Below are 144,179 nucleotides of genomic sequence, written 5' to 3'. Positions count from 1 at the left end.
TCAGGTTAGAGTAAATGCCACATTATTACAAGAAAAGCACACGTTTACTATACCACTTTGCTTGAATGCCATTTTACATGTAGCTCAAATGCATACTTGCTTAAAACTCGCCATCTCAGTCACACCACGCCAGACCGTTTCAAACTACATTAAAAGTATGTTCACATATGCATTAATTACCAATAAATCCACAAAATTAATCTACCCGTTCACATATGGCAAATTACCTGCAAAATTGACAATCAGTTGTCAATACTGTTGTGAAAGGTTTTTCTTCATAGAAATTATTTTGGTGGAATATTTCGGTGTTTTTGGCTTTATTATTATTAATGATATGAAGAAAAGACAAGGAGAAGGAATAGCTAATTTAATTCCGCAATTGGCTGTTAATAATAAACAGTTGGAGGAAGTCCGTAAACGACGTTTACTGAGGTTTCAAATATTATGTTATGGTAGCAATACGTATGGGAAATTCGATATTACATTTTACATATATGTACAGAGTAAGTAATAAGAAAACACGCGTTCATGGACACACGTTTTTTTCATTATATGAATGCATAGTTAATAGTACCTAACAAACATTCCTTAGAATTATATCTACAAACCTGTTTCCTTCGCCGGCATCCATTTTATTTAGTTTTTACTTTGACGTTTTTCTTTACATGCGTAAAAATAATGATCTATTACATAGAGAACACAGGGTTGTATGTCAAAAAGTGTGGTTATTATCTAGAATTATTTTACAATCTCAGATTTTGGGAGAGAAATTTTGTATGGGAAATCTCGCTTTTTAATTAAGGATTGGGAGTTAAGCACGAAAAAGTAGATCATCTACTTATATGTGAACCTTAAGTTCCCCTCTTTGTTTGAAGACCTCTGGCATCTGACATCCCAGTTAGGGTTTTTAGTGGGTCCCAAAAGGGTGGCCAAAGTTCGTGGAAGCGAATACTTAGGTCACCCGAGCAGACCCTTTACTTTAATTCGCCTGAACAGAACCGTCACCATGATGATAGGGCGGTGTGTGAGGGTCAGCAGAGTAAAAACGTCTTAAGGTCGAAATATAAACTGCCACATTCAAAATCTATTTGACAAAGCGAAGTCGGGTCCGCTAGTTTAAAATAAATGAAAGAAAACTTGAAAGAAATGTATTTGCATATGTGGGACAACTAAGTTCAATTGCATCTTTATTAAATATAGTGTTGCACGCATATGTATGTATGTACTGAAGCAACAATGACCTACCTCACGAGCATCGCCTTATCATATTTCATGCAATAATTAGGGAGTAAATATCCTAATGATCAAATTCCTGCCTAACATATGCTAAAAAAATATCTTTTGCGTATGCATGCACATATTTGTATGTGCGTATGCACTCTTGATGCCTTAGCCTATGTACGTATATACATAAACCCGCACACACAGGACACTCACTTTATTCCTCTAAATGCGTATGTCGTCCGAAGCTAAAATTCTATGCCTAGCGACTTCATACAAGAACAGAGTGCATTAATAGGCGCAGAAATTATTCTAGTTGCGTAGCACTATCGCAACAGTCTGAAATAGTCGAGGCGGCGCCGAGCAGTTTCAACTATTGTACTGTACAACAAAAACTCATCATAAATATAATATATAGAAGGTATATCTCTCGTTCTTCTTTTCCTCTGCGTTATATCTTTTTTCTCTATCAGGGAACGAAAATGCCCAAAACGTTGTATGGCCTTGAAATTTTACTCTCAATTCTCGCTCGTCCGTCGATGCCTAAGAAGTTGCACTTCAAAAACTTTTTCTTCATTTTGGTGTTTTACGGAGATTCGAACCTACGTTCTCTCTGAAGTCCGAACGGTAGTCACGCATCAACCCATTCGGCTACGGTGGCCGCCATACTACACACTTTAACTATACACTTTATTTTTAAGGTACAAATAAGCAGTATTTTTTCTTTTATTTATATCGCTTTTGTTGTTGTGCGACTAAATCGAACTGTTTTTTGTTAGCTATTAGATAATTCGATGATGTTTGAAAATAAAAAATATTTTCCCCAAAACCACTTTATAAAGTATAAAAATATATTGTAGCAAACAAATATAACTTTTATTTTGACGCTCACAGTAGGTATTGTAAACGAAAAAGGGTTGTCTTTATTTTTAGTAACAGAATGCACTCCTTTTTGTCCTCATTCACTTCCCACTCAAATCATTTATAGATATAAATAACTCTTACGATGCCATGCCACGTAAAGTTCATATATGGTACAGTAGTACTTACAAATAAACTACAGCAGCCTTTAAGCTTTTGTTGTTCAGGCGTATCGAAAATATAAATGATATCTTGACTTAGTACCACATGGGAAGGAACTCACTTCCACCGGGTGTTAATTCATAATAAAATGTCATTTTTCCAGCTTTCAGACTGCCAAGTTATTTTACTTATTATAAGTGGATTTAAAATAAGAGCTATTAATAACTAAGAGCTAATAATAACCTATTTCAGTCTAGGGAACAAACGAGCCATTTAGAAAAGTAAAATGGACGCAAAGCTGAAGTTAGTTATTATAAATTAAGATGAAATGATTACGCATGTGCGTTCATACCCGCATACATATGTATATACGTCACTTATGCAAAATTGCTATTATGATACTTGCTTAGGAGCATTGCCAAGGCGTCAGCGCTTATGATTCGGCTGGTGGAAGAATCATTAGTAATAATTAAACGTGTGACTAATTACGTAATTCACAGCGATTACATATTCATAAGCCTAGCAACAAATGTGCCCACGCATACACATGCCCGCGCGTAATACTTATTTACCAGTATAATGGGGTAAATTAATGAAATACTCAGCAGGAATTTTCATCTGCTCCGAAGCTCGACTTCTTTATTGAAAACATTCTTTTTTCGCGGAGAAAAAGCGCTACCACTGCTATAGTTGGTAAATTTATCTGAGTAATATAACTCAGGAACTCCGCACAAGCTGATTCTGATGGTCACTCGACTATTTTCTTTAAAATCTACCTGTCTCTTGTGGTTCCGTTGAAATTAATTTTCAATACGTCATTATTTTCAGGCAATGACTCGCTTCTATAACTCATATATTCAAAAGCGGTAATAAGACAGGTGGACATATGGTCATCTAAATTATATATGGTTATAGCCTATATATTATTACTTTGTTTGCTTTTCTTTTGCCTTTGGAACTGTTCCTAATCTTCTCGGCATTGGATCTATTAATTTTGCAGTCACCTCCGGTAAAATTTTCTACCATTCATCCTGTATAATAGTACTTTCATATTTACATTCCACTGTATATAGCATTAATGTACGGTGGCGGTAGCAGATCAGAGTTTCTTTGCATCGAAGACTAAAGGGAGTAAAAATTGACCTCAAATTATACTTCTAATGACTTTAGTTTGCTGGTGAAAGACAAAACGACTGTTCACCTAATTCGAAGTCGCTTATAAGAACTCCGCGCCAATTAAGAAGTAAAAAATTAACGTTAAAAAATAAAATACTACATATAATTCTTTACTTTTGATTTCTAAATAGAAAATACTAAAATCTTCTAAAATTGCTTGAACTGGTATACCTATTTCTGCCTTAAAAAAATTTGCTAACAAAACAAGACATCATATACCGATCCTGTAAAAATTTTTTGAAGGGGTTTCTGTGCGTACATTTGCATACAGTTTTGATTTATTGCTATGCAGTAAAATTATGGCGCATTTCTTTCATTAAAGGTCGCTCATACGCTCCCAACGACGAAGCGCATAGTGTTCATGTCTGACAAAGGCGTGTGTATATTCACCACAAATGCACAAAATCTTTACTGATTGAGAGCCATACAAAAAAAAAAAAAAGAATAATAATAATAATACAAAATTATAACGGAATGCATAGGAGTAGAAGCCTCCAACGACAATAGACTATAGCTAGTGGTGGAGACATTTCATACAAACGAAATAATTTAAATTGAAAACAATAAAAAAAATATTAGGAAATGTCACAATGGAAATGAAGGAGTAAAAGATGAAGGAGCACAAAAGGGAAGTGATCACTGCAATGGAACTCAATTTCATGACATTTTTTTATAAATCAATAATCGAATATTTTTTTGGCTCCTTATATGTTTGCTCAGCTGCTTCAATACGCATATACACACTTATACATTATTTTTGTGCTTAACTATGTAATGTAGAACTGTCTTTGTAAAACTTTACGTTGGGCTTGTTTCCAAAATTCTAAGTGAACTGCAATAAGTTTAGAATACCAGAATAGAAGCTATTTTTTCGTTTTGCCTTATTTTTTGAACAAGCAGTGTCTCGTGTTAATCTAATTAGTAATTTGACATCAGCATTTGGCAATCTAAAGCATTTCTCCAAAGATTCTGAAATAGACTCTAGAAATAGACAGTTACAGAGAAACCAAGAAATCATGTTAGCACTAATGTACTAGTATTGTCTTTCGCATGCCGTTCTATAAGTGCTTGACGAAGGTAGATATAATAATATATCCTCATTTATTAAAAAGTACAGAGTTTTTCAACAATAAATGTATTTTCGATAGGGGCAAAGTCTAATATTATATTTCAAAGAATGCTCAGTAAAAAATTTGGTAATAGTTACAATGAATTAAATTTGCTCGAAAACTGCATTAAAATAATATAAGTCGACCACGAACTTATCAACTTGGTTTTATTATTTTATGGTTTTTTTTTTAATATTAGTTTACACATGTAGAAAAGTGTGAATGCAAGCAACCGGTAGTCAGCGCTACTGGTAGCATAAATATCAAAATCATACATAATTTGATCAAAAGTATCTGAAGTCGGATACATGAAACTATAAAGCTCCCAATTTGTAGAACAACAAATAGACTTATAGTAAGAATTGCAAGAGAAGCTTGGCTTAATAACCTGTCACTCTTTCTCTGCCTACTCTATATTATGCTCAAAGCCGCAAAAAAATATTTTCAAGTATTTTTTTTTTAATTCGACATGGAATAATTAATGAATTACAACTTGTACTTCACAGGAGCGAGAAGATACACACATGCACATTCTGAACGGTCTGAGCTCTTACATCGTTGCAATTCACCTACACATGCTCGTACGCACAAGCTTATTTGGAGGGAGTGTGTTCATAAGCCCACTCAAATTCCATTAAATATATGAGATATTTTCGTGACAGGACCAGCGAAAAGTTGGAGATATAGTCAAAGCTCGCAATTATTGAAATTCTTGGTTGACAGCAACAAACGACTGATATGGCTTTTGCAGATGTTGCCGTAGATGTTCTTGCTGTCGCTCTTGTATTGTTTTGCCTTTTAAGTTGGGTTGCAGAAATTCTTTATGTCAATAAGTGCATAATAAGCGTGATTGGTATTTTTCATGTGTAATATGCGGCATAAATTATTTGGCGGCCGCCGTAGCTGGATGGGTTGGTGCATGACTACCATTCGGAAGACGGTGGCTGAAAGCAGCACACCTCCCTGCCCTGCGGTTGCCGCCAATGGCCGAGCCACGACCCCCCAAGGTACGAGCGCGGTCTTGGCGCCAGCCAATGTGGCGGGAAAAGGTTCTGCTGAGCCACGTCTCTATCGGTGCCTCGACAAAATGTCCAGCACAGCTGTCTGCCCGGCGAAATCTTCGTCAGTGGAGGATCGGGAGCTGGACCTTCGCCCAAGCACATCCAAGGGTGCGGCCAAGCCATCCTATAGCGAGAAGTCTGCTGGCCCACGACCTGTGGCTGTGATTGGAAAACTGGGGCCTGACCATCAGCTGACGGATGCAGAAATCAAATACTGCAAAAGCCAACTGATGCGTCGGGTTATTGCCTCCGGTCCGGAAGCCAACGCGAAGGGCTATGAGTCAAAGGATGGCACCATAAAGGTGACGTGCGCGTCTCTGGCCAACTTCGAGTGGATCAGGACCGTGGTCAATAACGTGCCCCCCATGGGGACCACTCGCTTCGCAGTATACAGCGAGGAGAGTGTACCCCTCAGGAAGGCCATCTGCTGGATTCCGGATCCAGACCTGTCTACGGCGGATGTCCTATCCTGTCTACGTGCCCAGAATCCGGGCATCAACACGAGGCTTTGGCGAGTCGTCTCGTACACCAAGAGTAAAAACCGGGACGGGAAGGAAGGGGCTACTCTTGTGGTGCGAGTGGACGAGGCCAGTGTTGATGTCATGGGCTCACGGTACGGGAACCGTCTGAGTCTCTTCTTTGGGACGGCCAGCTTCTATGTCTTTCCCAAATGAGTGACTCAGACGATTCCTGTAGCTATCGTCCCTTGACGGTGACGCAAATTAACTTGCAGCATTCCAAAGCCGCTACTGCACTAATAAGTAGAAGGCTTTCCCAGCTGCACACATTACCCCACATAACAGCAGTGCAAGAGCCCTGGGTCTTTAGGGGCCGTCTCTGTGGCTTAAGTGTGCTGAAAGGGGCCACGTTATTATATGACAGGAGTTCTAGCAGACCTAGGGCCGGTCTTATAGTATCATCCCATCTCACTGTGACGGGTCTTGAGCAATTCTGTTGCCAAGACCTGGTAGCGGCTGAGGTGTGTTATAGAGGTAGACGCGGATGGTCGAAGTTTGTGATTGCATCTGCTTATTTTCCTTACGATGCTCTGGAAGGGCCACCACCCGGGAAGGCCACTAGTCTCGTGAGGTTCTGTGAGCGGCGCAGTCTGGGCCTCATCCTATGTTGCGATGCTAATGCCCAGCATACAATCTGGGGCAGCAGCAAGTGCAATGGACGGGGCTCTCGACTATTCGAATTTATCGCGTCCTCCTGCCTAGACATACAAAACAAGGGCTCACAGCCAACGTTTGTAACGGCTAGAAGACAGGAGGTGATTGATCTAACCCTATCAAACTCAAAACTTGGGTGGTCAATCAAGAACTGGAGAGTCCTTGCCGAAGATTCGTGCTCGGACCACAGGTACATTGAGTTTCAGTGAGGCGAGGAGGCACAAATGCCATTGCCCTCTCTAGAAACCCAAGAAAAACAGACTGGCAGAAGTTTAGGGAGGCGTTGCGGGACCTTGACGTTGCGCCACCAAGACTTCGAAAAGAACAGGCCATTGAGGCGGCTGTTGAGAAACTCAACGCTGCCTTAACCGACTGTTTTGAGTCAGCCTGTCCAATTCGACCTCTCCCTAGCTGGACTCCCGTTCCGTGGTGGAACCGAGAGCTCCAGATGTTGAGGCGTGAGTCGAGAAAACTTCTAAACCGGGCCCTCAAGACTAACCTTGCAGAGGACTGGGAGCGATACCGTGATGTTCAGAAGAACTACAAGAGGCTTATTCGGGAATCGAAAAAAGCCTCATTTAGGGAATTCTGCAGCGGTATTGTATCTCTGAGTGACACGGCGAAATTGGTTAGGATCCTGAAAAGGGACCCAACGGCAAAGCTGGGGTCACTTAGGAAATCTGACGGCTCCTTCACGGAGCGGAAAAGTGAGACACTCAACTTGCTGATGGAGTCTCACTTTCCTGGTAATCAGATAAGCATCAGCCGGCAACAGCCCTTATTGATAGAGGCAGTTGTCAGAGCTGCTACACCTTCTCGGCATGACTGGTTCGTTGCCAGATCTGTGGTGAATGAGGCCGCCATTCGATTTGCCATCAAATCTTTTGGCGACTACAAGTCGCCCGGACCAGATGGCATATTTCCTGCCATGCTGAAGGAGGGTGCAGAGTTCGTGACAGCAGCCCTGAAGAAAATCTTCTCGGCATGCCTGGCACTGGCTTACATACCACGTCTTGGAGGATGGTGAGGGTCGCTTTCATCCAAAAGGTTGGAAAAGACGACTACACCAGCCCCAAAAGCTTTAGACCAATCAGCATGACCTCTTTCATCCTTAAAAATCTCGAACGACTGGTGGAACTGCGCATACCTCAGAAGTCGCTGAAGGCTCACGCTCTGTCTCTATTTCAGCATGCCTATCAGAGTGGAAAATCCTGCGAGTCGGCACTGCAAAACCTTGTTGCTAGGGTAGAGCTGGCCATCGACAGGGGGGACTACGCTATGGGTATCTTTTTAGACATAGAGGGGGCGTTTGATAATGCCACTTTTGATAGTATGTGTAACTCTGCTAGTAGGCACGGCGTAGACCGGGTGCTAGTAAATTGGATTCGTTCGATGCTGGCCCAAAGAATCGTTTTGGTGCGAGCAGAGGAAGATCTGCAGGTGTCATCTGGGGTTAGCAGAGGCTGCCCCCAAGGCGGTGTGCTGTCTCCATTACTCTGGTGCATGGTAATCGATCCTCTACTCACCACCTTAAACGAGTCGGGAGTCTACGCACAAGCATATGCGGACGATGTTGCTTGTTTGGTAACAGGCTCTTCGCTTATGAACATCTGCAGGAAAGTGCAGAAAACTCTGGATCGGATTGACACTTGGTGCTGTGCGAACGGGCTGTCGGCAAATCCCGCCAAGACTGGTATTGTCCTCTTTACCAGAAGGAGGAAGCTTGACGGACTCGTTCTGCCAAGGCTAAAAGGAGTCACAATCCAGCTATCCAAGGAAATTAAATATCTAGGAGTAATCCTCGATAGTAAACTCCTATGGAAATCACATGTTGAGACAAAGTCATCCAAAGCGCTGACAGCTTTCTGGCAGTGCAAAGGTGTCTTTGGGAAAACGTGGGGTCTCTCTCCTAGCAAGGTCCTATGGATCTACACGGCTATGACAAGACCTATTATCACCTATGCATCAGTGGTCTGGATGAGTAGACTATCCCTAGTGGGAGTCAGGAGGACCTTATCGAGACTACAGCGCACTGTGGCCATCTGTTGCACCGGAGCTTTTCCGACTACTTCAGGCCCGGCACTAGATGCTCTGATTGGTTTACCACCACTTGATGCTTTCATCCGAGGAGAGGCCCTGAAGGCCATCTGCAGACTGAAACACAGTGGGAACTGGTACGGCCCTTGTCCGGCATTGGAACACAGAGAAGGCATGGACATCGATCCAACGATTCTCTCCATGCCCCTTGACTCAATGCCATCAAGAGTCGTACTTGAAAAGAGATACAGTGTAGTGCTACCAGAGGCTCAGTTGTGGGGAGACTCAGAAAATGAGCCCGGCAAACACTGTTTTCGCATTTTTACGGATGGCTCCAGGACCGAGAATGGCTCCGGCTCTGAGGTCTACGTGGAATCCAGCGTGACAAAACTGCACTTTGCTCTTGGAATGCATGCATCTGTGTTTCAAGCGGAGGTGTATGCAGTTCAAGAAGCGATGAACTTTGTTGTGGAAAAACGATGGAGAGGCAGATCTATATGTGTCTGCAGCGACAGCCAAGCAGCGCTTATGGCCTTAGACAGCCCTCAAACCACATCAGGGGTAGTGAAGTCCTGTAAATCCAGGCTGAACTATGTCGGCAGACATAATAGCCTGATGCTAACATGGGTCCCGGGACACGTGGGTATCGCGGGTAACGAGACCTCTGACTCCTTAGCTAAGATGGGCTCTGAAGCCAACTTCTTTGGCCCAGAGCCCGCTTTGCCACTCCCCTCTGCGGCCATCACGGCCACGGTTAGCAAATGGGTAACTACTACCCACAAGCGAGCTTGGCAGGCTGAGAGAGGCTGCAGATGGACAAAACTGATGTTACCTGTCATGTCCGATCGACTGTCGCAAACCCTTCTGTCATTAATCAGAGGGGAGTGCAGACGGCTGGTTGGACTGATGACGGGCCACTTTCTGTGGGCAAAGCACATGGAAAGGTTGGGCATCTCAGACAGTGTACTCTGCCCAGCTTGTGAAGAGGAGGATGAGACGGCGGACCACTTCCTGTGTGTCTGCCCCGCCTTCGCCCGAATCAGGTTTGAGGTCTTTGGCACTGATGTGTTAAGAAGCGACCATCTTGGCTCCTTGGCACCACAAGATCTACTCAGATTTCTTCGGAGATCGGGTAGATTTAAAGAAAATTAAAAGGGAATCCAAGTGTAGTACAATGGACTCCATTAATGTCTGAGTGCTGCACTTGCTAGTTGTCCCGACAAAAAAAAAAAAAAAAAAAAAAAAAACCATTCGGAAGTGCGCAGATTCGAATCTGTGGGCACGAAACATAAAATGACAATTATTTCTTCCAGACATTTTTCTAGCTTCTTTTAATTTAAATGTGATGTTTATAATAATATGAGATTTGATAAAAAACAAATAGTTCAATAATTCACTCCGTTCTATTTTGCTTTATAGTTGGTGTTGGTGATTTCTCGAGTGTTATTTGTGCGTGTGTTTTTTTTCGCTTCTTTACATTTTTTTCCAAGTTTGTTTTTTTCATTCGAGCAGTCAAATCTTTTGCAGTGCTGCCTAGTTTTGGACATAGGAAAGCACTAAAATGCATATTTAAATAAAATAAAACAGCAAATTTTTATTGAATTACTTAAAAAAATTTGTATGCGTGACAGATTGTCTTTAATGTAAGCCCGATTGTCGGACGTGAAACACGAGTGGACGAAAAACACGAGTTTGCTATTTTTGAGGTTATGTAACAAGAAACACATACACGCATACTGTAGCAATACACGTAGTGTACGCTTTAAGTTTCCCATTTCATAAGCCCTTTGAGAGACGCTGCAATCTGCTCGGCAAATGAAATGATAAATAAAGAAGCAACTTGTGTACTGACATCAGATGAATAAGATGTTGATGAATCAGAAATATTATTAAGAAAAACACTTAAACTAAATAAAAACAATTATACAATAAACAATTAAACAAAATAGAAAAATCCTCGCAGCAACCAGGCACGTAAAGTATAAATCCGAAATTTAACTACCATTTATTTTATTTATGTTCCTCAAGTGAATATCTTAAATTTTATTTCTTTATTATGTTTTTTAAAGAATTTTTGAATGTTTAACCAATTTCTGCACTAAATAAAAATAAAACTAGTTATTTCATTTACTTTCTAAAATAAAATAAAACTAATTATTTAAGAAGCTAGTATTACATTGGCCAGTTTGAAATGGTATTATGCTGATGTATAGTCGCACAATTAACATTTCGTGGCACATCGCCTTGCTACTACAGAATAAAGATGGAACACCATTCGGTTGAGTTGAAAAGGGAACTAGTAGTATTTTAGTTAACAATTAGTATTTTTCCCTGTAAGGCTCTTTAAGCCAAAAAGTATTGTGCAACAACTTTCATTTGTAATGATATTTCAAATATTTATTGGCTGCATTTACTCTATATCTCTTTCAGATCCATGACTTAAGGTATTCGTGAATATTCAATTGACAATTTGGTCTACTTATGTCTTTTACAACTTTCAAAGATCAACACAATTAACGCCCTTTTCAAAAATTTATTGTTTTCTATAAAAAAGCAATAAACAAACTTTTCTTTAAAACTAAAATGTGCTATAATTTTTGAACGGTAATATATATTGTATATTGTATAATTCACTTCTACCACAACACTAATTAACCTTAAGTCCCTTGAAATCAGAAGGGCTATCCTATGGCAATATTGATTGCCCCTCACTTCTGCGTGCTACTCAGTTTCTTATTCCAACCAGGACTCTTTGTTGTTTATTATCCTTTTTATATCTACTGACTTTGATTTTTCTTTGCCAAAAAGTGTGTTTTCCATTCTACTAAATTCAATATTTTTTTTTTAATTTTCGTTAGAATATAATATTTCAGATTATCGTTATAGGCAGTAAGAACTTGTCCCTTTAGATATTAAGTTAAAATTTTATGAGTTTATAGGTGAAACTAGTGTCAATTATGCATCCTGTGATTATCAGAGCTTAAATGACTCCGTTTTAGAACTTAAAGGAGTTGAATTATTGTCCGACTTGGGCATTTATTTGCAGATGTTTTTATTATTTTAAATCAATAGCGCATGAGTTGTGCGCGTACACTCTTTTTGGGTGTTTGGCCGAGCTTCTCCTCCTATTTGTGGTGTGCGTCTTGATGTTGTTCCGCAAATGTGCATTAATACAATACAATAAATTAAAAAACCTTAAAAATAAAAACCTCAAGAAATTTAAAGCAAATAGTAATCAGTTATTTTTTATAAATTACAAGCAAAATTTTAAGAAAGAAGAAATTTAAGTTCTTAGTCAAAAACTATATTCTTAACACTGAGCGGAACATCAAAGCTAATTCGAAGTCGTTTTGAAATTTTGTCAAATCTGAAAAGTCGAGATCGATTATATCTGCTTCGATGATGTTGGATGATAAATTTGCAAGTACACCTGCCGAACAGGCTAAGTTATTTGCAGAGTTTGACATATAATGTTTTGGCTGATGAGGCGTCCTGTGACCTTTCTTTCCTATCTTACAATCATCACACTTTATCCTAAAAGCGGAAGAAAAAATTATGTTCGCAATTAAAGGCCGATTTCCAAGCATCTCTGAACTGTTCGAATGCATTGTAAAGGACGAAATTTATTTTGCGGTTAACTCTTTAATTCACCCAAACGCACGAATTCTGTTTGTCATCGTTTCCCACTCCAAGTTGACTGCATTTACACTGACTCCTCTAAGGCATTTGAAAAAGTTCCGTACAAGATTCCAGTAAACAAGTTGCTTCCTTTCTGCAATGGAAAAGTCATATTTGATGGACAGACGGTGCGTGGTAAAAATCGATGGAGTTTTATCGAACTAATTCATTGCTAATGCAATGTGTCCAAGGGAGCATCTTAGATTCACTTCTTTTTATCATTTTTATCAATGACAAATTTGTGAGTAATGCACCTATTGCTCGCGCACTTCTAGTTAATAATTCATTATCATTAATTTCGGTTTACCTAGATCTCATTTTCTAAACAATTTAATTTTAGTTGCTTAATATTGTATTTACATTGTTGCTAGTATTTTAGTTCCCAAATTTGGTTTGTTTTCCTTTACATGTCTGTCTAGTTTGTAAGTTAATTTGTACTGTAGATTATTAAAATAAATAAAAAAATAAAGTCACAGGAGACTCCGACGATATTAGGTGCCCCACTGGGCAGCATTCTTAGTCCTCTTTTGCTTTTTCTGTTTATAAATGACGTTGGAACGTGCTTAAAACACTCCATGTGTTTATTTTCCGTAAAATATCATCACTTCCACATATAAAAATGGGTGAAAGTATTGCGAACCTAAGGAACTTTTAAAAACAGGATCACCCACTTTAAACTTGGACTTCAGGTTCGTAATCAGCTACCCCTAAACATTATAATACCTATATCTTGGCCCATCATTGTGATCACAGAGGTCTAGTTCGGCTCCCGTGAAGCAGACCATATAATAGAGGAATTAGAACGATTATTATTCTGACCCTGTGGTCGAAAATCTGACATCTCGTTACAAATTCGGAAGTAGGAATGCAGAAATTACTTGCAGAATAATTTTTTATTAACAAGCCATATCAAATCAGTGTGTGAGCATTAGCCTGCTGCACAAAATGTCTCCATTTGACCCGATCCTTGGCTGATTCTCTCCAGTTGTTGACCTAGAGTTTCCTCCTTTAGACTTCTATTTCGCAAATCTATCTCGATCTTAGTCTGCCTCCTGCTTTCGTTGCAAATATTTTAGCGTAAATTTCAAAAAACTTTCGTTGAACTCGCGTGGTGTCCATTCTCATGGTATGGCCTAGCCATCTTAGTCTGTGAGCTTTGATGAACCGTACAACATTTTCTCCTCTTATAAGTTGGCCCAGTTTATGGTTCCATCTCATATGCCATTCGCCCTTGTTTTTGACTCACCGAAGATTGGCCTCAAAATGTTTCTCTCAAACGGTCAAGTCAAATAATAATATTTTTTATTTAGGTATTTATTTATTTATTAAAAGAGTAACAATTATAAATAACTATTCCTCTTAAAGAGCTAAAGCACTGGCTACTATGGCACTTCCGACATTCATGGTTTGCACACAACTTAGAGAGCACTCTGCCAATTAAAGTCATACACGTAATCACCGTTTGGTTAGGTCCGGGCTCGAAAACCCACTGTCGCATGAAGCACTAAATGACCGAAAGTTTGTTTTAAAGAAGGAAGTCAATGAAAAACCCCCGAGTACATTTTTTCCCATCTGCCATTCGCGGATGCAGTTGGTCCCATATTTAGATTTACAAATGCTGGGCGATATTATATTCAGAGTTCATTTTGATTTCAGTCCTACCAAATCTTTACGAATTCGTGTATATCTCTTAAAACGATTTTCTAATAGGCCACAATTTGCTTATGTTTATTTACCATTTTGCATATTTGCTAATTGTAGATAAATGAGATAATACATTAAATAAAGTGCAATTTTAAAAGCTTCTAACATTCTCTACAAACACGAAAAGAATATAATTCTTAATTCATTTTAATTAATAAAAACAAACACCAAAATAACAAATGTCTTTCGAGTGTAGCGAAATTAACTGTAAAGGCTTATATTTGTATGAGTACGCGATTGTGTGGGCATTGTAATAATGAGTATTGTGCGCAGCCACTTATTGCGGGAAAATGAAAAATTGATATTACAACACTTAATGGCTACATAGTCAAAGTAAGATAACGTAAATATGTACGTGTTTACTTGTTTTTATCACTGTACAAATAGGAAAAAAATCAAGTATGTACTTATGCATTTTAATTGTAAAAGAACTCAGCCATCTTGTGCTGTGCCATATGTACCTTCTGCACGGAAAGTACTCGGAAAGTTAATAAAATGGAAACGGTTGAATTATTTACTGATATTTATTTACAATAAGAAGGATCAATGTGGCATGCGTTGCTTTCCGTGGACTAGTTCTTCATAATCCCACCTTTTTAGGTGAGGAATATGAAGGAATAGGGAATGATCATACCACGGTATTTAATGGATAAATTGGACAAATTGTAATTATGGGTGAAATTTGTCGTAGACTTTGGATTGAGGCACCTCTGAGAAGCGCGACGTCGATGACTATTTATAAACCCGTACCATATCAACGATAATGACGTCTTCCATAGCGTTTTTGTCCATAGTGAGTATTTCTTCAGGGACAATAACGCGGTGAATTTGCAGTCCACACAATCCCTGCATCAACTCGTCTCGTTCCAAAGAATGGTGCATATTGTTTTGTATTAGTATGATGCTTACCCAACCAACTTCGAATACAACTTTCTTAACTTTTCAATATTTTCATCAATCAATTATCCACAAAAAAGTGATATGACTGAAATTAATGGAATTTATGCACATATAATATTTTGCGGATTTATCAGTATTTTGTTATGTAAGGAAAATAAACTTTTTTGTTCATATTTTCGTGCCAATGCTGTTTTAGATAGTACATTTTTGGAATGGTAATGGGATAGCGGCCGCCGTAGCCGAGTGGGTTGGTGCGCGACTACCATTCGGAATTCACAGAGAGAACGTCGGTTCGAATCTCGGCGAAAACACCAAAATTAAGGAAAACCTTTTTCTAATAGCGGTCGCACCTCGGCAGGCAATGGCAAACCTCCGAGTGTATTTCTCCTCATAAAAAATATCTGCCGTTCGGAGTCGGCTTGAAACTGTAGGTCGCCTTTGCAGTTGCGACAAAAGCCCTTTGGGGGAATACTTTTCCCATGTGTTTCCATTAGGCAGTGCCGGGTGATTATATCAACCACTGTTCTAATAGAAGTTCAGTCTAGATTGATGAGGAATCTAGTTTTGCGTTCCTTTTGGTATTTTTTATAATTGCTTGACAAGTGGGCTCCGCGGTGCATCTGTGTTTTGCCTGTGCAATGTCGACCGAGCTGGTTAAGGTTTTGCTTGAGGAGTTGGCAGAGGAAGCAGAGTTGATTGCTTTAAGATACATTTCCTTTTGTTCCAGCTCGCCCGCGATGCAATTTTCAGGAATTTCTCTGTATCCAGGGAATCGTTCGTGGTGCCCCGCTTCAAATGCTACTTTGGAAGAAGTATTCTTGCTCTGTAGATATTTTACAACAGCTTGGCTGCCAGAATAGATAATGATCAAGTATGCAAATATACTTATGTTTCCTAGCATTTAACATAGTGAATTAGAGTTCAAAAAGGTCCGACTTGGCCCCTTAGTTAAGTAAATACGTCAAGTATTAAGGGCACTGCAATGATGGAGTGCTGCTTTACTCTTGAAAGTAACTCGCAAAGTTTTATAATGACTTTTTTCGTATTGTAGCAAATGTAACTGTGGTAACGTTTGTGTTGACAGCTATTCCTTTAAAACACGAAGCGATATAGGAGTATTGTCCATAATGCAATAGTCTATGCTGCAACACTACATCAGTGGACCAACAACCCAATTCCCATCCATTCACTAGTTGGAAACCATATCTTTCTTTCGCATTTTTTCCAAAGTTTTCCAATTCAATTTCTATCTTAAATCTTAATTTTGCTTCTGATTTCTCTTTTTTCCTTATTGCTTAGCATTAATGTTGGCGGTAGACAATTACTTCACTGACACCGAAAATCAAATGTATGTGATATGACTTTCAAACATACATTTGCATAAGAAGAGTATTGTTGTTCTTGTTTATTTTTGTACTCAGCATAAAGCTTATGAAGCTAAATAAGCAGGGGTACAAATAAAGGAGAATGTGACTGTTATGTATGCAAATTATGTACTATATGTACATAAGAATTTATCATAATTTCACGCAAAAGTCACTGAGATTTCAGACAGCAAAGCGACTTGCAACAACAAGCAGGAGCAAATGGAATGAGCAGCATGAGCAGCAGCAACAATACACATCTGGAATATTAAGTAGCAATAGTAAAAATAATGATGGAGCAACAATCACCGACGGATATGCGGCAATGAGTTTGCGATTATATGCCATGATTACTTTTGTTAGTTTTGTAGTTGCCTGCTGTTCTTGCAAATGTTGCAGGAATTTTAATTTATTGCATTAACGAATGATACGCTCACTCACTCCTTTGAGTTATTTATGTGCAGCATGGAGCACAACGCTCCGATTTTGTTGAAAAATTACAAACTTTGGGGACAGAGAATGATGAGAGCTGAGCTGGAAAGAGGCCAATACTTTCCAGCGTGTAGGTGATTCACAACAGCTATAATACCTTTTCTGTACAGAAATGTGAAAATTTATTATTATTGAACAATCCGTATCGCCATCATATTTAAAGCAATAAAAGCAATATCGAAATAAATTATTTTTCTTTCCTAGTGCATAATTTAAATTTTTGAAGTTTTTTTTATTTTTTGTTGCATATCCCTATTTTTTTTGTTTGTTTTTAATGCTGTTTCATTGTGTCATTGTAGCCGAATGGGTTGGTGCGTGACTACCACTGGCTTGAATCTACCTGCACAAAACATCAAATAATAGAAACACATTTCCTAATAGCGGTTGCCCCTCTGCAGGCAATGGCAAACCTCCAAATGTTTTTTTTTTCCCATTCGCAGTTCGGAGTCGGCTTAAAACTGTAGGTTCCTACATTTGTGGAAAAACATCAAGGCATACCAACCATCAATAAAAGTTTTGAGTGATCTTGAAGTCCATTGTTTTATTCTTATTATTTGTTATTCATTATTTTGTTTATTCTAACACAGATTAACCGACACGTATTGCGAATGATAGGTATATAGGTCCTGTTTTATAAGACCTATTAACAGGCGTTGCTTACCTAAACTTTCTGCATAAACAAATATTGACCTTTTGGACGCCTTTAGACCAAAGGCAACAAATGTGATCCAAGCATGCCGGTGCGTCAGCTTACTTTTTGACTACCAAAATGCTCTATAGGTATTTACATCAATCTTTTCTGCGTTGATCGCCCTATGCTATGGCCTGCAAGATTCTCTGATTTAAACTCTCTGGATTTATTTGGTTTTTTTTTTTATATTTGAAATAAATAGTCTGTAGAAACCCTTCAAATAGCCTTGAAGAGATGCAGCTACGAGCTGACCAAAAATGTTAATAAATGCGAGCCGTTGTAGGGGTTTTAGAAAGAGTTCAAACATACTTCGAAAAAGACTCCGTGCCTGCTTGTAAATATAAGGCGGGTACTTTAAACATCTTATATTATATTACTGAAATTTTTTTAACTTTGCTTGTGGAAATGAACGTTTCGGAAAAAGAATAACTTGCTATATTTTCAAAATCGTTAGTTTGCAGATCCAAGCTTATTAAGACCATTTTTAATTCTATTTTATTTTTATTAACATTTCTTGGAAAATTTCAGAAAAATTTGACATGAGTTCAAAAATTGTGTTTGCTTTATTTTAATTTTTAAACCAGTTTCCGTTATAATATAAAATACGACATAAAAAGTTTGTGCGTATTCTTTACTTATGCCTAAATTTTATTAAACTTTTAATATTCCGAAATTTTAAATTTGTGGACATAATTGTGTAAAATTTTAATACACTACATCGTCTCCGTCTTCATCTTGCGATGCTGAAGCCTGTTTTGGTTTTTGCAATTTTGTCTTTTGATCTTTGCTCTTATTGTTTTATGCGCTTTTACTTTCTCGCGAATTTCGCAATAGTGGTTATTACAATAGGTTTTTTTGGCGTTCACAAATTTACATACAACCTAAAAATAGAGCCGCAGTCGTAATTAATGTTGTTTGTGTTGTTTTACTCAGTTCCTCCATTTCTGACTGGTTGCACACAGGTTCTGTTATTATTGTTGTTGGTAGTGTTTCAGTGTTTGTTTGATTGCCGACTTTAGAATTTTTGTTTTTACTTTTGTCTTTAGCCAAAGGTGAACTTTTATAATATTCCAGTTGAGTCTGGAAACAAAGGCAATACTGTGGGTTCTACTTATTTACTGTTAGCATTTGGTACTGCTTTCGATGGATATGATAGTTTTCACTATTTTAATTAGCTATCTATGGAGCGGATCCTAGCTGATTTTTTCTTTTTCAAAAAGTGAAATATCAAAATCAAAACCAAGAAAAAGCCGAGAATTTGACCTTAATGGCTGAAGTACGAGAAAAACCCTAAACAAAATGACTTCCATCATAACTGCATGCATCGAGTTTCAGTACATTCACAAGCCTGGCAAGAACCCCAACGAAATGTCTTCTTATTGTCTAATTGCTCTATTACCTGTAATGGGAAAACTTTTTTAAAAAATATTCGCTAAACCTTTAAAAAATACAATTAAAAGCAGCAAACTGATACCTTCACATCAATTCGGCACTCAACAATCGACCAAATACATCGGATTGTCTACACTATAGAAGAGCCCTTAGAAATCAACAAATTCTGTTCGGCAATGTTCCTTGACGTCGCTCAAGCATTCGACAAAGTCTGGCTCGTTGGTCTGCTTCATAAACTAAAAACTTTACTACCACCACAATATGCAGCAATATTGGAATCGTACATATTAAATAGATATTTTAGAGTAAAACAGAAAGAGGAGTACTCAAAAATCAAAGGATTAGCGGAAGCGTTCCGCAAGGCTGTATACTGGGACCAATTCTATTCCTATTGTACACATCGGATTTTTTTTTTTTACAAATACTTGTAAAGTAGCTACGTTTGCTGACGATAAGTGTACATTAGCCGTTGGTTCAAACGAATTCGAGTCCCACGAAAAAATTGCAAGATTCTCTTGACGATATTGTCAGGTGGACTGAGAAATGGGTAATAAAATTGAAGGAATCAAAATCTGTTCACGTGGATTTCACAAACAAAACAATATCACAAATACCCGCCAAAATACACTCAGCAATTGTTCTACACACCAGTAGCGCCAAATACCTAGGAATGACCCTGGATGCTAAACTCAGGTGGAAAGAACATGCTAAAATAAAAGCTGCAGAGCTGAATCTGAAATTTTAAACATTTTTTGGCTAATTGGCAGAAACTCAAACATGTCAATACAAAACAAAATTCTTATCTACAATCAAGTACATACTAAAGCCTGTTGGGACATACGGCAGTCAGCTTTGGGGTGGTACTGCCAAAACAAATATTGATATCATACAACGATTCCAGAATAAGGTTATCAGTTTCATTGTAAATGCGCCCTGGTACGTACGCAACGAGGATTTGTATAGAGACTTAGAGGTAAAAATGGTTGCCGAAACAATTGGTCTGTATGCGCTCAAGCACGCGTTTGCAAACACATATAAACCAAGAAGTTGCCGTACTTAGTGATGGAGCACACATAACAAGAAGGCTAAAGATAACCAAACCGCTTGACGTGATTAGTGGTTGATATTTTAAAATTCAATTAGTTACTAAATAGCATTACTTATTAGTTAAATTTATATGTAGATGTAATACTATGAAATTGGAATAACACTTATAACGTTAAAAGAAAAAAAATTTAAGGAGCACAAATAATTTTTACTGGGTATCCACATACAACTTTGGAAAATGTCTAAGTTGCAAGTCAGAACATGGAAATGTTATATTTCTAAACGAGATGTACAGTCAATAATTCCATTACTGATATTAATTAAAAAGAGAGTGCGAGAAAGGCATTTCTGCTTTTTACATTTTCGACATTAACGAGTTGACAGAGGTCTGTTCATATACCATGCCTGGTAATACCTTCAGGAAAAAAAAACTTTGATCTGACTAATGTTGTGGAAACAAGCTTTAACGTACATGGATTAATCTACCAGAAGACTTCACAAATATTCCAGTATTAAAATAATATCATTGACTTAACGTTTGTTGTACTACGGCTTACAATTATAAACGAAAATCTATTAAAACAAAAATAAATATATTGTGGAAGTAAGGTTAATTCCCATTATTCGCAAAATTGTGCGATTACTTAAGTTTATAACGCAATGATTTGGTGTTGCTGTTAGTGCTACACAGGGCGTATGAGTAATTAAATTAAAATTAAAGTCATTTATTTACTTATTTGGTTTTACATGCTTCGGGTTACACATGAGAGGCTATACACAATGCAATATAGAGTATACAATTATATTTTCACAATTATTTGATTGCCGTTACATAATATTTATAATTTACCTTTGAACAGCTTTGCATATTCGTTTGTTTGACGTTGTTTCAGCCATAGGTCGGATTATATTATGCTGTTAGGTTTTTTTGTAATATGTTTGAACCGTTAAAGTGTGTCATACACATTTGACAGTGGAGCGACATGAATAAATAAAATTGCAATGTAAAGAAACAACTGTGGCAATTCATTCAATTTAAAATCGCTAAGGTGGCCAAAGCGCTATCGAAAAGAAAGCGGCATAATGTCATCATAGATTTGTATTTGCCACCTCAGTAAGCAAACTGCAGCATAACTTACAAGTTTTTTTTCTCCTTTATTAATTACACCTGTCTTATGACACTAAGTAATTCTTCCTATACGTTAAAAAGCAGAAATATTTAAATAACGCGAGAAAACTATTAGGAAGACCAAAATCAAAAGTTGTTATAGAAATTCGAAAGAAAATAAATAGAGAAATTTTATCGTTGTGCAATGACAACGGATAACGAACGAGAACAAGGCACTAAAATAAAATTCATTTAAGAATTTAAGGCGAGGACAAGGCCAGCACACTTACACACCTTTATATGGATATGTTTGTTTTAGTAGAAGATGCTTGAATGATAATGAATGGAGTAAAAAACAATGAACATTATACATTTTTGGCTGCCGTTCTCGGAAAATTCCTCGTTACCGGTAGGCGGATTGAACTGCCTAGGTTGGTTGCCAAATGCCAGGTGGAAGCAAGCAGTTAGCGGCTGTTTGTGCAAATATGAACGGATAGGGGGGAAGGCAGTAGGTACAGAATTGTAGCAAATGCACCCTGTAGGCATCTACTTATACTGGTATGTACGAATGTTAAAATGATGGTTTGTTGCGGGTGGGAGTTTAAAGAACTTTTTCTTGTATTCGTGCCTACACATTCATATATTATGTAGTACGTAAGCATTTTTATATGTCTGCCGTGTTGCAATAGCACGTTTCTTGATAAAAAACTCATTTGGAAATCTCTTTTGACAAAAGCTTTTATAGCTATTATTTTTGCCGCAATAATAACCAAAGAAGCACCGATATGTACACATGTACAGTATCTTTCTAATGAATTATGAACAATAAAGATATAACAAACAAATTTAATGAATTCTAGCTTTGGTAAGCAATCAAGGATAGTATTGGGTTTAATATGTTGAGTTTTATCTGTTCCTAATCACATTTGGAAAAAGTTTTAAAATGCAATTTTTCTGTTTTTGGTTTAGTAGTCTGTAACCTTTCTTTGATTCTTATTCATTGAATAGGGTTGATCTTCGAAGCTCATTGTGCGTATGAAATACCAAATGACAGAAAAAAGTTTTTGTAACAGCGGTTGCCCCTCGGCAGGCGATGACGAATCTCTGAGTGTATTTCTGCCATGAAATTGTTCCTTATAAAAAGTTGTCAGCCGTTCAGAAGCGGCTTAAAACTGTAGGTGCCTCTATTTGTGCAATAAGATCAAAACGCTCACCCCAAATTGGAGAACCAACATGGAAGCAACACATAAAAAGAAAAAACACAAATGAACTTGAACTTGAAACAACTATTAAGTTGGCAACTAACTAATTGCGGATTTTAGGAAACCAAAGACAACTTTTTCATGGAACTATATTAAATAACTTAATGCTGTAATGTATTGCTCATTTTCATCAATGACCTTTTTCCATCTTTCAGACAGCATCATAATCCCACGTTCATAAAACTTCTGGTTTTTATTAGCAAAAAACTGAATCAGGTACGATTTGACATCATCAACATTATTAAAATTTTTACCATTGAAGGAGTTTTGTAAAGATCGAAACAAAAATGTGGCAAAATATCCCCACCAAGCTTCAATAATTTTTGCCGAGTGGCCAAAGAGGTGTGTGGCCTTGAATTGTCATGGTGGAATACAATACCTTTTCAAATTGTCAATTCGGGCCGCTTTTTTTCAACTGCATTGTTTAATTTCGTTAGTTGTTCAATGTAGACATCAAAATTGATCGTTTGTTTGGGTGGTAAGAGTTCAAAGTAGACAATTCCTTTGTAATCCCACCAAACTGATAACAAAATCTTCTTTTGATGAATATGAACTTTTGATGTTGTTTGAGTTGGTTCACCTGGCCTGCTCCATAATCTTTTTCGCTTGATATTGTTGTAAACAACCCATTTTTCATCGCCAGTTATCAGCAAATCGCAGCTATTAATGCGTTGCGTTAAATGCGTTTCTTTCAGCTCGTGAGGAACCCATATATCGAGTTTTTGAACATAACCAAGTTCTTTTAAGTGATTTTCAATGCATGTATGTGATACATGAAGCTTCTCTGCAATCTCACGTGTTGTACTGTGACGATTTGAATCGATTATTGCTTCGATTAGGCCAAACCAATTTTTACACTGCCGTTCTATTAAGGCTTCGTCACCATAAACAGCACATAACTTTTTATGAGTTTTCGATGCGGTTTTCCCTTTGCGGAAATAAAAAAGCAAAATATAACGAAAATGTTCCTTTTGATTTTCCATTTTTCAACGAACTCCAAGCGAAAACTACGTAACCGGTCAAAAAACTTTTTTATTAATATACAAAATGTGTTTTACATGTGTACTACGTCTGAAAACCTAAAAATTCAACTGAAGCCATCTATGAGTGAAATCCGCAATTACTTAATATAGTTGCCAACCTAATATATTGGTTGTTAAATAAAAATTCGAAATTATCAATAAACAACAAAGTTCTTATACATTTATAATACAGTAATAAAACCAATATGGACATATGGACTACAACTGTGGGGTACAGCAAGAAAGATCAAAGGTAAAAACCAAAAATACTACGGCTAATAGTAAATAGACCTTGGTATACTTTTAATAACGACATTCACCAAGATCTCATTGTCCCAACTTTTGAACAGCAAATAAAGACAACAACAAGAGGGCATTACTCCACCTTTGAAAAACACAGTGACAATGAAGTTAATTTACTCCCAATAAAAGAACTGACATCAAAAAGAGGCTGCGAAGAAATCGGCCCATCGACAAGTTATAAACATAGAAAATAAGTAAATAATTTTTATATACGCCATTTAATATAAAATGTTAGAGCGATAATGATCACCTAACAAAACTCAACCCTTTATCACTAATAAGAAGTATGGAAATATTAGTTTTAAGATAAATATATAAATACATTGGGGGGGAAAAATTGGAGGAATAGAATAATATCATAATATCTGTTCGGATCTAGGCCTGTGATTGCTTAAGCTACGGCGACATCTCCATATTAATTCGTCGTGATTAAGGACTGCTCAGGCTGCCTTGAATGGGAATTTAACCATCTGAGAGAAGTTCCATTCAGTTTAGGGTACCATAACTACAGAAGATTGTTCAGCACTTCCACGTGCAGATTTGAGCATATTATGCTCTCAAGAAAATATACTTGACCATGTCCTTCACTGAAAAATTCGATTTTTAAGTATTGGAAGAACAAAAGCAGTATTAAATCATTTAATCTTTTTCGGCTTAGGCGGTTCCACCTCGGTTAAGGCCGGCTTTTATTGCTAAAGATGAAGTCAGTATGGCTGGCCCGTAAAAATTTTTCTCAACAATCGTATCTTGAATCTAATCTATAATATTCATATTTATATTCATAATCAATAATATTCAAATTTTTAAAAGATGGCGAAAGTCTAGTTTTTAGTATTCCATGACTTTTGACTTTATGCTAGAATTAAGAAAGAGGTGGCGAAACGATTCTGTTATTTCCATTACAAGTTTGTTACTTCCAAGGTATAAAAACCAAAAAATTCAATCATGAGATTAATTTCTGCCTTAGTGGATCAAGTAAGCAAAGTTAAATGTTGCTTTTACTAGAGTAAAACTAATTTGACACTTTATTTTTATGTAAATAATCCAATTTTATTGATATTCACCGTGACGCCAAAAACTGGGGACAAGAAATATCATCCAAAACTGCACTAAATGTTTTTTTTAATAATTCAATTCTACTACTTTGCACAATACCAAAATGTCAGTAAGGGGGCGTCCATAAATTACGTGAGATGTTTAAGGGGGGGAGGGGGTCGAGTCAAATCTCATCTAATCTTACGTTGGAGAGAGGGGGGGTCTCGGCAAATATCACGCAATTTTTTTTCTGATTGAAACAAAAAAACGATTCAACCGGTGAATGCCTTCAACAGCACGCCTATTGATCTCTATTGCCCAAGTATACGTGATGATTTAGAGAAAATATGCTGCAGTACATGCGGTATTTACTTCGCATCTATCACAAGAGCTGCAGAGCACAGGAGAGCAGCTCACATTGCACCAGCTAATCAAGCGCGTATGTTCCGCAAAGTGCGACCCTCACGGATTGTCACAAGACGAGCTAATGAGTTACTGTGCGCAAGCGTCAACGGCTTAGAGTGGCTAGATTAGAACGAAGTTGAAGGAGCACATGATTTTACTGAAAATCATATGGACATGTTGGTCCCAATAGTCTCTCTTGAAACCGCGCATGATTCTCCATGGACTCAATTAGAATAGATATTCTTTTTTTAATCGCAGTAGTTACGATTTAAGTCTTCTATTGTTAAATTTTTATTACACTTATAACTCTCAGCAATATTGATTACTAGTCTTAATCAGTTAACTGTGATTGACGAGTATACTCGTCATGGATAAGTGGCAAAATTTTGTGTATTGACGAGTATACTCGTCATGCGTATAAATTAGTGACCATTGGCTATTTAAATTACAATTTTTGAGAAAAACAACACATATTCTCAAATTTCAAGATGCTTAGAATATTTTGAGGCTATGCCGGAATAAAACAAACAAATAGAAAATATAAACATTCTGAGATGATGTCATACTTCCCCGTATGCACTGGTTGAAAAAGTTCACCAGTTCGCATAATGAATTTTTTTATGTGCAATGAAAACGTTTTTTAGATGTTAACCTAAAAGGGGCAAAGGCAAAAGTCAAAAATCAGGAAGGAATCCAGATTTGCAAAGTCCCATAATGTATAATAGCCTGTTTCGCTGAGTATCACTCCACAGCAAGAATTTGAATTCTTACTTTTATATGTATAATATTTAATTGAATTTATTGCGTTTTTAGTTTAATATGCATGTAATATATGCTTATGTTAACCAAAGAAGCAAAGAAAATAAAATTTTTAATTTTATAAAATTAACCCATCTTTTTTATCCAAAATCTTACCAGCGCAACTTACTCTGTGATTGACGAATATACTCGTCATAGCTCAATTCTGGCGACACAAAACTGTGCGCACTTTTAAATGGGAGCGCCACAGTTAACTGGTTAACTAGTCGTAAATAAAAGCATGAAGCAAATTTTTTTTCTTTTTACAATAACAATCCAACGCGTTTACATAAGAAACCCACATTTTGAAAAATCTCACGTGAGATTGGGGGATGGGGGAGGGGTTGAATAAAATCTCACGACATCTCACCAGGGGGGGAGGGAGTTTCAGAAAATTGAAAAAAACACCTCACGTAATTTATGGACGCCCACTAATAGTTATACTGATTATTATACTTCATTAAAATATTGGTTTTATTTTATAAGTGATGTTGGGGATAGGCTTCACCGTGACGTTTTGGCACCTTAAACTGCACTTTTGAAGAAAATTCTATTTTTTTAATATATATAACTACCGGTTTTTGTTATTATATTATTTTGTCGTTTGTTAAGTATGTGGCGACCGTACTTTCTTTCTTGAAATGTTAAGTGAATCGAATGCCGTGGCATGGTTTTACCTTCTTTGTCGATTTTCTTTACGTTGATTAGTGAATGGCATTCTGGAATTTAAAACTTTTTTTAATAAAATGTATTTTGCAGGTGAATACATATATAGGAAGAATAAAACTGCAAATCAAATTGTTGGCTTAGAGATTTAGCGCGTTCTTAAACTTATCTCTGTGTGCGTATTTGCATGACATACTTAAATACTTTAAGATGTAAACTATGTGAAAATGCAAATTTCTTTATACGTTATGCGTATCGCTATTGAAATGAAAAACATTTACCTTGAACAAGCGTTTCTATGGAGGAGCGAGGATCAAAAAATTTAATTTTCTTTGAAACTCCAATAACTTTATGTGTAGAGGACAATACCAACCATATGCAGTTATATTCTTACTTATAACATAGTCAAAACAGAAACGAACTAAGAGACTGTATCATTAAAAAAAAATAAATTATTGGCGCGTACACTTCTGTTAGGTGTTTGGCCGAGCTCCTCCTCCCATTTGTGGGGTGCGTCTTGATGTTTTTCCACAAATGGAGGGACCTACAGTTTCAAGCCGACTCCGAACGGCAGATATTTTTTATGAGGAGCTTTTTCATGGCAGAAATACACTCAGAGGTTTGCCATTGCCTGCCGAGGGGCGACCGCTATTAGAAAAAAGTTTTTCTTAATTTTGGTGTTTCACCGAGATTCGAACCAACGACCTCTCTGTGAATTCCGAATGGTAATCACGCACCAACCCATTCGGCTACGGCGGCCGCACTGTATCATTGCTTTTATAAATATGTAAGAGAAGTGTTGTAAGCACATTTGGCTACTGTCTTCCACCGGATTTAAATCGATATTCTGCAAACAGAGTAACCACCTCCAGCACTGAATATCACAGATTTATGATAAGACGTACTACTACTTATATGGAGTAACATCAAGACATGTGCAACAAATTGGCGCAAGAGCTAGGCCAAACGCCCAACAAAGGATGTACGCGCCAATTGTATATACTATGCATATACATTATACAATACATATTAGGCCGGATCGATTTGTAGGGAGGCAAAAAAATCGCCCATTGCTCTGTGAAAATCATATTCTAGGGATAAAATTAAGAAACTTTGCCGAAGGAACCTCACCTCTAAAACGAATTCTGATGTCCCCCAATTTGGGTCGAACTTTTTAGTTTCTTTTCTCATGTAAAGGCCAAAAATGGTGATATTTTGAAATGATTGTATGGGGAACCCCCCAGGGGAGTTCTAGGGGGTGTGCCACTGGCATGGGTGGATCGGCCGTCCAAAGTTAGTGGGGGTCGGTCATACATTTGGACTCGATTGGAGCACTCTAATGGGTCAAAGTAGGATTTTTCGTTCGACCCAAATTGGGGGACATCAGAATTCGTTTTCGAGGTATGGATGGTTCCTTCGGCAAAGTTTCTTATATTGATCCCTAAAATACGATTTTCACAGAGCAATGAGCGATTTTTAAATCGACCCGCCCTAATACAAACATACCTACACAGAATCTTATTCGCAAGTTACAGTCATAATTAAATTCCGAGTACTTAGTTGTCATTCCCCTTATAGGGATATAATACACAAGAGCACTGCAGTATTATAACTTTTCTGTTAAGAATAACCGATTTAACGAAGTTTGCCTGATCGCCAATATAGACAATGACTTGATTAAAAATAATTTGAACTAAAAATTTTAAAAAGTCTTTGCTTTCTTTCGGCGAAGAAATAAACATAGTTATAGTATAATTATTTCGACTCTACGATTTCAATAATATTATCAAAATTGCCCACGTTTCGCCCTAACGCTTTCCATTCGAAACTTTATTTGGTTCAGAAACATCACAATTCTTTGGCTGCCTGCTCTGACTTCTTACATTTACCGTAGTGGTATTGAAAATGTGTCGAGTTTACTTCTTTTCCTGATTTTTAATTTACTCAAATTTGTTAAGAAATGATATTGAAGAGAGAAACACGATTAGTATGCAATTCGGGAAAATGGAAACCGCAACATCAACTTTTAATTAAAAGCTATTCCTCTATTTCTTGAAAATCAAGCGGTAAGTTTACATGGTTCGGTTCCGCCTGAACTGAGGCACTTCGCTAATAGCGATATCCTAAGATACTTTTGTAAATATATATACATTTGTTTTTATTGTGAACTGATAAATCTTTTGTGTCACTTACTTTTATCTTTTCCTCTATCCCTACATTTAAGGCTGCTGTTGCAATATTAAAAAGTTCATTTCCTATACTTACTACGCACCTACAGAAGCTTACATATAATCGCTCTGATACCTTTGTTTATTTCAGAGTTCGCTCCTATTTTACATATGTCACACATATATATATATCACACATATATATATATATATATATATGTATGTATGTATAGGTACAGGTATAGGTGCTCCTAATATGAGGGTATGTTGCTTGTGTATGTCGCCTTTCGTTTTTTCGCATGGTTGTTGCACTTGATGTTTTTATATACATTTTAAATTTTATATCACGCTTGATATTTACGCTTGCTGGCTTGTTGCTTCAAGCTCAACATTAAGTGTTACTGCGTTCGTATTGTTCCGTTACTATTGACGGTGGTGCCTTTATTTGGATTGAGATGGTGATTTTGGAAATGCTTACGATGGGTAGTTATGGAAACAAATTTTATTCCATTCCTTTTCATTCTCATTTATATCTACGTTCACCCTTAAGGATAAGCCTTATCTCACAGGTGCGATTACTGTGACGAGCGACCCGCATTTGTCGCTTCATTTATACATATGCACTTTATTCAAATGCTAAATAGTACCTCGAATGCCATCCAACTTGATATATACATTGCGTTGGTATCATGCTTTGATTTACTCGAACTAAAATAAACTTGATGCACATTTTATCCTTTAATATTACAGGCTTTCTTGAAACAGGAAAGATCGATAGCTACGTTATCAAGACGTTATCACAAATTGGAGGAGGCGTTCGGCTGATTATTTGGAAAGGGTGTACGCGCCAGTTATAAATATATGCATATACATATGCATACATGTATTGTACATATATTCAAAGTTGTAGGAGCTTAAAATTAATTGTAATTTTAGTATACTTTCGTTTACTAAGGCTTGGTGAAGCCTCAAGTGAATTGGTGACTGTTTTTACTATCATCTGAAAAAGTTAAATAGAGCTCCTTCCACGGTATCAATAGAATTTAAGTTTATTCGTATCCAGCTACTGGTTCTATTTACTTGCACCACCGACTCGCATTAATTCGTGTATATGTATATGCAAAATATTTCTTTAGGTAGGTAGGTAAAATGGCAAGAGTGCCACAGGCACACTTCAAGTAGCACTTACGTGCCGTTTTCATAACATAATGTGGACCCATTACCTGTGCAAAGAAACATTTTTGGGAAGAGAAAACCTTCTACAGCCATCCAGTGCTGGTGATGTTGTAAAGGAGAGAAAAGGGATCTAGGCTGGAGAATTTCTTCAATTCATCCCCAAAGGGCATGCTAAGGAATCTCAAGCGCCTAGCCGCCAGAGCCGGACATTTGCAGAAAAAAGTGTTCAACAGTCTCTTTCTCTGCAGGATCCACACAGCTTCAGCAATAGGGGTTGTATGAAAGTCCAAGCTTATCCGCATGAGTACCGATCACCCAGTGACTAGTGAACACCGCAATGAGTTTGGAAATTGAATGGCGGGGGATTCCCATCACCTTAAGCGTTCTGTTTCTATCGTATTGGGGCCATAGTGTTTTCGAAATAGCACACGATGCGCCTTTTTTAGAAAGAAATTGTGTAGTTTCCCTTTAACAACGGATGAAGGGACGCCGATGTCTGAGAAGGAGACAGCTGAAACCGGTTCTGTCGACCCTTTCCTGGCAAGCTCGTCGGCAATTTCATTTCCCTCTATATTCCTGTGCCCAGGAACCCAGATAAGGGAGATGTTTCCTGCTCGATCGAGATGTTTGAGTTCCTCCTTACAGGAGTTTGCCAGAAGAGAGCTGCAATACGGCTACGACGGGCCCTTGACCGCAGCTTGGCTATCGGAAAAAATATTAATGTCTCCCTCCCCACAGCGATCCCGAAGCATTTTGCATGCCTGCAGGATCGGGAAGACCTCTGCTTGAAAAACACTGCTCGTTTCCGGCAGTTTAAAGGATACCGAAATGCTGGCTGATTTAGAGAAAACCCCCGCTCCCACTCCAGATTCCATCTTGGACCCATCAGTGAAGACGGAGGTACCTATATCCGTGCCGATTCTCCCCTCCTTCCAATCTTGCCTGCTCAGAAAGATAGCCCTAGCACAACTCCTAAATCCCAGTTTGCGGATGGAGAGATCAGTGTGAAGAACAGAGAAGGAAAGGGAGATCTGCTTCGAAATTCTACTATGTCCTACAGGAAATTGTCTCCAGAGGCCAAGCTTTTTCAATCTAATAGCGCTCTGAGCAGCAATGGATTTAACCTGCAGATCCACAGGAAGTAAGTGCAGAATAACGTTGAGCGCAGCAGTGGGACATGTTCTACAAGCACTAGTGATGCCCACACATGCAGTTCTCTGCCCTCACTCTAGTTTAGTGGTGTTGTAGCTCTTCTGAAGAGCTACGCACCAAACTAGGCAAGCATATGTTAAAATTGGCAGAACCACTAAGTTGTACATCCAAAGTACGGCGTAGAAGCTATACTGGACTTCTTAACTCGATTTTCTATGTGCAGCTTCCAGCGGAGCTTGGGGTAAAGTATTACACCAAGATACCTGACTTCCGATGCGAGTGTAAGACACTGCTTGTTTAGTCTTGAAAGCTTAAAAGGCGAAGGCTTGTATTTCCTGGTGAATAGCATCAACTCCGTTTAGTCAGAGTTGACTCTGAGACCGCAACTGGCAGCCCAATTACTGAGTGTAGCCAGAGCACCTTTCAAAATTTCAGCCATTACTGATAGGAAGGGTCCCGAGACCATTAGGACCAAGTCATCGGCATATGCTACCACCTTTACTCCTCCCCTGTTTAAGAGAGTTAAAGCTTCATCCATAGCTTCTAGCCAAAGGAGAGGCGAGAGGACGCTGTCCTGTGGTGTACCTCTATGAACGAACCTAGTGATTCTAGCCCCTGCTGCCACAGCATTTATTTTCCTACCACCAAGCAGGGACGAGATCCAGAAGTAGATAGGTCTTTCTATCCCCAGCCTATTTAGAGCAGTGACAATTGACTCATCCGTAATATTATTAAAGGCGCCCTCTATGTCTATAAAGGCCGCTAAAGTGAATTGTTTTCCCTCCAGATATTTCCCTTTCAGGTAAGCGTGTTGGGCTGGAGAAAGTCTGGTTTCCAAGTGCTCTCGAATGTGATAGTCGATCACTCTTTCGAACACCTTGAGAATAAAGGAGGTAAGACTTATGGGTCTGAAGTCCTACTTTAGGAATGAAGACCACCTTGGTTTTCTTCCAGCTTGCAGGGACGTGGTTTAGCGAGATACACGCCAAAAAGATCTTATGAAGAACGGGAACCACCAAGGTTTTGGTCTTCTGAAGCATTACTGGTATGATACCATCGATATCTGGAGATTTGAAAGGGGAAAAGCTTTCGAATGCCCAGTTTATTCTGTTGACGGACAGGACAGATGTCAGGGACATCGGAGGTGACCCCTCTTGCCGATTAGCGCCTTCGTTACAGACTGGAGCAATAGAATTTTCCGGGAAATGGGCATCAACAAGGATTTTTAAAGATTCGCCTGCAGATTCAGCCCACTCCCAATTCTCTGTTTTGACAAGAGTTTTGCAGGAGTGGTCCTTGGAGAGAACCCTGTTGAGTCTGGCCGAGTCTTTTACGGATTCAATGGATTCGCAGTACTCTTTCCAAGAGTTGCGCTTCGCATCTCTGATGGCTTTCTTATACTCTTTCAAAATTACCCGGTAATCTTGAAAGTTCCTAATTTGATAATATTTATTCTCTTTCAAGTCGGTCAGCGTCTTGCTCCACCAAGGAGGAAAATCTATTTCTTTATTGAAAAACGTAAGTGCGATGATTGGAGGGTTAAATTTTATGATTGTTTGGGTGACTTAAAATTTTAAATTATGTCGTGGTGCATTACTGACGGAAATATTACGGCAGTTTTCTCTAGCGTTACGATGCGTTTTTAGACGAAATGTCTTTACTTTCTCTAAACCAGATTAACATTCATCCTAAATCTTTTGAACGTATTTTCTTCTGAACTTTGTAGAGCCTTTTTGATCTTCGTATTTGTATGTCCATTTGAGTTTTTACAGTTGAGTTTGAGGGTAGCATGCCACCACATGCTGAATATGGTGTCGTTTTTAGTGCTAGTAAGATGCATTTGACGGCCGCCCTAGCCGACTGAATACTATAGTGAATACGATAGGGTCTCGAAAGTCGCAGTGGCCACAAAACCTCAAAATGATGGAAACGTTTTTTTCTAATAGCGGTCGTTTCTCAGCAGAAAACGTTAAACCCTGGAGTATATCCATCTGTTTCTATACCTTGCGAACAAGTTTTGAATTTCAGAAAACTTTAGCTCTATCTACTAGTAGATAGATATACAGTAGGTTCTGTTTTTATGCGGTAGATACGTTCCGCAAGAAACAGCATAAAAAAAAAACAGCATAAAAAAAGCTGCTAGTTCTATAGTAAAACTATAGATACGTTTCAAATGCTAAAACCGCATAAATCTGAAATAATGTAATAAAATCGCATAAAAAAGGGCACTAGTCCCATATTATAACTATAGATACGTTTCATAGACCGCATGAATCTGAAATAATTAAATAAAATCGCATAAACAAAATATTGTATTTTTGAAAATTATATCTTTATATATCTTCCATACTTGTAGGGTTAGCATTTCCGATGTAATCTGTGATGAGTTTTTGCTTAGCTGGTTTAGAATCTTGTTTATATGTACAATTCCCGATAGGTCGACATGCATTTTGTAATTTAAAAAAAAACCGCACTATTTCAAAACCGCATAAAAAAAGCCGCATAAAAACAGAACCTACTGTAAGCGAATACGTAAAACAGAACATCGTTACAAATCTCGTGGGCGCATGCATGTAAGTCCTAACGGCAAGTTTCTCCTCCACTCTCTTGATGTTCATTTCTACATATTTGTCGCCTCCGGATAAGAGATATTTCACGACATAAATACCTTCGCAGTTTTTCCCTTGCCGGCCAAGGGACTGCTGCTGTTAGAAAACATAGCGGCCCACTACCGGTATGCCACGTACAAACAAAGTCGCCGCCATGATCAACAGATTCAAGTGAAATAAATGCTTGCTTGAAGTCATGGAATTTGTGGAGACCTTTGAAACTCTCAAGTTGGCTATAAATTTGTGAATTGCACTACAAACGTCAGTCGTTGGCGTTTTTTCCTAACAATTATTGGACATTGACAATGGAAAAATTCAGGATGACGATTCAATAGCCGCAATGTACATACATATAAGGCTGTTAGCATGTCTCGGAAACAAGCGGCCAAAGAAATATGCGGTCTCGAAGGGGAGAGTTCGAAATAAACTGCAGAATAATTCGGGATTGGCCCTTCTGGGGATTGCGAGCTCGGTTGATGGACTGCCTTTACTAGCTTGAGTTGGTCGACAATTTTGTCTTTTGTCATTTCATAAGTATCGATACCGCAAACGGCGATCATTTTATATATGATTTGTTATAAGAAATGAACGAATAACATCGGGGTCGCCCGCGGAGCATAGCCCTCAAACAATAAAGCTATCGTTTCTATAATATAATATAACACAATTCTTTCTCTTATTGCAATATTGTGTAGTGGTTTTCCCTGCCCCAGGCGTCCGAGGGCCTACGGCTGGACTCCAATAAAATAAAATTGTTTAAGAAATTTTAGCTTAAATATCAACGTTGACGATTTGTTTTAGAAATAAATATTTTTTAATTATACTCTCTTTTATACATATATGTATAGATATTAAACATATATACAGTTTTATCTGCATTTACTCCTTATCTTATATTATTTTATAATAAATGGGCGAACAATGCCAATAGAGTATAAATTAATTAAAATCTGATATAGTGAGTAATCAAGAGCCTAAAAAAGGATAAGCAAATGTGGTACCCTATAAATAATTCACTGAGCATAATTCATTTATGAATATTTAGTAAACCTTGATTTTGTAGGTAATTGTGAAAAATACAAGTTTCTGATAAATATTTTCAACGGATAAGTCGCCGGATTCAAAATGGAGTAAGTTTTCTCTAAATAATTTTTTGTAGAATATATGTATGTATTAATTTTACTTTTTCTGCAGGACCGACCAGGAAAATCTGAGCTTTGGTAAACGCTTGAAATACTTCTTCTCTTATCATTGGCGAGGATGCCTCTCAGTTCTGTTCCCCATCATATTTTTGCCAATCCTATTTAGCAAGCCCGAGATGGTAAATAAATTAGTTCATTGTTGAACCAGTTTTGTATTTATGTATGGACATATTTATTGCATTTATTTTCCACCAGGAGATGCGCTGTTGTTATGTAGTGTGTTTGATGGCCACTTTCTGGATCTTTGAACTGATCCCACTGGGAGTAACCTCCCTACTGCCTGTTGCGTTTTTCCCTGTGATGGGCATTTTGGTATAAATAATTATTTACAATTTACAAACACATAATACTATTGCACTCATCTTTGTTTGTAGGATACGGAAACTACGGTTGTTGCATATTTTCCAAACGCCATTCTTCTGTTCTTCGGAAGTTTGGTCGTGGCATTGGCTATTGAATATTCGAATTTACATAAACGCATAGCGTATGCTATTCTCTCTTTGATAGGTTGCGGCCTGCACAGGTAAAGGAAATTTGCATAACATTTACCTTTCATGAAGACTAAATTCATTTTTTTCAATTCAATTTTCTTGTAGATTACATTTTAGTATGTTATATATTACGATGTTTGTATCGATGTGGATCTCGAATTCTGCTGCAACAGCATTGATGTGCCCAGTCATCAAAGGCACTTTAGAGGAGATGGCAAATGTAAGTATAGTAAATTGCAAATCAACAAAATTTAAAATTTTTTAAATTTTAATGCATTTTCACTGTTTTTTGTGTTTTATAGCAAGGTGTGGTTGAGGTGTATGATGAAAGCAAAGTATTAGCTCCAGACGAGTAAGTTTTTTGGCATCCTCCAGATATGTGTACTTAATAATAGTTTTCCATTATCTACCATTTTTAGCCCTCCCTATCCATCGAGAGTGGCAATTGCATTTTTCCTTGGTGTATCTTATTCATCGTCTATCGGTGGATTAGGCACCCTTATTGGCACTGGTACAAATATTGCATATAAAGGCATTTTTGAAAAAATGTTTAAAGATACAAACGACATGGAGTTTTTACCTTTTATGTGTTTCAACGTATTGCCAATGTTGCTAAACACAACTCTAGTTTCTATCGCATTACAATGGCAATTTATGGGCCTATTCAGATCGAGTAAGAAAAAAATTTCTACGACTAAAGAGGCCGAAGAAGCTGCTCGAGCGGTTATTAAAGAAAAGTCGAAGGAATTGGGAAAATTTTCATGTCATGAGCTTCAAGTTGGCGCGCTTTTTATAGTGATGATAGTACTTTTTCTAACTAGAAAACCAGGCATGGGTGGACTAAAAGGCTATGCGGATGTTTTAACTGATAAGTGAGCTCTGGTAAGCACAACAAATGGTTTCGAATTTAAGAAAAATTATTTCAGAAAAATTAAGTCTTCTGCTGGGCTGATAGGCGTCTCATTCCTACTTTTTGCATTGCCCATTAATTATTTATCCACTAAATATTTCGCATGCCGCAGTAAGTTGGACATTCTTAAAGCTTTGAGTATCAAATTAACTGTCATTGCATTTTAGAGCCAAACGAAGAAGGCACTCTAAAACCTCTCTTGGATTGGCCCTGGTTCTCCGTCCGTCATTCATGGGGTTTATTATATTTACTTGCGGGTGGATTCGCACTCGCTGAAGGAGCATCAGAGTCGCACTTTGCGTCATATGTTGGAGAGAAGCTATCGGCCCTAAAAGTACTCCCTGCGTGGCTATTACAGCTTACCTCACTTACCGTTGGGGTAATATGCACAGCTTTCACGTCTAATGTAGCCATGTGCAACATTCTGATGCCCATCTTATTGAATTTGGTATGGAAATTATTTAAATTAATACACTGGTATAAAAAACTTTGTGCACCCCCCAGGCGCTATCAATCAGAATAAATCCAACTTACCTCTGTCTACCCGCTGCATTAGGCTTAAGCATGGCTTTTCATTTGCCGGTCAGTACTCCGCCAAATGCAATAGTGTCTGCTTATGGCAACATTAGAACAAGGGACATGGTAAGTAAATATACCAAGATATGTTTGGTTCTTGTCATAACAAATTGTTTATTTTACAGGCTATTGGCGGGGTGTTACCAACCATAATTGTAATAGTTTCCCTGTTTTGTTTTGCGCAAACATGGGGTGTAGTAATATATCCTGATCTCAAAACCTTCCCACAATGGGCTAATATTAGCACCACAAAATCCTAATATTCTTAAACATTCACCTAACTGATTTCGTTTTCCTGTTTTATTTTATTTTAAATAATGGGATTATCATTCCATTTTAGTTCTGTTAGTTAATTAAAATATTTACACACTACGGCATGACTGCTTTTGCCTTGGGGGTGAATGTGTTTAAAACACTGCATTTGTGTTTGCCGGGTCCCTCACCGAAATGTGAGTACAAATATTCACCAGCTCAATCTTCAGCGGCGCTGGCCACCTGCTATTAAACCCTTAGAAGCACTAACTGTAATCTGTACTGATGGAAATCAATCCGGGGGTACCCCAAGAGAACAGCAACCCGATTATAAAGCCTGCAAATGTTGATGTAGGCTTTTTGTGACTTATCAGTAATGGATTTAGAGTCGCGCCACTTAGGTGTATAAGTCTTCGTTTTGGGAGAGCTCCGCATAGAATGTAGTCTGAACTTTCATCACATACATATATATATATAGTATTCTTATGTAATTTGCGCTTATACCCTTTTTGGATGTTTGGCCGAACTCCTCGTTTTTGTGGTGTGAGCCTTTTGATGTTGATGTACAAATGAAGAGAACTACAGTTTTAAGCGGAATCCGAACGGCAGAAATTTTTTCTTAGGTGCTTTTTCAAGGCAAAAACACTCTCGCGAGGCTCGTCGATTCCTGCCCTGGGGCGATTGCTATTAGAAAAAACTATCATTTGGCGTTTTATGCACGGAGATTCGAACCTGCGTACTTCCGAATAGTAGTCACGCACCAATACATACCACTACGGCGGCCGAACTTTCATCATACAGTATGCAAAAACGGGAGACGCTTATTTCTACTACTCGGAAGTTTCGTGAAATGATAACAAAGAACGCAATACCCCTGGTAGTACCCAGTAAGAGTTCTTAAGCCCTCTTCACACACATACTTGAAGCTATTCTGGAAAGAAGGATCAACTGTTTAGCCTTTATGTGGTCTTTTGTGAGCCTGCACAAGCGTTCTGGTTCATGAGATTTTGATATAGTGCCTAATTTCACTAGGCAGTCCACCTGTTCGTGGTTATCAGCATCTTCATGCCCCAGTAAAACAGTGTTATTCGATCCCGAGGTATTGAGGATAGTAAAACATACCTCAACAATGAAGCTATCTAATAAAATGCAGACAGATTGCAACAGATTTCTATGCCATGGAATTCTGCCTGAAAAAGTGAGGGATAAAGGCCCATGGGTATAAGGCCACCACTTATGCTAGTAAATGACCAATAAGTCATTCTGGAGGATAGGCCCCATGTTTTACGAAAAAGACGTGTGCAGGCGAAAAAGGCTCCCATCGCCTTTTGGTAACAGCATCTAAGTGAGCATTCCAAGTGTGGTTCCAAGATATGTTGCTTCCTTAGAAAAACTGATCTTTTTTCTCCCTAGAGTCGGTTATATCATAGATAGGATTTATTGGGAGTTCCTTGCTGTCGCACCCCTTCTCAGTGACGCGCAGGCTTCATTTGACGAGGTTCGATATAGTTTCCTCATGCGTCCCTGAGATGCAGGTCACAAAATAATCCTCATAACTTTGTGGTTAAACCATTGGTCATGCAACATGTATGGGAGTACATCTATAACCAAGATCCACAGAAAACGATAGAGTAAACACCCCTGAGGGAATCCTCTGGGGGTCATTCGTAATTTATGTGTTCCTCCTTGTTCCATGCTGATTTTGTTTCTCTTTATTTGTAGTAAGGCTATGTATTGCAGTCCGTGGATTTACTCGGTTGATTGGCAAGTTGTTTCATGCACAGAGGTCGGTCCGTCAGATTTATTTTTATAAGGTACTGATCCAGGATTTTCTCCATACCTTAAGGGCTTTGATCGGGGCTACATGTTTGATACTCTACAGGAGTAAAATGGGGTAGACCCTTTCAAGTCTTGGTGATTTATATGGGCAAAACGTAGATATAGCTCATTGTAGTCGTTCTTCTGTGGTAAGCTTATTGGCAGGGCTTTGTTATCTGCCTGTGACGGACGGTGGTTCAGTCCATGAGGGTCGATTGTTCTGCCTGCTGAGCAGCACGGGAAATGTGTTTTATACAAAAGTTTGGTGGTTTCTTTACGATTCTGGGTAAAGCTCCCATTTGGTTTTTAGAGTGCAAATATTAATTGTATGATCTTTTGAGAAGGCTTTTCTAAGGTGCATCACTGTTAGAAGGTTGTTTATTTCATCACAGCCGTCTCTCAAGGTAGCCCTTTTGGATATTCTCAACTCTCTCCATAAGGGCATTAACAAATGTTGACTCATTGCCACGATTTATAATACTTATATTATAACTACTAATAAACTAAACGAGGTACTTACCCCTATTGTTCTTGTTTAAGCAGTCCCATACTGCATGATGGGCGGTGCCGTCGCAGCAGAGGATTCAGGTTCGGCCACAGTGTTCGACGAGGTGCTATCTCCTCCTCACCTGTGGGATATGCGGAGACTACAACATACTCTTGTTAGAAACGTCTCTTGGAGAAGAAACGTTAGTTTACTGCTTAAAACTATCGCCATTCTTTGGCAAGGACTGTTGGCATAAATTAACTTACCATCAGTTGTGTTCAGGTCTTTTACATCACTATTAACAATCCAGGATTCCTGAATAAACCTTCTTCACAGAACATCAGATCTCTGTTTTGGCATGGTCGTGATAGATATATACATACGAGTATACTATATACCAAAATGCTCAGAATGATGAGAGGAGTCGATTTAGATATATCTATTTAACTACGATTCATCGTTCGTCCGTTCGCACGATAGCACGAGCAAAATTTAATATATTTCAATCAAACTTAGTACATTAAGCTAGTTTGGTGTTTAAAATGGGCGAAATCGGTCACTAACGCCAATCTCCCATATATTGGGAAAACCTTTCAAAACAGAAAAACGTGGTATCTCTATTATACGAGGTGTGTTCAAAAAATAAATTGAATTTTCAAATTTCACGTACATTCGACTTTCGATTACTATTTCATGGCTTTAGTATGATAGCATGTTTATATACTATATGTAGTTTGTTTGTGAGATGCATAAATAAGACAAGTGTTTTGCGTGTTCGGCGATTTTTTGCTACCGAAAAACCGAGTTATCGACTGAGAGGAACTTGATCGTGAAAATCTGCCGCAGGCTTACGGACTATTAGTGGATTTCGGTTTACCAAGCCAGTAGTCGTGTATTTTATTTTGTTTTTCTCCTTGCAGCTTGTTTTTTTGTTCTGGAGAGCTGGGAGAGCGTTTTGGTTGATTTGAGCTTGCGGTTGATTTTGCTTAGAATTGTGACATTGCTCAGCAACGAACGTATGTAAAGCAGTACACATAACAGGTGTGCTGCCGAATGCAGTTGGTACCGTGGTTGTTGCACTTTTTGTTTACTTCTTTTAGAGTCATATTCGCGTGCGAGAGCGTAATATTTGGTCGGACCGCAAACGGCTGATTATTATTGATTGAAGTTAGATCAGTTGCATTGTGAGCTTGCCTATGCCCGCGAGGGGGAGAATGTTGGGCTTTTAACAAGTGATTAATTTTGTATTTATTTTAACTTGACGTTGCAAAGCACAGCTTAACATACCTATATACCTGTATTTCGCACTTTGGATATAGAGTCACTACTGGTTTTATTATCATGAAAACACATCCGTACACTGCAAAAATTAAAACAGTGTGATGTTGTATGTTAACGTTTAGTTCAAATGCGGAGTGGCGAACAAAGCACTTAACCAAGATTTGCAATTCTTGAAGATATTAAAAGAGTATGAAAAAGTTGACGCAACAATTTCTAAAGCTTCTATAAGCAAGATTAGTCATCACTTGTGGCATTTATGTGAAGTCATTCTATCACTGAATGATGATAAATTTGATAGCCAAACTAATATAAAATGAAAATGATTGCCAACAGTGACAAAACCTCAGATTTTAGCAAACGCTATGAACCGTCGGAGGAAGAATTGACTCAAACGTTGTTTGGTAAGTTAAATGACTATTTGTCATATTTTTTAATGTTTTGTTAATTTTTTTTGGTTATTTAACTTATTTTTTTTTGTCCAGACAAACACTGGATTTCGTATCGGAGAAGAGCAAACAATTTCTATCACGACTGCAGATCGACGACAGTTTTCTAAAGGAAGTGGCCCGATGATGCCGCCAGACCAAAAACCGCATCAAACAGTGACTCGTTGTAGATACATTTGCTTCTCTACAGTAACGTGTGGATTTTCTGAGCCCCAAATCCGACAATTTTGCTTATTGACGTAGCCACCGATGTGAAAATGAGCTTCATCAGAAAAGAAGAAGAAGACTCATCACTTTGGAAATAGGTTTTCAATATTTCCCAATTTTCTTCAAGCGTATAGCGTCCCATATCGTAAATGTCAAACCTTTAAGTAAATTATGAACACCTTTGACATGTCATTTGTGTTACCAACCTCAAAAAATAGGTGGTTCAAAAAGCAAACGCTATATGGCCCACCCTGACTTGTAAGTATCTTAGCAAGCTCCTTCTATTGTATGGTGCGGAAGCATGGACAATAACATCATCTGATAATGTGGCTCTTGGAGTGTTTAAAACAAATGTTCTGTAGAGCATTTATTAACTTTTGGCAACAGTTGTGAGAAGTCCACAAGCGGTGAACCGATAAGCTATAGATATGAACATACAGCAGCCAGCTGGTCATAGGCTGCGTTGTGCGGTTGAATACAAATTAGAATATTTGTCATTGTTGCAGAGACTTTTACATAGAGCAACATTTGATTTTTATTAAACATTGAAGTATTAAAATGGATTTTTTTACTTTTCCTTTTTGTGTGATTCCGTTTGCATGTAGGTATGTATGCACCTGTGTTATACTTAACTCTTATAACATTTGATATCCTCCAAATGTTCATTCGAATATACCACATTCACTTAATTTTACCTAATACATGTATCTAATTGCTAAATTGATATCGAAAAAATGTATTGCTGATGTGCAGAGCTCACACACGCATTCACTGACACTTCTAGGATGTCGGCGCGTAAAACTCACTAGTTGCTTACATAGTGAAGGAATGTGAAGAACTAGATATGATCCGAACTCCACTAGCGGGAAAGCAGTTCGAATGTAGCTATTCTACATACAGACATATGAGCACAATGCGCTTGCCATGAAATTGCTGATGTGTAACGAGGTCAATAATTAAATAGGAAGACGTCAGCCATCAGCTGACGCAGCAGTTAGAAAATTTACAGTTACACCTGTTTGGTTGAAGGAAATTGATTAACGGCGTTGATGGTTGCGGATGCGATGGCGGAAAATATCTCAAATTTACAACATTTTGTCGGGAAGCATTTGAAAACGCAGTAGTAAACGGTAGGAAACTAAAGCGGGCTCGTTGAAATGAAAAGCTACATATTTTATATCATAAATAGTACACAGGGCCCATTAAAATAAAAGATTTTTTGATACCTTTAGTAAGCTTGATCCCGGCCAATTCGTGAAATATCGTAACAAAACTAAATAAATTGTATCGAAAAAATATATACATGTATGTACATATATGCAGCGTAGAAAAAAATTATAAGGAATGCATTTTCCTATAACTTTATATATTAGGTGCGCAACTAAGTTCCCGCTGTTTGTCAATAGATGCCGGAAGTAGTGCGTGTTAGACGATTCTAACATAACCTAAACGTCATAAACCAAGCTTAGACATATGGTCAACAAACTGCTTCGACACAATAGTGATTTTGTTTTGGTTTTGTGAAAATGTTTGATTTTGTGCCGAATAATCGTCATTTGCGGGAAGTGTTGATTTTACTCTTTCATTCGAAAAAAACCGTCGCTTCAAAGACGGTGATTTTAATGTTGACGACCGTCCGCGTGAAGGAAAGCCAAAAACCTTCGAAGACGCTGAATTGGAGGCATTGCTCAATGAGGATTCGTGTCAAACGCAAATATAAGGAGTTACCCGGCCGGGGATTGCCCGGTCATGCTTCGACGTCGTCGCCTCGGCCGAATATTCACGCTGCGGAGGTTATGCTATGTATTTGGTGGGACCAAGTCGGTGTTATTTGTTATGAACTGTTAAAACCAAGCGAAAACATCACTGGGGATCGGCCTCACGTTACCAAACCCGTTAAAACCTACCTGGAAACACTGAAATGGGAAATCCCACCCCACCCGTCATATTCTCCAGATATTGCGCCGGTGATACCTGCTCGGATCGATGGCACATAGTCTAGCTGACCAGCAGTTCCATTCATATGAAGACATCAAAAAATTGCTTGATCCGTGAATAGCCCCAAAAGATGAACAGTTTTACCGCGACGACATACGAGATCTACGAGAAAGATGGGAAAAAGTAGTAACCAGCGATGGGCAATAATTTCAATGACTCACTTGTAACCATTTTTTTAGAATAAAGTTGTATTTTCATCAAAAATACAGCGAGAACTTAGTTGCACACCTAATATGATTCTTTGATGAGCTTTTGCTTTTTGATATATTACACAATTTTGATATAAAACAAACTTTCTTTTCAAAATAATAATAAAACTGTATCGTATTTTTAAAATTTGGCAACAAAAAATAATGTTTTTTTTTTTTAAATAAATGTCTATATCATGTTGAACTGCAGTTTCAGTAGCTTTAAATTCCTTTTCGGAATGGAATGCCGAAATTTCGCATTTGCCGCCAAGTTTCATCTGTATTTAAGACGTTGATCTGACCGAAAAGTTTTTTTAACTTTGCCCAAGGGCGTTTACTGTTGCGATTGCAACAGCTAATTTGCCTTTGAACCATTTTTGTATTTGTTTAGGTATCATGGCGTTTAGGCGAAGGTAACGATTGCTAACAAATATTTAAAATACAATTCCCGCGTAACATTAGTGACAACCTATTGAATATGGAACGGAGTTCACGGGAACCCAAAAGAAGTCCATTGTTCGGCGGTTCGAAGGAACTTTAAGTGCTTCACACAACCCACTTCTTTTGGAAATTCCTGCAAACAAGAAAGTCTAAACTCCCATACCTGATGACTGCATATCTGCGATGGGCTACAACATCGATATAGATAGCATTGCAAACGGATCATGTTTGCATAAGTATTTGTGCACTTCGTTTTTATAAAAATTAAAAAAAGTACACCTTCTATGGTTTCTTTATATTTTTTTTAAATAACATTTTTGAATCACTATTTGGTCATATATGTTCTGTTCAATCCGGAACTATTTAATAGGCAAGATTAGGCAAATAAGTCGAAGTGTTGGAGCACGTTGTGCTTGAATTTTTTTTTTTGCTGTACGTGTACAGCACGTTTTGCTTTTTGCTAATTATTTGGAAGAGTACACCGCGCATACTACATGCGCAAGAGTCTTTACGAGAGGCACTGACCTGCATTAATATTAGTTGTAATTCATACATCAAAGCAAAAAAATATAAAAAAGACACCCAGAGATATTTGCAGGGATTGCAATTAATTTCAGCCAACAACGAAAAGTCCCAAATAAGATTTTAAAAAATTTGGAAACTGAATGACTTAGTTTCAATGAGTCTTCACTACATCTATTCGACGTAAATATGCATTTACCATATGTATATGTATATAATAACCCAAAGTGTTCATATATTGAAAATATATATTGTGGCAAATGTAATGGGTGTAATAGGATAAGTCAGTTTTTTCAAACCTTATCTTGCATGTTTGCTTTTTCGAACACGCTCATATATAAAACAAATTAACCAAATCAGACGGTACTTTCACTGACGAGCAGAAAATGTTTCCAAGCAAGATGTAAGCTACTTTTATATCCTGAAAATATTACCCTCCAAGCGGCGCTAGCTTTGAATATTTATAACGTATATGAATGTTAATTGTGCGATTCCGCATGTTCTCAAAATATGTGTTAGCAAAATATGAGAGCAAATACTTTTCCGAAAAGTTGACCACCTCGAATCGAGAAATTTTGTATTTGTGGTTTTTGTGTTTTTTTGAAATCAAAATGTCAGAAACATCTCGGTGTTTTCATTAGTATTCGGGCAGTTTTGACAGAAAGGGCTGTCTGCCAACTTAAAATGGTGCAGGTATTCCTGAAAACAGCCATGTCCGCTGAGCAACTGCGAAAAGTGATAGTCGATGTCTCCATGTTTTCTCATTAACACTCATCAACATGTGGTATGAGTTTGTAGGTCCAACGTCTGCTTTAAGACTCATCCCACCGCTGCTGCTACCGGCCTATTGTCAGCAGTCGTTCAGCTGCTTTTTCTACGGGTGTGGGCCGCGTTCCTTGCCCGTTATAGAGCTCTATTTGTGGTTCGTTTTAAGAAATACGTAATACATTCATGTGATACTTACTTTGAAAACATAAATCTAACGATTCCCTTATTGCCGTAAAGTATTTCGTCGGGTTGTGCTTTGCGCACTAAGATCTGCATTCCTTACTGCACCGATACAGGGTTTTGGTTTTGGTATTTTTTTTCTTGGCATTTTTTCTAGGCAGTAATATGCTATGTTTTTTTCGTATACCCTTAATTGAGTGTTGTCCGAGCTCCTCCTTCTGGTTGTGTGCGCGTCTTGATGTTTTCCACAAATGGAGGGATCTACAGTTTTATGCCACCTCCAAACGGCAGATGGTTGTAAGGCATAGCGAAACGAATAATACATTATTTGGTCATCATTACTCCTTGGACACAGTGGATACTTTCTGTCACTGAAGTAGTTTAAGTACTTTCTCTGCATTTGTTCGATTTAGTTTTTTGCATATTCGGGATTAAGGTGTGCGTTCCCTTTCTTTGAAGATATATTTTTTCAACGCTTTGCCATTCCTGAAGACATACAGCCGATTCTAGGTCAACTACCTAAAGTCGGCTCAGAATCCATTTATTTTGTTCAGCTATTAAATTCTCGCGAAAAGTGTGCCTAAAGCAATAAGGTGCGTCAAGCATGAACCCTGTTAAAGTTGGAGCAGATAAGTCTCGGCCGGTCAGCGTGCCGTATTTATGAGTAATGCATTACGAGAAGAGAAATGTATACGCAAAACAAGTTGGTGTTCTTACATTTGGTTGGTGAGCGTACATTTGAATATATTGTGAAAACTTTACATACATAAATATGTATGCACAAGTTCTCATACGGCATGGGCATGTACTGTACTCGTATTTACATATAGATGTACATATGCACATGCGACCATTTCATACGTACAGGAAGTGTTTGTGAGCTGTGAACGGTTGTGACTGTGCTGTATCCGACTGACTGGCTTCAATTAATTTTCTATGAGTATATTTAGTCTTTGTTTTCACATCTTGTTCGACAGTAGGCAATCAAATTCTCCCTAACGGTCTCCTGTACCAGTAATAAATACAGTTGTTTCGCAGTTTTCAGAATTTCCGTTTTTTGCTATTTTGCTGATTACAAGTAGATTATCAATAGAACGTTGCATTTATTTAACTACTAAATATTCAAGAATATTGAAAATTAATATAAAAACTACAGTTCTTTCAAAATTCTGCAAATTCTATGTTTCCTCTTTTAGCTGCTCTGGTATATCAACACGCGTTACAGTTGTCTTCCTCCGGCACTCAATTTGACTTGCCCCGTAATGGCGTTGCCAGTGAATCAGGTTATGAGCCAATCAACACTGAAAATCGGAGTTACTACTCCTCTTTACAACGCAGTAGTCAGTCATATCAACAACGAGGATTGCATCAAAATCAACAGCAGCATCAATCAGCAACTATCAACATGTTGGACTTAAGCGTTTCATTTGAGGAATCGGCGCCTTTGAAGCAAGGCCAACAACTAGAGGTTACTACATACCCACCTCCAACATTTGATTTTGGTATGCCACGAAATATAACAGCTCGTTCGGGTCAAACGGCAACGATAAATTGCCGAGTCGAGCAATTGGGTGATAAATCGGTGAGTTTCAACAAGTATAAATGTGAACTTTTACTTAAATATTATACACTACGTACAGTCATACGAAAGCAGTTGAGTTTGCTGAACACCATTTGTTTATTCTCTTTTGATTTCAGCTAACTACTTTTACAATTTATTTATAAGTAAATTGCATGCTTAGTAGTTTTTTATATGGCCATTTGTAAACCAGATCGATATTCGGAAATGGAATAGTCTCTTAATTTATCTTGAATTTCAATTTACGTAGGGAACTGCTGCGGGTGATGAAATTTGATTTTCTCAGTACATCAATTGAGTAAATAAATCGTTGGATTTCCATGGTATTTTTTCGGAGGTTTGCCATTGCCTACCGAGAGGCGACTATTATTAGAAACAACTTTTCTATAATTTTATGATGAATATTCACAGTGGGGTTCGACTTTGGACCTATCTGCCGAGTATATTTCTACCATGAAAAAGTTCCTCTGCCGTTCCATGGCAGTACAAATACATATTTACTGAAATGACTCGTGGTTGGAAATTCAACCAATAACAATTCCCATTGTAAGTAGTTGTTTTTAGTTAATTTCAGTGTTTTCTTTATCTTTATCTCAGCCCCCTCTCTATCTCTATTTGTATCCTGCTCTTTATCTTTATTGTTTTTGCCTTATATTTATCTTTATTCTCACCTTTATCCCTATCTTTAACTTTATTCTTTGCATTATCTACATAACTCTCTTTATCTTCATTTCATTTCATTTCATTTCATTTATTGCCTAAAATCATTTTAACATAAGAGTTTACAAAGTTATGATAAAATTAGATTGTTTAGCATTATCCTAATATATATTTGTATTTATCTAGGAGTTTAAAACTTATTTTTTTTTTGATTATACAATAGGTTATGATTATTATTTGGAATGTCTTTGGCATAATTTTAAAACTTACTTATATTCTCCCAAAAAGGGCTCTTCAGCTTGTAATAATCATATTGCTTAACACGGTTTTTTAATTGAGTATCAATATTAAAGCATACATTTAGGAGGCATATACTTATACAATATGTACATGTTTTGGCATTTGTTTGTTGTAATTTCTTAATTGATTTTTTCGCTTTACGACCATATTGGACTACACCTAATTCTGTTTTTACCCGGTCTTTTTTGACACGGTTTTGATGTAACACGGTTTGAAAATAAAATATTTAAAATTTTTTTATACGATTTTATTCCATTTAGCACGGTTTAAAATTTTTTCTGCTTAAATTTTTTTTTTCAAATTTAATTTTTGTTCATATCACACATTTAAGGGAATTCCCTGTTTTTGCATAAGAGTACAAGCAAATTTACTGGTCAGAGCAATTTAAATGTGTTAATATTTTGTGAATTATAAATGCAATCAGACGTGTTTGGTAAAGAATTTTTTTACTGGCAAATTTGTTTTCCCAACGTTAGATTAAATTTAACGCATTGAGACAAAATGTAAGCCAAAAAATATTTTACATTTATTCAGTTATTTACATTTTTTAATTTTGTTAAATATTTTATGTATCCCTAAAAGAAAATGTCAAATAATATACAAAACAAAAACGTAAAGCAATTTCTTTGGAAACCAAAATTGAAATTTTAGATCGCCTTCGAAATGGAGAAGGCTCAAAATTTCTTGGCAAAATGTTCGGTTTAAATGAAGCCACAATAAGAACTATACAAAAAATGAAATTTCAATCAGGCAATCGGTGATTTCTGGAACGAAACTATTCCAGTACATTTTGGACACTTTGGATAAAGATAAAACTCTTACAGTAATTGATGCTTTGAAAAAGTTTTCTATTAAAGATTGCGTTAAACATGCTGCTTTAGCATTATCAGATTTTCGACCATCAACCTTAAACGGATGTTGGAGAGCAATTTGGCCAGAATGTGTAAAAAGTAAAAATCCTGCGGATCCAAATACAAAAGAATATCACAATATAATTGATTTGGCACACGCAGTTGGTGGGGAGGGTTTTGATGACTTGGTATTCGATGACATTGATCAACGGATGAGTGATAAAGTTCTTAGCGAAGAGGAAATATTACATTTTGCCTCACAGAATGTTGATACTATAGAAAGCAGTGATAGTGAAGAACCTATACAATTAACTACAAATTCAATTCAAGAAGGACTTCAACTTGCAAATAAATTAGGACACCATTTCATCTCAAATGATCCCAATGTCGAGAGATCTGCACAATTCCAACATGAGCTGAATTCTTGTATGGCCGTTACAAAGAATTATACAAAGAGGTAGCAAGAATTGGGGAACAACGGCTCATAACAGAGTTCATTGTTAAAAATGTAGATGCTGAACGAGCAAGAGAAAGTCCAGTTCAAAATTATTCCAGCGATGATAGTAATTGTATACGCGTTCGAAGCAAGCGAATGCGAGTAACTGATGATGACAGCGATTAAATTTATGTTCCTGTATTTATGATTATCACTTATTTTTTCTTTTTAATTTTTTTATCTTAAAAATTGAATAACCTATTATTTTCGTTAACAACATAGCTGTTTAACATAATTATTTTTAGTTCCTGAAGTTGCCACACATTTAATTCCTGTTATTTTTAAGATTAGAGTGCATAACTTGTTTATCTTTAATAACTATGCTTGTAAAAGTAAACATTGTATATGTGATTTAATTAAATAAACATGAATACTTGTTCCTAAAAATCCTTGTTTTCACTATTTATTATATATATTTTTAATAGGTTTTAGAGATTAGGAACCAATCACCTATTTTTGCATACGATCAATGTCTTTTTTACACGATTTTTTCTGGAACGAATCTACCGTGTAAAAACAGAATTAGGTGGATTTCGAAATTTGACTGATGTTCTTCCCTTCAGCATCAAAATACCTTTCAAAATATACTCTAGCAATATATTTAGTTTAGCCGCAAAGGAAACATAAGAAAACTTGAAAATGCTCACTTCACTATTCACATTTTTGTTATATGCAGTAGCTCCTTTGCCTTGGAATAGTACCAATATTATTTCCATTACTTAAGAAAAACAAGAGTTTAAAAAACAAATTTGAGCTCTAGTGTATTTTATTTATCTAAATAACTTGTACTTATTTTCTGTGCTTCATGCATTTACTAATACTAATAGTAATTTGGTTGCAATGATTTGTAATTTTTTGTTTGAAAATGTCTCCAATAACGTAACTTTTCCAGAAGAAATAATTTTGTAAGAGTAGAGAGTCGTGAAGTTTAGTCCGTATAGGAGGTGCCAGGTACATTCTTTAAATACCTACATCTCCGATATAGCGGGATCAATATTTGTTCATTGTTCAACATTTGCACATTATATTTATTACATATGTATGTGTCTTTAAAATAAACGTGTAAACTGTATGGTTGCTCAAGTTTTTAATGTGACGTGTGGTATTTTCGAGTACATATAGAAATGTATGTGTATAAATCCGCCTTCTACATAACTTTGTAGTATATCTGAGTACTGTTTGGTAAGCATTCTGAGCGCTGTAAAAAGAAGTCAGAGGAATTGGTATATACGACGATTAGCATGCTGTTTTGCATTGTTTTCGGAATAAATGGGGCGGCAGAATATCACAGGGTCCGACACTCGAAGTGTAACCAATTAAAAAAGCCATAAATTTAGTTTAGAAAATTACTTTTATTAAATTCAAAGTAAAAAATGTGTGAAAATAATACAAAATTAAGAATCATTTACTTACTTGTGCTCGATATGACCACATTTTGCTTTGGTATTTTGGCCCACTCGTGGACAATGGCTTTTTTCAGCGCCTCGATACTGGTGAATCTTTTAGTAAGCAACTTGCTCTCCAAAATGGCCCAAAGAGAATAATCCATCGGATTCGCATCTGGTGAATTTGAATCAAAGAAACCTCCAGAACGCTTTCCCGATAATATTTCGCATTTACTTTAACGCCAGGCTGGATGAAAACGTTTGGAGACCGCCCATCTGCGGTTACAGCAGCCCAAACCATTACCTGTGGCGGGTGTTGCTTCCTAGTGGCCAATCGATGACTGAAATGCTCGTATGAACGGTCGGACAAATAAATCCTATCGTTTTGGGCGTTAACGAATTGTTCAATTTGAACATTTTTCTCGTCTGGAAATACCATGTCCGGAAATTGACTGCTTTTGGCCAAGCGAAGCAACTCCTTTGCTCTCTCAAGTCTGACTTGTTGCTGCTTTGGTGTGAGTTATGCGCCTTTTGGATCTTGTACGGCTTGACTTTGAGATCGTTTTTCAGTATGCGGCAGATGCTACCGTCGGATATTTTCACTTCTTTCGCCATTTGATTGGCACTTCGTCGGGGACTTTGCTCAGTCTTTTGATGACCACCTCCGTGACGTTTCGCGATGCTACCAGTATTATTGTAACGAGTAATGGTGCGATAAACAAAAACTTTATTTACTTTCAGGTGCTTGAGATGGTGTTAGTGAGCTAAATTAAAAAAATAAAAAAGGGGCATTATTTATATATACAATGGGTCAGTAAGTTTTATCAGCAAAGAGATGGTTAGGCATCGCTAAGCATCTTAGTTTGTAGTACTATCAGCCGTCCCTCTTATATTCACATGTTTTCCTAATTTACTGTAATACATTCGTTTGCATTTTCGACCCATAAACATAAATGATTTCTGCATTTCACTTCTTGCACATTCTGACATAGTCAACATGCAACAAACCCCACAATGACAAACCTTGAAATTTTTGTTGCCTCCATTTGGCTTTGCCAATTTAGTAAAATCAATTCCCGGAAGCAGTAAAGGCTTTTTATCTATCTGCACAACTTCATTTGGTTCAATTTGTTACTCGTGTATGGATTTATTTTTTGTGAAAATAGATTGGTTCATTATTGTTTGCTGATGAGTTGTAGGTATGTTGAAGCTAACAATCCTAGTGTGTTTTAAACACATATGTATGTATACCTATACATACATTTGCTTATAATTTTACAGTTACTCAAACTACCGACCACAGGCTTAAATACTCTGCATTTAAATGCTTACAACGATTTGTTCATCAAACCCTTGCTTTTTGGTTGGAAGAGCAATCTAAGAAACCGTTATTCTACATTACTGAGTGCTGTTAGAAGCAAAAAATTTTAAGCGTTGCCGAAGAATAGTGTTTAACCGTTTTTAAGGAAGGTAAAAATCTGTCGTGTAATAGGAGCAGAAGCGTTGTTATAATAGCAAACAGAATGTGTATCCTTCCAATTTGCTCAAGTGGATGATAGAAACTCTTGAGCGCAGACCAAAAGCATCGAATTCTTCAGGATCTGCTCCAGCAGTAAGTGCAAACGACTGTGGGAATCAAGAAAAAGTTAGTACAATATGATATTGCGTTCTGCTGGATTTCGAGGTCGAGCATAGGTGAAATTTCTTTAGCAAAATTTCACTCCAGCACATTCAAATTGGACGTTGGAGGGAAGGGAACACAACAAGAAATATGCAGGTACTTTTGGTGTCGCAAGCATTTATAAAGTAAATATTCAAACGCGTGGTTGCTTATTTGAGTAACTGTATACGAGTATTTCGGTACATTAAGAAAATACTACTTTGACTTATGAGGAAGAATGCCAGCCTTTTTATTTGCATACATTTGCTTAATTAACATATTTTAGTACTGTCATGGTGTGGACTTTAATATAACAAAGGAAATTTTTTATGTAGATTATTTAATTTGTAATAAAATATACTTTTTTTTGCTCTTAAAAATAACTTATGGTTAACATTTCTTTTTTGCAGGTTTCATGGATTCGAAAACGCGATTTACATATTTTGACCGCAGATATTTCAACTTACACGTCTGACGAGAGGTTTCAGGCAAGTACTATTTTCACGAATGGGCAAAAATATATCCGATTTAATTTATCCAAAATTAAGAGAAAAGAAGAATAAAAATTATCAGGCTTTTATGGTTAAATTACTAGTGGCTAATGCTGATACTACGCCGACAGTTTATCAATCAACTATACGCAACAATAACAAATCTAACATACGAGGTGTGTTCAAAAAGTATCGCGAATTTTGAATTTTCGCAGGTTACGTATATTCGAGTTTCGATTTTTTTGTGGCGATATGTTGCTACTCATGTCTCTCACTCATGCCGATGAGTTCGGCTATTTTGAATGTTCAGTTAATTGTTGACAACTGCTTTACTTGCACGTGTTTCGGCTCGTCTTCGATTTTTACCTATTCAAATAGATGGATCAAAGAACCTGTATCAAATTTTGTGCGAAAAACGAAATTAAGTGCGCGGATGCATTCCGAATGTTGACTGTGTCATACGGAGAAGCTACTTTGGACCAAAGCAACGTATATCGGTGGTATAAAATGTTCCCAGAAGGCTGAGAAGATGTGAACGACGAAAAGCGTGCCGGGCGCACGAGCACTTCAACAACAGGCGAAAATATTGATGAGGTGAAGAAAATGGTATTGGCCAATCGTCGAATCACCATTAGAGAAGTTGTTGAGGACCTAGATATATCGATTGGCTCGAGCCATTCGATTTTTTTCAATGATTTGGGCATGAGACGGGTCGCCGCAAAATTCGTACCAAAACTGCTAAATTTCGACCAAAAGCAACATCGCATGAACATTGCTAATGAGATGTTGGACTCTGTCCGCGACGACCCAAATTTTCTCCAGAGGGTCATAACTGGTGACGAATCGTGGGTTTATGGTTATGACGTGGAAGCCAAAGCTCAATTATCTCAATGGCAGCTGCCACTCGAACCCAGACCGAAAAAAGCGCGCTAAGTTCGGTCGAATGTAAAAGTTTTGCTTACCGTTTTCTTCGATTGCAGAGGCGTTGTGCATCATAAGTTCTTGCCACCGTATTCCCCAGATCGGGGACCAGACATTTTCTTGTTCCCGAAACTGAAGAGGCCCATGAAAGGATGACGCTACGCTACGATTGACGAGATAAAGACGGCATCGAAATAGGAGCTGAACAAGATAAAAAAAATGATATTTTGAAGTGCTTCGAAGATTGGAAAAAGCGTTGGCACAAGTGCATAATATCTCATGGGGATTACTTTGAAGGGGACAAAATAGATTTTAATGAATAATTAAAAACTTTTTGAAAAAAACACAAAATTCGCTATACGTTTTGAACACACCTCGTATGTATGTGGATCAGTTGCACAATTTTATATGTTGAACTATTTTCTGGATCAAGTTTTCAGTTCAAGTAAAGTATGAAAGTAAAAAAATTTCTACTGTTTAAAAATAAATAAAATATGATATTTGGTTGCCCACTCGAGAGCAGATAATGTGATATTTTATATAACTGATCGTTTTCCTAGATTAAACCCACAGAAATATAGGTATTATATTTGGACTTAACTGAAAGGGTGCTATAGAGATAGCTTAACTGGAGTGATTATATAAATTCTTCGAATTAAAACATTCTTCCTTTTAAATGTACCCTTAAGAATAACTCCTTCGGTAGTGTTGAGCATAATTTCTTTAGTATCATAAATTGTGTCTATATGTAGGTATATAAAAAAGTCTGTATTTTTTATAAAATGTAACACTGTGTTCATGCTTCAATTGCCGTATTTACTGGACTTTGCTTTCTGCGACTTTGTTTTTTTCCCAAAACTTCAAAAATTTACCGACAGATGAAGATTTTTCACGATTGAGAATGTAAAGATATCATTGCTGGAAGAGCCCAAGGACATGCCAGAAGGCGCTTAGCAGAAATGCTTTGAGGATTCGAAATGCGCTGGCAGAAGTGAATTATTAATAAATTTTGATGAATACATAAATATTTTTCGAGGAAAATCAAAAGTAATCTTTTTAAAAACAAACATCGAGTAAAGTATTTTACAGTGGCACGGAAAAAACGTGTCTGAGAATGGAAATTATTAATACACCATACGAAATCTGGTTTGCTGCTTACTGCCGGAAACAACAACCATAGTATTGCAAAATTACAGATATTATCTATCGCAGAAGCAGCAGAAGGTCCCTCCATTTGTGGAACAACATCAAGACACGCACATCACAAATAGGAGGAGGAGCTCGGCCAAACACCCAAATATATATATATACCAAAAACTAAGTCAAATTTAAAATCCCAAGCTGACTCCATGGAATATATTAGCACTGTCTTCAAGGTCAGCTTTATATGAGTTCCGGGACATAGAGATATTGAAGGAAATTGCAAGGCCGATGAGCTAGCCTGAAAGGGTAGGGAAAACGGGGAAGGGAAAACAGAGGCAGTATTGGAATTCCTATGGCAACTTGCAAATTAAGAATAAAACATGTTCTTCTGGAGGGCAATAGGTGCTGGGCAGAAGAAAATACTTGTGTTACAACCAGGCTAACTTGGTCGCAAATAGATAAGAAGAACCCTTGAGAATTGCTCAACCTCTCAAGAGAGAACATCTCGAAGGTCGTGGCTTGTGTTACCGGTCATTGGATGTTAGGTAGGCACTCTTCTATGCAAGGGGTATTTTCTCATGAATACTGCAAAAGTCGTAGGGACGAAGAAGAGGAAGATCACTTCCTCTGTAATTGTTCCACCTTAGCTAGGAGTACAGCAAGGTTGTTAGGAAAACCATTACCATTTACCTATCCTACAGGTATGCTTCATAAGAGCGTCTAAATGGTTCCATGATAAATAAATACTCAGGTTGCGTGTTGCACAGTGGTACCACCAAGGACCTGCATGCTCTAAGTAAGTTGGCAATTCTAACCCGATAGCCACAAAAAACTAACCTAACCTAACTGGACTACAAAGCACGGAGAATTTATTTTAACTGACTCCTAAGTGACTAGTAAATTTTTAGTTCTGAACTCATTAGTATTCATCACAACGGTTGCTTGTAACATCGAAAAATTGTCATCACAGGATCTTAATATCTAAAAATTAATTTTAAGCACGTCAAAGGTCAAAATGAAGATTTCGGTGTGCGTCACTAGTGCCGCGCCTTTCCTTGTAATCAAGTGGTGAATTTAACGTAAACATGGCCTAGGCAGAAGGCAATTGCCCTGCCTCTGCATTACCATTCCTCATACACCTCGCCAGTACTGGTAAGATAACAATTTCAATATGTAGTACCAGTGTAGCAATCATATACTGACATAGTCACAGTGTAGTGACTGGAGTGCCATTGCATCTTACTAGATCTAATTAACTAACTGCCTCCCACTTCCATGGGTCAAATGAATACCTTTCAATTCAGCATTTGTATATTTTGTATTTAATTAAATTTTGAGTAAGAATAATCTATCAATAATCTAAAAGGGGAAGTTAAGTAGCTAAATACATATATGTGAAGGGTGGTAACCCTACTTGTAAAGCAGCCCCGGCGAACGAAGATAGAGAATAGCAGGCAAGTCAGTCGCGAGCAGTAAAAGAAGCAACATTTATTATTGAATGAAATATATTTTTATAAAAAATAGTTTAAATTAAATAAATAAATAGTCAAAGAAGCACTGTCTTCCCTCTTACATATATATGTGTGTATAATAAGTCTTTTTCTTGATTGGCTCGATAACCGCTTACGGGATTTTGGTCGAGTTCTACAAAGCGCCCCAGTTGCTTCTCTCGTGCTAAAAAGAAATGAGACCTAATCACTTTTATAAAGAGTCCTAAATGCCTTTTATTGCCGGCTATTTAGAATTTGTGTTTATAACCAGGTATTTTAAATTTACAACGAAGCAGTAATGACATTTGTAAAAAAGTATAATTTAAATGTAACACATATAAGCCCGAAACTCTCACAAAAGTTTTTGTTTAGTTATTTGTATTATATTATATATACATTTTAACTTTTTGCTTTTACATTCGCAGGTAGTACGCACTGCTGATTTAAAAGATTGGACGCTGCAGGTGAAGTATGCGCAGCCACGCGACAGCGGTATCTACGAATGTCAAGTGAACACAGAGCCAAAGATTTCGATGGCTTTCCGCCTGCATGTAATAGGTGAGTAAAAAAATAAGGAGGGGAAAATAAAAAATAACCAAATTTTTATTGCATATTTCTCTCAAATTGCCATTTATCAAAGCTATTGTTTTTGGAAAACCGAAAGCGTTATTTTCTTACATTATTGGGGATTTTTATGGTTTAACTAAAACATGTTTAATGGATTGCATATGTTTTAAATCATATTATCTAATTATAGAGGATCGTTTAGCAGACTGAAGATAATGGATAAGTGAATAGAACAACCTAGATTATATTTTGTATCCCGATATCAAGTCTCTAATACCCAATATACTCTGTAATGACGGTTAAGAAGTTATTGGTAGTCACATTCTTAACAGCATGGGATCAGCCACATTTTCAGCTATTATACAGCTAAGGCTGAATATTCACATAAAATCTGTTGGGATGTCTCATCACCCTCGGTTTTTTGGTATTTTTTGTGTTCCTTGTTCACTCCGCTCGGGAGCAGAGGGTCTCGAAAAGACTCTTCCATTGTACACGGTTATGGGTTGTTGTTTTTGCGCCGTCCCATGTGACGTCGGCATCTGCTATCTCACGCAACGTCGGCCCTCTCCAAGTATTCTTTGACCAAACGCGAGTTCCCTGCTCTCTTGCGAGTTCCAGTCCAGTACCATTTTCCTGATGCTATGTGGTGGTTTTCCAAGCATGTGACCTATCCATCGCCACACTCTGCGTTTGATTTGCCATAGGATGGGTTCCTCATACGTTGTTCTCCACAGCGCATCGTTGCTGGTGTTTGGCCAGAATATACAGATGATGCGGAGCATTTGTTGATGAAAGATTGTAGCCTCTGCGTGATGGTATTAGAAACCAGCCATGTTTCACTTCCGTACAACAATACTAACTTCAGACCTGAGCAGTTTAGAGCGCTTGGAGATTTACGAATTCTTGCAAAATGAACGAGAGATGCCCGATGCGTTGTCGTAATGCAAGATGTTCTGGGTGATTTCGCAATTGCAGTGGTCATAGTGCCTCCAGGACGTCAACATTGACAATCCAGTTTACATCTGAAAGGAACGAATTCCGGGTGAATGGTGCCGCGGATATTGCCTTTATTTCCTCTTTCATTCTGAATATGGCTTACAAATCCTCGCAAATCGCTTGTAAGTTTCACAACGCCACTACTTTCGGAAAACACGCATAAAGCATAAACCAAATTGTACATCAACGGTATTTGTAGTTCCTAAATTATATGATGGATGTTGCTCTGCAAAAAGAGGGACCTAGATTTTTATGCAACCTTTGAACCGAAGATGGTGTTTTTAATAAGTGCATTTCAATGGCAGAAATATTCATCCTGTTTATTTAGTATACAGGTCTGAAATTATAATACTTATGGACAAACAGTCTCACCTTACCATCGCAAAGCCCTCATACGGTTTTAATAGCGATGATGTCATTAAAAATCAATTCGAAATTATTCTATTTCATTAAAAAATATCGCGAAATTTAGGTGGTGACAAGTGATTTCAGTAGCTTTATACATTCTGTCAAAAAATACCGGGAGTTATTCATTTAAAAAGCGCGCGTTACATATATATCTAAATTTTTTTGCTGGAATGATGGTACAACTGTCCTCTATAGTGTCGCAGAGTTTGAGCGTGATCTGAAAGCCTATGGCGAGTGTGCTTTATCAAAAAAACACGGGTGACCGACGGTCCTCCACAAAGTTAAGGAAATGGTGCTGAAAACTCATCATTGAAGATTGAGGGAGGTAGCTCGTGACCTTAGCGTGACTCACGAATCAATTCGCAACATTTTACACCATCAATTGGGCATGAGACGTGTGGCTGCTCGTCTCGCTCATATTGTGAACACTTTTTTGACCGAAAATTCGACAAATATCGTCGAACAACTACCGTATTCACCGGATTTAGCACCCTGTGACTTTTTCCTCTTCCCGAAACTTACATTGCCTCAATGGTTTTGCGTTTTATTGAACAATTCCCGGTACTTTTTTGACAGAATGTATAAAACAAAAATTATGAAAATTAAGAAATAACTATGCATTATTATGCTGTATTTGAATTTCGTATCTATAAAAACAGCTAAGAACAGAAAGTCGACTCACTTTGGTGCAACATTTTAAATTTTGTATTATACACCCATCTTAACTCCAGATAAAAAGGCAGAATGATCTCAATGAGTTGAAGGAGGCGAAAGAGAGCGGGTAACTGAAACATAACAAACTAACTTCTGGTAATCATGAAGAATCTTCGATCCCTAGAACTCGCGTCACTAACGGTATTTACATCTACGAACTTTATCTACTTGGAACCCAACGCAAATACCATAAACAATGCCGGCTTCATAATTTTTGACTTGTTAGATCTTCTCTCGACAATAAAAAGCCGTACCATCTAAGTCTCTTATCATGTGAGTTCTTTGATACTACGCAGAAACAGATACATTCGGGTGAAAGGGCCAAGTTCAGATGGAACTGCTTGTATTTGGTATGAATTAAAACAATTCATCGAAATGGACAACCAACTAAAAAAACTTTTTGAACTCGATCAAAATGATAAACGGTTGTAGAGCTAAATTTGAATAATGAGAACAAGAAACATTATTTTCCATTGTCATAAATGTATGCAATTTTGTACACTTGTCTCCTGTTTAAATCGTTTAGAAATAGTACTATCCGCACTTAAAGTTAACTCTCTTCAGAATTATTTCTTACGTTTTCTACGATTCCTTTTTTTATAAATTAATCATACTTTTTCACATTTCTTAAATTTGAATAAAAAGAAACTAAAACCAAACAAGCGGTTCTCGCGCCAATTAAGAAGATTAGTAATGTTTTTCTGACGGACTCCGCAGAAATGCTCTAGAATTAGCTCTGGACTAGATTACTGGATGCTCGCATGAATCAGAAGATGAAAAAAAAAAATTGTTATGTGAGTGCTTCACTCAATACTACAACATAAATAATTATATTTTTTATTACATTATTATTACTTATTGTATTGCTTAAATCTAACATTGCCTGTAGATATAAGTATTTTAGTGATATTCTTATTTTTATTTCAACTACATACTCTTTCTCCATGCTGGTTTGGTTTCCTTCCAGTCACATCGAGACGGCAGAGAAACTTTCAAAATGCAAGTAAATAATGGGAAGCTTAAAAGTTTGATAAAGCGCTTGGCATCGCTAAGACATGCATGAATTAGAGTGCTACCTCGCAACTGAATATTCGCTCTTTAGGAAAATACGTGAACTATATGCACGTTAATGCCTTTAAACGTTTGCCTTGATTGCGTACAACAACAAACCGCACCAAAAACCAATCTTGCAAAGCAGACAATGTGAATTTTGCGAATGGCTACGTTGCATATTCAAATTCAGATTCATACTCAAGGTCCAATTCGAATTTAGCATCAAAAGTAATTGCCAAATGCAAATGCCAACGCTAATATGGCCAAATGAAATCAAATTGAAATTCAGATTTGAAGTTTTGCACGCGACTGAAAACTCAAGCACAGAAACTACATAATATTGTATGTGGTTGTGTATGGAGATGTGCATAGATACACAGCGCATGGACTTCTTTAGTATATTTTTAATTGCTGCATGCAACACGGCCATACGTGCGTTAACTCTTGGTGTGCCAATTTAAACGTGAGCAATGATGGTATTTTTATTTTATTCTCTTTAGTCTGCTCTAACTTTATATTTTTTAGCGCCAACCTTTTCTTCTTCCGACTTGCTCTTTTCCTATTATTCACAATTGATTTTTAATGGAGCAAAAAGCACTGCTAAGATCTCCTTAGCAAGACAAACGCCGGCTAGGAGCTCGAATAACATGCTGCGTCAGCACATGCCAATACCTTTTCACGGATTGACGGTATTCACCACATTTTCGATTAATGCTTGCATGAAGGTGCACCTGAATTTAATTTCCATAAAGTGCTTAGGGAGTATCCAACTTTACTCATTCACTTGCGTCTCCATACCTTTACTCCTCCTCAAATTGTAACTAGTTTGTGCACTTGCGATAGTTGGCAAGCAACCTGAAAACGAGCATTCCAATTTACATCATTGACTTTATTTATGGGCCAAGTTGAAACAGCCACAGGAAAATGTTTGTGAACTGGTCGAAATTGGAGCAGATAAAAGGGATTGACGCTGAGTTGTCATTGCATTTTTAATAGTTTAGTGGCTTGAAAAATTGTTGGTATACGATTTAAATTCATGTGCAAAAAATCATGAAAATCATAAAAAAAATATTGATAATAAGGTAGAGTAGAATGGGGTAAGATAGGTCATTTTTTTTTGGAGAGCTCTTGCTACGGTGTTTTTGCATTGATTTTGAAAAATAAGCAAGATTTTGAAAGGTTATTTATCTGCTAACATTTTGGTTATACTGACTTATGTTTGGCTAAATATTTTGGAAGCTGCATTCAATAAGACAAAGGTACTTTTTTTCGATATTTTCAAAATCGGGGGGCACGATAGGTCACTATATGTGAGGGTAAAAGAACAATGTACATGGCTTGGAAATTAACGTTTTAAGTTTTATTTATAGAGTATGAACACTGCACATGTTATAAAAGTTAGGAATTTTTCTTTAATTCATTTTTCTTCTCTTCTTTGGTCAATTTTTGTCGTTTTTGTATGAGCTTCTGCCTCTTTGCCGCCTCTCTTTCTTTTTTTCTTTCGGCGGCAAATTGTTTTTTTGCTTCCGCGTCCGATTTCTTCTGGGCTGCAGCTGCTTGCTCAGCGCGTAATGACTCTAGCATCACTGCATCTGTGAGAAGTGCAGCTTTACGTCGCTTCCGGCCTCGATTTGATGGTTTACGCAGTGGAGCTTTAGGAAACGGCCGAATGTCCTCAATTGGAATAAATAGGTCTAGATTCGATCGATCTGGCTCTTGATCGGCATTCGATAAAACAGGCTCTTCATGGGCATTCGATGGACCAGTCTCTTGATGAGCAATCGATGGACCCGCCTCTTGATCTGGTTCGTCCTCGTACGGACGATCAGTTACGAATGCTGGCGTGAAATCATCTTCCGAAAAAATGTCGCGATTAAATGGCCAAATGCCAGTTGATCTGAATCCAGCGATGATATTCATGCTGGAAGCACCTTTCAACAAGGGTTCAGCTACCAGTTCAGCTATTCGGTCGATGGTAATAGGAATGCCGGAATGATTTAACATCCACGCCTTGCAGGAATGGTCAAAATAAGTTTTGAGCGGCCCAAATACTCCTCTATCGAGAGGCTGCAAACGATGGCTGGTGTGCGGAGGTAGAGTTAATACTTCAATATTATTATTCTTACAAAAGTCTAATCCAGCAATTGTCATGTGAGATTCGTGGTTATCCATGATGAGCAAAGTTTTTTCAGTACTGGATCGGATCGCATAATTTTTGAAGTGCTTCAGCCATTCCAAAAACGTGTGGTTGGTCTGCCATCCCGAACCGTTTGCTACTCCTCTTGCATTCGCAGTGCCGTGCAGTAAAAATTTGTCCTGGAATTTTGCCCGTGGATAAATGAAGAAAGGCGGGATTCGATTACCTGCAGCTGACACCGCGAGTGTCATCGTCACATTCGTACCGCGTTCACCAAAACTTATTGCGCCGACACATCTGGTACCTTTAGACGCCACAACAAATTTGGTTTTGTGGACAGTGGACAGACCCGTCTCATCCATATTCCATACATCGGCAGCACTATACTGGTGTGATTCGCGCACCCTTTCGTAAATGTCAAAAAAAGCGTTTACGACTGGTTTATTGAAGGCTGCAGCACGACCAATTGAAGTTTGCACTGGGCGGCGCAAACTTAAATCAGAGTGGCGTTTCATAAATCCATGTAGCCAATCTCTGCTAGCTGTTGGTTCTAAGTCAGAATTATTCGCGAACCAGGAGTCAGGTACTTTTTTGATGGCTCCAATTTCTTTCAATTTGCATGCGAATTGAAAAGCAAGTGAGCGTATTTGTTGGTATGAAAGTCCGTAGAACATATTTGCTGCTTTAACCAAGTAATCGCGCAACATTTTTTCTTGTTTGTCATTAAATACCTATAGGTTAAGGAAACGACTAGTAAATAAATATAAAATAGCACCAGGAATTTAAATCGTTTGATTTTTTACTAAGGCGTAGTTTCTGACACGCTTCTATTGATGACGAGCACTTTCCCTTCACGCGAGCACGTAATGTTTCGAACGGAATTTTAAATTGTTTAGAGGCTGATCGAACACTAGCGCCATCTCGGACTGCCGCGATTGCGTTTTTTACGTCCTCTTCACTTCGTTTCGGCGTTTTTCGCACATAATTACGCACCATTTTGCTGCAAAAACAATTAAAATTTATTTTATTCAATTAAAAGTAGTGACCTATAATGCCCCCAGACGGCTGACCTATAGTGCCCCCAAGCACATGTTTTATGTTAGTGTCGATATTTTTTTTTAAAAACAAAAATATCGAAAAACTAACACATTATTCGTGTTCAGCATTATTTTCTACGTAAAATAAAACTCACCTGACAAATATTTACACACATTAAATGCACTGGACCGTAGAATAAAAAAAATGCTATGTCGGAGAAAAGCTCACAAAAAACTAAACGACGCCAGAACTAGGATAACTAATCAATGGTTACGGCCGAAATGACAGTCGCGAACGTTGTTCCCCACCACGTATTCAATTCACATAAAACGAGTGACCTCTGCAAAAACAGTGCGACGAAAACCCCACCTACCTATTGTGCCCCCATACCTATCTTACCCCATTCTACTCTACATATACCTATACACGGTGGGCCATGTAAAATTTGCTTTTTGAATCGGCTATAAAAAAAAAACTAATCAATATTTTTTTAACTTTTTTTATTTTGAAGATTGAACATTGTCATTTATGAGTGAAAAATAATATCGTTCAAATGACTGCCACGACTGGCTTTACAGTAGGCCATTCGATCAATCCAATTTTTAAGCACATTTTCGATTGTTTGGGCTCCAATTTCATGAATGGCAACTTCGATTTCGTGTTTTAAAGCATCAATCGTCTCTGGATGGTTCGCATAGCATTTGTCCTTAACGGCTCCCCACAAAAAATAGTCCAACGGGCTTAAATCACAGCTCCGAGGCGGCCAATTGATATCGGAAATTCGGCTGATTATTCGGTTTTCAAAAACGGTAGCCAAAAGTTCGAGTCTAGCTTTGGCAGTGTGACAAGTTGCACCGTCCTGTTGAAACCAAATGTCGTCTATGTCATCCTCTTCAATTTTTGGAAACAAAAACTCGTTGAGCATGTCAAGGTAACGCTCGCCATTTACTGTAATCGCGGAAGAAGAAGAAGACTCACCACTTTGGAAATAGGTTTTCAATATTTCCCATTTTGTTCAAGCGTATAGCGTCCCATTTCGTAAATGTCAAACCTTTAAGTAAATTATGAACACATTTCACATGTCATTTGTGTTACCATTCTCAAAAAAATAGGTGGTGCAAAAAGCAAACGCAATATGGCCCACCCTGTAGAACCCAAGTTTTACCTTTTTACTCCATTCTACTACATCAATATGTTCAGACATGTTTATTTTATATATACAGGTCGAGTAAGTCGAATTGTATTGAAGAAGCTGCTCCATGAAATGTGTTGCTTATAAGTGAAACGTATTTGTTCGCGCCTAACAGATAACTTTGTAATTAGCCCTTAAAAGTGGAGCTAAATGTTTGAGTTGGCTGAATTACTTGTCTATTGTCAATTTAAAAATTTTTCTATTTCTTTATTTAAACTATTAAATGAGCAAACCACAGTGCGTCTTACAAACACCTTTAAACGTGTATCATACATTTAGTCCTTCGAGCCGGATATGTTTATTTGCATATAGTCTACGATATTTTAATTGCATACAGTCTACTCCGCGTTATTTAAAATAACAATTTTACCGCACTCGCAAAATTTCGTCGCTTAAAGTCCGCAATTCCGCATTAAACGCTATAAAATGCTATTTAAAAGCAAGTAAAATCGATGAACTTTCAGTGGGCATAGAAGTTATTTCTACGAACATGGAATTGTTGGAAGAACAATGCCGTCGATTTCGCGCAGCTCAACAAGAAGTTGAATTGTCTTGTGGGGATGAGAACGTTGAGATACAAGAGTAATCACGCATTCAAAGTGAGGAATGGTACACTATCGCCAAGGCGAATTTCAAACGCCTTACTACACCGCCTAATGTGCCTTTTCTTCAAGCCACTGAAACTACGCGCGCTCGTGCCGCTTCCAAAGCTGCAGCTGCCATCATTTAGTGGCGATCACACCGAATGGATCACATTTCAGGACACATTTCTTTCGCTCGTCAATGTCAATGCAGGTCTGTCGGACGAACAGAAGCTACAATATCTTCGTAACTGTTTAAAAGCCGAGGCACTGGCATTTGTAAGCAGTTTATCAGTGAGTCATAGCAACTACAGTGAAGCCGGGGACTTGCGAACCACAAGGTATAAGGTTATGCGAGTGATAGTGGATAGCTATAGAGAAATCACCGAAGGACTCCGCCAAGGCCATCAAACACGTGCTTAACCAAACTTTGCAGCACATTGGAGCGCTACGGGCACTCGGTCGGCCAGTGAAGTTCTGAGATGATTGGCTTATCCACTTAATTGTTTCAAAATTAAGCTACGAAACTCGTAAGCAATGGGAATTATCGCTTGTGGCAGACAATCTGCCATCATTTACCGCACTTCGAGACCTAATTTCGGCAAATACAAGGCCAGCCGCAAAGAGCGTTCTCCACTCAACGTATAACCGAGCCGAAGCACATGGTTGTAAATCGGCTGGTGCTCCTAAAGCAATTGTGTGTACGTACTGGATCGTACGTTATTAAATTTACTCCTGCTTAAAGTTTGGCCAACTTGACTCAAAGGTTAAGCTTACCGCAATCAAGGTTCAAGGTGCTTGCTTGAACTGCTTGAGTAATGGGCACGTTATCGCTAACTGTCGCAGTCAATCATCGTGTCACATATGCCAGCGTCGTCATCACACACTTCTCCACACTAGTCTCAACAAATAACAGTGTGCTAACAATGACACCAATCAAACCGTCAACGTTACCTTGCACTATGCTGATACTGAATGCGTTACACTATTGGTTACGGCTGGGAGAAACGTACCAAGGGAGAAAGCAAGGTACGCTTGTCGGCACGGCCATTAGACTCAACCTTTTACGTAAGTACAATTATTTTACCAAAAATCACAAATGACCTTCCAACTACTGCTGTACCCGATTCATCATGGATGCCGACTCCGAACGGCAGACATTTTTTATGAGGAGCGTTTTCATGGCAGAAATACACTCAGAGGTTTACTATTGCCTGCTGAGGGGCGACCGCTATTAGAAAACACTTTTTCTTCATTTTGGTATTTCACTGAGATTTGAACCTACGTTCTCTCTGAATTCTGAATGGTATTCACGCACCAACCCATTCGGCTACGGCAGCCGCCTCTTCTCTGACAACCTCGAAATCATAATAGTCAACAGTGACGTGGGTGCCGATAGGCCAGCGCGCCGACACTTTGGTTGATGACAGGAGGTACTTCGTTTTGTCTTCGTTCACCACCAAACCCATTCGCTTTGCCTTTTTATCCAGTTTGGAAAAGGCAGAACTAACAGCGCGGTTGTTAAGGCCGATTATATTGGAATCATCGCCATACGCCAGCAATTGTACGCTCTTAAAAAATTGTGCCTGAGTCATTAAGTTCTGCGACTCGTACGATCCTTTTCAAAATCAGGTTAAAGAATTCACACGACAGCGAGTCACCCTGTATGAAACCTCGTTTGGTATCAAACAGCTCGGATGGGTCCTTCCCAATTCTGACGTCGCTGCTGGTATTGAGCAACGTCATCTTGCATAGGCGGATTCGTTTTGCGGGGATACCAAATTCAGACATCGTGACAGGTAACTTCTTGTCGTACTGTCGAATGCCGCTTTGAAATCGACGAAAAGATGGTGTGTGTCAATTCTCCTGTCATGGATCTTTTCCAAGATTTGGCGTATTGTGAATATTTGGTTGATGGTAGACTTTCCAGGTCTAAAGCCACACTGATAAGGTCGAATCAGTTGGTTGGCGGTGGGCTTCAGTCTTTCACACAGTACGCTCGCTAGAGCCTTACAGGCGATATTTAGAAGACTAATCCCACGGTAATTGGCACAGATTGCAGGATCACCCTTCTTATGGATTGGGCAGAGCACACTTAAGTTCCAATCGGCAGGCATGCTTTCATCCGACCATATTTTGCATAGAAGCTGTTGCATGCACCTTACCAGCTTCTCGCCGCCATGTTTGAATAGCTCAGGTGGCAGTCCGTCGGCTCCCGCGGCTTTGTTGTTCTTTAGCCGCGCTATCGCTATTCTCACCTCGTCATGGTCGGGTAGCGGAACGACAATTCTATCGTCAACGATTGGGGTATTGGGATCTTCACATTCTCTCTGACATGCGCAGTTGTCACTATATACAAGGTTCAAGAAGTGTTCCCTCCATAATTTAAGTATGCTCTGGATGTAAGTCATCAGATCGCCGTCTTTATTCCTACAGGAAAACGCACCGGTCTTAAAACCTTCTGTAAGCCGCCGAATTTTCTGATTGAATTTTCGGGCGTTGTTCCTATTGGCCAGCATCTCAGACTCCTCGCTTTCACGTATTTCAGCCTCTCGTTTTTTTCTTTTTGATAATACGTCTCTCTTCCTTTTTTAGTTACCGGCAGCGATCCCACCTCGTTCGCGTGGCGCCCGATCGCAACGTGGCTCTATAGGCAGCATCTTCTTTTTCTGCGCCAGCATGACAGTACTCGTCATACCAACTGTTTTTTCTGGCTCGCCGGAATCCGATTTCTTCTTCGGCGGCGATACGTAGAGAATAAGAAAATGTCGCTCCATTGCTCGTGCATACCGGATTGTTGGGCAGTACTTTAACAGAGCAGGAGTGAGCGTCGATGTACGGTTTTTGCTGCACAGGGTCGTGTGCGTAGTTTAGCTGTAGCGAGGTAATGGGCCGAGTGGATGTTGGGTCCTCGGATCGTACGTACATCTAAAACACTTGAAGCGTGTCTTTCATCTATCACAACATGACCGATCTGATTTCGCGTTTGTCGATCAGGGGACAGCCATTGAGCTTGGTGTATCTTCTTATGCTGGAATCTGGTGCTGCAGACTACCAAAACTAAGCCCGCATATTCTGTGCAGTGAATTTATTGTTCTTCACATATTTTTTGTCTCTATTTAACGAGCACTTAATTGTGTTTTCTGTTTTGTGATATTTGTAAAAATTCTCCACTTATTAGTCATTTTTTTGTGCATTGTGAATTTAACAACATATTTAAGTGTGCAACACTTAAAAAACTCAAAAATGCATCCGTAAATATGATATCATAATTCCTTTTTAATTTTAATTATTTAAACGTTGAGCGTGGCGACGATATTTCTGACCTTTTCACTCGGTCGGTAGAAAGCGGTCGCTCTCTGAGTATGCGAAAATGTAATATTATCAGCGATCAATTCCCTGTGTCTCTTTCAAGAAGGAACCGGATAAAAAATATCAGTTTCGGTATTTCGGAGACAATTGGTAAATGGACGGTCGCTGTGAGTAGATGAACAAATTCCACTTCGGGAAAGAAAAATTGCACATAAATTACTGAAAAGCAAGGATACGAGCATAAAGTTTGAAATTACTGTTCTCTTTGCTATGATGAAAATTCTAGATCATTTGGGTCTAAGAAAGCCAAAAATTTAACAAAAGACGTTGTTACATTTTGTTACATGTGCAGATCCCAGCCACACTTTTGTTTAGCAAGCTCATAAAAAGTACAATTGACCACATTCATTCAGGTTATATCAATTTTTAACTTTAATATAGTAAGCCCTACGAAGTGTAACGATGTCCCCAATGGTCTGAGCCAGCACGGGGAAAGATCAGCGCCGGTCTCCAGGGACCGGAGTCGTGCCCAACGTGTTAAGTTAAATTAAAATGAGAGAAGCAATCCAAAGACATTTAAGAAGTTCTATATTTAAATAAGCTCATCTCATATAATGCAGCTTAATCAGATACCTAATCCCAGAGAGAATCGCAGTGCCAAAATGAGTTACAAGCAATTATTTTGAAGAGACTAAAAAAAAACATCCAAAACAAAATCAGTGCTGATACTTAAAAATAAGTAATATTGGGTGTGTTTAGAGAAATTCTTACGAATTTTAATGAAATTAATTAATAGTTGGCTTATAGCTGACTGGAATGTAATTAGTTTATATCTAACTATAAATTATATATCTTTAAGTTAGTTGTAAATTCAGAAAAGTCGAATAATTACTACTGCCTGGGACATCGCAATGTTGAAATAGTCAGTTGGCTTCATTAAAAATAATCCAATTAACAACTATTTCTACCTCAAGGCTTACGTTGGGGTGGCATTTATGTTACGCTGGTTCGTCACTAGACGAAACAAAGGTAGTTCAGGGCTCTGATGAATATTTAACTCTCGATATTTTCTATATTTTAAAGAGTAGTTGTAGGAGAAAAGAGTACAAGCAGGAGAAAATATATTTTTAAATTAATCTACTAATTTCTTAATCTTTTCCTCAAATTGTGCCAATACTTAAAAAACTGAAAAGTTAATCCCAGTCAGACAGTTATTAATTGTTGATCTTAGTGAATATGTTTGCCTGCCTCTGCCTTTGCTAAATGAAGGAATTTTACGAGTATATAAAATTTTATAAAAAGAGAAATAACTTCAATCTATGAAAAAATACAAGGTTAATTAATGTACTTACACGTAGTAAAATCGCAAGCTCTTAAATGGCTTTCAACACAATCACTTAAGTGAGTATCATTACGGAGCAGGTTTGAAAGAGGCGGACAATAACTGCGGCCAAGGTTTCTCATTTACGCAACAGGACTAGCGGTAAGCGTTCGTAATGAACTACGAGTATATGTATGTATATATTGTATTTTTTTACTTAAGTAAACTGCTCCTGCCTTAATTGCCTCAAATAGTTGGTTGGATTTTAGGTGATGTAACGCGTATTGTGGACCACCAACAGCGAAAATTAAAAAGGAAAAATTAAAGAATTGCACTGCATTAAACCTGTCAACAACTCTTCTACGCCGTCAGCAATAACTGCAACAACATCAACAACACTTGCACAGCTGCAAAAACAATAGCAACATTCGTGGCAAAAAAGGCTCCCCTTCAAGCCGCAGGATGAACAACTACTAACACCATTGTCACTTGACTGCCAGAGTTACGTGCTTTCATTAGTGTCGGCAAAAAGTTGCAATTGTTGTTGCGCAACATAATTACGAGGCGGCTGTAACATTAAAAATAACAACCTCATTTAAAGGAACTAAGCCTAAGAATTTTACATAATTTTCGCCCCCCTCTTTTGCTGTCTCGAAAATATATTTCTCTCAGCCACTTTTAAGATATTACTGTTGAGGCGTGAGAGAAGGTCAGTTTTGGTAAGCACAATGTGGTGCCCTGATTATAGATAACAAAAAGCGAACCGCAATTACAAAGGATAACATCGGTTAAAAAAACAATGAGGAAACAAAAAGTACCGGAATGCAAGAAGCCATTATTAAGTACTCATTAAATAGCAGTGAGAAGCGAGAGTTAAGCAATATACTTAGACATTTAGTGGAGGCATTATTGGGTATAGAAATTGTTGAAAGTAGCAAAGCATAAAATGGGTGCAGGTACATACACTCACTTATGTAGCTATGCAAGTAGAAACAGGCTACATGTTCGTGTATTTAAAGTGAGTTGTAGTGTATCGACGTTTGGAGGCTCAGCTTCTCCTTTTAGTACATCAAGCACTGGTGTGATCTTCGTTACAAACAAAAAGTACGTGCAAAGGCGCGGGTGAATATCCGATCTACTAAAAGCATACCCGATATAGAAAACTATTCGCGGTTGATACCAAATATGAAGTGCTTCATTCCGTGGTTGTTAAAAATAACAAGAAGAGAGATTGAGAAATATAAACTATGTACCACGGTGCAATTGCCCTGAGCTCCAAGTCCTTTTTAGAAAAATGGTTTTTAAGTACGTAAGAATACATGATTGGTCAGTGATAAAAGTGTTGACGTAAGCGACGGCGAGTAGTGGAAATAAAGCTCAGTAACCACACTCAGAGGTAACTTAATTACAGCAGACAATCGCACAATACTATCGATCGCGAGACTCTTCGAGAGAAAGCTTGATAGCCAATGAAAGTCAAAAGAAGAAAAGAGATGTGCCACTTAATGAAAGTGACTCCTATTTATAAAATACACTCCTGCCAATGACAAAGCGTTCTCTCCCTAAGTGCAAACAAGTCCACCCGACCAACAAATGCGAAGTAATGTCTTGCTAAATACATACTAAAGGATCAAAGACGATGGAAGATAAAGCCTTCCCGCCCGGATGCAATCGCTATCAAACTAATTAAGCCAGTTGATTCAAGCACTTAATTTTTCGATCCGCTGTGGGAGAAAGGTTAACCGGTAAAGATGAAGTTAGGACCCTGGATATAATAGAAATTCAAAGCAATAATAAGTCACATCCCGCGAGGTGTAGTGCACAGTTCTAAATGATCGATTGTTGCAAATAACTTACGGAGACACTCAAACCAGGTGGGTATAGCATAAGTACTAGGCCATCTAATAAGTTTTGCATTTTGATAAGAGAGAGCGTTGCTACTAGCCTATATATTTTTTTTGTTATGTCATTTCAACCTGTCAATTAATTTTTGTTTACAAGCAATTTAGTATCGACGTGTCACAGTATTTTCTCCAATGGAAAAAATCGTGCAGGGATTGAATTTTTATTTTTGGAAGGTTTAAAATCAAAGGAAATCTATGAAGGAATGTTGAACGTGTATAAGGACCTTTCGCCATCAATTAGTACAATAGAAAGATGAGTTGCTGAATTTAAACGTGAAACTTTTGGCTGACGCCAATTAACAGTGAAAGGCGAACGCTATAGGGCCATGATAAACGGCTTTTTAATGCCGGAAATTGAAACCGGTGATTTCCAAAGCATTTGGTTCAAACAAGACAAAAATAAATTTACTGCGTCGTCGTTTCGGTGAGCAATTTATCTCTCCTCTCGGATCAGTGGATTGGCAACCAAGATCGTCGGATATCACACTGTTTTTGTTTTGTTATGCGAACTTTGGAGGTTACAACCATAGTTCCACGATTCTTAAGATTCTAGCATAGGCTAGCAGCTGTCATGTTCGCGCCGATATTTGAGCGCCACATGCTTCGTTCCCCATCAAATCTAGCGCACTCCAACAGGGCATGCTCAGGTTTTCATGTTTTTCTTGGTAGGATAGGCAGAATGAGGGGTCTGTGTGATTGTATTTGTACAAATACTGCCTGAAACAGCCATGCCCAGTTAAAAACTGTGTCAGTATCCCATCTATCGTTCCATTTGGTCTGCCAGTTTTGCAGAGCGGTATAATCGATCCTCTGTAGGGCGTGCCTCAGTGAGGCTTTGTCACAAGATACCCACGAGTTTTTTGCATGCTGGTATTTTTGTTTCATGCATTTAACTTTTATATCGAGGGGGATTCTGCCTGCTATTACCGCTTGTGCTTCGTCAGATATGGTCCTATAGCCTCCAATAATTCTGAGATTGCATAATCTGTACACCCGTTTAGCCAGTCTCAAATAGCTGGGATATTTTACTACGTCACCCACACTTCCACAGCGTAAAACAGGATCGAGTTGCAGGCGCTTGCTAACACTGCTCTCATTTGTTGCCTTGGTCCACCCACATTGGGCATCAATCGCGATAAGGCCGCGCAGGATTTTGCAGCTTTGGGGCTTGCGTATTCCAGATACTTTTTAAAATTAAGGCTTCTGCCTATCATTACCTCTAAATATTTATATTCATGTTATATTGTGACCACCAACCTTTATTTGAATGTTTTCAACTTTTCGCCTAGAACTTATGAGAACTTCTATTATTGCATCTACTGCTCTGCGATGCTTTCTGAAACCGTACTCGTATTGGCGAGCTGACAGACCTGAATGTCCTTCTGAGTACTGCTCTAGTCGGTTACAGATTATTGCTTCTAGCACTTTGCCAGCGGTGTCCAGCATACAGGCTTCGGCAGTAGGACTAGTCGCTGTTGTTTCCATTTCACAGGAAAGACTCCGCTTTTATTGCATGTTGTGTACATGATTCGAAAAACTTCTTTTTCTTCAAACCTTTGTACTTTTATTTGTGTGGGTATGTAAACTCTACATGTTTTGTGGATAAACCAGTTTCGATTGAAACATTGGAAGCCAACATTACTAAAGTTATTCACGAGATACCGACCGAAGTGCTCCAGCGAGTCATTCAAAATTGGTGTTCTACACAAAAATAATAAAGATTGCCCAATAAATTTGAATTTTCGTTATTTTATTTCAATTGAAATTCGATACCTCTAAATTGATCACCCTTTATCCAAGTCCAAACACAACTGAGAACATGATAAAAGAAAAATTTTGGAAAATAAGCGGTGCCAGCCCCTTTCTTGGGTGAATGCGTGTGTATTGAGGAAGACTTAAACTTTGTACACGCATTGCTTCGCACCTCAGTTGGATTCGACGTAAATATTGTTGAGCTCCGATAAAAGTCACTGCCACTTTGTATGTCCATCTGATATTATAAACTATAACTCGCGCTAACTATCAGCTTGTTTGATTCGAAAACTAATACCCGGTTGAAATTACATTTCACCAAAATGAGCGCCTCTCCAGTTTTTGCTTGTACTTGGGCCTGTGTTTTAGGTATTGTAATTGTAGCTACTTCTTTCCATGTTTTAGGTACTTTCTCCGTTGCCACACTTCCTTCAACAGTGGATGAAGATTGAGGCTAACTGCTTTGAATGGTACTTTATGAGGTCAGCAGATATGTTGTCGGTCCTAACAGCTTTATAATTTTAGTTTTCTTATTGCAACTTTGCTAGCGGAGGGTGATCAGTTCAGATATTTCTAATTGGATGAGGTCTCTTGGCTACATTTTGCCATACAGTCGTATAACTGTCTCCCCAAACTTCGAAAAACCCTTTCCATCTGAGCAAATAATGTTCATCTAATGTAAGTTGAGTTGAGCATCCTTCAGAGGTGGAATGTTCGGCTAGGTCTTTGCAAGGCTTTTGATAACGCTATATATGCCTATAAGGTCATTTCGGTGTGCTGCATTTCGGTGCCTTCTGCGATACTATTCACCTGGTGGACTTTGTCTTTCTTCACCTAGAGATGCATCACTCTGTTAAACAGCATTCAGAAAGTTCTATTTTTTATGATTCTGAAGCGTTTTCTTCCAATATTAAAAACCTTGCAAAGGAGAGAGCAAAATGGGGTCAGGCCACAAAGATCCAGCGTGGACCATGTCACTACCCTCAGAATGATCATTGAACGGTCTGAATTATAAATGACACTCTCCTTTGTTCCTTCTTTTTGTGGCGCATGTAATATCATAAATAGATGTGCCATTTGGGAAGCACAACAAAATAGTGGTGTTCCAGGTAACATAACGACTCAGCAACATTTCAAAAATGGCTTTTGAATGGAATTCACATCGGAAAAGAGCTCGTGATTGCCCAAAGATGACATGGGTGAGGACTGTATGTACTGAAATCGAGCATTTCGCTTCCTGGAGTAAACAAAATATATGCGTATTTAAAGCCATTGGAAGAGACTAGAATTCACCGTATGTTTCAATTAAGAGCGACGCATCTACTAAATTTATGCATGCATTTTTGAGTTCTTATTGTTTGTATACTTTTAAGATGCTTCAAGAAATGAATATATATATAAATAATAATTAAATAGTTGGCGCGTATACTTCTCTTAACTGCTTGGCCGAATTCCTCCTCCTATTTGTGGCGTGCGTCTTGATGTTGTTGCACAAGGGAGGGACCTACAGTTTTAAGCCGACTCCGAACGGCAAATGGTTTTTATGAGGAGCTTTTTCATGGCGGAAATATACTCGGAGTTTTGCCATTGCTGGTCGAGTGGCGCCTTGTTATTTAAAAAGTTTTTTGATCGAATTTAAATTTTTCTTCTATTTTTATTTATTAATGATATGGAAAGCGTTTTCTCTTTATAATATCGAGTTAGCTTTTGCGTCGTCCAAAACGGAAAGTTGCATTTGAAAATTCAGTGTAGTTATCATGGACCCTTAAATTAGAAGGCAACATTGATAATGGCGTTAGAGAAAGTACACTTATAAAATAGCTTAATATAAGTGACCAATTTTGTAGAATAATCGGTTAGTTTATAATCATATTGGCAGATTGCTGCTATTCAAGCCTCAGAAACCTTTAAGCAAATATCAGCATCACTGAAGTTCGGCCAGACTTATGCGTGTGCTAGGGGTCAAAAAGAAATAGATTTTTTATTGAATGTAACAAGCACTTTAAATTAACAGAAAAGTACAATCTAAAGAATAAAATGTTTACATAGTTATACTCATACATACATATGTATATACATATATATGTATATACATTTATACTGATGTATGTATGATAGGTTGTGATACCCCATCTTTTCACAAATATGTAAATATGTACATATATAAATAAAAATTGAATAAAAAACTCCATACCTCTATCACTTTTTCGAAAGTTTTTATCGTCTTGGAAGAAATTGACATGGCCATATAAATTCTACATGTACTCATATGCAGGTGTATGTCAATAATGTAGCATCCTGCATTTAGGTAAAAAACACATGCTTACAAGCAAAACATACAAGAAAACTTTTACTAAATGTAAGCAACATCCAGTTGACCATGTGTTGCCATCGTCAGTGCCATTTCCAGTTTATTGCGTCCATTTCATTTTGTCTGTATGTATATTCACATATTGATTTAAATTGGTTGCATTATGTTGCAAGTTCTTCCTCAAATTTCATTCGCCTACAAAATGAACTCGATAAAGAAAAACTCAACAAATTTTATTGCTATTTTATATTCCATTATGGCAGCAGCAGTTGGCAAGCAATGTACGTCAGTTATTATTTACTTACCCTCGCCCGTACTCCTTCCGATAAACTAAATACTGATAAACGAATCAGCGGGGCAAATTTTGCCTCGAAGACAAAAATTACGGACTGATATTTTATTATCCAAGAGTTTTTCGAATTGTGTGAAAACAATCGGTAGATCTCATTTAGAGGAAGTTTGATTAGGTATACCATAAATGCATAGCGAAGGACTTACACTTGGGTACTATACTACATACTTAATTTTGGGTAAGTACTCATTTGAATGACGAATACTTGTTCATGCGAAGCGTAACCGAAATGCGGACATTTTCGGATTTAATTCTGTCAATATTTTATTTCAGTGTATTGATTATTTCTGCTGCGATACGGCAGTTCCCCCTTTCACCAAAAATCAAAGAGCGAATACTCTTTTAATAGTCTTTCTGAAGTACACTTTTGACTGTTGCAATCAAAATTCTTAACAAGAATCTTAATGCAATGCGTGGCTTCACTATTCTGCACTTCACTTCGTTACCGATACGCACTCTTTTTTCAATCACCAAACCTGCTATGCTCCAACGCGTGTTTTGGAATAATAATAATATTGTAATTATCAGCCACCGTTCTCTTTTCATAGCTTCGTATGCTTTTACTTTCCATAATTTCACAAGTATTTTTCAAACAAGTGGTATTCCACATATACATTACATAACGACGTTAACAGAAATGGGACCATAAGCTTAAAACACCCCTCATGCAGGGCTTTCTGTGTTTTTTTTCCAAAGAAAAGCAGGTCATGCAGTTATTTCTCCTTTAAATAAACCATTATCATCTGGAATTTTAATGGATTACTCGAAACTGACAAGTATATCCCAATTTTTAAAAGCGGTACTAAGAATAAAGAAAGAATTATCAACCAATTTCTAACCTCTTGACAGTTTCTAAACATTTTAAAATCATTGTCAAAGAAACTATGTACTTTGTCACTAAAAACCTAATTTCGCGTAATCAGCTGGACCCAACGCTAGACCGTCCACAGTATCCAATCTCGCCGATTTAGTGATAAATATATCACAGCATTCGCTGCACGGCAAGTCGGCTGCACTTAAGTTCATGGATTTTTTCAAAGTCTCTCATAACATTTTATTATAAATTAGCTTCGCTTGGATTTCACTATATTTTCCTGCAGTGGGTGAAGTCGTAGACTTAGCGTGGCTACAATTGACGATATATCCTATGAAACATTCGTGGCCTATTCAGGTGTGCCTTAAGGAGAGCTATTACTTCTCAAACGCTAATTTCCTGCGATATGCTAACCGCTTAAGAGGCTTCCAGCAGATGTAGATTTAAATATCTTTAAATATCAAAAAATGCAGTCATGTCACATTTCCCGAAAATCCCTACCTGCCTGACCACCCCGAACGTCAGAATTTATTTGTTTAATTTTTTTATTATTGATTCTTATTCATTTTTTAGAAGCGTTGTACAATTGCACATAGTACAAAATAATCGCTACTCGCTCTCCACAAAATCTGCTACCGTTGGGTGTTTTAATCGTCTTCGAGAAGAATTCAGCTGAAATAAACTGCATCGTTGACATGAGTTTTCATTCACTGTCTGTCTATGGAAAATTGCTCCGTTATTTCAGTCATGGTCTCTTTTTTATTTTTGTGTGGAGGAGAGGAAGCCGTGGTGTGGGACCTGCGTGCAGTACGGGTCGTTTTCAAGATGGAACCTGTGTAGGTATGCTTTGAAGCAACCTTGTTCCGTAAGTAACTGTGAGATACAAAAATCAATCTTTCAATCTGTTTAAATAGAACAGACAAGTTTTTTAGGATTCATTAGAAGTAAGCAAGATTCATATGATGGGGCAGGATCAGAGGAGTTCAGGGAAGAGAGAGAGTACTTACCAACTTTTTGTACTCATTTAGTCCTATCACTAGAAAATTGGTGGTAAGGTCTCCAAATAACAATGGCAAATGCAGTTCGAACAAAAGCTGTAAGTAGCAACTTCAAAGTATAAGTGTCTGAAAAACTCGAGCTATTGGTACTTAAAAAATCAAGAGCACGCTTTGGCACGCTTTAGATACGTACAACATGCATCAAAACCCATCCCAAGATTTTTGATTTCCTCAACTGATAAATATCCGCTTGAAGTTTATGCAAATCCACCAATTTTGAAAAAATATAATTTATTTTTAAATGGCAAAGTTGGCAAAAGAAAAACAGTTACTTGTATCATTGTTAGCACTAGCGTCTTAGGCCTTGAGTGGGACTATTATGCAGCAAAAAGCAGAACGAAATATATCTTGAAGTTACAACAAAAAACCGGTTCTTTTCTTCTAACACAGACTGTATATACACACCTACATATATTACATATTTACAAAAGCACGGATCCGAATTGTGATAGTCATAGTACTGCATAACAAAATTTTCTGAAACAGTAATTTATATAGATTTCAAAATCTAATATTTTCGTTGCATGTGGATATCTGAAAGTAAAAAATATTCAAATACTCAGGAGCAGTTTCAAATGTATCAATTTTTTATGATTTTATGCGACACCACAATTTAAAGACTCTGTTTAAACTCTTGTAAACTCTTTTTGGATTAGAAATGAAAAAAAAACTTGAAAAGAAAATTCTTTCAATGTGGCATTGAAATGAAAAATAAAAACTTTCCACAGGCAAAAGTTTAGCTAACTCATAGAAATATCTTTCAACTCTAAAGTGCCTAGATTGTGGTGCAAAGATAACCAAACAGCTTCATCTAAACTGCACAAAATATCACGAATAATTTTAAATTTAAAAACCTTCGAATAAAGGTTTTTCTCTCTTTCTCAAATACTAGGAAAAATCTATAAAGCGTAAAAGCAGAGAAGAGTCGACAAAGCTGACGGCGACTTCATTATCGTTTGACTGACCACTAACGCTTACTCGCTATTCAATGCCTATACCCAGTTCAATCTTTCGAACCCCAACATACACATATTCGTATGTGGAACATCGACTAAATCCAACGCAATGAAAACAGCAATCGTGCAAACAGTTTTTATCAGAAAAAAATGGAACTGTGGTGTCTTTGTTCGCCGCACACATTTACTCTTTTCGACGTCTTTTCAGATAGCTAAATATTAGGTGAATTAAAAAGTTCTTCTTGTTTTTCACTAGGTGTCTTTAATGAGCCATATCATTACGCTCTACAAATTAAAAAAATACAAACTTCGTCACATTATTCTGTACGCCGCGATTAAGGTTAAAAAGTCCGAGCTGGTGGCCAAAAACAAGTATGCTGTTTATGGGCCTAATGCATTATCAAGTATCAGCAAAGCGGTGATTCCAACGATTTCGTGCAGATACTCCAATCATTGAAAATATTGGCAAAATCGTGGAAATTTTCGAGTCGTACTGGGGTATATACGCATTTTACCATTGCCTAGGAATTGAAGAATGGTCAGAAGCTATTTGCATAATGACAATTATACAATAACTATGTGAATTTCAGCGAAGAAATGAAGCGATAAAGGTTGAGAACTTTTTATTTGACCTAATATTACAGGTATACTGAATATGTTTCCAGCACTCTAGCATCTGCTGTACATAAATACATATATAAGTACGCGCGTTTGTATTTTTTATTAGTATAAATGTAGGCGTATTTGCAGCATTCTTTATGTCATTTTGTTTTCTTCTTTTTTCACTTGTTTTTGCTGCCATGATTCTGTTTCGGCAGTGATACAACCATTTACAATTAATGTGAAGCCACGTAGACCGAGAATGGCACACTGTATTATGTTTAAGTATTCACTTCATAGAGTCATAGATGGTCATCAAAGTTGCATATATGTGTGTACGTACATACTTATGCGTGTGTGTATGAAAATGTTTCTATTGACACATTTTCACCTAAATCGATTTAGTTATTGTGTACAAGTATACACATACACAAATAATTAAACAACAGTTCGTTTGTTTCAGTTGTGCATTAAGCCATCTCGCATGGTTTCAAAGTATCTGATCGCCAAACCGTTAATTCCTTCATTTCCGCCAGACTTTTATGGAATTCCTTAATTCCTGCAAATTATGTGGTATTTTTGTGGCAGAATGCACTTATACTCGTATGTGTTAAACCGCAAAAGCGTTTGGATTTGCCTTTAATAAAGTCTTTTCAATTACCATTACATGCTTCGTTTGGTTTATATTTAACCAACCGCATCCTTTTCTGACATCGGGTCGACTGACTGTCTACTATATTATTATTGACCGTTATGGTCTATCGTATTTTCGTTGTTGGGTAATTGGCTTTTCCACTTTGATGTTAAGGTATAGAATATATCGATTAGGTTTAGTTGTTGGTAATTTTTTCTAACTGTTATTGCTTTCATGATTCCCTTGGATTCGGCATACACATTTAAGAGGATTTCCAGCGATTTTGTCTGATTTTATTTCCTTCGTTAATAAAATCGTAAGAGAAAGTGTTTATGCACTCTGTTGCAAGATTATTCCTTCAAATGCTTAATATTTTTCATTTCCACATATTTGTATTCATTTTTATAAAGAATCCATGTATAGATTTGTCTGAAATATTAATTTCACAATTAAGTGCAATTAGTCTGACATCATGATATCACTTCTGTAAACTTTGAAGGCATTCTTGATGTTAAGTTAGGTTAGGTTTTAGCGGCTGGTACACTCACGCTCATATCCCATTGTACTTAATATATAATGGGGGACTTGTCCTTATCTCTCCAAAAACCAAAGGAACCGTTCAGAAACTTTAAAAGGTCCCGGATTTCCACCGAGCTGCGAACCCCCAACTCACTGAAAAATTGTCTACCCCAAATAGTAAATCTGCTTATGGATAGAGCTGTTCTAACAATTTTCTCAAAAATAAGTAGCTAACATATCTATAAGGGTGCGCCTATGCCATTGGCTGTGTACTAATCAGTCAGTTTGGTGCAAGTTCACTAGCGAAACTGATGGCGGTATTAAATTACTCACACTTACTTTAATTATGTACTTACATTAATGTGCTTTATAAGTTCTGGTACAATTACTGTACCGAGTACAAAATAAGTCCCAAAACTTTTGGAATTATGAACTTTGGGCATTGGACTTTACCGCAATGACTGTCAGCTAATCGGATGGTATTAAAAGCAACCCTTCCCTACAAGGATAAATGAAAACTGAAGAAGAACAGAAGTGTAGTTTCTCCCCTTATGTCCTTGAAATAAAATACATTCTAAGTCTCCCTTTACACCTTAATTGTTTTTATTTGTGTTAAAAGATTGCCGTTGATTGTGGTGTAAGAAACCACAGATCAATTTACTAAATATTCAAAAGTTCAAGCCGCCATATACAAGTATGTCCATGGTGTGCCCACTTTTGATTTGTTATTGCGAACAATTTACTATTGCGAAAGTTTCAAAGTTTCGACTTACGTAGTGTTTCTATTTTGACTCTGTTCAGATAAATACATATCTCCAACATAATTTCATATTATATATGGAATTTTAAAGTATTAAATAGCCTTTTGGGCTGGTAACTGGTGTGTCTCAGACTGGTATTTTTGATCCGTTTTTTTCTTGTAAAATGTTTGTACATGTTGAACGATTTATCATTATAAAGTGTTTTCATTATTATATTTAACTGAAATTGAAGAAATAAACTACGTTTTAGCAAAACAATTTTTTGTATGCCCCTTTTTTTAATATTATTTCTAAGATCTTAGAAGGTAAAAATTATTTAAATTTTAATTTAAATTTAAATTTTAAATTTTTATTAAACAATGGAAAAATGAGCTTAAGTAAAAACTGAGGATTAAAATATTTCATCCAGGGGGCCAGTTTGGCATCCGTATTCAATATTGAAAAACATCCTTTCGATACATGGAAGATTAGGTTAATTGCGTATTTCCCCTTTTGAAACTTTTCAGTGTTTACATTTTTATAAGCATCAGTATACGATGACATAATTTGGACCTTACGGCATAGAAAAATAGATATGTATACCCTATTTATTCCAAAATATTGAGGGAAATATGGTCTTATATATTCGCCAAACCTTCCGCTCGTCCGTGTAAATGATAGTAAAAATTAAGTTATACCAGCGAAACTTAATCCTATAATTGTAATACCTACATATCAATTTTTAATTGGTCTATAAGGTAAGTTATTTGGGTATCGCAGAAATAGAGACTCGTGCACCTAATCGCCAATATCCAAGGCACCTTCAGACTACCTAATACGAGTTAGGATGTCCTTGTAGCCAAGTTGTTTACTATAGGAACGGTTATAGTTTTATTAAAAAATATTAACAAAGTTCCATCCAAGACCAGGCATTGAAATAAAGTATTTTTAAGCCTCTCATAATCCAAACACAGTCGGAACTCTGTTTCAGTATATTGTAACTTTCAACCCGCCAATCCTGTAAAGAGTGTCCAAAATATGTTGCTTGCACGAAGCCCTTATTAAATCTAGCATACACATGACTGTATATATAATTCATCCACACATGTATTATTCTCTTAAACGGAGACCAATAATACCAGAAAATAGTTCCTACCACGTAATTACAAGGGATTAACTTCTACTTGCCCGCTAGTTGGCGATCTCGTTTCCTAACATCACGCAGTGGCCGGCCAGGTACTTCACACATCAAAACCTGGTTTTCTTTGCCAGAAGTTTGAAGGCGTCATGACATTCATTTACTATGTAAAATGGATATGAAAATCTATAGTATCCGTAATCTTTGAAAAATAAGGTGAGTTTTCAAATTTCGCGGGCAATGATGGTACACTCGTCCCGAAGATATGTTCACGGTTTTAGCAATATAGTATATTTGGTTTGTTTGTGAGAGGAATAAATAAATAAATAGCGTGTTCGGCGATTTTCTGCTATCGAAAGAAATGAAAAAATTGAACTAAGTGCTCAAAAACACTTAAAATGTTGAGAGTGATTTACGGTGAGAGCACTCTGAGTCAAAAAAATGTTTAGAAGTGGTATATGCTTTTCACAGAAGGTCGAGAAGATCTGAATGACGACGCTGGCTCTGGACGCCCCAGCACATAAACAATCGATGAAAATGTTGAGATAGTGAAGAAAATTGTTATGGAGAATCGTCGAATCACAATTAGAGAAGTTGCTGAGGATGTCGGCATATCGGCATATCGGTTGGTTCGTGCCATGCAATCTTTTTGGAAATTTCGCTGCATCTGGAGTCCCCAGGAGAGCCAAGAGTCTATAGCAGAAAATCGCCGAACACGCAAAACACTTGTCTTATTTACGCCTCTCACAAACAAACTAAACATGCTACGCAGCCCGCGAAATTTTAAAATTCACCTTATATTTTGAGCAAACCTCGTACATGAAATTGATTCAAACTATTTGGAAGGACGACGTGCAGCACGAATACCCGTACAAGCAAATATTTCCAATAAATATTAAAGCCAATATAGAAGTGGTTAACCTGCCCACTTACTATAAAGTCTAAATATATGTATTTAGTATGCCACTTTATCGCTATTACCTGTAATTGGTCAAAGTCAATGGGCAATGAGGCAATAAAAACTGAGTGCTAAAAAGAGAAAAGGAAGCAAGCTGTGTAATGAGTTGAACTCTCAGTTGGGCTTTGAGTGCTATTTACAGAGTATTGCATATGGATTTTGATATGGCATGTAATAGTAATCGCATGAAATCCATGTTGTGTATGTGTGTATGTATGCGCATGCACTTTGCATACGCCGAAACCTATGTATGTATATTCTCTTATTGTTATATTTTTTGCTATAAAACAAAAATGTCTGAGCTTCGTTGGAGTTGGACTAAATAAGTGGCATGAATTGCTTGGCCCATACATTGTCAGTATGCACATAAATAACTATCACGCAGTATCTATGCGTATGTATTTGCATATATATGAACGATATACATACATAGATTTACATTTTGTCATATGAATGCATTCAAGCATGAGCGAGTGTCCTCTAATAGTTATTGATAAAAGCAGTGGCGGACTAACCTAGTCAGAGGCCCAGGGCGGCATAATTGAATGAGGCCCTTCTTAGTGCAAAAAGATTTTGATTAATTTCAAATATGTCTACCTAAGTATTTTCACATAATTATGTGCATTTGATTCAGATTTTATTATTGACGTTCGAGCTTGAATTAGTCTTTAATAAACAGTTGGAATAATAAAATAAGTAAGTATAATTTTTCAAAAAACATGCAATAGAATTAAGAAATAATATATTTATTTACATATATTTTAAGATATGCAAGTATGTAAAAATGAAGACGTAAGACATATGTATATATAATATTATGTAGGTAACATGAACCTTATACATACTTATATTAAATTTTATGTTTTTGTGTCTTCATTTTACTGAACTTTTCAATAACTGCAGTGAAATCAATTTCCTTTGAAACTTTTCTTTCAATCGAGAGCACAGACAGATTGACGAGTCGCTCTTGATTCATTGTAGATCGAAGGTAATTTTTAATTAGTTTCAATTTAGAAAAACTGCGCTCGCATAATGCATTTGAAATGCAAATGCAAGTATTCAGTAAATTCCCATGTTATTATGAATTGTAGGACTTCTTGGGCTGTCCATCTAGATGCGACGTCCGCACTTGTATCGGCAGCACGGATGTGCCTGCGGTATCTTTTTATTTCTTGTAAAACCTGCTCTTTGTCGAATTCATTGTAAATTTCTTATCCAGTGCTACAGCCAGAGAGTAATCTGAAGCTTGCATCATGAACTTTATTTCAATTATTTGGAAAATATTGTTAATTTGTTTGATAGCCTTGTATCGTTGCGACAATCCCTGTATAAATCGGTCTATGCATTCAAACATTGACCGCCGTATTTCATCTTGAATCGATAATTCAGTATAACGAGCTAATTCACCCACCATAGTTTTTTTACCATCTTTCTTCCTCGTCTCTCGAGGTTAATATTCATATCATGGCATTTTTTAGTGCCAAAAATTACAGCATTTTCTACAATCGCGCTTCGTTCAATCACTAAATATTTTAGGTACTGTAAATATTTCTGAGCCAAATCAACTTCTTCCAGTATAGAGAGCCAAAATTGTACATAGGTTAAAAAGGTAAAATCGCGAATAGCCGGCAGTAGCAAGCTTGCTCCTGATCTTGTATCTAAATTTGCTTGTGAAGGACCTTGTAAATTTTCGAGAACATTGACTATTGCCTCTACGTTTTCTTTGACTACTTTTACTGACTCGTAATGTGCGCTACAGCGAGTATCAGATAAACGTTTTAATTATTTTTCTGTTTTCTCATTAAGCAACTTCCCATTTCTCTACTGCTCCAAAACACGTGACACTAGAAGGAACGCATGAAAATGTGTGGACTCCGTAAGGATTCAAAGAATGATTCGAACAAGGATTGAAAAGCGCTTTTGGATTGACTTCTCGGATTTTCCCTTGCACACCTCCGTGAATACCTGACATTGATGTTGCACTGTCATAACCTTGAACCCTGCACAACGAAATATCAGGTCCATCTTTTTCTAGCTGTTCCTGAATATCTTTCGACATTTCCTCAGCAGTTTTTCCAGACATCAAAGTGAAACCCGAGAAAGATTCTCGGATCTCCACGATATCATTCTCCATATGAACGTATCTAATGATTTGGCTCATTTGGTCTGTTTTACTTTCATCAGGGGTGCTGTCAAAAAGAATTCCTTAATACTTGGAGTTTTTTATATTTGCAATAATTGTTCGCTTCACATGTGCACCCAAACATTGAATAAATTTATTTTGCATACGTTTTGACAAATAACTGGGAACTCGTTTTGACCCACCAGCGGTAGCTTCAAGATTAAGGCAATGCTCTTTCAACACTGGAGCATATTTTGTTTACAGTTGTACCAATTCTAGAAAATTGCGATGGATTTTGGATTTGGATTTAATTTCCACCATTGACAAAAACCAGAGACAAATTTATTAACACTTTTGTCTCCCTCAGATTCAAATAACCGACAGCAAAACAGTATAATTTCTTTGATGATGGTAAATATAACATCCATTTCCTTAAATATTTAGTTTCGTTTAAACATAAGTAAAACTAATACGAAGTTAAATATGGTATATGGTATATGACCTTGGCGGGAGTCCCGTCAAAAAGTTAATGTATATAGCGCTTTAATTGCGATTTAATCAAGGGAACTTGCAGCCATTTGGAAGCCCCCCAAGACCAGAGGCCCGGGCGTACCGCCCTCTCCGCCCTCCCCTTAGTCCGCCACTGGATAAAAGAGCCATTACAATAATGCATTTGAATCTAACAATAATTGTATCCAAGTGCATTAAGTGGAATGGTTTCCTGTACAGGAATACAGTAAATGATTTAAGTTAAAAGCCATCGGTTTGGTTATCTTCATTTATGATTTTAGCGGCATCTATTTAGGTAGTTTTCAATTGTTCTGAGCACTAAACTAAATAACAAAAAGTTGTACGTAGCTGCCAGTCCAGCGCATAAAGATTTATATGGCATTAAACATTTTGGTGCTCACATTTTTGAGGGATTTTGCAAGGCAAAAAAGTCAAACGAAATATTTCCTTATGTAAAAATCAGAGTTGTAATACCAGAAGTAGTTTGAAGGTAAACCAATTCCGGTCCCTAACAGCTAAAACTAAATTATTTTTGGCCACCCAAATTTAAGTAGTCATCGGTTTCACCGAATAAATAGTCGTGTTCGATAACACGAAAGTTGTAATGTTTATTTATAATTTTTGTAAGTAGTTCGTTAATGCCAAAAAAATTAGCCATCGCTTAAAATTGAAAGAGCACCGTGACTGTTAGATGCAAGAGAGACGCTTATTTTGTGTTGTAGAAATTTTAGCCAACAAAAATTATGCATTTATAAAACAAATGATCTGCAAGCATATAGCTGAGCTTTTTGTAAACAAACAAATTCACTTCTTGTGGATTCGGGTATTTTGTATATTTTTGTTTCTGTGCCGGTTTGAAATTTGCAGCTTATAGTCAGAAACGATAAAATGGAAAATTGATCAACAAAAAACCTGAGTTAATTTTAGTAATTTTTTTAGACAATACAAAAATATGTAAACAAACTCAGCTGATATGTCTTCTTTCACTTGTTTTGTAGGAGATGGAAAATTTTTGATTTGTATCGAACACAAAATTAATAAGAGTGTTAAAATTTAAAGTAACAATTTCAATACGAAACCTTGCTATTTTGAGTTTTAACAGTCTGATAAATTTAAAATTAATTTGGCAAAATGTTTTTCGTACGAACATTGAAAACAAATTTTTTTCTCACACAGGCGTTTATGCTAATTTTTTAACTCCCTGCTTCTTCAACTTGTTCTCTTGTCACAATTCACTAACTCGCGCTAATTTAAGCGTCACATTATAGAGAAACATAAACCAAATATTCAGCCAATTCCATGACAGTTGTTCGAAATTGGTGTATGTGCAAATTTTAATTCAACTCATATACAACAATAAAAATTAGTTTTATATGACATACCCGATCTGTGAAGTACTTGTAGTGTCGAATAGAATTGAACAGATGTAAATATGCACAGTTCGTTTGTTCATTTACGTAAACATTTCTAGACGGGTGGGCAATGATTTGAATTAAGCTCCTTGCAGTTGTACATGTACAAACTATCTATAAAATATTCTGTCAATACAGAAACAAAAAGGCTAGTACATACATACTGCAACATGCACATAAACAAAGTATGCGGCTTACTGCAGTTATAGCTAGCTCAGGTGCTACGACACTTCTTACATTTATGTCTACCTTTAGGCGCCACATACTCGTATGCTCAAATTACTTCACCTATGTATGCAAGCCACGCCTCCAAACTCTCACACGCACGAAGACCTCACCAGGCTCACATGTTTCAAGTACTGCTACATTTATAGAGGCTCGAAATTGTGTTTTACATATATCTATTATCGTAGTGTTGATGTGAGTTGATGAACGATGAGCATAAAGTGCAAAAAGAAATAAACAACAGTTGTGAGTGTTTGAGTTGCTGACTCCTGATGAGTACGAGTTTATGCATATCTACATACATAGTCTGTTGGATATAGTATGATATACTAGTCGTCATCGTTAACGTCAGACAAGTGGTACAAAAAGTGTTTGAAAAAAGAGTACTTGACTAAAAACACATTTAGGTGTACAGGCATTCAAGTCAAAGGGCATACGAGTATAAGTGATAGTCGAAGAGCTTTGCATAGTGCTTTTAACACTACCATGACACGTGCCCATCAGCGTTAACTATGTCCTTTTATTTGTGCTCAAAGTGTTTGCCACGTAAAAAATTCAATAAGTTGTATGTTTGTACCTAAGTGGATGTGCACAGATATGACGAAATGTTAACAAGAAGATCATCTAATTATCATAAAATAAACAAAAGAAGATTTTTTTTTTTAAGTTCTTGACTTAATTAATTATTACGGTATCAGCAAATTATCAGTTATCATTCCAAACGTTTTGCAAGAACTATTTTTGTAAATTGAGTAAACTACAATACATATTCACCCAATCACAGTTCATGGTTGTTTTGAACTGATTAGCATATATGCCCTATATACAGAGAGATTAGAAAATTATATAGAGGATTTGGAAGGCTTGTAACATGTTCAACGTACAATTACTGGCGTATGCAAAGATAATGATAAGATTCACTTGAGTAACCATGGTTCTACTTCTGCCTTTTCTGAACTTGGTAAGAAAGCGGAGGAGGAAAGAAGAGCAAGGCGGGCGACGGTGGGTATCGCAGCTGATAGAAAATTGAACGCCTAAGAGGTTTCCAATGTTCTAGACATAGGGCAGGCAACAAAGATCAAGTAAATTTGCTGAATGGATGTAAATGCTTTATCTTAAAACTTTGCGGTGATTCAGACATAGCGCAACTTGCTTCAATGCTTTGCCATTCCGCTGCAAGAGGTACACTGCCGTTTTGTTGTTTATATTTTTAGCTTACTTATGTATCCCGGCCTTATTTCGTGAGATCTGTTCAGCAGCAATAAACTTCTTTGATTATGAATTAACGTTTTATTATTTTGAGAAAAACATGCATTTGCGAAAGAAACATTAAAATATTCCTCATAATGAGTCCAAAATAATTTTACCACATATCTCATAAAGAAGTTCGTAATACTAAGATTGTAATAGTTAGTTACATTGATAATTGGAAATAGGTTTTATTTTGCTAACAAAATTTCCATCGGTATTTGTCGACATCTTGAGAGAAAAACTATTGGGAGGTTGAATTAGTTTTAAAGGTTTTTTTCGAAGATTTGGGGCTTTATTGTGAAAAAACGGTACAAAATATTTTATTCGAAGTATTGCCCATCGCTAGCTACAACTTTCGCCCATCTTTCGGGCAATTTCCGGATGCCGTTTCTCCAAAATTCTGGCCGCTGCTTGGCTATCCATGACTCAACCCATATTTTGGTAGCCTCGTACGAGGGGAACCGCTGGCCCGCCAAATCGAGACTCATATGCCGGAACAAATGATAATTGGAGGGAGCTATGTCTGGACTATACGGCGGGTGGGGTAACACTTCCCAGCCAAGCGTTCCAAGGTATTTTTTGACAGGTTGAGCAACATGCGGCCGAGCGTTGTCATGTTGCAAAATAACCTTGTCGTGCCTTTTTACCGTTTCCGGCCGTTTTTCTTTCAATGCCCGGCTTAAACGCATCAATTGCAGTCGGTAACGATCCCCCGTGATTGTTTCACCCGGTTGGAGCAGCTCAAAATATACGACGCCGACCTGATCCCACCAAATGCAGAGCATGATTTTCTTGCCGTGAATATTCTGCTTGGCCGTCGACGTTGATGCGTGGCCGGGCAAACCCCATGATTTTTTGCGTTTTGGGTTATCGTAGTGGATCCATTTTTCGTCGCCAGTCACCACCCGATGCAAAAGACCCTTCCGATTTTGTCGCTCGATCAGCAATTCGCACGTAAAAAGTCGCCGTTCGACGTCGCGCAGCTTCAACTCGTACGGGACCCAATGTCCTTGCTTTTGGATCATTCCCATCGCTTTTAGACGCTTGCAAACGGTTGATTTATCAACGCCCAATGATTCAGCAAGCTCTTCTTGGGTTTGGCACGAGTCCTCGTTTACCAATTCCCCCAATTCCGCGTCCTCCAACTTTTTGGGCTGGCCAAGACGCTCCTTGTCTTCGGTGTGAAAATCACCACTTTTGAATCGTCGAAACCAGTACTCACATGTTGAAATCGACGGAGTATGGTCTGGGTAGGCCTCCTGCAGCAATTCACGGGCTTGGGCTGTATTTTTTTTCAAATTGAAGCAGAAAAGCAAAGCTTCCCGCAAATTGCGTTTCGACGGCATGAAAGTTGACATACTCGGAGCACGAAAACACTGCGTTGTTTATACTTCAGCGAAATGACAGATACTGATAAACAAAGCCTAGGGATGAGGCTTTGTCATGAATATATATTCAGTATTGCCAACGCGATAAAGTGATAAATAGCGCCATCTGTGTATCACCTTTGAAACTAATTCAACCTCCCAATAATTACCTTTTGAACAAAATTTAATGAAACTTCACGAATTTTTCGATGATATTACCTTATTATATACTCGTATCTATAAAATCGTTTAATAGAACGTTAACTGCGATAATATCCTCGATCTGGATAACAAAACGTTTGCATGCCCGAATCAAATGCTCTTTATTCATATTTACCATAACGGTATTAATAGCAGCCTTCATAGAAGAAATCGTGTTATGAGGATACTTATTGATGTTGATTAAGGTCTGGGGATATAAGCGGCCATAATTTCCTTCGCAAGGACCCTCATCAATTTTGAAGGGCCCTTGTCAATGATCACATGTATTTTTTGAATGAATTCTGTAGATCGCATAGTGTCACAACGTTCTTTGTGTTTTTGCGTTTTGCAACAGATTCTGCATCACCGGGTGATGCTTCCGATTCACGGCAAATCTTGCGAACGAATGAGCGGCCGCACTTAAGGGGTTACATGGGTTTCGTTGGTTCAAAAAATCGATTTTTTTTTTCTTATTAATTTCTACAACTTCTCAGGAATATTATCCAAAATTTTCAAGTCGATCCGAATAATAAATTCGGATATACAGCCTTCGGGATGTGTGCGCTTCAAGCCACTTTTATTGTTACACAAAACTTTAAACGCGTTTTTCTCGGAACCGTGTTTTCAAAGTCAGTCGTCAAATGTTCTCGAAAACTACTCAACCGATTTTGATGAAATTTTACACAGGTGTTCGAAATACAATTTACTCGTGCTTGAATGAAGGATCTTGTTTTTTTCAATTACAACTATTTAAAAAAAACAAAATGTCAAGCAAATTTGACCGAAATTTTCATTTTTTTGGAAAAATGTCTGCCAATATTCCAATTTCCAATTCCAATTTTTTTTCTTTCCTTCGTTCAAGCACGAATTTATGGTCTTAACTAAAGCACTTTTTTTGTTTTTTCATTTTTGATGAGCCTGTCAGGAGTTATGCTGACAACGCGGGCGCACCTTTTTTTCGAGGAGTCACCGAAAACGACGTCACAATGGAGGAGTTTTAATTTTTTGTTTTTTGAAAATTTCAGAAATTGTTCTTTAAATATGTATTATATCTATAAGACAGAAAAAAGTTTGAATTAAATAAATAATTTTTTACATAGAAAAAAAAATATTGAAAATAGGCCTTGTTTTGCCCGACGAAATCCATGTAACCCCTTAAGAAAATTAGAGATTGCTAATTGCGATTGGCACATATAGCGACTACATGCTCTTCAGTTGTAGTCGCTCATGTTTTATCTGTAAAAGTACAAAAAGATAAATAATAGTATTGGGAAGTTATAGCCACGTATATGCATGCGCTCAACTACCGTATGCACCTTCTATATTAGCACAGTTTTTTTCCTTAGCAGAGTTTTATATTTAGGGATCATTCTTCTTGGTAACTGTTACCGTATATTTCTTTCCTGCCCCTTTTACATGTTCAACTGCTTTCTTAATAGATTCCGCACATACACATTTTCCTATCCTCGAAGTGTGTGCGTGAATGTATATATATACATATGACATATTCAGGTATTCGAGCATTCACATTGGATGAATTTATGTTCCTTTTACGCTTTTTACTGCTTATTTCTCCATTTATGGTTGATTTAGTCTACGCTTTCGCGCAGTGATGCTTTAAACTTGTCATTTCTCTACACACCTGCTATTTACATACGCACCTACAGCAAAATATGATACAACAGTTTTGTATCAACACTAAATGAAACATTTTTTTCTCTTGAAAGGCACATTTTTCTACTCAAGCTAGGCATTTCTTACAGTAGAATTGTAAACTTGTCTGCAATGTTTGTAATATGGCTTGAGTGCATTACGCATACGCTTTTTTTGCTTGCAGTTGATAATCATTAGCCCAGTCTCTCGCATAAGCAATAGATTTGGTTTTTGATCTGGATTTGCGTAGTATCTATTTACTTACTTGGTGTTTGCATTTTGGGATCATTATTCAAATTTTTATTCGTTTTTTTATCAGAAACACTACTTGCTTTTATATTTGTACGCTTTTAAATTGCTTTTTCATTACTTCCTTATTGTTTAATTACATTGCGTTTTTGTCCATTTTTATGGCCGACCTTTGCATTTTTGGAAAGAATCTCCTTGAACAGGTGTGATTACATTATTTGTGAATAATTTGTGATCCCGGTAACTTCGCCATGAGGTAAAGGTTTTTGCAGTTATTGTTCGGTTTTGTGTTGGCATGACTAATGACCCTTTTCATTGCCTATGTTTTGCTCCTCAAACGTGTGATTGTTCGTTTGTATCTTAACGGCACTTACTCGTATTGAAAAGAGCCTTTTCGAGTCGGTATAATTCTAGTAGAGATTCTGTCTTGGTTCTTTTGGTGTTTGCTGGTGGTTGGCGTTGTTCTCTAATAAGTTCGGATGTGTACGAGTAGGTGCGTATGTGGGAATGTGAGTAAGAAATTATTTAAAATATAGTTTGTACTTCCTTGCGTGTGGACTAGTCGCTTGGGTATTTTCTAATTTAGTTTAGTACTGCGAAATATTGCAAGGGATACAAAGCCAACCTTAAAAGAAAAAAAACAGCAATGGAAAATTAAGTTTAAGTCATGCTAAATAGCGAGCATTTCACTTTTACCCGGTTAGAGTTCAATATTTTCAGTGAAAGCGCAGGCAATCATTCGTTGAGAACAACAACAAGGTAAAACAACAAAGTAAAGAGGATTCACACCAAACCCTCCCGGACGTAACATACACGTCAAAGTTCACTATATGACGTTCCACGAACGGCACTGCAAAAAAGGTATCTTCTACTGCTATTTATGATAACAACAAATACAACACATAAATATTCTCTTTTTCTAAGGGCATATCTGAGACTTTCACAGCACCAACTACCGTAGAAAAGTACTAGGAATAAAATTTTAAACCAAACTACCAGATGACCGATTTTTAGCCCGATTTCTAGTGAAAGTTAATCGTAATATCCCCCTCCATCTATAGTATCAAACAGCTTTAGCATCTTCTTTGAATCATTTCGATCCTTACCGAAACGATACTAAAGTATAATGAAACACTTCTGAACAATTCTTAATTTTATTTCGAACTGAAAACCTAAAATAGGTTTGTTTTCAATCCAATTTCTATGATTTTAGTGACTAGTATTTCTCATCTGATTTCCAGCATTAGTTCGCTCTAATTCACGCAAAAGCGAGGAGGAAGGCCAAACGCAGAGCAAGGGCTCCTAGAAGACTTCAATTGCCATTTGCAAGTATATAAAAGTATAAATTTACTAATGTCATTAAACTTTTAAAGTTTTTCTAATTATTTAACAATACTCTACATTTTCAAGATTTAAAGAAATCCAATTTCTCAAGCAAAATAAAACCAAATAAATTAAAATTGAAATTAAATTTGATAAATGAAAGCTATTATTAAGAAGTTACTAGAACTTTTAAATAATTGAAAATAATGTTGCGGTAATGAAAAGTTGCGGGGAGACTCCTGTATGCGGCTACAAATCTGTTGCGGGAATCAATAATGTTGCGGGAAGGACCAATAATGTTACAGGAAGAACCAATAATGTTGCAGAAAGAACCAATAAGGTTGCAGGAAGAAATTGATGCGGGAAAAATCTTGTATGAGGCTATAAATCCGTTGCGGGGAGAGTCCTGTATCCTTAATGTTGCGGGGAGAATCCTTTATCCAATAATTTTCCAAAACAATAATGAAATTTGCTGCTTCAATTGAAAAGTTACAATTTTTCTCTGAATTTATTTTACAAAGTATTCCCTATATATAAATATTTCTTTTCAAACAAAGCCTACTTATTTTCACAGAAAATTATAATAAATAACAAGAGTTGAAAAACATTAAAGTATTTATAATGAAAAAATATTTCACAAAAGCGGTAAGTTCTATGCATGTACATATGTAGAAGAACAAAAACCTTATTTCAATCGAATACTAAGTTGGACTCAACAGAAAATAAATTAATAAATATGTAAACGTAAATTATATTTAAGCTTAATATTAAGTTATTTTCTATATAAATATATACATTACTCTGTCTCGCTTTCGTTATCTTCTTTACCTTTTTCTATTTACTTTCGACCATTGACTCTATTTCTACAGTTATACTTTGCGTTCTTCTTATTTCTAACTACTTACCTAACTACTTACTCACCTATACTCTCTCTAACTCTCCACATACTGTTCTTCCATTTCCGCTATTTCTTTAATCTTAGTGTTAAACATAATATAAGGACAGAACGTAATAAAGAATTTCACTTTTGAATTGTTGATCGGACGTGTGCGGTGTTATTTTTTAAGTACGCAAACACTCAAAAATAAATTAAATTCGTGCTTCCCCTAAGTAAAGTCTTAAAAATTTTATATCTTCAAAAGAATTTTCACAATTATTTATATAAAATTGTAAATAGTAAGAATCACTACCGAATCACTGAAAATAAATCCATGCTTGGATGGGATTCGCAATAATATATATTGGGCAATCTTTGGCAAACTACAGGGTGGGCCAAATAACACCTACTAATGTTAAACTCAAATAACTTTTGCAAAAATCATTTATTTTGGTTAATGGTTTTTATACATTGAATATATTTTATGGAAATTATGTATGAAATATTACATCAGGCAAATGTCCACCATTTTTCTCGATACAAAGATTGGCTCTTTTTAACGCGTTTTCCATTACAGCACATAATGTTTCTGGTGGAAGGCTCAGTATTTCGTCTCGAATATTGTGCTTCAGCTGTCTAATAGTCTCTGGTTTAATAAGATACGCTTTGACTTTTAAATATCCCCATAAAAAGAAGTCGGGCGCAGTCAAATCTGGCGAACGAGGTGGCCAAGGGAAATCTGAATTTTTGGAAATCAGACGTTCGCCAAAATTTTCACGCAGCAGTTGCTCCATCTTGTTGAAACCACAAATTAGGATAGTGCTCCGCCATTGACCGCAAAAAGTTTTCAATCAATGTTCTTTAAGAAGATGGGACCATATGGACCGATAACTCTAGTGGCCATAACACCGCACCAAACAGTACATTTAGATGGGTGCAACTGATGTTGGTGTGTTGCCCTTGGATTTTCAGAGCCCCACAATCTACAGTTTTTTTCCTAATCATGAAGGCTGTGGGAGTTGATCTGGAATTAATTGAACGTTGACAAGAATAGAAAAACTCGATAATTTTAACGCGTTGTGTTGTACTGTAGGGTTCCATAATAAATTTCCAACAATTCAATTATAATCTACAAAAAGAGAAAAATAAATATGTCAAAAAATAAAAAAAGTTATTTGTGCTTAACATTAGTAGGTCTTATTTGGCCCACCCTGTATAATGTTTCTATTAATGAAATCTTTATAATTCCAAATTATTCGGGAAATAATAATTTCATAATTATTTACCTTCAAAGTGCCCTCGGGAGCTTCACTATAATAATATTTTTTACACTTCACTAAAATCCACTAAATGTACAATCACACGTACAATCATACTTATTTTTATACTTATATTCCAATTATTTTCATTAAAATTAAATGCAAATGCATTTGTCCATACAATCACTTTCCAATTTTAAACGCGAATAAGAAGAAGATTGGAATGGCAACAGTATGGTGCTGCCGGATGCCTGCAAAGGAAAACAAAAATATGAACCAAAATGCAGTATTTCAGTTTAGTGTTAATGATGGGGATGGGGGTTATGTGCCTCCTTACTACACACACGCATATGACGTGTTAATTTTGGGTTCAATGGTTTTATCACGGAAAGGAGTTTTACGCAAAAATACTGTGTATTGCGTAGCCGGTGTTGGACTGATGAGGGTTAGGGTTTTTTGAAAGGAAACGAGTATTTTAATAAAGAAAACTACGACCACCCTATTTGTTTTGTTTATAAAAGGCATGAGGACCCGTAGGTAAAACTGATCGAAGCAATACAATACACTTATAAACAGTAATTTTTGGCTTTTAATTACTTTATTATTTTTTGTGACACGCTTAATATCATTGTTTTTAAGTTTCGATGAGCTGTATGTTTTTATTTTCAAAAATATTTCTTAATTTTAAATACTGCAGTCAAAAAATACTGCAGTTTTACAATGAACCCTCCACTGATCATCTCTGCATACGAACTTCGTTTTTATTTCAGGTGTATCGCAACAGCAACTTTTCGCTAAATTACAGAACTTTAACATTAAATTATTTAAAAACTATAAGGCTCCGGAGGGTGCGGTTCTCAGTTTTAAGATGGGGATACACCCTTCTATCCTCCCCTTTGGACCTTTTGTTTTTTTCAAAGCGATATACATTATACTAAAATTTTCCCCCATGCTTTGATTACTATTATTTTTCGTTTCAGTGACACCGCCGGATGCCAAAGCGTTCATTACCGGCCCTCCTGCTCTTTATGTGAAAGTGGGCAGTGCCATTACGCTCACCTGTCATGTAAAACAACCGTTATCGGCGCCGGATATCGGTCCTATCTACTGGTACAGAGCCAACTACATGCTGACGCCTTTCGTGTCCCATCCCAATGAGGCCGCCATCGATATGCAGCGCATATCAATGGAATCAAAGCTGGGCGTAAAGCTGCAAAGCCGGTGAGTAAAAAATTCGCTTCAGTTTTGGCTTGGGACTAGACGATAGCGATGAGTTAGTGAAACCGTGAAATGAGGTATTTTTGAGTTTTATTTCTTCTGTCGCTATTAGGAAAACGTAATGGAGTCATGTATAAAAAACAAATACATATAAACGCTCTGTTGAGCTCATCCAGTCCATGTATTGATTCATATACGAGTACCCATATGCACTTCTGTATGTTTGGGTGTGTGTGATGTGTAGCGAGAATGCGAAACACAATACTTTGATCAATGGAGTTGAATTGATGTGGCATTTAAGCCGCGTGACTAAACTATGACAAAGAGATGCCGGAAAAATATAAATGTGGATTCCGACCGCATGGAATGTTTTTATGGTGGCAAAGGCGATGTATTTAGTACAAACTGGAAGTGGTTTTTTGTTAATTGCAATTGCAGCTTTATTGAGAATTTTATATGAATGATTTATTTATTTTCGGTAGCTCTTTAATAAATCTGCGTATCCATTTCGATAATTATAGGCTGCGTATAGCGAACGCACAACTTAGTGATTCGGGCAACTACACCTGCATGCCGACCACTGCTGAAGCAGCCAGTGTGATGGTGAATGTCATAAACGGTAAATATATTTCATAAAAATAAAAAGTAATTTTATATATTTTCATAGTTATTATTTTTATTCAGCCTATAAAAATAAGATTATATTACCCAGAAGGATGATTGGCGTCATTAGAGTAAGCTCTTTTAACGTGAGAAACCCTCTGTGAATGTCGGTAGTAATTTCTATAATTTCCAAACGTCGCTTATTTTGTTTTTTTTTTTTTTGCGGTTGAGGGGGTTTAAAATGCCTTATGCATCATCAAAGCTGCCGTCGTAGCAATGGTATGTCCGGGGACTAAAAAACTCCGCCTCGTTTGGAGCCGGCACCCACTCTGGAACCGCTTTCGCATTCCTTCAGAGTGCCTATGTACCTGCTACCTGGTCCCACTTTTCCATTTTTTTCCGCAAAACCACTGATTATCTCCTACGTTTCTTCGCTATTTGTCTATTACATTTTCAGTGGTTATGTGACCGACTGCATTCTTCAGAGTTTGACGGTCTTGTTCTCAACGCATGCATTGGAATAATGTGTTTTCAGCGGCATCCCCGTATATGCATGTGGAGTAAGTTCGATTAAACACATTTTTTTTTTGAAATTTTTATTTCAGCCTTCCCGCATAGGCCTCATAACAGGTGGCGCTAAAGTAATCCTCCTATCAGAAAATGCTATAAATTTTGCGATTGGCCCCTAATGTCAGTTCAGTTTTGACATTTGTGTAGTAAACACATGCGAAATACACGTTAATAAACAATGTTACGCTACACTGCTCCAGAACGCGGAATATTGCTGACTATTTATTTGACCAATAATCGGTCGGTGACTTTGGCACAACGTGAATTTCGTCGCAGATTTCCTCGCCGTCCAACGCCTATTGGTGCAACACTGCGACGTTTAGCCGCTCGCCTCGAAGAGACTGGCACAACACGAGATGCTGCCAGGCGTGGCAGACCCCGGAGTAGCCGTTCTGCAGAGAATATTGCTGCTGTAGCCGAGGATGTCATGGAAGCGCCGTCGACATCGACCAGACGACGTGCCACGCAAATGGGTATCAGTCGACGGTCTTTACAGCGAATTTTGGTACAAGATTTGAAGATGTTTCCGTACAAAGTCCAGACGGTGCATCAGCTGTTAGCTGCTGACCGCCAATCGCGTCTAACATACGTTCAAGCCATCCTTAATCACCACCAAGAGGAAGATGATTTTTCATCAAAAATAATCATGAGTGATGAGGCCCATTTCCATCTTAGCGGGTACGTAAATAAGCAAAATTTACGCTTCTGGGGCACTGAAAATCCACGTGTAACCCACGAAGAGCCATTACACCCGCTCAAAGTCACTGTATGGTGTGCTGTTTTCGCTGGAGGAGTCATCGGACCTTTTTTCTTCGAAGACGTCGCGGGCCAAACGGTTACTGTGAATGGTGAGCGCTACAGAACAATGATCAACGAGTTCTTTTTGCCGCAACTTGATGAATTGGGATTGAAAAACATGTGGTTCCAACAGGACGGTGCAACGGCACACACTGCACGTGCCACAACCGATATGCTGAAGGATGCATTTCCCGGGCGCCTAATCTCCCGTTTTGGCGATTTGCACTGGCCAGCAAGATCGTCTGATTTGACCGCTCCAGACTTCTTTTTGTGGGGCTTTTTGAAGTCGCGGGTTTATGTCAACAAGCCTCAGACTCTTGCAGCTCTTAAAGACAATATCCGTCAAGAATGTGAGGAACTATCGCCGGAAGTTTTGGCCAAAGTGATGGAAAATGCCATAAAAAGGGCTCAAATGGCAATCAACTGTGGCGGCGGCCATTTACATGACGTCATATTCTCGACTTGATGTAAAAAAAATTAAAAGACCAAATAAAAGTAATCCACAAGAAGAACCAAAGTTTTTCATTTTTTCTTTAAATTACAGCCAAAAAACATCGCAAGGTTACTTTTGCGTCACCTTGTATAAAGACAACCAAATGCTTATATGGAGTCATGTCAAATTTTTGAGCGCGAATACTGCCACACGTCCTTCAAAACTCTTTCAAATGACTAAAATTCTGACATAGTTCCAAAAAACTTCGATTGCGTTAATATTACAATACAAAAAAAAATTTTATACCAACCTTGTTAAGCTATTTATGTGTGAAAAACTCTACAAACGACATTTTTGTCTATTTTCAATATTTAGCGAAATATATTGAAAAATATTAAAATTTATATACCGAGCCATTGATTATGCAAATTTAATAAAAATTAGCTTGGTGTCAACTTTAAAGTTTTTTACATTCTTTCAAATGCAAATCAAACACACTTTTTTGAATATCGAATCATTGAAAGTTTGTAAAGCTTTTATTATTAACTTTTAATTATTATCACATAACAAAGTATCCTCACGCTCATAAAAGAATAATATCTTAGATCTCTAAGTAGAGACATCATACAAAAACACAGAAAAAACGAGGGATAGATTTCTGTGAGATAGACGATAGAGGATAGTGGATAGATTTGTAACTAAATAATTTGACAGGCCAAATGAGCAGAGAGGGAAAGCCATAGAAAAGTTACCGAGCATTAGGACGCTCTCACATCACGGTGTCCGATCTCTGCTATAAGTGTGTTCTCAAACGCAGCCTCGCATGGCCTGTCAAATTCTAAGTTATTACAATCTATCCTTTAGTGATAATTCTATAGACTATCCACTATCCAACTGAAATCTATCCCTCGTTTTTTCTGTGAAGTCAACAAATTAAATTAAAAGATATATAGGTGGTAAGTTCTAATATTAATTGGTCTTATGATATAGAAGGTGAATAGGTTAAGTGAGATTAGGTTGGATGGCAACCCCAGCGAGAACAATCAATTTCGTTAGTTCCATTATATAATAAATTTGGATATGCTTTTGAGCCCTTCGTCAGGATTGGGATATGCAGTGCTAGAGAAGGTGTTGTACTTACATATATACTCTTCTGTGACATATACAGAAGTTATTCCGGGGAACGCCCTATTTGGCATGAATGTCCCGGCAATTGAAAGTCAGTAAACATTTCATATTTATACTTTATGTATTTATTTATTTTATTCGTATTCGTATTTATTTACAATGTTTCAGTCATCGCGGTAAAAGAGCGGCGGCATTTCAAATCCATTTTTGCAGTCGTTTTGAACGTAGCTAAAGCATTTGACAAAGTGTGGCACAAAGGCTTACTCCACAAAATAAAAATAATGATACGTTTTGACAACTACCTCTGAACATTGATTGTCATATTTAATATAGACACTTCAGTCGGTTAGGTAGCTTTTTATGATAATAATGCAGAAATCAATAAACTTCTTGAAAGAGGGGAAAAATACAAAAAGACGTCGAAAGAGAACTCGACCAAGCGACTTAATGAATGCTAGAAAACTATAAATATGTAAAAGTAGTTAAAATGCTGTTATATTGCTGTACAATTGTAATTATGTAAAATGAAACTTGTATTGTATATTATTTAATTGGTTATTATTTATTTTATTTTAATTTTTATCGCTTTTTTATCGCTCATCCTTGTATTCTAAACAAAGGACTAAAACTTCTTTATTATATGTGATATCAGACGATACCATTTTTTTATATCTGATTATAGGTTTTAACTTCTTCTAGTTCAAACCACATTTCTTTGCCCTCAACTTCTCCTTCCTCGCCTGAACGGCTTTCGTTCATTTGTCTGGCATCTTCTTTACGAGTTTTACACTTCAATTTCAATTTCAATGTAAATCAATAGTAGTATCAGTAGCTTTCATAGACTTGATAGCGGAGTATCCGCTGCACAAATATACAAACTTTTGAAGAGGGTTGCCACCTGCTTAAAAATTTGAGTTGAATGTATAGGTATTTATGTATGTATATGTGAAAAAAAAGAGGGAATTGCGAATTTAACTTTCCGTGCGTTGTAGCGTTTATTTCGCAGTGTGTCCTCCCTCCGCTGGCTAACGACTGATTTCTGAAATCGAACCAGTCATTAACGCAGCGGCAAATTCGGCGAAGGACACATACAAATTAGCGCTAATTCTATATATGCGCGTTTGTACATATGTACGCGAACAAGAAACAACGAAATAGGAACTCTGCATTGACCGTTACCTATTGTGCGGACATACTAGTTGTGTACAAACACGCATACACAGAATTAGCGGGAATCAAATACATAAAGTATATAGTACACCAAATATTTTTACAACTAATCAAGGGTTCCCAACGTTTTACAAGTAATCAGGGGTTCCCAATATTTTTACAACTAATCAGGGGTTCACAACATTCCCGCCTCCGTGAATCAACCCGATTCACCATCATCAACGTCCAGAACTGCCAATTTGGAGACGGCACGGCGCACACTGGGGATTTTTGTACTGAGATGCGGAAAAAAGTATACATACCAAAAAATATTTACATTTTTACTACTTACGAAGTTGTATATATTTGTGTATGAAAAGAACATGTTTAAAAACATTATTTTTTAAAATTATTTTTTAAAAAAATTTTACAAAATAATGTTTTTTAAAATTCATAAATTTTATTTTTAAAAATATATGGAAAGAACATGATTTAAAACAATGTTTAAAAACTGTTTTAAAAAAATGTTGAAAATCAATGTTTTTTCCATATAGAAATATATACTACTGCGTTATTTGTAAAAATATGAAAATTTGTATATGGACTGCCGATAAGATACAAGTATGTTATATCCTTCACGTTGTAACCAGTGCATAAGATACTCATATTTTTCTTTAGTGAGTTCTAGCTTTGTAAACAAACCAACTGCTTTTTTGGGGCAAATTTTCTGATCAGCTTTCGAAATATTAGATGTAGAAGCAAAATCAATCACTTTTTGGGGAAACATAGCACGTACTTCATCCCTTTTATATCGCTTAGCATGATCACAACACTCGTCAAAGGATTTTCGTGGACGACCAGTTTTAGAGCTGGTAGAAGGTTCACACTCATCATTACTTAAGTCAATTTTAAAAGTTCCTTCAAGCCAACTTGCGTTCTTACTTTCAAATCGCGATTTTGAGCGCTTAGAATCCAACCACCTTCGTTTGAATTGAGAGTAAAAACGTTTGTATACTGCATCCACAATACGGTCAATTTTATGTTCACTTATGACAATGTATGATTGTTCCAAAAATAATTTTAATTTTCTCCTATCGTTGTCACATTCCAGAAGCTTCGTGCATAAATCCGCGTATGAAATGGTGAAACTTTCCATTATATATTTGTTTACATTGACAAACTCAGTAAACAGTATAATTATTACGATTCACAGATTATTATTAACCAGTTAACTGTGATTGACGAGTATACTCGTCATGGAGAAGTGGCAAAATTTTGTGTATTGACGAGTATACTCGTCATGCGTATAAATTAGTGACCATTGGCTATTTAAATTACAATTTTTGAGAAAAACTACACATATTCTCAAATTTCAAGATGTTTAGAATATTTTGAGGCTATGCTAATGAAAACCATTAACAAAATTATTGCCGCAGATTTTTTTTTTTTTTTTGTTGCCCTGTGTTATCATTGTCAAAAAAAAGGCAGTGGCGCCTGGTGGCACCTGCAATTGATTAAAACTGAAAGAGACGCTATTAAGGAACACGTTGATACTAGTTTCTGACCGTAGGTAAATGTAGCTCAACTTGCAGATCCAAGAATATGAAGGAATATGATTTTTTTTTTGTTTTTGTAAAATTAATTATAAATAGATAATCAAATGCCTCACAGCCTTTGTTCTTCCGGCTAAAATATATAAAAATATCGTACCCTAAATGAAAAATAAAAAATTCGAAGTCGGCTCAAGCAAAAGGAAAAAAAACCACCTTGGGCTTTGAAGTTTTTTCTTAGTCAGTTCAATACTATAAAACAATTATACTTTTCACATATCTATAAAAAAAAAACTGTAAGTCGAAATTTAGTAATTCTTTTTGATTTTATTGTTGGTTCTATTATGGAATTTAGAAATACCATTAAACATTGCGTAGGTGGTATGTTGGAAATTTGACTTTTTTCCGCAAAATCCCCAGTGTGCGGCGCTTTAATCCACTCGAAGTGCGTACGTCAGCTCGTCTGTCCTCACCATCCGCTCCTGCATACAAACGTTCCACCTTGCCTCGACACCAGTCCCGACGAGATATATTTGGGTCGCATATGAAGACGAGGTCATCTATCTGCAGAGGTTTTGTTCTTTGGCACCACTTCACCCGGCGTGTCAATGTCGGAAGGTATTCCGCTATCCATCGTTTCCAAAAATGGTCCCTTAGTTGTCGAGCAAGACGCCACTGTTGTCGAAGAAAGCATTTGGTTTCCAGAACTTCGCTGGCAATCGGAGTTCGCGGTGTGTTGGCTTCACCCAGAAGGAAGTCATTTGGAGTCAGCGGCTGCTCCTGGTTGACATAGATGGGCAAGTGCGTCAACGGCCGAGAATTCACAATATTTTCCGCCTCGATTAGGAAGCAGTTGAGCGTGTGCTCCCGTGGCGACGTTTCCTTCAAAGTGCATCGTAGTACTCTCTTTACGCACTGCACCAATCGTTCCCAAGCGCCCCCCTCTGCCGGGTTGAAAGGCGAGTTAAAAATCCACTCTACGCCCCTTTGCGATAGCTCACCCTGCAGGCGATTGCAATCGAAGACTTCACTGAAGCGCTTTGCTTCCATGTCAGCACCGACGAAGTTCTTCCCATTATCGGACCTCACACGTACGGGAACGCCGCGACGATTTATAAAGTTGCGCAATACGATTATGCATGAGTCAGTGCTGAGGTCATGAGCCAACTCCAGATGCACAGCCCTGACTGTCAGGCACGTAAATAACGCCACCCATCTTTTTTTGTTGGCGCGGCGAACAGTTACTGTTATCGGTCCAAAGTAATCAAGGCCCGTATAGCTGAATGGCCTGACATAAGGAGTGAGTCTATCAATCGGAAGAGGGCCCATCAATGGCGATACGGCATGGATTTTTCTTAAGCGACAAATGGCGCAATTGGCGACTATACTGCGCAGCAAACTCCTGAGGCGTGGTACCCAATAAAGGCGACGTATCTCACAAATAGTGGCTTCTAGATTTTGATGATGCATTTTGACGTGGTAGTGCATGGCGACCAGATTTGAGAAACAATGCTTTGGCGGTAGTATGATAGGGCGTCTCGCGCTTATTGGGAGCCAGCTGGCAGCTTCTATGCGTCCTCGTACACGAAGAACACCATCTTCGTCTATATACGACGAAAGTTGAATGAGCGAACTGGTGCGTGGCAGGTTGCGACCGCTTTCGATGTGCTGAAACTCTTCGGCGTATTCACCGCGTTGAACGAGGCGGCACAAACAAAGCTTAGCAGTCTCAACTTCTTTGGCAGTCAACCCATAGCCTCGGTCTGGCGGTTTACGGCGGCGGCAAACGTCAATGAATCGCAGGACCCATGCTGTCGTTCTCACCAGTTTACTGAATGTAGAGAATCGGTTATAGTCTAGAAACGTACAGCTTACGATTGCAAGGGCGAATTTAGGACGTAGTTCCTTGTCAGCTTCCTCATGATGATTGCATGTAGAGCTCTCTGTCGGCCAATACTGCTCTTCTCGTAACAAAAATGGTGGGCCGCAGGACCAACGGGCGGACGAGCTGAAGTCGACAAAGTTATTAGCTCGAGTAGCCTCATCAGCGACATTGTGCTCGGTAGGTAGCCATCTCCAGTTTGCAGTAGTAGTTGTGGCTAATATCTCGGCGATCCGATGCTGCACAAATGGCTTATAGCGTCGATGTTCACTTCGAAGCCACTGGATCACTGTTTTGGAGTCACTCCAAATGACGCAGTCATCGATGTGCAAGGAGTGCTCCTCTCGTAGGCAATTCAGCAAACGCGTACCCAATACAGCTGCCTGAAGCTCCAATCGAGGGACCGTCAATGACTTCATCGGCGCGCATTTAGTTGACCTCCAGTAGGATACCGCGGCAAAGGCATCCTCGCTGGCGTCGACGAAAACATGGAGCTGCAAAACTTCAGGTTTCCCATTTCGATAATAGTATCGAGGGACGGTATATTCGGCGACCATTGGCAGTTGTTTACGCCATCCTTCCCATGCGGTGTTTACGTTGTTTGGCAGTGGCTCGTCCCACCGGATGTCATTCTTCCACACTTCCCGCATGAGGATCTTAGCGCTCACTACAAAGTTGCTAAGAAAGCCCAGCGGGTCGAAGATCGACATGACCACACTGAGAAGTTCTCGCTTCATCGGACGGCGCCCTCCGTCCAAAACGTTGGAATCTACGTTGTTGAATCTCAGTTTAAACCCAAAAGTGTCGGTTGATGCCTGCCAAAACAAACCGAGGACTCTGTCCACCAGTACTCCTTCTTTATTTGCTATTTGACGGATATTCCCGTCACCACGGATATTCTGTCACTCTTAATGAGTTTGACGCGAAATTACAAAGATCGAAACCGGCCATCTTATGTATTGCGCGAACTTGTTTCGTTATGTCAGCTGCTTCTTCCTCTGTGTCAAAGCTATCGACATAGTCATCGACATAATGGTAGTCCAGTATCGATTTCACGGCTCGGGTAGCACCCTTGACTTTGTCGCCATACTCCAACGCATTGATCGTCTTCACATAATTGGCGGCGCAAGGCGAACATGCTGCTCCAAAGGTCATTACGCGCATCTCATATACCTCGGGCTGTCTGGTAGTATCACCTTGGCGCCAAAGAAATCGTTGCGCACATCTGTCGTCACGTTGAACCAGCACCTGGTGAAACATCTCTTTGATGTCCCCACACACGCCCGTTGCTCCTTCCCGAAAGTGGAATAGTATAGCAGGCAAAGACCGATACTCTTGCGGACCCTTCATAAGCTGTGAATTAAGGGACACACCGTCCACCTCAGCAGCTGCGTCGAACACCATGCGTAACTTGCCTGGCTTATTTGGATTCTTCACGGCAAAATGAGGCAGGTACCATGTTCTATTGCAAGTTAAAGCGGCTTCTTCTGGCGACAGCTTTCGTGCGTAGTCCTTCATGACGTAAGAACTTATGATGCGGTTATATTCAGCGGCAAAGTCTGTATCGCGCCTCATTTTTGCTTCAACACCCGCTAATCTTTTCAAAGCCATAGAATAGCTGGCAGGTAGCTGTATGTCGGAACGTTTCCAGAGCAGACCAGTCTGGTACCATCCTTCAACACGGCATGTAGTAGACTTCAAGATTTCCCGAGCACGGACGTCAGCTTCACTCTCCATGATAGGTGCAGCTCGAACCCCAAAGCTTTCCGTCTCGAAGTATTCAGCAACCATATTATGTAGAGATTGATCAGTGTGGCAGTTAACGAATAAGCATGATGGCAATGATGGATCGGAGTTCATTGTTGGCCCAAATACAACCCATCCTAGCTCAGTATTCGCAGCGAATGGTCCACACTTGTTTAGCTGCATTGTAGTTGACGGCAAACCGAGGTGGCAGTGGTCGAGTCCGATTAGCAGCTTTGGCTTGACTTGTGCGTATGGTTCAACTGCCAGCTTATTCAATTGGCTTTCATGGCAACGCAAATCGGATTTATTCAGACTCTGAGAAGGCAGCTGCAAGTTTGAAACACCATAAACCCTTCGTAACTTATGTCTCTTTTGCATACCGGCACCACTCACGAGTAGATCTACCACCATGACCGACTCCTGAGCGGCACGTCCTCCGAACCACTGTAGGTTCAAGCGTTCAGTCCGGCCACGTAAGCCGAGCTCTTCAATTAGTGTGCTATCAATCATTGTTATTGACGAACCTTCATCTAAAAGTGCGTACGTCTCAACGCGCTTTTGGTTCCCATACAGCACGACCGGCAGAATCCGAAATAATAACTTACTATTGTTATCTGTACTGCAACTAAGGACCGCTGCACCCGCATCACCTTGCTGTTCAATACGAGACGCTGGCTGCGTCCTCGTACTAATACCTGTATGTGTATCGGCAATGGAAGTACGTCGTTGGCGATCTCGAGGCCGCGGTGACTGGTTTGATGACCCATCGATTATTTTCCCAATATCGTGCAACAATTTATGATGCCACCGTTTGCACCCGTCAGTTGAACATAGTTTGCGCCGTTGGCAATTGCGCGACCCATGTCCAACGTTGAGACAAGAAAAACAAAGGTGACGTCGCTTCACTTCCTCCCACCTTTCCGGCACTGTAAGTTGACTAAACTGCGTACAATCGGCTGGCTTATGTTGGCCCTGGCAAATAGGGCAGGCTGAATGACGTTGAGATTCGGCAGCGTGCAACACAACCCGACGCTTCGAATCTTTCGCTGCTTCTCCATCGTAAACCGTGCAGATGACGTTGGCAAGTTGAGTGAGCCAATCGCTAAAATGCTGAACAGTTGCGTAAGGCTGTAAAGATGACGCAAAGACTGCCCATTCGATACGCTTGCTCATGGGTAACTTTCCGACGAGCTCATCGAGGAGTGTTGGATTCACTAAATACTGCTCTCCGCCACATGCAGAACGTAAAAATGCACAGACGTTGCTAATCTTCGTCGCAAATGGTATCAACTTTACCACTGAGCTTTCCGATATCGGGGCAATTTCTCGAACATGGGCTAGCTGGCTTCGAATTAATTGCTCTGGGCGACCGAATCGGAACTTAAGTTGCTCTATGATATTGGCCACGTTGTTTGGATGGATTAGTAGCGATTTAACAGCTTCTCTAAGCGGTGAGGAACGAGTAGCGGTGTACATCTGATAACGTGTAGCGTTCTGAGGCGGCGGCGGCTGCACCGTATGCACACAGGTAGCAGCACATGTTATTAACGGCGATTGCGGCTGAAGCAACTGGATCTGTGTCATCGGCAGGCTTGATGACGGCAAGGCAGATTCGTTGGCGGAACTGTCGCTGGGTGCACTGGCTATGCTTTGCGCATCAGCGCGCTGGGCTTCGTTGGTTAACTCGTGTTCCCTTATTTTGTCTTGGGCAACTTTCAGGCTACGTTCAAGCGCGGCGATGCGTTTTTGCATAGCCTGGAACATCACTTCTTGGCGGGCGGCAGATGAAGCACGAGTGGTGACTCCCTCGGCAACGGGAGCACTTGGCAAATCCACTACACCGACGGCAGTGCCAGTATCCGACACCCTTTGCTGGTCGGCTACTGATGCAGGTGTAGTGGCCTTTGAAACTGGTGTCGCCATGCTTACCTAGGTCCTGGCTGGAACAAGTGGCGAACAAATGACTTCGAACGGACGTGCGAAATAAAGTTTTTGTGAAAAAAAAGAGGGAATTGCGAATTTAACTTTCCGTGCGTTGTAGCGTTTATTTCGCAGTGTGTCCTCCCTCCGCTGGCTAACGACTGATTTCTGAAATCGAACCAGTCATTAACGCAGCGGCAAATTCGGCGAAGGACACATACAAATTAGCGCTAATTCTATATATGCGCGTTTGTACATATGTACGCGAACAAGAAACAACGAAATAGGAACTCTGCATTGACCGTTACCTATTGTGCGGACATACTAGTTGTGTACAAACACGCATACACAGAATTAGCGGGAATCAAATACATAAAGTATATAGTACACCAAATATTTTTACAACTAATCAAGGGTTCCCAACGTTTTACAAGTAATCAGGGGTTCCCAATATTTTTACAACTAATCAGGGGTTCACAACAGTATATAATTGGCATGTATAGCCATGGTTGGTGCTTTGATCGTGTAGAGATGTAAGGATCTTTATCATTTCAAATATTTTTGCTTGCTTTAAACATTATATTGTAGAAGGGCAGCTAATACACATTATAACTGTGCCTCACGCTTTCTTGAAAAAAACTGAAAACGGCTTGGGTAATATTCTTCTACAAATATCAACTAATCACATTATGAAAAATCGCATGCAAATCCTTTCAGTGGTTTCCAATATTACCTCTGTCAGAGGAATATCAGCTGTATTTTATTCAATGTTATGGGGACACCGGCTCCTGCTTTTCATTATCTATATTCCTTTATATGCAAATTAACAAAGTCATTTCATTCCTTCACTGAATTAGAATTATTAAAAGGTTTATATATATCTTTTATCAAATTTTTGTTTAAATATATTTCAGATGAAAATCCAGCGGCCATGCAAAAAAGTGCAGCTTCACATTTACAAAGCTACTGTGTTATTCTCCTTTGTCTAGTAGGACTCTCAGTGGGGTGGTTATCCTCGCTTTGTTCACTACATTCGCCGCAACATCATCAACGGCCGCAGCAATTCAATAAGATTCAACCAGTGCTCAAGTCAGTAGACACACCAAAATTCAAGCATATGAAAGGCGAATCTAATTCAGCGCTAAATATTTACTTTTATTTGCTATATGACACGTGGGGTCTCGCAAAAGGTGAACAAATTTACGTGCGTACATGTTCGTTCCATAAAATATTTAGATATGAGAAAAGATAAAATTTCATGTATTTAAGGAAAAGTTTAGTTACCAAAAAATGCTATCCATATAAATTTTAATATAGTATATTCATACATACAGACGTCAGATGTGTGCTTGACTTAAATAATCGAATTCTTTTAAATGTAATACAGATACATATGTACATTTATTAATAGCTTATACCTGTGTACTTAGATACTTTCGAAAATTTAAACTTTGTACATACATAAGTAGCTTACGCCATAAATGCACTGTCCAAACTAATATTTTTATGATATTTATTTTTATGGTATGATATCTAAGTATAATAACATACCTTTTAAGCGAAACCCTATTGTAAATACAAACAAAATAATATTTTTTTTTAAGCTTTGTTCCGTAAATTGTAATTTTATAAATTTTCTTTAACTTTAACTTTAGTTTTAGGTTTTTAATATAGAGATTAGTTTTAGGTTTTTTAATCTTGAGATCGAAATCACTTCACCACTCGCGAATACTTCGCTTTTGCAATGGGCTGTGGCTCATATAATCTAGCTGAGTATAAATCTGCTGGCCATCGGCTCGCGAGGAAACCGGAGAAGAGAATTCAGACTAGTGTTTCTCCGTCACCAACTTTATCCAGCGCCGCTATATACCCAACTCACTAGATTTACCAAAGGGTCTGGAGCTCGGCTGAAAAAAAGCATGATTTACTATAACTATCACCGTAGCCGAATGGGTTGGTGCGTGACTACCATTCGCAATTCACAGAGACAACGTCGGTTAGAATCTCGGTGAAGCCCCAAGATTAAGAAAAACATTTTTCTATTAGTGGTCGCCCCTCGGCAGGCAATGGCAAACCTCCGAGTGTATTTCTCCAAATAAAAATATCTGCCGTTCGGAGTCGGCTTAAAACTGTAGGTCCCTCCATTTGTGGAACAACATCAAGACGCACACCACAAATAGGAGGAGGAGCTACATATATATACTATATATATATATATATATAATTGGCGCGTACAACCTTTTTGGGTGTTTGGCCGAGCTCTTCCTCCTATTTGTGGTGTGCGTCTTGCTGTTGTTCAATAAATGGAATATATATATAAGATCTATAAGATCAAAATCTCTGAAGATAATTCTATTGAAACACATGTGGCTGATTCGACCAGACGCTCTACGTACGTAATGGAATTCAGCCTCATAACTTTCCAGGTAAAAAGACGGCATCCAGTGAGAAACACCTACGGTTCAGGAATGACTTTTCAATACTAGCTAAGAAGCAGAAGTGTCAAGGCCTACACATTTTCAATCTTATATAATCAATGAATATAGCATACTTGTATCAAATCATGCACTAATTGGGTATTTATTTTATTTTTTATTTATTTGGTCGCTCATAGCGACCGATGAATGAATGAAATTGGGGTGTGCACTTCGATCCCACGGTCTTTTGTGCCCAACAGACTATTGAAACAATTTATCAAAAAGTAGACAGAGAGTAAGGGATATGAAGAGAAATACGGTAAGATAAAAATCCGATGAAGATAGATTTGAAAGAGACAGCAAAAGATGTAAAGACTTTTAATATTCATTTAGTAAAATTACGCATAAGTTCAATGTTAACTGACGTTCAGACATTTGTCGCGTAAACTTAACATTCTTCTTCTTAATTGGCGCGATAACCGCTTACGCGATTTTGGCCGAGCTTAACAAAGCGCGCCAGTCGTTTCTTTCTCGTGCTAACCGGCGCCAGTTGGACACACCAAGTGAAGCCAAGTCCTTCTCCACCTGATCTTTCCAACGCAGAGGAGGCCTTCCTCTTCCTCTGCTACCACCAGCTGGTACCGCATCGAATACTTTCAAAGCCGGAGCGTTTGTATCCATTCGGACGACATGACCCAGCCAACGAAGCCGCTGGATCTTTATTCGCTGCGCTATGTCTATGTCGCCGTAAAGCTCATACAGCTCATCGTTCCATCGCCTGCGATATTCGCCGTTGCCAACGTGCAAAGGTCCAAAAATCTTAAGCAGAATCTTTCTCTCGAACACTCCAAGCGTCGCTTCATCGGATGTTGTCATCGTCCACGCTTCTGCGCCATACGTTAGGACGGGCATGATGAGAGTCTTGTAGAGTGTTAGTTTTGTTCGTCGAGAGAGGACTTTACTGCTCAGTTGCCTACTTAGTCCAAAGTAGCACTTGTTGGCAAGAGAGATTCTACGTTGGATTTCAAGGCTGGATTTCCTAAATAAACGAAGTCTTTTACAACCTCGAAATTATAACTGTCTACAGTGACGTGAGTGCCGATACGCGAGTGCGCCGACTGTTTGTTTGAAGACAGGAGGTACTTCGTTTTGTCCTCGTTCACCACCAAACCCATTCGCTCTGCCTCTTTATCCAGTTTGGAGAAGGCAGAACTAACAGCGCGGTTGTTAAGGCCGATGATATCAATATCATCGGCATACGCCAACAATTGTACGCTCTTATAAAATATTGTGCCTGAGCGATTAAGTTCTGCGGCTCGTACGATGCTCTCCAACATCAGGTTAAAGAAGTCACACGACAGCGAGTCGCCCTGTCTGAAACCTCGTTTGGTATCAAACGGCTCGGAGAGGTCCTTCCCAATTCTGACGGCGCTGCTGGTGTTGAGCAACGTCATCTTACATAGCCGTATTAGTTTTGCGGGGATACCAAATTCAGACATAGCGGCATACAGGTAACTCCTTTCCGTACTGTCGAATGCAGCTTTGAAGTCGACGAAAAGATGGTGTGTGTCGATTCTCCTTTCATGGGTCTTTTCCAAGATTTGGCGTATTGTGAATATTTGGTCGATGGTAGACTTTCCAGGTCTGAAGCCACACTGATAAGGTCCAATCAGTTGGTTGACGGTGGGCTTCAGCCTTTCACACAATACGCTCGCTAGAACCTTATAGGCGATATTTAGAAGACTAATCCCGCGGTAATTGGCACAAATTGCAGGATCGCCCTTCTTATGGATTGGGCAGAGCACACTTAAATTCCAATCGGCAGGCATGCTTTCATCCGACCATATTTTGCATAGGAGCTGATGCATGCACCTTACCAGCTCCTCGCCGCCATGTTTGAATAGCTCAGCCGGCAGTCCGTCGGCGCCCGCGGCTTTGTTGTTCTTTAGCCGTGATATTGCTATTCTCACCTCGTCATGGTCGGGTAACGGAACGATAATTCCGTCGTCAACGATTGGGGTATCGGGATCTTCACTTTCTCTATGACATGCGCAGCTGTCACTGTTTAACAGGTTCGAGAAGTGTTCCCTCCATAATTTAAGATTGCTCTATACGTCAGTCACCAGATCACCGTCTTTGTTCTTACAGGAAAACGCCCCGGTCTTAAAACCTTCTGTAAGCCGCCGACTTACAAACTTAACATTACATTACATTTATTAAAATAAATATGTTGATTATTAACTTATACACCAATGTTGAGTTCTCTATGCATGCATTGAGAAAGTCTAGAGAGCAGCGAAGATATAGCGAAACGTCCTCTGCATGCACATGAATATTATTATGTAATATCTTTAGCAGATTAGCACAATTTCAGATCACGTGTGCTTATAATTAAATAGGTTTTAAATCGTAACGCGAGTTCTGTCCATACATACATACATATGTACATAATTAGATATTTATACGGTATTTATATGTTACTTAAATATTTGTAAAATAATGAAAATTACAAAATTGTTAATTGAAACGAATTGCAGAACCCATGTAAGTGGAAATTGCCAAATGAGTATGTAATAAGGTAAGGCGGGTGTTATCTAGCCCAGAAAACTCAAAATAATATTAAACACTTTTAGTATAATATTTGGCAATAATGTTATGGATAGAGAGTAATCGGAAAAAATGTAGGTGCAGTGATATTATTTACTTAATCTAGTTAAGTAAGTTTGTTAAAATATCGCACAAAAGCTGTTTTAAAACTATTTTTTAAGTAGAGAATATTTTTTGACAAATGTGTTTCCAGAAAACGAAAAATACAAAAAATACTATTCCGATGCAAATATTTAGTAACTACATTAGTTCATGGTTGCATTGGATCTGTAAAAATGAAACTGTAAAATTTGAAATTCTTTAATAAAATTTTGAAAGGAAGGATTACAAAGACAAAAGAGAGAGATAAGATATTACTTTTCACGATTGTAGAGAACATTAAATCAAAGAATAAATGAACGGTTTTAGACATTCTCATTAGAATGGTATTTCTCGCTACGCTGGAGTAACCCTAACTATCCAGTATGCTTTTGTAACGTACCTGACCAGTAGTGTCCAACAGACACATCAACACGTTTATTTAGTTGTTATTTGCTTGCAGATATTTCAGATCATTTGTTTATCAGAATGTTCATAGCACATTTATAATATTTTGAAAAAAAAAAAAAAATGCAATCAGTCATCTATTTGTTTTTCCCCGAACTGAATATTCATGAACCATCTGGTCGAGGGGGTCTATACGTCCCTTAGTGGAATTATAGTACAAATTTACTTCAGAACTATTTTTGTTGCTTACATCTGTTTCTTTTGAATGATGCATAGTAGACAAGAAAATTATTGCAATTATTTTTTTTTTTTCGGTACATACGAAATCAGTGTATTATAATATTTCTTTAAAAACCAAAGACGTTATATTCGATGTCACGATTTCTGTTGGGTTCAAACTTTGGTGGTATACGAGTTTTGTTTTTTCTCAATATGTCAACGGTTTCGCAATTTCAAGGCTAGTAAAATAATTATCAAAAGAAATATTTCTGTTTCTTCATATGTATGGTTGACTATACTATATGCTAAATTTTCAGCTTTGTTTTGTCCTTCTTTTCCAAGATATGATATACCATATAGAGGGTAGTTAGTTTTACTGTCGCAGATCCACCAAATTTGCCATGCCATATTTATCAGGTATGCTGGGTAGATATTGTCTGAATGATACTCGTCCTCGAAAAGGTATAAGCTGTTCATCAAGAGTGAGATTTTTCCCGGGTAAACTCAACGTTTTTAGATTTTGGTTTATGTACTCCCGTAACTCTCTAACAGGTGTTACTTTATCTTTTGACTTCCTCAGAGATCTAGTATTTCTATCATCGAATCTTAAGAATCGCAGTATGGAAGCAAATATATATTTTCCGATTGATGCTCGAAGTATCGTATTCCCGAGAATTGGGTCCCAGTATTCTCTGAAATCCTGTTTATTGAAATCTGTGGTCCATAAGTAAGTAATTGTATTTCTGTTTTATCGTTATGTTCCCATTGATTTTGTAACACACGAGACGCTTTCGCATTGGTATATTTTACAACAAGTTCCAATACGTGAAAAGGTTCAAACTGTCTATCGACAACAACAATATCGCTATCCAATATCCCTTTTACTATTTCCTGAGTAAATTTGAGAAGAAAACTTATCGGAAGTGCGTTTCAGCCAGACATAGTGCAAAATTTCCCAATTACACAAATGGGAAATTCGCAAGTTTTGTTGAATTCTCCTATTGGGCCTATCAGACACTTGTAAGTTGGTGAGTTAGTACTTCACTTAATTGTCAATTAATATTAAACTATATTTGTTAGAAATACTTTTATTGCATTTTCAGATTGAAATTCTATGGTTAGACTACACGAAAAGTGAATTTTCAAAAATTAATACTTTCGTTTTTACTGGGTAGTTAAAGGTTATTTTTTTTTTAGAAGCGGAATCATTCCCAACAATAAATGTTTTTCGAAGGAACCATAAATGCGTTGGAGCAACTTAACTTCCGAAAATAACCATTTTGCAAAATAAACTAGTTAAGGACTTTGCGCATTTTAGTAACATTATGTAAATATTTAATGAAAATAGGGGTAAGAATAAGTTATCCTAAAATGTATCGATTGTAGCACCAACAATGCTATATTAAATTGGATTTTATAAAAAATATGCTTGAGTGTTTTACATTAAATGGTTACTACAAACTACGCAGCTATAGAAATATACGATTTCTCTTTTTCATTTTGTGAGCAGCCCAAGGGCGAGAGACGGTAGCCAACACGTGTGTGGCCTAGTCCATGGCAGCAAGAGGGAGTCCTTTATTGGAATCAATTTAACACTTTAAAAGCTGTTAAACAATACATCAGCTGGAAGGGAGCGTTTCTCTCGGAGTAAGCGGCCTCCTATATAAATGTGTACTTACAGGTAATGGAGGAGTTACCTTCGCCCTCATTGATAATCTCGGCAGAGTGACTTAAGCAACGTTGTGCTCTCCGAAACGCTCCGAAAACTCCATATTATATAAAATTGATGAGTTGGGTAGATTGAGTACGAGCCTGAAACTCGTTAAAAATTAAATAGGTGGAGAAGAGTTGCTACTGAAGGACATCGTGATGTCGAATATAATAACTTGGTTTTCGATTTGTATTTTGATTTATTGCATATATGAGCGATTTTCTTTTGACTGTTTTTAAAAACGTGCGCTTGAATATTAGCTACTGCATAATCCAACCTACCTTAAGGATTGTATATACGACATGATTTACTAGGTAACTTCCATTCAATTTATAACTTAGCGAGAGAATTATTATGGAATTATTTTGCTAAAAATATTAGAAGCAGGTATAAACATATTTTCAAGTAAATGCAGTTGATTAAATAACCAAAACAGAAATGACTGTGCATTAGAAATAGATCTTGTTAATTCACATTTTCCTTTCTGGATATAAACTCATACTGATTATTTCATTCTGAAAGCAATAAAACGCTGCAGTGAAATATTCGCAGCGTTCCTCTTAGCCTCTTCTCGTGTCATATATGTATAAGCATGGACGTTTTTGAATCAAAGAACAATAAAGGAACAATTCGTAATATAAATAGTACAAAGAGATGTGTATTGTGCTGGAGATTAAACCTACAAAAAACGTATTTATAGCAGCAGGGTGAAATTCTCAAAGCTCAATATGGTCACCCTAATCAATAGCGTCACCCTAACACAGAAAATAGTGGCACATTATTCTGAGGCAACAAAAGTCTCTATCCTCTTTCCAATAGTGATTTCTTCCTCACCGCACTATATACAGAGCCCGGCACTCGAAGTGTAACCAAATAAAAATTTAGTTCGGAAAATTACTTTTATTCAATTCAAAGTAAAAAATGTGTGAAAATAATACAAAATGCAGTATCGATAGTTGTGCGATAAACATAAACTTTATTTACTATAAGGTGATCGAGCAATCACACTATTACGTTTGAAGTCATTTACTGATATTCTTTTTCTGCGTTTACTCTCGGCAAAATGCGTCTGCGCGCTTTAAACAATACTCTGGACTGTCATTTAGACGAGTAGCAGACAGCTGATGCCTGAGCTACGTGAGCAGTCTGAAGTTGGTTATACTTCGATAGCCGGACCTTGTATTATACTAATTTGACAATGAAATCTGCGTCAAGGAGAGTAAGAAACCTTTTCATTGGTCCAAAACGTTGTTAAGACTTTAGAAGTATTGTGATGAAAGTAAGATTTCCATAAAGGTTTCGAGGACTACTACTAAATACTCTAAATGATAATGGCGACATTGTCCCAATTGTGGGTTTAATCTGAGATCGTAAGCGCATAAATTGGAAAGTTGTGTGACGCTTGATTAAAATGAAAACTTTGACATCAGGCCTAAACTTAAAAAAAATTTGTTTAAATTTAAAATTGCCCAAAAGGTTGTTCAGCACTTTTTCCTTTGCAACTGTGTATTCTACGTAAATAGAAGATACCCTGAAGGAAAAGAAGCACAAACTACGTTTTGGCCTCAGGACGGCTAAACTTAAGATCTTCCCCGCGTCTGGTGCTCCGGATGGCGACCTGGATGGAATAGGCGAAGTAGCTAATCAGCTCAGCGAACTACAGACGTTTGCGACGGACGCGGTACCCGAAGCCAAGAGCTCCATGAAATTCTCGGAGCCTGGGAAGGCCATAAAACAGGGTTAGGTGAGCATCTTTTAACAAAGTAATGTTAAGGGTAGCCCAGATTAACCTTCGCCACGTTAGTTTCGCCATATTTGTTGGGTTTCGCCTCTGTGTCATACTCAGGGAGAAATACATAGATATCTGCCTGATCCAAGAACCCTGGGTTTGGCAGTCTAAGATCATGGGCCTCCAGAGCAGACACTATGATCTTTTTTATGTCCAGTCGGAAGGTAAGTCAAGGGTTGTATCCGCGTTAGGAATACTATTAATGCCTTTCTGACCTCTTATTTCAGCTCACCAGACGTAACAGTGATGCGTGTAGAAACATCTAGTGGCCGCTGCTACTATTGGGTTTCTGCATACATGGTCCACGAAAATGCAGCACTTTTTGAGGAAGTGGGGTGTTTGGTGGGCTCACCTTAATTTAATAAAGACACCATCCTCATTCGCCTGCCGTTAGGGTTGATTATTGCGCGATTTCTCAGAAAAAATCCTTTTCGGATCACAGGTTGATCCTTTTCGCAATCAATTTCGCACGAGAAACCAAATCTCCCCACAGGAACCCTAAAAGAACCGACAGGGCTCTGTTCAATAGGGTTTTTAATAATAAATTGCAATGCGAACTTTTTCCTCCTCATCCACTGATCAACTGGACAAGCAGGTGGAACACTTGCAGCGATCAGACGGCTTTCAAAGTGGCTTGTCCAGTACCTTTAACAAGAAAGACTTTCCTCCCAGCCACCGACTTGAAAACGAAGGTTAGGAGGGTTTTTAGCAAATGCTACCAAACTAAAAATTTTGAAAATTACCGCATAATTTGGAATGAATACAAAGAAGCCATTAAATATGAGAAACGCCGCTCCTGGAAGGAGTACTACGAATCCATTGAATCAGGATTCTGCTAGGCTAAGCTAGTTCCTTTTGCGAGACCACTCCTACAGAACTCTTGTAAAAAGGGAGGATGGGGAGTGGGCTGAATCTGCAAACGAATCTTTGACTATCCTGGTAAATAATCACTTACCGGAAAATTCTATTACCCCACGTAACACTGACATGACAGAATCACTTGAGCAATAAATAGTTTTTTCCCTTTTAAATCTCCTGGTTCTGACGATATCTTGCCTGTGATGCTTCAGAAAACAAGTCCCTCGGTGGTTCCTGTCCTGCAAGAAATCTACTTGGCGTGTATCGCCCTTAATCACATCCCCGCCAACTGGAAGAAAACGAGGGTTGTTTTCATACCCAAGGCAAGGAGGAGATGTCACGACTCGGCCAAGGAGTTTAGGCCTATAAGTCTTGCCTCATTTATTCTAAAGGAGTTTGAAAAATTTGTTGATTATCTTAACTGAGAGCACATATAATCCAAACTATCTCCAGCGCATCATGCTTACCTGAAAGGGAAATCCACGGAAGCAGTCTTTCACGAGGTCAAAGGGACTGTGGAAAATCTCTGAACGGCAAACAATTGGCTTTTGCGGCCTTTATACATATAGAAGGAGCTTTTAATAACATCAGGGAGGAGTCAATTGTCACTGCGTTAGATAAACTGGAAGTGGAAAGACTCATCTGTTTCTGGATCTCGTCCCTCCTTGGCTGCAGGGAAGCTAATGCGGTCGCAAGACGGGCTAAAGTTACTAGATTCGTACATAAATTTCATCAATGTTCTCCATTATATCAACAGCTCTGGCTGCCTATATATCGTGCTAACCGGCGCCAGTTGGATACACCAAGTGAAGACAAGTCCTTCTCCACCTGATCTTTCCAACGCAGAGGAGGCCTTCCTCTTCCTCTACTACCACCAGCTGGTACCGCATCGAATACTTTCAGAGCCAGAGCGTTTGTATCCATTCGGACGACATGACCCGGCCAACGTAGCCGCTGGATCTTTATTCGCTGCGCTATGTCTATGTCGTCGTAAAGCTCATACAGCTCATCGTTCCATCGTCTGCGATATTCGCCGTAGCCAACGTGCAAAGGTCCAAAAATCTTACGGAGAATCTTTCTCTCAAACACTCCAAGTGTTGCTTCATCGGATGTTGTCATCGTCCACGCTTCTACGCCATTCGCTGCACCTTCCTACCTACTTATATATGTACATAAGTATATACATATGTGATTCCCGAAAGTAACATTGCTCCGAAAATTCAGCGCAGTTCTGAAAAACGCATTAGTGCTTCTCCATGGAAAAGTGTAACCGCTTGTTTGGGGGCATCCAAGGGGGTGGTTGGCTGCATCCCTACTCCACTGCTTGGCGATTCCGGAATTGCGCTCATCAGTCATTAAATTAGAACTTGCCTCATGCATCATAAAGCATATTTGAAAATTACGACAATGGAGAATGTGTGAAATTATTTAATATCCTGTGTATGCGAATATATTCCACTTCCAGTATTAACCCTAAAATAAGTGCAAATAAATATAATATGGGAAGGAAAACCATAACTTCTATAAGCAATACTTCTAGGCGTCAGGGTATATGTATTTCAAGTACATTTTAGGGGTTGAACAAGTAGTTATAACAGACAGAAATTTCTAGATAATTACATACTATCTTTATCGTGTCTTCTCTAAAGTAAATGGCTTTAAATCTTATAACCGCTGGTTTTACATATTACTTTTCTTTAAAATCTAATATTATATAAAAATTATATACCCTTTGCGAAGATCTTAAAATAAAGCAAGAGGTCAACTAATCATAGATTTTACTGACTTATTGTGGTTTGGTTAATATTCTATGTAATTGTATTTTTTTATTATGAAAAATAGACATCCGATGTATTTTCAACAGAAAAAATGTATCCCCAAATGCCCCCTATATGCCTTATGTCCTTGATTTTCAATCTGAGCATCAGAGCGAAATATTACTATAGCCAAGGGTTAAACGTAGGCTGTAGTTGCTGTCTGTTTTAGGAGCAACTATCATACTTTTTGTGTGGATTTATTTCTGAACACTGCAACAGTAGCCACAGGGCAAACAGCACTGGTATTAACACTAAGAGACTTACATACATCTGTGGAAGCATAAATGAGCATACTTCGTGTAGTAGTGTAGTCCGAATGAATTATTGCTCCTGGTCAACTTATGTATTATGCGTACATGTATTCAAATGTGTATGTATATACCGCATAAAAATGAGCATTTATTTCTTTTGCATTAGTAATTTTGCATTCATTTAAGCCTGCGTAACATTTCGTTGCTACAACGGTGTAAACGCCCATTGAGAAAAAGTGTTGCGCGTCAGTTATGATTTAGCGAATGATGAGGATGCGCACCTGAATAACGAAGAATGATGAGCTAGGCCAATATTTCGGAATAGTTGGAGGGTTTTAGGTGCAACATATGCTAAAGCGTACAGGTGTTTGAAGCGTTGCAAAAACATACAATACATGAAAGTACATTAAACCTCAGATCGCATTAGAGGAGAACATTCAGGCATTTGAAGGAAATATAAAAAGCATACAAGTTTCGAGAAAAAAGTAATTTTTTTACTTTCATTTTATATGAAAAGAAAAGTTATTGTTAAAAGTTTTTATAAAAATCATTAAAAACTATTCATTAAAAGTTTCAAATTTTAATGAAAATTTTTGGAGTTTTTTTTTAATTTGCTTTTTTTTGGGTTTTGTAGTAGAATGAACCATTCTTTCATAAAAAAATATTAAATTTAATAGCATATACATAAATTTGAAGGCTTGTTAATAAGTTTCTGCTATAGGAGTGTATGTGAGCATCCAAGTCGATAACTCAATTTAATTATTATATCTTATATGATGGTATACTCGTCCTGAAGTTTAGTTTGTTTGTGAGAGACAAAAATAGACCAGTGTTTTGCGTGTTCGGCGATTTTCTGCTATCGAAAGAGATGGAAAAATGGAAATAAGTGCTCAAAAACACTTAAAATGTTGACAGTGGCATACGGTGAGAGCACTCTGAGTCAAAAACTGTTTACAAGTGGTACAAGCTTTTCACAGAAGGTCGAGAAGATGTGAATGACGACGCTCGCTCTGGACGCCCCAGCACATCAACAACCGATGAAAATGTTGAGAAAGTGAAGAAAATTTTTATGGAGAATCGTCGAATCACAATTAGAGAATTGGAAATTTCGGGTATGAAGTATCTGGCAGCGAAGTTTGTTCCAGAATTGCTGAACTCTGTCCAAAACCAACGTCGCATGAGATTCGCGTCCCAATGGAAGAGTTCCCAGGAGAGTCATGATCAAAAAAAGCACGAAAAGTTCAATCAAATGTCAAGGTTTTGTTAACTTAATGAAATAAGAAAGGGATAAATATCTTTTTTATGGGAAACTTATAGTTTTTAAGATGTGGGTTATCAAAGCTGATTATTTTTTAAACAGTTTTTCAAAATTTTGTTCAGAAGAATCAGCATTTTTATCCGAATATATGGTGCCATAAAAGATTAAAAAAAAAAGAACAACAAAAACATTAAATAACATAATAATCTTAATCCATGAGAAAAACCTATAACAAAACATACTATATCAAATAATTTACATACTTACAGGTATAGAGGGTTTGATTGAAAAGTAATGAGCCTTCCCGCGCGGAGCGTTTGCCAAGCGATCAACTAAATCGGGTGGTGGGGGAAAATGATCGTTGGACCTTCCCCTTCCACTAGAAACTGCCCCCAGTTCGCTGGCAACAGCGGTGCAGTCAACATCGCTCCGCGCGTGAAAGCAGTTTTAAAAGTGTGTTAGGATTTTGCAGTGGCGAAAATGCCACTGCACACTCTCTCTCTTGCCCTCAGGATCGTACTCAAAGCACCAGGTTTCATCTCCTGTGATACAATTGTCTAAAGTAATATCCTGTTCGTCACTTTCCAATACTTCACGACTCTTTTCCACACGCAATTGCTTTTGTTCATCAGTCAAAACTTTGGAACCAATTAGGCACACACTTTGCGCATTTCAAGTTTTCCGGTCACAATTTCCCGCACATTGTAATAAGTTAAATTTAACTCTTCACTGATCTCACTTAGACTAACACGACGGTCAATGTTCAAAAATTCACGAACCCGGTTCATATCTTGCGTCAGTTGCTTTACGCAAGTTGATCGAGTAACGTTGCTCCAATCGCTGCATTTTCGCCACTGCAAAATCCTAACACACTTTTAAAACAACTTTCACGCGCGGAGCGATGTTGACTGCACTATCCCATACAGCCAGGATTATAAGATCTCGAAATTTATGTTACTTTTAAAATCACAAATAAGGAAGTGCGAAATTTTATCCGGATGGAACTTAATATACTCTCACAGATTTTAGTAAAATTTAATTGAGGCTGGCTGCTGATTTTTTAAATAAAACAAACTGAGAGAATGAGAGTTTATAGCTTGTAACAGATCTAAATTTAAGGAGTAGCAACACAATTCCTACGAGTATTTAGGTTGTCCGGCATTTTACACTCGCAGGGCAAAAGGTTTTTTGGGCACAATATTTTAAGTGGACTGCGGGCGGAGACATAATTAAATGTATCGCAGCTTCTTCGGCTTAAGAAGTAGTAGAGGTTTTTGCATGCATGCGCTACCACAAAGGGCCCAATTCCAGGTCTATTTGTGCTGGTGAATTTTTTAGCAGCTACCTTAACGTAACTTAAAGAATCTTCTGATACAAGAAGTCTGCCGCTCGAAGCTGCTATTAAACTGTAGGGACTACATTAAAGTGTTGTTGAAGAAAAGCTTGATCTAAGGAACAGGGTATTCCTTTTCTTCAAAATAGGTTAATACGATGTTTGAAGGAAGTCGCACCTCTAGCGACTGTGCAGCTCCCACAAAACTAAAACTCACTTACCTAGGTGGTCAAATTCATTAGATGCCTTCAATTATTGGCTCGCAGTCAAGCATAGTAGAGCACATTAGAGGTCGCAATGCACTGTGGCTCAATAAAACTAATTAACTATACCTCATTTTTCTGGGTATTGCTATACAAATTTTATTACCACAAAAATATAAGTAATAAATATCTAAGAACCTCATGCACACACATTTGCGTTTATTCAATAGATCAATCCGGCATTCCATTTTCATCATAAAATTACAGGAATGCTTATTGCATCCATTAGCAGTCTTAAAATTACAATGCAAGAGCATAAAGTTATGCTTAACTCAAGTTTGCTTTACAATTTTTTCTTCGGTCTTTTGCCACCTTCTTCGGGATTTTCATTATAAAATCCATTACGTTGCCATTAGCTTTTAAGTTTACTTATGGATGTGCATGCGTACGTAACGTAATCTGCTCTTCTCAATTTTTAATTTCTCTTTCGGTCAGAGTATTAAATGAGTACACACTTCCACAATATGTATGAATGTATGTGTGTGCGGATTTATTAAAAAAGGGGTGCTTTTTATTTTGCTCGAAAAATATTACTTTCTATTCATAGGTATCTATTATGTTCCACTCGGAGAAATCTTCAAACCAAAAGTGTTGTGGCAATATGCAAAGTCATTTTTGGCTTCAACTCTTCCAACAATGAGGTTTTATGTCCTCAATTGTGACAAACCTCCATTTGAGAAATCACTTTTGGGAACAAGAAATAATCACTGGGAGCCAAGTCCGATAAAAACAGTGGCTGAGATATATTAACGTGTTGCTTTTGGCCAAAAATTATACTTTCTTTGATGACTGTTTTCGATAGAAAAAAATCGCCTATCACAAAAAAAAACACGTTTAGCCTTTATAATTGCGGCGAAAAACCGTGAAAACACAAATATATGTACATGTGTTGGGAGCACATGTTACAACAAAACAAAATTTAGTACGCGACGTATAAACATTTGCTTGAGTTGAAGAAAAAAGGCTGCCAAGATGGCATAGACTTCCGTAAAGAATGCCGTGGCCATCTGCCCTGTGGCATAGGAGTACTTAGTGTCTTCGTCTAAGTACCATCCAGATCCACTACCATAACTGGCTTTGGATCCGTCGCTGTAGAAAGTGTGCTGATATCCCGTTAATAGGTTCTCTGGACTTAACCATTGATCTCTATTTGGGATCAAAACATCATACTTCCTACCGAAGCTAACGACAGGCATCCGATTGTCCACTGACATCGAGAACAGTGTGCACCGCTCCAACAACTGGTGGTATATCTAACAGTGGCCAGAGCTTTCTTCATTTCCCCAGACTCCGTTTAACTTGAGCCTGTACACCGTCTTCATAGCCTTTTCCTTTTGAATTTAAAGATCTCGGGGTTGCAAGTTCAATATGGCATTATAGGCATCGCCAGATGTCGTACTTATAGCACCTGTGATACCCAAGTACACACTTCTCTGTAGTCTGTTAGGGGTTTTACTCTGGAATTAACCATTGTAGCCTTCCACCATACTACAGAAGCGTATGTAATAATGAGTCTAATAAGGGTGATGTACAACCAGTGTACTATCGCCGGTCTTAGACCTCATGTCTTGCCAAAGGTTCTCTTACACTGCCAGAAAACTTTTAGTGTTCGAGAGACCTTCTGCTTGACGTGCTTTTTGCAGGTAAGTATACTATCTGGGATAACTCCTAAGTATTTGACCTCAGAAGACAGTAGCAATGTTACCCCTTTCAATGTGGGTAGTAACAGGCCTTCAATATTGTCTTTCCTAATGAAAAGCATTAAGGTACTTTTTATATGATTCACCGAAAGACCATGCAATTCGCACCAATTCTCAATCTTATTTAGAGCTACCTGCATTTTATTGCATATAGCTTCAAGTGATCGTCCTGAGATTAATACGCACACATCGTCGGCGTAGGCTTGAATGTGTCCAATTTCCTATAGATCATTAAGAAGAGTGTCCACAACAAAGCACCAAAATAGGGAGAGAGTACACCGCCTTGTGGGCAACCCTTCTTAACCTCAACCCTGACTCTTTCATCGATTTCTATATCCATGGTAACAGCCTTTTGGATAGCATAGAGTGAATCCATGTGACAATGATTTCTTCTACTCCATAACTTCTGGAAGAAGAGCACATAGAGTCAATAGTTGCATTGTCAAAAGCTCCTTCAATGCCCACAAACACACCAAAAGTTTACTCTCTTGTTTCCAGCCCTTTTCTGATTATGTTGGCGCACTCATGCAGAGCTGATTCGCAAGATTTCTCACTTTGATAAGCATGCTGTCTATGTGTTTCTCCACAAGATGTTTCAGACCTTTAAGCATAAAAGATGTCAGGCTTATAGGCTTGAACCCAAGATTTGAGTTTGACAGGGTGAGATCAATCACCTCCTGCCATCTAGCAGTTACAACGTAGGCTAAGTGCCCATGTTATGTATGTTTAGGCAAGAGGACGCGATAAATTCGAATAGCCGAGATCCCCGGCCATTGCACTTGCTGCTGCCCCAAATTGTATGCTGGGCATTAGTATCGCCAAGAATGCGCCGCTCACAGAACCTTTCGAGACTAGTGGCCTTCTCAGGAGGTGGCTCTTCCCGAAAATAGGCAGATTCAATCAGAAACTTCGACCATCCGCGTCTCTACCCCTGTAACACGCCTCAGCCGTTTCCAGGTCTTGATAACAGAATTGCTCAAGACCCGTCACAATGAGATGAGATGATACTATAAGAGCGGCCCTAGGTCTACTCGAACTCCTGTAATATAATAACGTGGCCCCTTTCAAGGCACTTAAGCTACAGAGGCAGCCGCTAAAGACCCAGTGCTCTTGTACTGTTTTTATGTGGAGTAATGTATGCAGCTGGATAAGCCTTCTACTTACTAGTGTGGTAGCGGCTTTGGAATGCTGCAAGTTAATCTGTGTCACCGTCAAGGGACGGTAGCTACATGAACCGTCCGAGCCAATCATCTGGGAAAGACGTGAAAACTGACCGTCCCAAAGAAGAGACTCAGACCGTTCCCGTACCGTGAGTCCATGCCATCAGCACAGGCCTCCTTCACTCGCACCATAAGAGCATTGGGGGCACGTTATTGACCACGGTCCTGATCCCCTTCGAAGTTGGCTAGAGACCCGCAAGTCACCCTTATGGTGCTGTCGTTTGTCTCATAACCCTTCGCGTTGGCTTCAGGACCGGAGGCAATAACCTAAGGTATTAGTCGACTTTTGCAGTATTTGATTTCTGCATCCGTCAGTGATAGTCAGGCTCCAATTTTCCAATCACAATGACAGGTCGTGGTCCAGCAGCCTTCTCTCTATAGGATGGCTCAACATCCTCCACTGACGAAAATTTCGCCGGGCAGAAAGCTGTGCTGGACTTTTTGTCGAGGCGCCGATAGGGACGTGGTTTAGCAGAACCTTTTCCTGCTACATTGACTGGCGCTAAGACCGCGCTCGTAGCGGCAGCTGCAGGGCAGGGAGGTGTACTGATTTCAGTCATCGTCCGTCTCCGAGAGCGAGGCAGTTTGGGAGCGCCCGTGCCCAACGAGGACTCGGTAGCTTTCGTGGGTATCACTTCCGCAGACCGAGCCACATGAGGATTTCTAACGCATGAGCCTTGTCCGCCGCTTTCATCTTTAGACTTAGCATACTTTTGTATTGTGGCTTTCAAGGTCGTTATGGCGTATATACTCTCGCTTCTATTTCTTGAATTCGCTTCTATTTGAAATCGTAGGAAGGAGAGATATGCGGTGATGTGATGAAACGTCGTTTGCTGGTTTTCCTGGCTTGTTGAACCTAATTACCTCAGCGGTTCTCCAATAGATGGTTATTTGAAAGAAATGTGAAATAAATAATTTTTGTCATCGGTGCCGTAGTTTATTCAGGTTCGAGTTTCCGCCGCTCCCTTTGAGATTTCCGAAATTATTAACAATTCAATTTGAAATATATACAATACATACATACATATATGTATATATATGTGCAATTGATGTTAAGAAGGACTCTGACTTATTTAGTATCTTAATACAAAATAGTAGACTCTCATTAAATTTGAATGTATAAAACAAAAATTGAAGCGCAAAACACCAACAACTTCAACTCAAGAATATCATTTTTTATGACTTTCACTTCGCCCTTAGCTGTCAAAAAGAATTAAAACTGAACAGTGTAATCAAATTTACATTTTTATTATTTTTGTTTGAATTGTCCTTTTATGTTTCATCGCACTTTTGACTTATTTTGCGAGCATTATTATTTGATTCTTACAAAAAATTTCACTTCTGTTGTAGTAACTATTATATAAAATGCTTAAACTAGAATGAAATTTTGTACCACCCTGAATTGCAAAAAATATTAAGATGTTTTCTTGTTACTTTTCATCATTCGGCAAGCATAACCATTTCTAAATTGTGTGCAAGTTGTATTCGTTGGACAATATACGAGTATTTACAAGTAAGCATTATGTGTTCGAGTCAAAGGCTACAATTTGGCATTGATTGATGAAGTGTGTGATTATGGTCTAAATAGCAAATCCGTCTAGTCATAGAATGTACATTTATGTGTGTATGTGGATGCGTATATGCGCACTACGACATATCCATGACATATATTATTTACGTTTACATTGACATTTTACTTTTTTCTGCGATTGAATAAATAACTTGTCAAAGGTTTTTCTAAAAAGGGAAAACAACACATGTAATAACGCTAGGTGCTGATGAAACAATTCCTCAGGCAGTTAAAATTCATGACTGATGTTTTCAGAGGCGCAATAAAAAAGCCTCATCATCCTCCAGACACGGGACCTGTGCAATACTTCGACAAGTTATGTTACGCTGTACAAGTTATGTTAAAGCGCACCGTATTCGATCGAGTGCAGTGAAAACACTTAACACTATCGGAAGTTGTGTCTTTGCCAGCCTGGAAGCTCCTTCGATCGCTGGCGTTCCAAATGTGACCGAGAAGATTTCGCGCCTTTGCATCATAGTGTTCACACTAAGCGCAATACCCAAGAGAGTATCACAAGAGATCTTTTCCCCTCCCTTTGCACAATAGTTTTCAGCAATGCCCTTTTTATCCGATACCCATATAAGTTGACAGAGAGCTTTTCAGATCAGAATGCCACTCTGCCATATAGAAGCTTTTGAAGATTCAGAATTATTCGATTTTCTGCACGAAGACATGGTAAAACGGTTCCTAAGGCTTGCGGACGAATGTTTAGAGAGAGGAAAAAAATGTGTGCAGCACTTTCAATAGTTTATGGAAGAAGTAGTTAACCATTAAATATTAAAGCTTCGAACGGAAACAGGGCTTTTTCACTGTACATCTAAGAGTTTTCTCCAAAAGCGAATGCCCTATTTCTTAAATTGGTTATTTTTTATAAATGCAAATTTTTTTCTGGACTATCAACATCCACCCAATACTGCTTGCTTGCACTTTTATGGCATCAAACAATTTTCTGATTTCATTAAATCCCCATTGTATCACATTTCGAAACCAACAGACTCATCTACTCATATCATCCTGATAACGCTAATTTAAATGAAAATATGAAACAAGAAAATATCTCCGGCAAAAAATTGTAATTATGCAAGTGGCAAATTCATTAATTTTTTTACTGCGAAATCTAGCTTTGGAAGGGAAGCTGAGTTTGTTCGTAAGTTCTAGGTGATGACGCATTAATACTCAAGTAGCAGCCGGTATCCCTGAAGTAAAAGATTTTTAAAGGAAGTGGATTAAATCATGCGGCTGTAATTTCAAACTATAAGTGTTAGTGCTTTTCAAATAACATTTATAACATTTATAGTTTTTGAGATATGCGTATATTATGAAATATTTTTCAAAAAATTTACCAGTTTTCATGTTAGAACATTTTTTAGTCTTTCTTGAATGAATCCAACCGGATATTTTCTTTCAAGTGAACCAAATATCGACCTTTCAATAAAGATTCGGAATACTGCTCAAGTTTCACAGAGAAAATTATCATGAAACTGGTAATAACCATATTTTTTTCATTGTTATAAATTTCTTTGATCTTGATGCCAAAATGCTCAAAATATGTCTACTCCGTACTCATTCCTTTCTGTAAACCACCTTACCTGACATATAGTGTGGCCTCGCAGTCCCAACAGCTTCAGCTTCGCTGAATTGGTTAGTTCAAGGCATATAGGATGAATATGTTTACTATAAAAACAAATGGCTCAAGCTTGAACAAGAAATTACGCCCTCGGATAAAAAAAAACTGACGAAAGGTAATTTAAGCAATGTCAGGCTCATTCCGTCATTAATTTTAAAGCCAGCCATCCCTTTGGATTTTGGAAAATTATGTATGTAAATATAAAGGGTTTTCCAATAAGGGCGGGTAGATGTTGAAATGGAATGAAATAGCGTTTGCTGTGTGGCACGTAGCGCCGCCCTGCTGGAATCATATGTTATCTAGGTCCATATGGTTCAATATGGGCCATAAGAAATTCGAAGGGCCACCACGTCTACCGAAAAATGGGCGCAATGCGCGCAACGTTTGCGTTAATGAACACTCATTTTGATAATAAAGTTTTATCATTTGAACGTGCTGTTCAATCGTGTAACTTGCCATGATGATTTGGCATAAACAACTGAATAATAAACAAAAGATTTCACAGATGTCACCAAAACAAAATGGCTGCCACAGGGCGCCGAAATCGACCCGCGCCAATTGAAAAACCTTTTATTTACAATTATCCTTGTAAAATTATCCTAGCAAAATTATAAATTTTAACATTTAACGCATTACGCCAAGAAAAATATGAAACGCTTGAGCGTGCCCTGTTAGAATGGTCTAGATTTGATGGGTAACGAAGCATGTGGCGCCCAAATATCGGCGAGAGCATGACAGTTGCTAGCCTAGTACAATATATGCTAGAATCTGAAGAAACGGGGAACTGTGGTTGTAACGTAGCCTGAACAATTATGCGAAGGCTGAGATATGATGACAATGAACGCAGAGTGAATAAACACATCCTCGAAGGAATATTTTAACTGGTAATACCGAGGGGGAAAAAAGCAGAACAGCAAGGCGATGGGGTGGTTTAGTCCGCACGCACTACGAAACTTAGTTCAAAAGAGCCGGGGAATATCGCATGTGAATCGGGCATACGTATGAGCCGGCTCATACGTATCTTTAGAAGATTCCACCTCTAAGGTCCGCATATAAAAAAAAAAAATTATATATACCAATCGCAAACATGACTATCGTACGCTAACAATTAATAACACAATCATCACTCAAAACGCAAAAGCTAAATACCTGGGCACGATCATTGACGCAAAACTGACCTGGAAAGACCATATAATCCAAAAAAGGAAGGAAGTGAAAAACAGATTTAGACAACTGTATTGGGCACTCAATAGGGACTCAAAACTGTCAGTATACAACAAACTACTAATATATAAGACCTTGATAATACCCATCTGGAGGTACGGCATAAAACTATGGGGAACAGCAAGCAAATCAAATATACAAATAATTCAACGACTTAAATCAAAAATCGTAAGGACAATCGTAAAGGCACCCTGGTATATAACAAATGAAGACTAACACCATAAAAGGCGTAATTCAGAAATACAGCGCGAAACACGCACAAAAATTGCTAACTCATACGAATAGCTTTGTGGCAATCGCATTAAAGAAATCACTTTAAAAGGAGTTTCCTCGTCGGAAACCTAATTTGGCATAAAAAAGATTCGAAGAGGTTCTTTCTAAATATATGTATATCGCGTTTTTTTACCTGTATTATAACTATCAACATCGCTAACTATGGTTTGACAGTTAAGAATGGCAAACTGTGTTGATTCGAATGTCGATTCGTGGTCGTTCTCAACTTGTTGGCCTTTCCCCTTCAACTACGTGGAAAATTTTATATAAGGATCTTGGCTTATGCACCAATAAAATACAGCTCATGCAAAAATTGAATCTAAATCATCATCGTTTGCCGACGCAGTTTTGCCGATTGGGCTCATTCAGATTTTTTATTTAGATTTAGTAAAAAAAATAGTCAAAAACTGATCGAATGTACCAAATAACTCGTTGCCGCGGCGCATTATAAAAAAAAAAGCATTCTGATAATATTTTTGTTTCTCAAAAACATAAAAAACGCCCGATACAAATGAAGGAAAATGTTGTTGTTACGGTCTAAAAATCGACTAAAAGGTTATACATATGTGTCTGGTGTACATCTGGCCATTACTTGACTTACCCCCTCATCATTAATGTACGCTGCAATTTACACGGATTTTGGGATCGCCATTCTTGAGGATTGGATAGAGAGAGCTTAATCTTCTGTAAGCCGTCTTATTATTCGGACTCTCTTTTCTTCAAATAGTGCCTTTTTAATCTTCAGTAGCAGCGTATTTTCTATCTGTGACAGCATGGTATTCTTCGTTATATCAATTGCTTTTCGGCAGGGAAGCTCGCGAGGATAATTTTGTTTGGCACTAGATTTTCTAAACGGGAGCAAGTGGCGAACCTGGTTGTACGAGTATATTGCAATTGCAGCTTTATGATGTCGATCTTTTCTTGTGCGATAAGACGAACGTTTAATTACCTGCAACAAATAAATTGATCCGTGTAGCTGTTAGATCGTAAACGCAACATAATCTTTTTGGTTTAGCTTGTAGTTTTTTGATCTGGTCATATTCCTCGATAAACAATTTTGTGCTGAAGCTAAGGCTACATATTGCCACTGACATTACGTGGAGGCTAAATTTCTGGCTGTGAATTATAATACTCATTTCATGCCATCCTGGTATGGAAATTAGCAAACACGATTTTAACGTTTTGATAAGGACTGTGGCGAGATGCTCGTCTACCGGAGTAACCAAAAGTACTTAGCGACGAAGTCGATCTTTCATCATAAATCCTAACCTATCATGCCTTGCCTCGGCCATTGCATCTCTTGGGTGGGAAGATGTAGCTTTTTGCTCTTACTAGGACTAGCCAGACTAAGGCATTTTTGCCATTCCTGTCGCATGCCCTAAACCCATGGCACTTAAAACAAAAAGCAGAGTATTTCATACAAAGCATTGCGCTGCTTTTCATTTGAATTTATTTATAAATACAAGCATACAAAAAATAAAAAAATACTCTAAGATCCCGAACCAGAACCACTTTGTGGTCTTACCTGATCTAGGCATGCAATCATATGACTTATATAGGACCTATCTTTGACGTTATTTTACCGCTAACAGAAACATTTTTACGGCTAATAAACAAAAAATTTAAAACGATCAAATATACAATAAATAAAATGTTTTGAAGCATTTCGTTTTGTTGAATATCTATTAAAGCTCGTAATATCGTATTTCAATTTGTATTCGCTTAAATAAATCGTTGAAGCTCGCTTAGCGATTTAATACACGCAACGACACAAATCTCTCGGGCGCGTGCTTTGAATTAAGTGTCGACCAAAAAGTTATAACAGCTTGAATTCACTGGTGTTGCACGCAATGCAGTTAAATGCTATTTGCGTATTCGTGGCATTATTATAGGGTTTCTTTGTTGGGATTTTAGCTTTGTGGCAATTGCATTCTTAACCACATGAAGTGGCGCATGTGAATCAAGGGAGTCTACACTCTGGTCAGTCGACATGCAAGCGCACAGACGGATGGACGGGCAGACGGGGAAGAATTGTTTAAATAGATTATGTAGTTACGCATTTCGTATTTATATAACGAGGTAGCGTCCTTGCGCTCTTACTACATCGCTTATGAGGACAGCCGTTACTGACGATTGACGGTGATGAATTAAAAGTTTACAAATGGAGAAATGAAAGGTAAAAAATGGAACAAAACGCAACGGCAGTAATTAGAGATGATGAAAGAATTTAATTAATTAGTAGTTGGTAAGTTTTAAGTTTAGTTGGAAAACAACTAGCAATGAAGACCGTGTAAGGTAAATATATCCATTTTAAGAGGACTAATCTACTCAGCAAGCAAACACTCAAATACATTTCGGTCTTCTCATAAAAACCGACTGTCACACGGAGGCGACATAAAACTATATGCCTCTATATGTACATATGTATGCAGAATCTTTACGACGCGCGCAACAGAGGGAAAGAAAAACTCATCCAAAAACACACACTATCCTGTAAGACAGCTGAGTATCAAATAATGGTTTATATTATCATTATGAGTAATTACCAAAGTATTTAGCAAACAACTCATTTTTGTTCTAGAATCGGAAAAAACGGAGTATTTTCCCCTGGTCGTTGCGATATTGGTGCGCAGCTAAGTTCCCGCTGTTTGTCAACAGATGCTGCCAGCAGTGGGTGCTAGTTGATTCTAACATAATTTAAACATCATAAACCAAGCTTAGACATATGGTCAACAAACTGCTTTGACACATTAGTGATTTTGTTTTGGTTTTGTGAAAATGTCTGATTTTGTGCCGAATAATCGTCATTTGCGGGAAGAGTTGATATTCCTCTTTCATTCGAAAAAAACGACGGCTGAAGAGCATCGAGAGCTACAAAAAGTTTATGGAGATACTGCTTTAAGTTAAACAACGTGCCGAGGTTGGTTTCGTCGCTTCAAAGACGGTGATTTTAATGTTGACGACCGTCCGCGTGAAGGAAGGCCAAAACCCTTCGAAGACTCTGAATTGGAGGCATTGCTCAATGAGGATCCGTGTCAAACGCAAGAAGAGCTTGCTTCAGTATTAGGAGTTACCCTCCAATCCATTACCAAGCGATTGCATGCTTTGGGAATGATTCAGAAACAGGGGACTTGAGTTCTTTATGAGTTAAAACCAAAGGATGTTGAACGTCGTTTTTTCGCCTGTGAACAACTCCTCCAGCGGCAAAAACGGAAGGGTTTCCTTCATCGCATCGTGACGGATGATAAAAAATGGATTCATTACAGCAATCCAAAGAAAACAAAGTCATGGAGACTGTCCGGTCATGCTTCTACGACGTCGCCTCGGCCGAATAATCCCCCTGCGAAGGTTATGCTATGTATTTGGTGGGACTAAGTTGGTGTTATTTATTATGAACTTTTAAAACCAAGCGAAACCATCACTGGGGATTGGTATCGACTTCAATTCATGCGATTGAGTCGAGTACTGCACGAGAAGCGGCTGCCAAACCCGTTAAAACCTACCTGGAAACACTGAATTGGGAAATTCTATCCCACCCGGGGAAATCCTATTCTCCAGATATTGCGCCGTTCGATTATCATCTGTTCCGATGGATGGCACATAGTCTAGCTGACCAGCAGTTCCATTCCTATCAAGACATCAAAAAATAGCTTAATCCGTGGATAGCCTCAAAAGATGAACAGTTTTACCGCGACAGTATACGAGATCAACCAGAAAGATGGGAAAAAGTAATAGCCAGCGATGGGCAATACTTTCAATGATTCACTTGTTTTTTCAGGTTTTCAGAATAATGTTGGTACTTAAAAGTTGGAAGTAAAAATGTAAAGGTGGCAAAAATGGTAAGCTTTAGTAAAAACGTGAAATATTATCTGTATATTAATTCGGAGAGCAAAATTTTGTCGTACCTTTTTTTAGTATTTACAGTCAGAGAAACAGTTGAAACATATACCAATGGATAGCGTATGTGGAGACGGTTTTGACAATGTATTAAAATAGATACATGAGTGAATAGGTTCATGTAAAATAAATAATTATAATTCGAAGGTATTGAGGTAAGCAGGTGCGTATGAGTACTGCGCAGAGGTAGAGAGCAATTTGCTGAGATGTTACGTATACGACAAGGCAGATTTGCATGAACATGTTTTGGCATAAATTAATATTTGTTAAGATATCCCTGATTTCATTTTAGAATTATGATGCAAATTCTGCGCGTATTAAGAGACTTACCCGCGCACTAAGAGATTTCAATGGGATATCGAGTTCTATTCCGCTTAACTTTTCGGTGTGAAGAAAGGAGGTTTTAGAATTTATTTATTTAGCTATCTTTAATAATTTAAGCTTATATTACGTTTGAGAGGTCCGTTAAAAACTTTACTATATTTTAGACTTGAAATAAACGAAACAAAATGAAATGAAATGAAAATGTAGGCGGTGTATGTTAAAAGCTTTGGAATTTTAAATGATAGTACAAAACTGAAATATTATTGAAAGGAGTATTTTTTTCTTATAATCTGGTTGATAATTTCATTGAGTTTGTTTTTTGGGTATGATATGCGGCTTTCGTCCGCAACGGCTACGTTCCGTATGTTCCTTTTGATGAGCCCAATTTTTGACTACATTTACCAATAAATCTGAATAATAAATTTAAAGGAGCACAATCAACAAAACTGTGAAGGAAGCAATGATCATTTGGCTTCAACTCTTGTGCGTGCTGTATTTTATAGAAAAAAACGAATGCTAATGGATATATGGAAATACTCTATTCTATTTGGTCAATATTTAATAGACATAATTTGCAAGAGAGGGAGTTGAGAATATCCATATCATCTGCAAATATATGAGCTGACTTTCTCTAAAGATAAAGTAAAATTTAAGGATGCTGCAGAATAGTAGAAAAGTTTTCACAAGCAATCATTTAAAAATATGACAACATTTTTAGAGGTAATTAGTAAAATAATTATGTATGTAGTTGCATCTGATTATACCGTAATTGGGATCCTTTGCAGCTTTGTATTCCACCAAACTGCTATGTTTATTGGACAAATTCGTGCATGCCATATAATTTAAAGTTATGAATTTTGAAAGTTTTTGCACGTGCTCGCACACTTTTAATGACCCCAACTACTTGGAGTGATTATGCGAGCATTACTCTTTCCGGTCGGCTTGTAGCCCGCTGACGGCGAAAGGGTTCTTGACTGCTGATGAGTGTTATGATACGAGTAGCATTGTAACATATTGCGTACATATGCATGCATGTTAGTGTATATGTAGCTTTTGAGTTGCTTTTAAGTTTCTTTTTAATGACTTTTAACATTTGCAATATTTGCAGTCATTAAAAAATCTTTTCCCTCTATGTGCGTTTATATGTACATACATTTCCATATGCACAATCTGCATGCGTAAAATTATTTTCATTTGAGTCAATAGCACATTTCGGTGCCGCAATACAGCCTGAGTTAATAAAATGTGCGCGGAACCGCTTCATGCAGCAAAAGCGGCAAGCCAGTTTTATAACTTTAACATCCACCGTCACTGGCATCAATACTGTCAGCGTCTGCGCCGTTTGTAAGGAATAAAGTTCATTAACTCTATATAAAATAAAAACCGTTATTCCTCTCTTTCTCACTCTCTCTCGCAATATAAAGGTGTCCTGTTGCTCGCGTTTGTACTTGTATTTGTGTGATTGGGTTGGAATTTAACAACATTAATCGCGCTTTATGCATCAATACGTTGCGACGGTTTAAAGCAGTGAAAAGCATTTATTTTCCTTCCAGAAACAAACCTTTTGAATTCAACTGCTGAAATTTTGAGGTATTCCTTATGTTTCCTTTAATCCCTACCTTTGTCATTCGGCCCGTTTCGTTGCGACATATACCCCACACATACAGGCAAGCGCAGCATACGTTAACATCCTAATGGTCATAAACATTTATGTCGGAAATTTAATTAAATAAATCCATTAAAACATGCCCACCTTTCTTGTCCCTATCCCTCGGGCTCATGCTTTTGAGAGCCGCTTCACTCATTACACACTTCATACGAGGCGAAAAGCGTTAGAAAAATACAACAATAACAATTTATACTTCACACTGCGACTACATATCAGCAAGTTAATTTTCTTTTTTTCTATGAATATGACGACCCTATTTATTTAGAAACTTCAACAACCTAATCTACGTTTTGCTCAATGACTAATGACTTGTGATGTGATTTTGCTGTCAACTGGTGAATGCCACTTAGCACGAATGACTGATCCACTGACGGACTGACTTTCTTTTTGCTTAGTTGTCTGCAAGCTTACTTTATTAGGCAATTTTCTCTGCACTTTTTTGTACTTTATGAGCATGAACGAGTGTATGCTTACGGACTTATGCAAATATAGATATATCGGGTGTTTTACTGGTAAGTGTTTGAGAACTTAAAATGATAACACAAAACAGAAATATTATTGGAATGCATTTTTTGTTATTTTAATCTGGTAGATAATTTGACGGCATTTATGTTTTGGATATGATATCCGGCATATGTCCGACGCGGCTACGACTTACGTAGTCCATTCGACGGCATCGATTGTTAAGTGCGCTGCATGGAAAATTGCGTCGTGTAGTTGGAACCGAATGTCGTCGATATTTAGCTGATTAATTTTTGGAAACAAAAATTCAGCTCGATAGCGCTCGCCATTTACCGTAGCCGCTACGAGGGCGGTTCAATAAGTACCCGTGTTTGATGACAGAGGGTTTTCCTGAGGGATGTTGGTGTTAGCATCGTGTGCTGCCATCTATCAAACGACGGAAAAACTAATTTCAGACTGATTGATAGGTTGGTTTGGATTTGGCAGTTATTCGAGTAAGACGTGTTTCGTGATTTTTCCCAAGATGGAAAAAGTGGAGTATCGTTCGGTAATTCGCTTTTTGTTTTTGGATGGAAAAAAAATGCAAGGAGATAAAAGCAAAGTTGGATGATGTCTATGGAGACGCTTCGCCATCTATGACCAAAGTTAAATATTGGTTCAACGAATTTAAACGTGGGCGGGCATCCGTTTTCGATGAGGAGCGACCAGGACGCCCGGCAGACGTGGTCCAAGTAATAGAGACCATAAGTGTGTCGACCAGAACGGCAAGTAATATTTTACATGATAAGTTGGCTTGCGGAATGACAAGTAATATTTTACGTGACCGATGGGTACGGCGATTGCTCCCGGTGGACAACAAGCGGATGCGGCTATTAACTTGGAAGCAGTGTTTGGAGCAATTTAAGCGAGGTCCGAAGGAATTTTTGCGTCGCTGAATGTTTCCGTTGATGAAATCTGAATTTATGATTACATATCACAAACTAAGCAACAATCAAAACATGGCGACGATTGTTTGGGATGGGAATAGCATAAAAAAGGAAGAACGATCACTGGACAATACTACACTGAGTCATTGTACCGCTTTCACAAATAATTGACGGAGACACGGCCGCAGTTGGTGAAAAAGAAGGTGCTGTTTCACCACGACCATTCACCAGCACATTCATCCGGATTTATCGCCGCCAAACTATGATACATGAAGTGCGTTATGCGGTAAAAAATTTATTTCATTCATTTACTTCGGTGATGTTGGATACAAATTTGCTAGCACACCTACTGAAGAAGCTAACTTATTTGCCGATTTACTGAATGAATGGAAATTTGCAACCATCACATATTTTTATTTTAAATGGAAGAAAAAATGTTGTTCGCAAATATCGATCTAATTCCAAGCTGTTAAGCCTCTCGAAACGAGATTTAGTTTTGGGTTTGCGATGAACCCAAAATAGCATGGATTTGTTACTGGCCGCTCTACAACTACAAAATTCCTATTTTCATGAGGAATTTGATAGAGTATCACCCCAGATTCTTAAGCACCACCTTTTTATAATAGCTTGAATCATTTATGACGATGGATCCTGTGCAGTAACATATTTTTTTTTTTTCAACCCTTTATTATTGTTTCTAGTTCAACTTAAAATATTTACAATTTTTCTTTCTTTTGGGGTTTTAGAAGCCAATACTACTATATACATTTATTAAAAAAAAAAAAAAAAAAAATAACTCGTTATTTAATTATGTATTTATTCATTCTTATTCATAAAATTGTGACACCATTTAAATCTGCAGGTCAGTTGGTCGTTTGCGCTTAAATCTCCTCGTCTCGGTTTCCTCTTTTAATGGAAGTTCCGAATTTCACTGTTAGAATGTTCTAGTAGTCGATTTGTGTGTCTTAAGCTGTTGTTGCGTATTTCTTCATGGACTGTTTTTACTTTAAGTTCTCGATGGATATTATCATTTAGTATATTCTACTATGCTTTTGATATTATACCGAGTATCTTATTTTGCGTTTGTTGTATAATTTTTATATTTGTTCTGCTCGCAGTTCCCCAAAGCTCTGAGCCAAATTTCCATATTGGTGTTATAATTACTTTGTATATTAGTACCTTATTTTCTAGTGAGAGCGTTGAATTTTTTCCCAAAAGCCAATGAAGTTGTTTAAACCTAGTCTTGATATCGCGTCGTTTTTGTCCAATGTGTAACTTCCAGTTAATTTTATTGTCTATAATCATACCCAAGTATTTTGCTCTTGTGTCGTGGTGGATTTGTTTATTCTTTATGAATATTGTATTGTATTGTTTTTTTCTCTTGTTAGTGTATGTGACGTGGCGGTTTTATCTTCGTTTATTTTGATTCCCCATTTCTCGAACCATTGAGTGGTGTTGTCAAGTAATTCCTGAAGTTTATAAGCAGCCGTTCTTGGATCTTTGTCTGATGCTCGCAAAACACTGTCGTCTGCAAATGTTGCTATTAGAGAATTCTTAGTTGCAGGTGTAGGGATATGAGCTGTGTAAAGAAGGTAAAGAAGCGGCCCAAGGACATTACCTTGCGGTACACCTGCTTCCATTGTTAGTATATCAGATTACTTATCTTCGAATTTTACAAAATTGTCTTCCAGTTATATAACTTTTCATTAGTTCGCAGTAGTCTGTTGGTAAATAAGTCAAGAGTTTTTGTAGAAGTCCTGCGTGCCATACTGTGTCAAAAGCTTTGGCTACGTCGGGATATACTGCTTCACACGTTCGTTTTTTATCGATGTCTTCAAAAATTTTGTTTGAAACTCTGTGAACTTGTTGGATGGTGGAATGTTTTTGCCTGAATCCGAATTGGTGGCAAGGTATTATTTAGTCCTCTTGTATAATGGGATCGATTCTGTCAAAAAGTAACTTTTCAAAAATTGTTGATAATACTGGTAGTAGACTTATTTCATTTCATTTCATTTATTGCTCAAATTCATTTTAACATAGGAGCTTACAAGTAGTAGACTTATAGGTCTGTACAAAGTTACTTGCATAGAATCTTTGCATGGTTTTGGTATTGCGATAATTTGATCAATTTTCTATACTTTTGGAAAATATTTGAAGTTCAAGATTTGATTGAACAAGTTCCTTATATAGATAAGCCCCTTCTCTGGGAGTTCTCTTAGAATTTTTCCAGTTATTAGGTCGTATCCTGGCTACTTCTTAGGATCAGTTCTCTTACATATGCATTGTTTTATTTCTTCTAATGTAACATTTTTTGGTTTGCATGGATCTTTTTTTGCGTGGGTCGGGTAACAATCGATGAAGCTTTATCGAGCCACTTTGGTGCTACTTCAGAAGTTTCCCAAGGAAGCACTTGCAAATATTTTTCTTCTTCATTTATTGCTTTATGCCGATGATTTAAAAAAATCTTCAACTCCGAACGACTCAGGGGATTCTCGGAAGATTCAATTCGAATAGGACAATCTCCTCAATGGTGCATAGGATCGCGTCTCTCCGTAAATATTAAAAATATTTTGATTTTACATTTTCGATGTGTCACAACGTTTTTAACACATCTTACACTATTATTAATTATGTATTACTATAGAGTTTATGGATCTCGGAGTAATATTCGACACTAATATTCTTGCATTTTATTCTTACAAATCGTTTCAGTTCTGGACTTCATTTCTCGCAATTCATCCGAATTTTCTGACCCATATACCCATAAACTATGAGTAAGCAGTTACTACTACTACTTACTAGTATTCGAAGCTCCTCTTCCATCCTGCTATTATTGACTTGTGCTAATTAATCTGGAATCTCTAGAAGAGAGAAGATAGCATTTTCACTTTCTTTATTTTTCAATGTTATTAATGGCAGTACTGACGGTCCAGTTTTACTTGAGAGGACGATTGTATGTGCCACTTTCGATGAAAGCGGTATTTTCAGTCGTTTAAGTATTTGCACTGTATAATTTATTAAGCGAATAACCAGAAAAAAACATTACGTGTCTGATACCTGAATAAAATTTTGTAAAAATTCTAAATTTAATTACAATACTTAATGAAGGATTTATGATAATTGGTAACATTTTAACTGGCCGGTGTGCTTGTTTATTATATGCCTTGCCTTCGGAGTCGGCATAAAACTGTAGGTCCCTTCATTTGAGGGACAGCATCAAGACGCACATCACAAATAGGAGGGGGAACTCGGCCAAACATCCAACAAGGATATTGCGCCAATTAATTAGTTATAGGTAATGTGAATAAATTTTGTGTACACGTATATTTTAGGTATATATTCATATTTATAGTAGTTTTATTGCTCGTAAAAATGTAACTTCCCACTAATTAACCATATCCAAAATGCAACAGTAAATCATTTACAAAACGTTATGTCGCTTCCTTCAACTTGCAGCTGCAAGTAAGTGGGCTTGCACGTACATACATATTTAGCATTTGCATATCATAGGCCGTAGAGCTTCGTAGTTATCAAAATATACGCAAGCAGACATTCCATCCGTCTTTTGTCACTTTTTCGGAGTTAGCTAAATACACAAAGAGGGGTCATTTGATGTTAACAACTGAGAATGCTAAATAAACTTCCTTCAATTATTTATGTAAATTGTATTGTAAAACAGCTTTTCCTTTTGCCTGATCAATAATAAAAACAGTTTCATTTATCCTAAGTTATGAAGCTGGCGACAAACCAGAATATTGTTCTTGGAATATTTCTGAAAAGACCTGGTGTATGAAAAATCTTTATACAAAATAGTTTTTTGATTCGCGCTAATTTTTCATCTCCTCTAATTATTGGGCCATAAAAGATGAAGTTTCTTATTGTTGTTAGAGGACTTTGCAATAAAACGATTATGATTTTAAGGAAAACTTATGAAATCAAAAACATAGTACTACTTATCCTTGAACGGCAGTCACGCTGTCAACAATGTTATAACGTTACTGCTTGAGTTCTTTTTCGCCTGCAACTGAACGCACTTGAAATACTGTAAATATAAATTTTAAAGCACATCTCTTTTTTTGTTTGTGAAGTTATTATACCCACGAGTTAAGGAACTTATTAAAAAAAATAAAAAAGCAAACAAATCAAACGACCAAAATAGCCAAAACATCTTTATCTATGAGCAAAGGGAAATGTTCAAAACATGTTTATCTGTTATCATGGAAAATTGAAAACATCCTGAACGAATGCTCACCATAATATAAATGTTGTAGTTGTAAATCCACAAAATGTGATTAGTATGAAATATAGAAAGAGAAAATAAAAATTTTTGTACTCATAAGCAAAAAGTCTTATGAAACTCGCTAGAGAAATAAGATCGAGTCTTTAAAGTCGCAAAACCGTGCTATAGTAGCTTCAAGTTAGAAAAATCAATGGTGCCTAATTGATGTCGATGATTCAATAATAAAAGGTTCGGTATTCAAGCAGGTTTCTCGCATCCACAGAAAAAATTTGCTTCTTAATTGATCAACAATGTTGCTGACTCTACAGGCTGGCTAAGCAGGTGGGGGAATCGTGTCCGATGTGGGTTTCGGAAATCAGGATCTATGAAAACAACTAAAAATGTCGAGTCGTATGTGAATTGTGATGGCTAAGCTTAGTAGGCAAACTCGTACCCTTTGAAAAGGGTATTATGATCAGCAACAACATATAACATGACCACTTCTTTACTTTCAAAGTATTGTACCCTAAAACGGGTTTTAGATTACATACATGTCAATTATAAATAAAAACATTTTCTTACCAAACTTAGCCGCTCGTTGTCCATGTTTTTGTCTATTATCTTCGATAAAAAAAATTCTTAATTTGTCAGTGCTTCCAAGCAACTCATTGAGTGATTCCAAACAACTATCACTTGGCAGCGTTTAGTTGCTTCACCTGGCACTCGCTAACACATGGCGAAAAGAATTCGTCTTATTAGATTGCCGTATTCACTCGAACCAGAACTAATGTTCGAGACATCTGTTTGTCACCAACGCCTGATAAAAGTTATGGGCGTTCTGGGCAACCATTTTTGAATTATTTTTTAATGCATTACGTGCATATTTTACGCGCATTCCATGAAAGAAAAAATAATACCCACACACCCTAACACAAAATTGCCATAGAAATGTTATATTTCAGATGCAAGGATCTTAAGGCTTTGTTTGGCGTCTCATCTTAAAAAAAGTTAAACTTTAATCTCCCCAAATTTTCCTGCCTGGAA

The 144,179-nt window shown here is 37.8% G+C and overlaps 2 protein-coding genes and 1 long non-coding RNA gene across 5 annotated transcripts; 2 read left to right on the top strand and 1 right to left on the bottom strand.

The window, feature by feature from the left end:
* Positions 1-34,850: 34,850 nt before the first annotated feature.
* LOC128863275 (protein I'm not dead yet) lies at positions 34,851-37,325 on the top strand. Of its 2 annotated transcripts, XM_054102371.1 has the most exons (11): positions 34,851-34,901; positions 34,966-35,092; positions 35,169-35,285; positions 35,348-35,496; positions 35,570-35,684; positions 35,767-35,816; positions 35,884-36,336; positions 36,391-36,485; positions 36,542-36,822; positions 36,879-37,016; positions 37,076-37,325. In XM_054102371.1, the coding sequence occupies exons 1-11, from the start codon at positions 34,897-34,899 to the stop codon at positions 37,208-37,210; spliced, it is 1,665 nt and encodes a 554-aa protein (XP_053958346.1). In that variant the 5' UTR covers positions 34,851-34,896; the 3' UTR covers positions 37,211-37,325. The 2 variants fall into 2 exon arrangements, with proteins under 2 accessions (XP_053958346.1, XP_053958347.1); XM_054102372.1 differs by lacking the exon at positions 37,076-37,325 and having other exon boundaries at positions 36,931-37,013.
* Positions 37,326-42,766: 5,441 nt separating this feature from the next.
* On the bottom strand, positions 42,767-43,689 carry LOC128863274 (uncharacterized). The gene is made up of 3 exons (XR_008454585.1): positions 43,601-43,689; positions 43,349-43,541; positions 42,767-43,282 (listed from the first exon to the last, which is right to left on the bottom strand). It is a non-coding gene; the product is annotated as an uncharacterized LOC128863274 (long non-coding RNA).
* A 3,060-nt stretch (positions 43,690-46,749) lies between these two features.
* Positions 46,750-110,426, top strand: LOC128863273 (zwei Ig domain protein zig-8). Of its 2 annotated transcripts, XM_054102368.1 has the most exons (6): positions 46,750-47,120; positions 52,880-52,957; positions 56,940-57,072; positions 96,999-97,239; positions 97,758-97,855; positions 109,930-110,426. In XM_054102368.1, exons 1-6 carry the CDS (start codon positions 46,944-46,946, stop codon positions 110,265-110,267), a joined length of 1,065 nt encoding a protein of 354 aa, XP_053958343.1. In that variant the 5' UTR covers positions 46,750-46,943; the 3' UTR covers positions 110,268-110,426. The 2 variants fall into 2 exon arrangements, with proteins under 2 accessions (XP_053958343.1, XP_053958344.1); XM_054102369.1 differs by lacking the exons at positions 46,750-47,120; positions 52,880-52,957; positions 56,940-57,072 and adding an exon at positions 65,172-66,268.
* Positions 110,427-144,179: the final 33,753 nt, after the last annotated feature.

The sequence above is a fragment of the Anastrepha ludens genome, chromosome 5 (genome assembly GCF_028408465.1).
Source record: "Anastrepha ludens isolate Willacy chromosome 5, idAnaLude1.1, whole genome shotgun sequence".
In the NCBI taxonomy this organism is placed as follows: domain Eukaryota; kingdom Metazoa; phylum Arthropoda; class Insecta; order Diptera; family Tephritidae; genus Anastrepha; species Anastrepha ludens.
The sequence above is the reverse complement of the archived record's forward strand: the minus strand, read 5'-3'. Positions and strand labels throughout refer to the sequence as shown.

Bases quoted from the DNA above. Each gene is read 5' to 3' on its own strand.
- LOC128863273 (XM_054102368.1), top strand. From the start codon at position 46,944: ATGTTGGACTTAAGCGTTTCATTTGAGGAATCGGCGCCTTTGAAGCAA. The intron at 52,958-56,939 runs GCAAGTACTATT...TTACATTCGCAG, and splicing joins CGTCTGACGAGAGGTTTCAG to GTAGTACGCACTGCTGATTT. The intron at 97,856-109,929 runs GTAAATATATTT...AATATATTTCAG, and splicing joins GATGGTGAATGTCATAAACG to ATGAAAATCCAGCGGCCATG.
- LOC128863275 (XM_054102371.1), top strand. The intron at 35,685-35,766 runs GTAAGTATAGTA...TGTGTTTTATAG, and splicing joins CTTTAGAGGAGATGGCAAAT to CAAGGTGTGGTTGAGGTGTA. The intron at 36,337-36,390 runs GTGAGCTCTGGT...AAATTATTTCAG, and splicing joins GCGGATGTTTTAACTGATAA to AAAAATTAAGTCTTCTGCTG.